This window comes from Cetorhinus maximus, chromosome 34 (assembly GCF_964194155.1).
Source record: "Cetorhinus maximus chromosome 34, sCetMax3.hap1.1, whole genome shotgun sequence".
In the NCBI taxonomy this organism is placed as follows: domain Eukaryota; kingdom Metazoa; phylum Chordata; class Chondrichthyes; order Lamniformes; family Cetorhinidae; genus Cetorhinus; species Cetorhinus maximus.
The window spans coordinates 11,163,485-11,302,924 of record NC_135912.1 but is presented as its reverse complement, the minus strand read 5'-3'; the positions used below and the strand labels follow the sequence as shown (position 1 = coordinate 11,302,924).

The window sequence follows — 139,440 nt, the reverse complement described above, 5'->3', positions numbered from 1 at the left end:
GACAGCATCTGCAGAGAGGAACACAGTTAATGTTTTTCCAGCTGTTTTTGTTTTTGTTATGTAAAAGTAAGTATCTGTTTACTCCAGTGCACACACCCCTGCATTGTGTGGCCTTCCTTTGTACAGCCTCAGTGAATCACCGCTGGGTTGCCACTGCCAATGCCCTCGGCAGATCCCTGCTGTTGGCCTCCCCGTCCCCCCTCCGTCCCTCTCTCTCTCCCCACCCCCACCTCTCTTCCCCCCACCCCATCTCTCCAACCCCCCCCATCTCTCCCCGCCCATCTCTCCCCCACCCCCATCTCTCCCCCCCATCTCTCCCCCCCCACCATCTCTCCCCCCCCACCATCTCTCCCCCCCCACCATCTCTCCCCCCCCACCATCTCTCCCCCCCCCACCATCTCTCCCCCCCACCATCTCTCCCCCCCACCATCTCTCCCCCCCACCATCTCTCCCCCCCACCATCTCTCACCCCCATCTCTCACCCCCCCCATCTCTCACCCCACCCATCTCTCACCCCCCCCATCTCTCCCCCCACCATCTCTTCCCCCCCATCTCTCCCCCCCCACCATCTCTCCCCACCCCCATCTCTCCCCACCCATCTCTCCCCACCCCCATCTCTCCCCACCCCCCATCTCTTCCCCCCCCCATCTCTCCCCCCTATCTCTCCCCCCTCTATCCCCCTCCTTCTCTCCCCCCTTTCTCTCCCCCCCTTTTCTCCCTCCCATCTCTCCCCCCCCATTCTCTCCCCCCTCTATCCCCCTCCTCTCCCCACCTTCTCCCCCCCCTTCTCTCCCCCCCATCTCTCTCCCCCTTCTCTCCCCCACTTCTCTCTCCCCCCTTCTCTCCCCGCTTCTTTCCCCCCTTCTCTCCCCCCTTCTCTCCCCCCCTTCTCTCCCCCCTCTTCTCTCCCTCTTCTTCTCTCCCCCCTTCTTCTCTCCCCCCGTCCCCTTCTCTCCCGCCCCGCTGTTCCCTTCTCTCCCGCCCCGCCGTCCCCTTCTCTCCCCGCTGAACCCCTCTCTCCACCCCCGCCGTATCCCTCTCCCCCTCCGCCGTCCCCTTCTCTTCCCCCCCGCCGTCCCCTTCTCTCCCCCCGCCGTCCCCTTCTCTCCCCCCCCCGCCGTCCCCTTCTCTCCCCCCCGCCGTCCCCTTCTCTCCCCCCCGTCCCCTTCTCTCCCCCCACCGCTGTCCCCTTCTCTCCCCCCGCCGTCCCCTTCTCTCCCCCTCCCCGCCGTCCCCTTCTCTCCCCCTCCCCGCCGTCCCCTTCTCTCCCCCTCCCCGCCGTCCCCTTCTCTCCCCTCCCCGCCGTCCCCTTCTCTCCCCTCCCCGCCATTCCCTTCTCTCCCCCCCGTCGTCCCCTTCTCTCCCCCTCCCCGCCGTCCCCTTCTCTCCCCCTCCCCGCCGTCCCCTTCTCTCCCCCCCGCCGTCCCCTTCTCTCCCCTCCCCGTCGTCCCCTTCTCTCCCCACCCCCCGCCGTCCCCTTCTCTCCCCCCACCGCCGTCCCCTTCTCTCCCCCATCTCTCCATCTCTCCCCCACCCCATCTCTCCCCCCCCACCCCATCTCTCCCCCCCCCCCCCACCCCATCTCTCCCCCCCACCCCATCTCTCCCCCCCCACCCCATCTCTCCCCCCCCACCCCATCTCTCCCCATCCCCATCTCTCCCCATCCCCATCCGTCCCCACCCCCTATCTCTCCCCACCCCCATCTCTCCCCACCCCCCATCTCTCCCCCCCATCTCTCCCCCCTATCTCCCCCCCATCTCTCCCCCTCCATTCTCTCCCCCCTTCTCTCCCCCCCTTTTCTCCCCCCCATCTCTCCCCCCCTTTTCTCCCCCCTTCTCCCCCCCATCTCTCTCCCCCATTCTCTCCCCCCTTCTCTCCACCCCTTCTCCCCCCCTTCTCTCCCCACTTCTCTCCCCCCCTCCTTCTCTCCCCCCTTCTCTCCCCGCTTCTCCCCCCGTCCCCTTCTCTCCCCCGTCCCCTTCTCTCCCCGCCGTCCCCTTCTCTCCCCCTCTTTCCCTCCCGCCATCCCTCTCTCTTCTCTCTCCCGCCGTCCATCTCCCTTCTCCCCCAACCTGTCCCTCTTCCCCACCCCCTATTCCCTGCCCCCCTTTCCTCTCATTCCCCCTCTTTCCCCCTCATTCACCCTCCCGTCTTCCCCCTCATTCCCCCTTCTCCCTCTCCCCCTTCTCCCTCTCCCCTTCTCCCTCCCCCTCTTCTTCCTCCTCCCCCTTCCTCCCCCTCTTTCCCCTCCCCGTCCCCCTCCCTGTTCCCCACTCTTCCCCTTCCTCCTCCCCCTTTCCCCTCTCCCTTTCCCCTCCCCCTCTTCCCCTTCCTCCCTCCTCTTCCCTCTCCCTCTCCCCTTCTCCCCCTTCCCCCACCCCCTTTCCCCCATCTCTTTTCCCCTCCCCCTTTTCCCCCTTTCCTCCTCCCATATTCCCCTTCCCCATCTTCCCCTCCTCCCCTTCCCCATATCCTCCCTGCCCCCTTAACCCTCTGCCCCCCTTAAACGCCTGTCCCCTAACCCTATTCACCCTGAACCCCTGCCCCCTCGATCCCCTGCCCCCCCCGCCAATCCCCTGCCCCCTAACCCCTTGCCCACTAACCCCTTCCCTGACCCCTTGCCATGCCCACCCCTCGCTGCACTCTCCTCTCCCCACCATTTCCCTCTCTGTCCCACTCCCCCCACCCCTCTTGCCTTCCTCCACCACACCTCCAGCCTTGCCCTCACCCTCCCCATGTCCCCCCACTCCCATTCCCCCATCCATGCCAGTCTGCCCTCCTTCCTCTCCCCTCCTGCTTTTCTCTCCCCCCATCCCCGTCCGTCCTTCCTCCTCACCCCTCCCCCTCATTCTGCCCTCCGTCCACACCCCCTTAGATCCCTGCATTCCTCCAATTCCAGCCTCATGAGCTTCCCTTTAGCTAATGGGGCCCTAAGTTCTGGAATTCCTTCCCTAAACCTTTCTGCCTCTCTCTCCTCCTTAAAACCAACCTCTTTAACCAAGCTTTTGGTCGCCTGTCCCCAGTATCTCCTCATGTGGCTCGTGGTCAGATTTTGCTGGAGTTTGCTCCAGTGAAGCATCTTGGGATGTTTTTAACCATGTTAAAGGTGCTTTATAAATGCAGGTTGTTATTGGGGTGGGGGCTCGATGCTGTCTAACTCTGCAGCAGCAAAAGTCTGCACTTACAGGAGAGACCTGCCCCCTGACCCTGGTCCCCAGCCCCAATCTGTGCATAGACCTAGACGTTGATCTTCCATCCTAACCTTCGCTCTCCGACCCTCCAAACTCGGCTGGCTGCTTCAGCCGAGCGCAGTCTCCTGGCTCGACTGGGTGTGGTTGTGAAGTGGATCAGCACAATATTGGAGCAACTTTGATTTGGTTTTCTTGCTTGCCCTCCCCACCCACTCTCTGGGGAGTAGAATGTGTGAACCGCCTGGTGAGTGTGAGGGGATAGGAAGCAACTTGTCAGTTAGGAATGTCAGGTTTTGGCAGCTAGTGCAGCTATAGGAATCCTTAACCAGGTGGAGCTCAAAACTACTCTGACAAAGGAAAGAGACGGCTGAGGGTCTGATCCGATCAAGGTCTTTAAAATCCTGAAGGGGTTTCGATAGGGTGGAACGTAGAGAAGATATTTCCACTTGCTGGGCAGACCAGAACTGGGGGCCATCAATATAAGGCAGTCACTAATAAATCCAATGGGGAATTCAGGAGAAACTTCTTGACCCAGAGAGTGTAGAGAATGTGGAACTCATTCCCACAGGGAGTAGTTGAGGTGAATAGTATCGATAGACAGTGTAAAGGGAACTTTACTCTGTATCTAACCCCGTGCTGTACCTGTCCTGGGAGTGTTTGATGGGATTTGTAGGACAATGGAAATCAGGGGATGTTCAAGAGGCTTGAATTGGAGGAGCGCAGAGATCTCAGAGGGTAGTGGGGCTGGTGGAGGTTACAGCGATAGGGAGGGGGTGAGGCTGTGGAGGGATTTGAACATTCAGGGGAGAATTTAGAATTGCACGTGCTGGGTGTTTGGGAGTCAAGATGGAGATGGGCGAATGGGGCAGCTTCTGGCAGGATTGTTTTGGTTGAGCTGAAGTTCATCAGGAAGTAACCGGAGGGACACAGATTGGAGAGAATCGGTGAAGGACCTGAGGGGGAGATGAGGAGAATGTTTACACAGCAAGTTGTGATCTGGAAGGTGCTGCCTGCAAGGGCAGTGGAAGCAGATTCAAAAGGGAATTGGAGAAATAGCTGAAAGGAAAAAATTTGCAGGGCTATGGGGGAAAGAGTGGGGGGTGGGGGGTGGGGGGCGGGTGGAAGTGGAATTAATTGGAGAGCTCTTTCAAAGAGCTGGCACAGACTCGATTGGCTGAATGGCCTCTTCCTCTGCTGTGAGATTCTGTATATCCCAGTGCAAGTTCATTTCCTTAATTCCTGGTTTGGTTTCTGCCAATCTGTCCTCTCTTTCTGCCCCTGAGGCAATTTAGTTGTTGAATGGGTTTTCTCCAGGATATCCCAGTGTTTGGAAAGGCTTTGTGTATAGTTTTTCCGGATCCTGTGGGCGGGCTGTGGGTGAGGTGGGGTGGGGCGGGGTGGGGGGGTGGGCGCAGTGGTGACTGATCTGAGGGTCGGATCTTTGGCCATGAACAAGTTGATGACATCATCCTGTGGAAGAGTTCAACTTCTATGGAATGTAGGGAGGTTTGTGGCAGTCAGGGTTTGGAACAATCCAGAGACATGTGAGCTTGAGTTTGCCGTTGCCAACTCTTTCACTAGGTCTGGGGAGTGGCGTGTATGCAGGCGAGGTGTTCACAGAGAAGGGAGGACATTGGGTAACAACCCTGCCTCCCACCCCTTCCCTCTTCCCATTACCTTTCTGCCAGTCAGCTTGGTTTAGAATTTCTCTGGCGCCTTTCACATCCCTCACAGTTAGTGAGTTTCTTTCAAAGTGCGGCTGCTGTTGGCTGAGTGAACAGCCCAGGTTGGCACAGCAAGATCCCACAAAGAGCCATGGGCTAATCGGCCACATAATCCCTTGTTTTTTGACATTTGTTGGTCTTTGGAGGTCACTGCTGCTTTTGGAATCACGGAATGGTTCCTGAACAGAAAGAGGCCATTCAGTCCATTGTCTTCATGCCAGCTCTCTGCTCAGCTAGGTCCCACTCCCCTTTGCCTTTTCCTCGAAGCCCTGCAAATATTTTCTCTTCAGACAATTAGCAAATTCCTTTTTGAAAGCTTCAATTAACCCTGCCTCCATCTCACATTCAGTGTATTCCAGATTCTAACCGCTCGATTGACCCTGTCTCCAACACACTCTCAGACAGTGTATTCCAGATCCTAACCACTCGATTGACCCTGTCTCCACCTCACTCTCAGACAGTGCATTCCAGATCCTAACCACTCGATTGACCCTGTCTCCACCACACTCTCAGACAGTGCATTCCAGATCCTAACCACTCGATTGACCCTGCCTCCACCACGCTCTCAGACAGTGCATTCCAGATCCTAACCACTCGATTGACCCTGTCTCCACATTCTCAGACAGTGCACTCCAGATCCTAACCACTCAATTGACCCTGTCTCCACCACACTCTCAGACAGTGCATTCCAGATCCTAACCACTCAATTGACCCTGTCTCCACCACACTCTCAGACAGTGCATTCCAGATCCTAACCACTCAATTGACCCTGTCTCCACCACACTCTCAGACAGTGCATTCCAGATCCTAACCACTCGATTGACCCTGTCTCCACCACACTCTCAGACAGTGCATTCCAGACCCTAAGCACTTGATTGACCCTGTCTCCACCACACTCTCAGACAGTGTATTCCAGATCCTAACCACTCAATTGAACTTGTCTCCACATTCTCAGAAAGTGCACTCCAGATCCTAACCACTCGATTGACCCTGTCTCCACCACACTCTCAGACAGTGTATTCCAGATCCTAACCACTCGCTGTGTGAAAAGGTTTCTCCCCATATTGATAATGCTTCTTTTGTCAATCACCTTAAATCTGTGTCCCTCTTGTTCTCGATCGTTTCGCCAATGGGAACAGTTTCTCCCTATCTACTCTGCCCAGACCCCTCAATCAAATCCCTTCTCAGCCTTCTCTTTAAGGAAAACATTCCCAGTTTCTCCAACCTATCCACAAAACTGAAGTCCTTCATCCCTGGAACCATTCCTGTGAACCTTTTCTGCACTCTCTCCAACGTTTTCACATCCTTCCTACTTTTTTGCCAATAGCTGCCAAGAGATCATTCACGTCTGCTTCCTGGTGAAGTGAGAGCTAGAGGACTCTCCCAACAATGAGTGTGGTTTTTAGCCGGGGTAGCATTTCTGGGCATGACAGTTGGGCCACAGTTATGCCCCAACCCCACCTCCTTTCGGGGCTTGTGGGAGGGACGGGAAAGAATCACAACTTCAATTTATTTAGCGCCTTTAATATAATGAAACATCCCAAGGTGCTTCACAGGAGCAATTGTAAAACAAAATATGACACCGAGACACATTAGGTCAGGTGACCAAATGCTTGGTCGAAGAGGTCGGTTTTAAGGAGCGTCTTAAAGGAGGAGAGAGAGGCCGAGAGGTTTAGGGAGGGAATTCCAGAGCTTAGGACCCCAAACATACGAAAGCACAGCCGCCAATGGTGAGCGATGGGAATCGGGGGATGCCCGAGAGGCCGGAATTGGAGGAGTGCAGAGACCTTGGAGGGTTGTTGGGGCTGGAGGAGATTGCTGAGCTGTGAAAAGGTGAGTTCGTGGAGGGATTTGAAAAGAAGCATGAGAACTTTAAAATCAAGAATTTGCTTGACCGGGAGCCAGTGTAGGTCAACGAGCACAGGGGGTGATAGGGGAACGGGACTTGGTGTGAGTTAAGGCAGGGGTGGCAGAAATCAGCCATAATTTTACTCCTAATTGTAATTCAGTGAGCATTACTAAGAGCAAGAGTGGATGCGCTATATACACATACACACATATACACTGTATACACATATAGTGAAGGAATGAGTGAGTGCGCATCTGAGAGGGTGTGCGTGCACACCCAAGAGAGCATGTGTGCATGCATCTGTACGTATGTGTGTGTATATGTGTATGCGTGTGTGTGTGTGAGTATATATATATAGATAAAATATACTATATATATGTACATATATATATACACACACACATCTTTGCGTATGTGTATCTGTGTGTGTATGTGTATATAGTATACATGTGCTTATGTGTATATAGTATATATGTGCGTATGTGTACATAGTAAATATGTGCGTTTGTGTTTATAGTACAAAAACAAAAATACCTGGAAAAACTCAGCAGGTCTGGCAGCATCTGCCGAGAGGAGCACAGTTAACGTTTCGAGTCCGAATGATCCTTCAACAGAACTAAGTAAAAATAGAAGAGAGGTGAAATATAAGCTGGTTTAAAGGGGGGGGGGGGGCGGTGGGACAAGTAGAGCTGGATAGAGGGCCAGTGATAGGTGGAGATAACCAAAAGATGTCACGGACAAAAGGACAAAGAGGTGTTGAAGGTGGTGATATTATCTAAGGAATGTGCTAATTAAGGATAGAAAACAGGACAAGCAAGGTACAGATAGCCCTAGTGGGGGTGGGGTGGGATGAAGGAATCAAAAAAGGCTAAAAGGTAGAGATAAAACAATGGATGGAAATACATTTAAAAATAATGGAAGTAGGTGGGAAAAGAAAAATCTATATTAATTATTGGGAAAAAAAAGGGGAGGGGAATCGGAAAGTGGGTGGGGATGGAGGAGAGTGTTCATGATCTAAAATTGTTGCACTCAATATTCAGTCCGGAAGGCTGTAAAGTGCCTCGTCGGAAGATGAGGTGCTGTTCCTCCAGTTTGCGTTGAGCTTCACTGGAACAATGCAGCAAGCCAAGGACGGACATGTGGGCATGAGAGCAGGGTGGAGTGTTGAAATGGCAAGCGACAGGGAGGTCTGGGTGATGCTTGCGGACAGACCGAAGGTGTTCTGCAAAGCGGTCACCCAGCCTGCGTCGGGTCTCTCCAATGTAGAGGAAACCGCATTGGGAGCAACGAATGCAGTAGACTAAATTGAGGGAAGTGCAAGTGAAATGCTGCTTCACTTGAAAGGAGTGTTTGGGCCCTTGGACGGTGAGGAGAGGGGAAGTAAAGGGGCAGGTGTTGCACCTTCTGTGGTTGCATGTGAAGGTGCCATGGGTGGAGGAGTGGACCAGGGTGTCCCGGAGGGAACGATCCCTGTGGAATGCCGCCGGGGGGTGAAGGGAAGATGTGTTTGGTGGTGGCATCATGCTGGAGTTGGTGGAAATGGCGGAGGATGATCCTTTGAATGCGGAGGCTGGTGGGGTGATAAATGAGGACAAGGGGGACCCTATCATGTTTCTGGGAGGGAGAAGAAGGCGTGAGGGCGGATGCGTGGGAGATGGGCTGGACACGGTTGAGGGCCCTGTCAACCACCGTGGGTGGAAAACCTCGGTTAAGGAAGGAGGAGGACATGTCAGAGGAACTGTTTTTGAAAGTGGCATCATCAGAACAGATGCGACGGAGGCGAAGGAACTGAGAGAATGGGATGGAGTCCTTACAGGAAGCGGGGTGTGAGGAGCTGTAGTCGAGGTAGCTATGGGAGTTGGTAGGCTTGTAATGGATATTGGTGGACAGTCTATCACCAGAAATTGAGACAGAGAGGTCAAGGAAGGGAAGGGAAGTGTCAGAGATGGACCATGTGAAAATGATGGAGGGGTGGAAATTGGAAGCAAAATTAATAAATTTTTCCAGGTCCAGACGAGAGCATGAAGCAGCACCGAAGCAATCATCGATGTACCGGAGAAAGAATTGTGGGAGGGGGCCGGAGTAGGACTGGAACAAGGAATGTTCCACATACCCCATAAAGAGACAGGCATAGCTGGGGCCCATGCGGGTACCCAAAGCCACACCTTTTATTTGGAGGAAGTGAGAGGAGTTTAAGGAGAAATTGTTCAGTGTGAGAATGAGTTCAGCCAGACGGAGGAGAGTAGTGGTGGATGGGGATTGTTCAGGCCTCTGTTCGAGGAAGAAGCGGAGAGCCATCAGACCATCCCGGTGGGGGATGGAGGTGTAGAGGGATTGGACGTCCATGGTGAAGAGGAGGCGGTTGGGGCCAGGGAACTGGAAATTGTTGACATGATGTAGGATGTCAGAGGAATCACGGATGTAGGTGGGAAGGGACTGGACAAGGGGAGAGAGAATGGAGTCAAGATAGCAAGAAATGAGTTCCGTGGGGCAGGAACAGGCTGACACGATTGGTCTGCCAGGACAGTCCTGTTTGTGGATTTTGGGTAGGAGGTAGAAGCGGGCCGTCCGAGTATGGGAGACTATCAGGTTGGAAGCTGTGGAAGGAAGATCTCCAGAGGAGATGAGGTCAGCAACAGTCCTGGAAACAATGGCTTGATGTTCAGTGGTGGGGTCTTGTTCCAGTGAGAGGTAGGAGGAAGTGTCTGCGAGTTGCCGCTCAGCCTCTGCGAGGTAGATAGTATATGTGTGCGTATGTGTATATAGCATGTGTGTGTGTGTGTATGGTATATATATGTGTGTGTGTGTGAATGTATTGTATATATGTGTGTGCAGAGTATATCTGTGTATATAGCATATATGTGTATATAGTATATGTGTGTGTATATAGTGAGTGTGTGTATATAGTGTGTGTGCAAGTGTCTGCGTGTATATAGTGCATGTGTGTATATAGTGTGCGTATATAGTGTGTGTATATAGTGTGTGTGTGTATATGTGTGTGCATAGTGTGTGTGTGTCTAGTGTATGTATATATAGTGTATATGTGTGTTTATAACGTATATGTGTGCGAGTGCATATATATGCGTGTATATGTGTATGTGTGTGTAATACCTGTGTGTATGTGTATATACTATATATGTGTGTATCTGCAAATAGCGTATATGTGTGTATAGTATATATTGTGTACAGGATATATTGTGTGTATATTGTATATTGTGCGTGTCGTATATATGTGTATAGTATATATATGTGCATAGTGTATCTGTGTGTATGCACATGTGTATATATATGCATGTGAATATAGTATGTATGTGTGAATAGCGTATATGTGTATAGTGTATGTGTGTGTGTATAGTATATGTGTGTGTAGTATGTGTGTATAGTATACATGTGTGAATAGTATACATGTGTGAATAGTATACATGTGTGTATAGTATACATGTGTGAATAGTATACATGTGTGTATAGTATACATGTGTGGGTATAGTATACATGTGTGTGGGTATAGTGTATATATGTGTGTGGGTATAGTGTATATATATGTGTGTATAGTGTATATATATACGTGTGTATAGTGTGAGTATATATATGTGTGTATATAGTGTATATATATGTGTGTATAATGTATATATGTGTGTATGTATATAGTGTATATATATATGTGTATAGTATATATATGTGTGTATAGTATATATATGTGTGTGTGGTGTATATGTGTGTATAGTGTATATATATGTGTGTGTATAGTGTATGTGTGTGTAGTGTATATATGTGTGTGTATAGTGTATGTGTGTATAGTGTATATATATGTGTGTATAGTGTATATATATGTGTGTATATATTGTATATATGTGTGTGTATATAGTGTATATGTGTGTGTGTATAGTGTATATATATGTGTGTATATGTGTGTATATGTGTGTGTAGTGTATATATATATATGTGTATGTATAGTGTATATATATGTGTGTGTGTGTAGTGTATATATATGTGTGTGTGTGTAGTGTATATATGTGTGTGTGTATAGTGTATATATATATGTGTGTGTATAGTGTGTATATATGTGTGTGTGTAGTGTATATGTGTGTGTGTGCATAGTGTATATATGTGTGCATAGTGTATATATGTGTGTATAGTGTATAATGTGTGTATAGTGTATATATGTGTGTGTGTATAGTGTATATACGTGTGTGTATGTGTATACGGTGTACATGTGTGTATGTGCATACAGTGTATGTGCATACAGTGTATGTGCATAGTGTACACGTGTGTATGTGCATACAATGTACACGTGTGTATGCATATAGTGTACACGTGTGTATGTGCATATAGTGTATATGCACGTATAGTGTGTGTGCACCTATAGTGTGTATGCACATATAGTGTGTATGTGTCTATGAGTGTCTATGAGTGTATATGTGTGTATAGTATATATGCAGCTATGTGTATATATGTGTGTGTGTATATAGTATATGTGCGTGTATATAGTATATGTGTGTATAGCATATATGTATGTGTGTATATCGTGTATAGTATATATATGTGTGTATAGTGTATATGCGTGTGTGTGTGTATAGTGTATATGCGTGTGTGTGTGTATAGTGTATATGCGTGTATGTGTGTATAGTGTACATGCGTGTATGTGTATAGTGTACATGCGTGTATAGTGTACATGCATGTATGCGAGTATAGTGTGTATGCGTGTATAGTGTACATGCATGTATAGTGTACATGTGTGTATGCGTGTATAGTGTACATGTGTGTATGTGTGTATAGTGTACATGCGTGTATGTGTGTATAGTGTACATGCTTGTATGTGTGTATAGTGTAGATGTTTCTATGTGTGTATAGTGTACGTGCGTGTATGTGTATTGTGTACGTGTGTGTATAGTGTACATGCGTGTATAGTGTACATGCGTGTATGTGCGTATAGTGTACATGCGTGTATGTGCGTATAGTGTACATGCGTGTATGTGCGTATAGTGTAAATGCGTGTATAGTGTATATGTGTGTATGGTATATATGTGTGTATGCGTATATAATGTGTATATGGTATATATGCATGTATATGTATATATAGTGTATGTATGTATGTATATGTAGTGTGTATGTATATATGTATATATAGTGTGTATGTATATATGTGTGCATTTGTATATAGTGTATGTGTGTGTAATATATGTATGTGTATATAGTATATATGTGTGTATGTGTATATACTATATATGCGCATATAGTATACATGTATGTATGCATGTATAGTGTATATGTGTGTGATATATATGCGTGTATGTGTATATATGTGTGTATATAGTATATATGTGTGTGTAGTATATATGTTGTATGTGTATAGTATATATGTGTGTGTATGTGTATTTGTGTATATATGTGTATATAGTATGTGTGTGTGTGTATATATATGTATACACACGCACACAAGTATGTGTGTAAATATCAGGTGAGGGCCAGCTTATGCATGATCAAAGTCTGATCTTCCATACTGAGAACAATGGTATAGGGGTGAGGAGCCAGTGATATTCAAGCCCTCCATGCCAGGGAAGAACAGACATAAAGAGGTTGCTTTCCTACTCTCACTGGCTCACTGGCTTTAACAGCCTTGCAGTCCAGTGCTGCCTAGGTACACAGAGCAGGGAAAACTGTTCAGGAACAAACACAATCTGCGTGGAGCCGAGCTCCGTGTCAACAGAGGGCCTCTGTGACTGAGAGGAGTGTTTAGACAGGTGGGGGGAGGGGCAGGGCAGTTTATTTGGTGTCCAGTCAGCTGGTGGGGCCTGAAGCATTGAGCAAAGGGGCCCAGGCCAGTCGGTTGGGAGGCAGTGAGGGGTTTATTCTTTGAACGGCAGAAAAGATCTTTTGTCATGTGCCAGAAACCTCCTTTGATTTTTGACGTTTTATGAGCTCCAGCTGTTTTGCTTGTGTTGACTGAATGTGAGTGAGGCGTCACTCTTCAGTTCAGCTCCAGGGTTTAAAGGTCACTCCTCCTCTTCCCCTTCCCCCACATCCTCAGACCCCTTTGTTTTTCTCCTAAACCCGCCAGCTCTCACTGAGATCGGGCTGCCCCATCCCTCGCTGGCCCAGTTTAATTCGGCTATCTGACCACCACAGCAACTAGCTTAGGAATATCAGGTCATGAAGCAAGGAAGACTCTGCATTTCTGCAGCACCTTTTACAACTTTCAGGATACGCCATACACATTGCAGCCAACAATGTAACATGGGCAATGCAGCAGCAGCCAACTTGTACACAGCAAGATCCCATAAACAGCAATGTGACACTCAGCAGATAATCGGTTTTTCAGTGATGTTAATTGAGGCAGTAAACATCGGCCCCAGGACACTGGGGAAAATTGCAGCAGTTCCCTTCTTCAAAATAGTGACTATGGGATCATTTGTGTCAACAGAGAGAGTCAGACAGGGCCTCAGTTTTAGCATTGTATCTGAAAGATGGCACCTCAGACAGTGCAGCATTCTCTCGGCACTGGCACTGGGTGAGTCAGCCTCGATTATGTATTCAAGTCTCTTGAGTAGGGATTTGGTGACTGAATTTGATTATGGCAGGGCTGAGAGGCAGCATAAAATAGGGACAAATGATTAAAGTATAAAGTGAAGGAAGAGATTTGTAATGCGACAGGTCAGTAGCATATTGACCATGTGGGCTAACTACAAGTGATCATTGAAGTTTCGTTAAGCCGTATTTAAAAGGTATTTAGATTAACACGAGGGAGGACTATCAAAGGGGAGAAGCAGTGCATTAGGACAATTGTAAAGACTTGTGTGAAACTAGACAGAAGGGAGAAAGTCATTCACTGTGTAACTGTACAGAGTCACTTTATTCAGCAGGTTACAGATCACTCACTGTAACTGTGCAGAGTCACTGTTTATTCATCAGGGTAAGGATCACTCACTATGTAATTGTACAGAGTCACTGTTTATTCAGAGTAAGGATCACTCACTGTGTAACTGTACAGAGTCACTGTTTATTCAGCAGGGTGAGGATCACTCACTGTGTAACTGTACAGAGTCACTGTTTATTCAGCAGGGTGAGGATCACTCACTGTGTAACTACAGAGTCACTGTTTATTCAGCAGGGTGAGGATCACTCACTGTGTAACTGTACAGAGTCACTGTTTATTCAGCAGGGTAACGACCACTCTGTGTAACTGTTGGATCCAGTGCCCTGGTTTGTTGGGGCCAAATGATCCGGGTTGCACACTTGTTTCGGGGTGACCGAGTTGGTATCAAGACAGAGAAGATCAGTACTTCGTTCTTAGAAGAAACACATTCTGTTTATTTACAAAAAGGACTCAGCAGCTACACTTGTGTGCTCACAACTCAAAACTCTGTCTTTACTCTTCAGACTCTAACTAAAGACTACTGACTACAGAGATAGCCCACGCTACTCTGCTATTGGATATCAAGATCATGTGTTCTTACATTACAACGTTTGTCTTAAAGGTATATTACACATCATATTACTACATCCCTCCCCCTTTACTCAGAAATACATTTTACAATTTAAAAAAAAAATCAAAATTATTCACACAGATCAATAAGTTACAAAGTCAGTCTTTCTGGGAGTTTCCTTATCGTGTAGAACGTCTCAGCTCTACAGCTTCTGATGTTTGATCTGGAACCTCCTTTACTGGAGTCGTCTGAGCATCTGGTTCTTCAGTAGGTACCTACAAATCTCTTTCTTCAACTCGTTCAGGTACAGTTGGCCCTTCAGATACATCCGTACTCAGCTGGGTTCTTTCAACAGGAGACGTTGATTCAGTCACAAACACTGGTAGAATTATTTCTGGGTACTTTGTTTTTCCTCTTCTTATATGATCCACATGTCTCCGCATGACTCAATCTCCACTTTCACGTGGTAGGAAAGAGATCCAGTTACTGCACTTATTTCACTGAACAACCATGTTGGTCCTTCTCTAAAATTCTTCACAAATACTTTCTCTCCTACATTAAATGTTCCGTCCCGACTGTGACTCTCAGAGAGTCATGTCCGATTTTCTGACTTCCCCGACTTCTTTCTACCTTCTCCCACAAATTTGGCATAATTATGCTCAGTCTTGATCGGAGATGGTGCTTTATCAAGAATTCCGCAGGTGTGACACCTTTTGTTGTATGAGGGGTGGTTCAATGGAAAAGAAAACGTGCTAATTTAGTTGCTATAGGATCTCCAGACAATTTCTTCATACCAAACTTGAATGCCTGAACTGCTCTCTCAGAGAGTCCATTTGAAGAAGGGTGGTATGGTGACATTTTCACATCAACAATGCCATTGAGGCTGATAAATCGGTGAAATTCAGCACTCGTGAATACTGTTCCATTATCTGATACGAGCACTTCCGGTAGTCCATTAATTACGAAACTCTGTCTTAGCTTGTCTATTGTAGCGGAAATGTGGGTGACCTCACTTTGTATATGTCCACCCATTTTGAATAAGCATCTATGATAAGTAGAAACATTGTTCCCATAAAAGGTCCCACATAGTCGATGTGTATTCGTACCCATGGCCTTCCTGGCCACTCCCAGGGGTGTAATGGAGCTGTTGTAGGTAGTTTTTGTATTTGTTGACACTACATACAACTTCTCTCAAGTTTCCTATTTCTCCATCCATTCCCGGCCACCAGTACACGCTATTGCCTTCATTTTGGAAATTCCGGGATGTGCACTGTGAAGCTCAGATAACAAAGGCTTTCATCCTTTTGGAGGAACAATCATTCGTGCTCCCCACAATAAGATACCTTTCAGGCTGGTTAACTCGTATCTTCTCTGGAATTACTGTTTCATTTCATCAGATTCTTGTTTTTGTGACCAACCATGAAGAACTTGACCTCGCACTTTGGATAAGACGGGATCTCGATTTGTCCAATCTTTAATCTGTCTAGCACATATCGATGATGAATCCAGGAAGTTCAATAATAAAATGAATTCTTGAGGAATTAGAACATCCTTGACTGAGTGTGCCTGCGTTTGCAGTTTGACTTCCGGGTCTATGAATGAAAGTATACTCATAGGCTGCCAAGATCAATGCCCATCTTTGTACTCTTGCTGAGGCTATAGGGGGTATAGCCTTGTCTTCGCCGAATAACTCTAATAATGGCCTGTGGTCCCATATGATAGTAAAATGATGACCGTGTACATCTTGGTGAAACTTCTTAATGCCGAAAATGATTGACAGGCCATCTTTTTCTATTTGAGAGTACCCTTTTTCTGCTCTATTGAATGTTCTCGATAAATATCCTATAGGTCGTTCTGATCCATCATTCGTTGGGAAAGCACTGCTCCCATTCCATAGGGAGATGCGTCACACACTAATACCAACTCTTTTTTTGGGTCAAAATGTACCAGAAGTGTAGATGATTGTAACAACTGTTTCACTTTTGTGAAAGCTTCTTCCTGTGGTGTTTGCATCACTGGATGATGCCAATCTCTGGTTTTTCTTGAGCAAGTAATACAGGGGTGCCAGTTCTGCTGACACATTAGAGAAGAAGCATCCACAGTAATTGATCATTCCCATGAATGATTTCAGTTCAGATGTATTCCTTGGCGCTGGGGCTTCTCTAATGGCTTTCACTTTTTCTTCAACTGGATGTAGGCCTTGTGACCGAGGTAAGTTACCTCTTTCGCCTGGAATGTGTACATTTCTTTTTTCAACCTCACTCCCACCTGTGAAAAATGTTTCAAAACTTCTTCAAAGTTCATCAAATGTTCCTTTTCAGTGAGTCCAGTCATGAGAACTGCATCCAAATAAACTACAACATGTAGCAGTCCCTGTAATAAACATTCCATGGTTCTTTGGAATATGGCGCAAGCTGAAGATACATCAAAGGGTAAATGGGTATATTGGTACAACCCTTTGTGTGTATTAATGGTGACAAATGTCCGGAAGGCCTTCTCTAATTCCAATTGTCGATAAGCATGACTCAAATCTCACTTCATGTAGGCCGTTCCACCTGCCAGTTTAGCATATAAGTCTTCAATTTTAGGTATGGGTGTCTATCCAACTTAGCCACTTTATTGACTGTTAATTTATACTACCCACAAATTCGAACATTTTGGTCAGGCTTGGGAACAGGTACAATTGGTGCTGCCCACTCTGTAAGCTGCACTGGTTGTATCACTCCCAGTTTTTATAATCTGTCCAGTTTGGCGTCTACCTTTTCCCACATTACATAAGATACTGGTCTTGCCTTCATGAATGGTGTTGCCTCTGGATCTACATGTATTTTTGCTTGTAGCTCCTCAATCTTTCCAAGTTCGTCCTTGAAAACTGAGGCATATTTTTATAGTAGCTCTGATAGCCCATTAGTTCTCATTTGGAAGATTTCACTCCATTCCAATTTAATTTCTTTAAGCCAGTTTCGTCCGAAGGGACTAGATCCCTCGCTTGCTACTAGCATTAAGGGTAATTTCACTGTGACTTTATATATGCCCTTGACTTTTATGTCTTCTCCTGTGTAAGTTTTCAATTTGGCATCAGTTTCTTCCAAATTTAATTTACATTCCCCATGATTCAGGTATTCAGAAGTATGCTCATCTATCACCATAATGGCTGCTCCAGTATCCACCTCCATTCTGATAGGCTTCTCATTCACTCTCATGGTTACACATGGTTCTGTTCTTCCTACCTTTAAATTATACAATGAATAAATATCTGAATCTATTACTTCAGGCTTTTCAACGCTGTTAATTTCATTGGGTTTTTGCTTTGGTCTGAAAATCTGCCTGATTCTATCTTTACAATGTCTCATGAAGTGTCCATTTTGATGACAGAAAAAACATTTGACCTTTTTAAACTATGATTCCTTACATGGTTGTCTGCTTCCACCTCTGTTATCATAATGCCATGTTTTTGCTGCTAAGTTATCTCTTTTTATTTGTCTGCTAGCAGTGGCTATTTCCCACTTCTGAGTAAAGCTTTGCATTTTTGTGCTCCTTCTGGTTGAGGCTTCCTGCTCAACATGGAGAACGGCGTCATTTTGCGCTCCTGTTGCCAGAGCGATTTCCAATGCCTTCTGAAAACCTAAATTTGTTTCAGACAGTAATCTCTTCTGAATTGCATCTTCATTTATACCGCACACCAAATGATCTCTAAGCATATCATTGGTAGATGTACCAAACTCACAATATTCAGTTAATTGTTTCAGATTTGCCACATAACAAGCAACTGTCTCCCCCATTGCTCTATTCCTTGAGTTAAATTTGAACCGTTGCATTGTCACCGATGGCTTGGGCTGGTAATGATTCTTTACGAGGTTCACTAAGCCATCAAAACTTTTCATGTCTGGGGCACTGGGTGCCAACAGATTTCAAATTAATCCATATGTCTTACTCCTACATGTGGATAAGAGGATCACGCGCTTCTCTTCCCCAGTAATGTCGTTCACCTGGAAGATGAATGCGAGGGGTTCAACATAATGAGACCAATCTGCTGAGTCTGGATCGAAAGGCTTCACTCTTCCAAATTGCGGCATGCTCTGAGGGGATTGCTTCAATGATCAGGAAGGAAATTTTCTTTTACTTACAACTACCGTGCGAGGTATAGTCCGATTTCGGTTCTTCTGTTTTCCTTCATTCTTCCTCACTTTTTAACCTCGCTTTTTCTGTGTCTTTTCTTGTTTTTACTCTCGTCGCCAGTTTGTTGGATCCAGTGCCCTGGTTTGTTGGGGCTAAAGGATCCGGGTTTCACACTTGTTTCGGGGTGACCGAGTTGGTCCCAAGACAGAGAAGACCAGTACTTCGTTCTTAGAAGAAACACATTCTGTTTATTTACAAAAAGGACTCAGCAGCTACACTTGTGTGCTCACAACTCAAAACTCTGTCTTTACTCTTCAGACTCTAATTAAAGATTACTGACTACAGAGATAGCCCACGCTACTCTGCTATTGGATATCAAGATCATGTGATCTATCATTACAACATTTGTCTTAAAGGTATATTGCACATCAGATTACCACAGTAACTGTTTATTCAGGGTAAGGATCACTCACTGTGTAACTACAGAGTCACTGTTTATTCAGGGTAAGGATCACTCACTATGTAACTGTACAGAGTCTCTGTTTATTCAGGGTAGGGGTCACTCACTATGTAACTGTACAGAGTCTCTGTTTATTCAGGTAAGAGTTACTGAGTGCACCGTTAGAGTGATAACGACACACACGTTGTGATTTTCACCTGATAGTGTCTGACATTAGTACAACACCCCATTGGGAATAAAACCAGGAGCACAAACATTGCATGATTTTGAAGGAAAAAGCATTCCCATGTGGAGCCAGGTAATTGGGAGTTTTCGTTCTGGCAACTTAATCAAATCCCAGGCTTCAAGCAGTTGTAGGCCGCGAAACACTCATGTGTCTGTTAACTTGTGCAATGGTGATTTCATAGGGGCAGCTGGCTCAGTAATATTTACACCCTCTGTGGCTTGTTCTGATACCTGAGCATGGTATTTTTTATTGAATACCCTCTCTGCCTGTCTGGATAATTGACAGAGTGCCCCTGATACAGTCTGCAAAGACATGCCCAGCCTTAGAATGGGGGGCGAGTGGATCTGCTGGCAGATGCCTACTCGACCTTTTTCGCTTCCCTCATTTATGCATCAGAGTGAGTAATTCAGTGTTATTGTTCTGGGTATCCGATATTCTTGCTCATTTGTGTCCCACTGCCTTTGGTACACGATTGTGTTCTCCATATTAATTAAGGAATGCAGAGGCACTGGTGAAGGTGCAAAAGAGATTTAATGGAATGATAGCAGAGCTGAGAGATAGTATCAGGAAAGACTGAAGGCTGCGGGGGGCTCTTTTCTCTAGATGTGAAGAGGCTGAGAGGTGACCTGATAGAGGTCTTTAAAATTCTGAAGGGGTTTCGATAGGGTAGATGTGGAGAAGTTGTTTCCACTTGTGGGGGAGACCAGAACTCGGGGCCATCAATATAAGACAGTCACTAATAAATCTAATGGGGAATTCAGGAGAAACTTCTTAGAGAGTGGGGAGAATGTGGAACTCGATCCCACAGGGAGTGGTTGAGGTCTTAGTTCTACCCCTTCAATCTTGCCTCCCCCCCACACCTTCCGCACCTCACCTGTTACTAATGCACTTGGTCACAACATGGAGCCCCCGAGTGCCGGTGGGAACTCCAAAATGTACAAAAATGCACGCACACACACACACTGGCACACAGTATCCCTCTCACACACTCAGTCACTCACACACGCTAACTCACTCACGCACAGTATCTCACATACTCAGTCACTCGAACACATTGACTCACTCACACTCACTCACTCACTCAGTCACAGATGTTCGCTCTCTCATGCACTCACTCCTGTGCCCTCTCTCTCACTCACTCACATGCATGCCCTCTCTCTCTCACATACACAAACTCTCTCTCTCTCACACATACACACACACTCACATACACTCTGCCTCACACACTCTCATTCACTCACTCACCCACTTGTTCTCAAAATCGCATACACATACACAGGTCCCACACTCTGCCTGGCTCCATGATGATGGGTTTACAGACACACACACACGATCACACGCACTCTCTCTCTCATACACACACGCATGCTCTCACACGCTCACACACCCACACACGCTCACACATACACACACTCTCTCACACACACTCTCACTCTGTCTCACACACTCTCTCTCTCACGCACACTCACTCACTTTCTCACACACATACTCTCTGACACGCACATGCACACACGCACACATGCCCACAACCTGCTTGGTTCCCTGCTGATGTTGTGTGGAGTGTTGTTTGGAACTAAAAATTCTTGACCTAATAGATAAGAAGGAATTCTGTGACGCAGCAGCAGCTGCCTCCGAGATAATGTTCATCACTGTCCCTCTGCTCGCTTGCTTGTGCGCGATCCAAGTGGTGTTGGAAGGAGGAGAGGGAAAGATGTGAGCTGAAGTCACACATTTCATACAGAGACGCTGGACAGAAACACCCCGATGACTCTCAGCTTGCTTGAACCGTCCCCTGCAGGAGGAGGTTTCCATACCTCCCAGGGGAGTCATTAGTGAGGGGTCTTTCACCTGGAGATTATCCGGTAAGGCTGTCCTATCCCTACCTGTGCTGTGTTAATTATTGTCAGCTTATAGGAGCTATTACATTTTGCCTGAAAGTGCGGGCCCTGACTGGCATTCCTATAGCGTCTTTCACCACTCAGGGTGTCCCAAATTGCTTCCTGTTCAACGAAACACTTCTGAGGTATCGTCACTGCAGCAGTGTAGGAAATGAGGCAGTCAATGTGCACACAGCAAGCTCCCACAAAGGAACAGCAATAAGATAATGATCAGATAATCTGTCTTTTTTTGTATGATGTTGGTTGGGTGATAAATATCAGCTGCAGGACACCAGAGAGAACCCCCCACCTACCCTCTTGCTGTTCTCCAAAATAGAGGCTGTGGGATCCTTTACCGCCTTTATGTCATCTTCGTAATCAGTTTAAAAAAAGAACATTGTTGAAAAGCGAGATATATTGTCGAAGCTTTTCATCTTGCACTCATCCAGACACACACAAGAATGTCAAATTTCAAACAGTCACAACAATTTATACCACAGGAGAAAACCTGTCTGAAATTTGGCATTCTTCTGTTTGTCCTGATGATACAAGGTGAAACACTTAAGCAACATATCTCCTTTTTCCAACAGTTACAAGTTCTGGATGACCAAGCTACTAGAGTCATTCTGGATAAGACTTCAGGACTGAGTGTTAGGCATTTTCATACAAATGGGGCTGCTTTGCTAACCCATGAACCCAGCGCCTGCCCCACAGTTAGCACTCCCCCAGTCACCATTTCATGCATCCAAAGCCTCATTCATCTATACCTTGAAATCTGTTTTGACTTCTGTGTTGTTCTGGCACAGTCTCAGAAATCCCTGGTCCCCCCCTTTGACCTCCGCAGCAGTGACCGAGGGCTGTGGGGCCAGGCTTTCGGCCTGCTGTAATTGAGGTTGCTTCCAGCTGTGTAGGCCCTTCCTTGCCTGGTAACACAAGCCAGACTGAGGAGGCCTAAAAAGGACAAAGTCCCCCTTGTTCTCGAGCCCTGTGTTAGGGAGACCAATGCTTTGCTTCACTGCTTTACCCAGATTTAAAAGTGAGACAGAGGTGGAGGGGAAGTAAACTGCCACTAAAGACCCCACTGTGGTTGTGGGATTAATCCTGAAGCCAGTGTTTGTTTTGAAACAGCAGAATCAGAGGCTCTGCTGGAGGTCTTGGTTAGAGAGGGGGCAGAGATGTATCCTTAGTGCAATCAGTTACTGAGAAAATGCTTCCAAACTAGTTTTCATATGAGGAAAAGCGTTTCGGCCAAGGAGGAAAATGTTCTTGGAAGAATGATAATCTCAAGGAATTTGAGGTGATTTTTTCCCCCATCCCCAACTGCCCTCGATGTGGCTAATTCGGAGTTTGGTGGGAAGTAAGCAGACGGTAAGGCCCCAAGGAGCCACGACTCCTGGTGTCTTTCTAGGCATCCCTGTCAGAGTGAGAGCATTTCTGCTGTCAGGCAATGCCCCATGCAGTCAGATAGCCGGCTGGTTTGTTCTCGGGTTGTGGGTTGCCCCTGGCAAGGCTGGCATTTGTTGCCCATCCCTGTTCCACCTGAGAAGACTTTCTCCTTGAACTGCTGCAAAAGTGTTCCCACCATGCTGTAAATTCTGGGGGTTTGGCCCAGAGATGTTGAAGGAACAATGGCTTTTGTCCAAGTTCGGATGGTGTGTGATTTGTTAGGTGATCCTGAATGTGATGATGTTGCCATTGCTCCCTCACTCCCCTTTTCAGTAACCTCCTCCACCCCCACAACCCTCCGAGATCTCTGCGCTCCTCCAATTCCAGCCTCTTGAGCGTCCCCTGATTTCCATCGCTCCACCTTTGGCGGCTGTGCTTTCAGCTGCCTGGGCCCTAAGCTCTGGAATCCCCTCGCTAATCCCCTCCATTTCTTTCTTGTCCTTTAAGAAGCTCTTTAAAGCAGACCTCTCTGACCAAGCTTTTGGTCACCTGTCCCTAACATCTCCTCGTGGCTCAGGGTCTAATGGTGTTCGATAACCCTCCTGTGAAGTGCATTGGGATATTTTTCTTATTGAAAGTGCGATATAAATGCAGATTGTTGTTACTCTTATCCTCTTGATGGTAAAAGTCACAGAGTTGGAATTAACCTCAGTGAGTTCCTGCAGTGCATCCACTCCACCAGTCTACACTCGATCATTAATAAAGTAACGGAAGGGGTCATTAACAGTGCTATCAAGTGGCACTTAACAATAATCCGCTCACTTATGCTCAGTTTGGGTCCGCCAGGGCCACTCAGCACCTGACCTCATTATAGCCTTGGTTCAAACATGGACAGAAGAGCTGAACTCCAGAGATGAGGTAAGAGTGACTGCCCTTGACATCAAGGCAGCATTTGAAGGAATGTGGCATCAAGGAGCCCTAGCAAAACTGGAGTCAATGGGAATCAGGGGGAAAACTCTCCGCTGGTTGGGGTCATACCTAGCACAAAGGAAGATGGTTGTGGTTGTTGGAGGTTAGTCATCTCAGCTTCAGGACATCACTGCAGGAGTTCCTCAGGGTAGTGTCCTAGGCCCAACTATCTTCAGCTGCTTCATCAATGACCCTCCTTCCATCGTAAGGTCAGAAGTGGGATTGTTCACTGATGATTGTACAATGTTCAGCACCATTCACGACTCTTCAGATGCTGTGAAACAGTCCATGTCCAAATGCAGCAAGACCTGGACAACATCCAGGCTTGGGCCGAGAAGTGGCAAGTAACATTTGTGCCACACAAGTGCCAAGCAATGGCCATCTCCAACAAAAAGGAATCCAACCATCACCCCTTGATGTTCAATGGCATTACCATCACTGAATCCCCGACTATCAACATCCTGGGGGTTACCATTGACCAGAAACTGAACTGGACTAGCCATATAAATACTGTGACTACAAGAGCAGGTCAGAGGCTAGGAATCCTGCGGTGAGTAACCCACCTCCTGACTCTCCAAAGCCTGTCCACCATCTACAAGGCACAAGTCAGGAGTGTGTACTCCCCACTTGCCTGGATGAGTGCAGCTTCAACAACGCTCAAGTAGCTTGACACCATGCAGGAGAAAGCAGCCCGCTTGATTGGCACTCCGTCCACAGACACTCACTCCCTCCACCACAGTGGCAGCACAATGGCATCTACAAGATGCACTGCAGCAACTCATCAAGGCTCCTTCAACAGCACCTTCCAAACCCATGATATCTCAAAGCCAATGAAGAACTTTGTGAAGTGTAGTCACTGTTGTAATGTAGGAAATGCAGCAGCCAATTTGCACACAGCAAGATCCCACAAACAGCGATGCGATAATGACCCAGATCACCCTCCTTTTGTAGGCATTTTACACACTGTCGCTCACACACCCACTCTCGCACATGAACTCACTCTCACTCATACACTCACTGTCCCTCACTCTCGCTCACGCACTCATTGTGATTAATGAAGCCTAGTGGGATAGCGCAGGGCAGTGGGATTAGTTTGGGAGTGATACAGGGTTTTGGGGAGAGAGCGGGGCAGTGGGATTAGTTTGGAATTGATGCAGGGCTATGGGGAGAGAGCGAGGCATTGGGATTAGTTTGGAATTGATGCAGGGCTATGGGGAGAGAGCGGGGCAGTGGGATTAGTTTGGAATTGATGCAGGGCTATGGGGATAGAGCGGGGCAGTGGGATTAGTTTGGGCTTGATAGAGGGATATGGGAAGGGTGTAAGGGCAGTGGGATCAGTTTGGGATTGATACAGGCCTATAGGGATAGAGCAGGGCTGTGGGATTAGTTGCGATTGATGCAGGACAATGGGAAGGGTATAAGTACAGTGGGATGAGTTTGGGATTGCTCTGTGAGGGGTTGAATGGTTTGCTGTAACCTGATGGGGCTCTGTGGTTGAACTGTCTGAAAAGAGGAAGAGGAGAAGAAGAGTTTCTAATGGGGTGGGGGCAGGAAGTGTGAAGGGGCCTTTACATGGCTCATGGTGATCATTACACACACACACACACACACTCACACACTCTCTCTCACACACAAACTCACTCTCTCACTCATTCACACTCTCTTCCTCATTCCCACCTCTCACTTATTCACACCCTCACACGCGCACCCTCAAATGTGTACCCTCAAACACATGCGCGCACACCCTCACATGCGCGCACACCCTCACATGCGCGCACACACTCACTCATGCTCACCCTCACACACTCATCACTCACTCACTCAAACACACAGACACACTTCACATAAACTCGCTCTCACACTCTCGTGCTCTCTCACACACACACACACACACACACACACTCACAAACTCACTGCCCCTCACACACACACGCTCACACACACTCGTTCACACTGTCCCTCACGCACTCACTCTCATTCACACACTCTCGCTCATACATTTACTGTCCCTCACACACACTGTCCCTCACACACACACATTCACTCACTCACGCACTCACTCTCGCTTACCCACTCACTCTCGCTCACGCACACTCTCACTCACACATTCACTCTCATTCACACACTCACTGCCCCTCATGCACTGACTCTCACTCACACACTCACTCACTCACTCACTCTCATTCACACATTCTCACGCACACACTCTCTGGCTCACGCACTCACTCTCACTCACTCAGTGTCCCTCACTCACTCACTTTCTGATTCACGCACTCACTCTCGCTCACACACTTTCTCAGACTCTCTCACACACTCATACAAACTCACACTCTCATGCTCACTTTCACTCTCACACACATTCTCTCACTCTCGCACACATTCTCTCACTCTCGCACACATTCACTCACACACATTCTCTCACTCACACTCACCCTCTCACACCCTTTTGCACTCTAGGATCTGAGCGACAGGCAGTTATCTAATGAAGTCAGTGTTTTGTATGGCTCCTCAGGCCCCCCTATTAAAGGGGCTAGTGGCTTGTAATGAGGATTAAAACCCTCGGTTAGAGAATGACCCCACCCGGCCACATCACCCCACTCAGTCCTCACCGCCCCCTACCTCCCCGACCCCAGTTTCCGTCCTGAATCTGTGCTGAATTTGCAGGTTTAACTCAATGACAGTTGGCAAAGGGAGGAGAAATGTGGACAGCTGCTCAGGTCCTGTGCCCTGCTCTGGTTAGTGTGCAGATAACTTTGGGAAGGGGAGGGTTTGCCTGCAAAGACCCCTCTGGTTAAATAGCTAATGCAATGGTTTTCGAAACCTCTGGAAGGTATCGGATAGGGCTGGGGGTGTGGAGTCAATGTCCATGACTTTGTCTGTGGGTGATGACAGGATGGTGCTCCTCTGTGATGCACTCTACAGTTGAATAGGTTACCAACACGCACTGTGTCGTGTAAAGACTGACCTTTCCCCTACACTGCAGCTTTAGTTGGGGAATGGAATTCCTGACTAGAAATGGGAGGAAGCAGAATCCAGAATAACTTTTTAAAAAGGGAATTTCAGAAGGGTTTGATGAAAGGAATAGCTCTTCCCAGGAGTAGACTGGGCCGAATGATCCCCACTTGTGCCAGGATGTTTCATGATTTGATTCGGGTACTGGGAAGAGAGCAACATAGCAAGCGATGTAGGCAGAAACAGAAAAACAGAGAGACAGAGCGAAAGACACACACAAAAACAGAGACAGACGGAAAGGGAGAGAGAGAGACAGTCGGAAGAAAGAGAGGGATGGGGTGAGAGGGATGGTCAGAGAGGGAGAGAGATAGGGACGGCCGGAGAGGGAGAGAGATAGGGACAGCCAGAGAGGGAGAGAGACAGGGACAGCCGGAGAGGGAGAGAGACAGGGACAGTCGGGGAGGGAGGGAGGGACGGTCGGGGAGGGAGAGAGGGAAGGTCGGGGAAGGAGAGAGGGACGGAGAAGGAGAATCGGACACTCGGAGGGAGAGGGAAACTGACTGAGAGGGACGCGGGAAGAGGGAGGGAGACAAATATACTACGAGGGAAAGAAAGCAGACGATGAGTTCACTGGGTGCAGGATAAATCCCAGTTGGAATGGATTCTTCTCTGGTGGTTGGGATGGAAGGGTTAAATATTTGGAGGTATCTCTGAGCACACAGCCCGTGCTGGGGTGTGACTGCTTGGTCGTAATCCAGCTGATCCAGTTGCAGATGATTTCCTCACACTTGAGGAGACTCCCTTGCTCGGGGCTGCTGTGGGCAAGCAGTCACGCAGTAGCCGGTGCCCAGACCTCTGCCAGCTGTCTACTCCTCCCTCACACATTCGCTCACTCGCTCCCCTCATTACTTTCCTCACTCAGTCACTGTCCCTCATTCCAAGTCCCTCGCTGTCAGCTAGCCCAGGCTAAACTGGGTTTGAGAGTGTGCAGGTGAGGTGGGGGAGGGAATTTGAGTTTAACCAGGATGCCCCATAAGGTTGCTTGGGACCTGGGCAGTGAAGGATGGTCACTTGGACAATGGTGGCTGTGGGGGAGATTTTGGTGGCTGGGTGTGGTTTGGGTGGGTTGGGTGTGAAATGGAGTAATAGTGTGAGGCAATGGAAGCAGAAAGCACACTCCAGATCAGGCCAGGCTAAAGGAAGGAGGGATGAAATTTTTAATATTGAGCAATGTGAAGACATCGAGTCCAGTCAGCTGTGCATATCTCAATGTTAATCTACTGCTCACATCCTGTTAGACTCCCTCCTGTACTCTTCGGGCTCTGTGAGTTACAAGCAGTTACTAGAGAGAGGGAGATGCTAGAGTAACATCCCCTGGGGTAATCTGGATTTGTATGGTCACCAGAGCACAATTTAATGTTCCCCTCCTTCCAGTTCACCCAGTCTAGACACTAAAACTACTCCCTGATCACCACCTCAGTGTCCTGTCTTGCTTTCCCTCCATTTCTCCCTATCTCTTTCAATCTGTCCATCTCTCTCTCTGCCTCCACCCCCACACCCTGTACCCTTCTGTTTCTCCCTGCCCCTCTCTCTCTCTCTCTCTGACACCCCGTACGCCTCTCTCTCTCCGCCCTCGGCCCCCCTCTTTCTCCACCCTGTGTCCCTCTCTTTCACCGTCCTGTACCCCTCTCTCTTTCTGCCCTGTACCCATCTCTCTCTCTGTCTCTTTGCCCTGTACCCCTCTCTCTCTCTCCATCATCTATCCATCTCTCTCTCTTTCTCTCTCTCCGTCCCCTGTACTCTCTCTCTCCCCGCCTTGTACCCTCTCTCTCCACCCTCTAACCCATCTCTCTCTCTCCGCCCTGTACCCATCTCTCTCTCTCTCCACCCTGTACCCCTCTCTCTCTGCCCTCTACCCATCTCTCTCTCTCCGCCCTGTATCCAACTCTTTCTCTTTCTCCGTCCCCTGTACTTTCTCTCTCTCTGTCCCCTGTACTTTGTCTCGCTCTTTCTGCCGTGTACCCCTCTACCCATCTCTCTTTCTCTCCACCCCCTGTACTCTCACTCTCTCCCTGCCCCACACCCCCGCCTCCCTCTCTCTCTTTGCCCCTAGTACTCCTCTCTTTATCTCTCTCCCCCTCTCTCTCTCTCTCTCTCTCTCCCCACCCCCTCCCCCCATCTCTTTATCTCTCTCTCTCCCACCTCTCTCTCTCTCTCCCCCCCTTTTTATCTGCACCCCCAACCACCCTCCCCCTGATGCTGATCTGTAGGGAAGGCACACTCACTGCTGTCTGGAACTATGTTCAAATGAATGTCGGCACCTTCGGAGAATAGGGGCAATTGGAAATCCTTCCCCTGTGGAGAATGTCAGACATTGGTCTGGGGCCTACAGTCTCATGGCAACACCATGGTACCTCAATTGGCCATTTAGACTCACTGCCGCTTGATGCTCGTATAGGATTATGGCCTGGAGTCCTGTTTCTCTGTGAAGATTGATATCGTTAACTTCAAGTCACATCCTGAATCTTTCTGTTGGCCCATGAAAAGGGGTGGCAGCCATTTTTTGTGCCACAAGACAGGCAGTGGCCAGTTAACCTTTGCTTTCGTCTGATGGATTAAGCCAGGACACCAGGAGCACGGCCTGCTCATCTTTCAGAAGCACTCTCCTCTCTGAGTCGGAAAGATGTCGGTTCAGCTCTCAGTGTAGCACCAAGGGAGTAAAAACAGAAAATGCTGGAAAAGCCCAGCGGGTCTGTCAGCACCTGTGGAGAGAGAAACAGAGTTAATGTTACGACTCTTCAAAGGAGAGTCATACGGACTCGAAATGTTAACTCTGTTCCTCTCTCCACAGATGCTGCCAGACCTGCTGAGTTTTTCCAGCATGGTCTGTTTTTATTTCGGACTTCCAGCATGGAGCAAGGCCCTGTCTGCCCACTCAGGCAGCTGTGAAAAATCTTATGTTTTTATGAAGCTGCCTGACATGTATCCAGAATTACTCTTTTTTGTATAATTTATTATGAAAATTAGAGAAATTTATGTAAAGGATCCCATGGCCACTATTGAAAGGAGAGCCAGGGTAGGGTGAGTTCTCCCTGGTGTCCTGGAGCCAATGTTAATCTCACAAACCAACATCACTTAAATAAAAAGCAGATTATCATCATATTTATTGCATTTCTGTTTGTGGGATCTTGCTGTGTGTAAATTGGCGACATTACAGTAATGACTACATTGCTTCATTGGCTGTGAAGTGCTTTTGCATGCCCCAGGGTGGTGAAAGGCGCTATACAAATGCAAGTATTTGTATCGCTGCCCTCAGCCAGTGAGGTGACAGACTGCAGCCAGTGAGGGTGAGATAGTGCGAGCTCGGCGTCCATGTGCTGCTCTCTACGTTGTTTGTTTCCTGTTTTGTGTGCGTGCGTGAGCGGCGTCTCTTTATGACATTAGGAATTGTGGTCGGGGAGATTTAAGAATCAGATTAAGTGCACGAATTTGATGATGAGTGTGATTGACAGGAAATGGCAGAGAGTTTATTAATACAGAGAGTCTGCTGAGGGAATTAGAGAATGGAGAATGTGGCTCACAGCTTTGCATGTTTATCAATGAGGTCCTTTAGTGGGTCATGATTAGAATGGAATGCAGCAATGATTCTCCTTCCTTCCAATGCTTCTTTTGGATGGGCCCTTCAGTATTCACTCCCTCCACCACCGACGCACAGTAGCAGCAGTGTGTACCATCTACAAGATGCACTGCAGGAATTCACCAAGCTCCTTAGACAGCACCTTCCAAACCCACGACCACTACCATCTAGAAGGACAAGGGCAGCAGACACATGGGAACACCACCACCTGGAAGTTCCCCTCCAAGCCACTCACCATCCTGACTTAGAAATATATCACCGTTCCTTCACTGTCGCTGGGTCAAAATCCTGGAACTTCCTCCCTAACAGCACTGTGGGTTGTACCTACACCACATGGACTGCTGCGGTTCAAGAAGGCAGCTCACCCTCACCTTCTCAAGGGGCAATTAGGGATGGATAATAAATGCTGACCTAGCCGGCGACACCCACATTGCGTGAACGAATAAATTGAAAAAAAAATTGAGGGCCCCCCCACCTCATCCCTCAAACCTCAGGTGCCTGGAGAAGATTCTGTGAAATTATTTTGGAGGAAAGTTCTCCCCGGTATCCTCAACCAATATTTATCCAGCAGCCAGAATCTCTTTTATAAAAAAAAACAAAAGAACTGGGTCATTATCACATTGCTGTTTGTGGGATCTTGCTGTGCCCAAATCAGCTGCTGTTTTTCCTACATTCCGAAATTGACTATACTTCATAAAAGTGTTTCATTGGCTGTGGGGAGCTTTGGGACATCATAAGGTGGTGAAAGTTGCTGAGGAAGCAGGAGGGAGGCTGTTCAGCCCCTCAAGCCTGCTGTCCCATTCAATCAAACTATGGCTGACCAGTGCCTCAGTTGCATTTGCTCAGCATTAAAAAACATCTCTGGATGATGACCTTAAAAGTTTCAGCTGACCCCCAGAATTTGCTGCCTGTTTGAAGAGAGAGTTTGAGATTTGCTCTCCCCTTGGAATGCTTATCAATATCACGGGAGTTTATGGCTTTTCATTTCTCTCTCTCTCTCTCTCTCGAGGTGTTAGTCTCTCTATATACTGACCCCCCACCTTTTACAATCTCTTCATTATTTCAAAGGCCCCAATTTAATCACCCCCACCCCCTGCCATTTTAAACTCCGCCATCATTGATATTGAACTGCGATGACTGGACGCAGGCCCTGTGGGTCAGACTAAACCCAGCCCTCCAGCACTCATTGGGGAAGGAGGGAGTTTAAACTCGGGACCCTTACAGATTGCTGATGATGCTAGATTTAACGCTTTATCTGTTGAGGTCCACCCCCCGATGACCTTTAATGCTGTCGTACAGATACTCACTATCTGATTGTTAAGATCGTTGGTATTGGCATTATCAGTGAGGTGGTGGGTAGTTTCTGTCTCACCTCCCACACCCCCAGTGCCAGATCTGCCACACTTCACTCGAGGCTAAGTGCCAGAGAAAAGACTTCAAGTTTGGGTGGGGAGGGGGGATGCGGGAAGGGTGACAGTGACAGGGATATGCTTAGTGAGTATGTGGGACCACTCAGGGCTTTATCCACTTGGGGTTGGGGGGTGTGGGGTGAGCAGTAGGTTGTTTGGAGTGATATACCCAGGGTAGCAACACTTCATGACTGTGTGAGAGCCTCCGAGTCAGCTGTAAGCCCCTCACTCCATCCTACTGCATAGCACTCAGGGCAGTTCCCCTCTTGCTCAGTCTCTCATGGTCATCTCTCTTTCAATCCCTCCTCCCTCTCTCCCCTCTTTCTCTCTCGCTCTCCCCTTCTCTCTCCCCCAGCCCCTCTCCCACTCTCTCTCTCCCCTCTCTCCCTTTCCCCCTATCTCCCTCCCCCCCTCTCTCTCCCCCCTCTCTCTTTCTCCTCCCTCTTTCCTCCCACTCCTTCTCTCCCCTTGTCTGGTGTTTAGCCCCTCCTTTTCAATGCATTAATGTCTCTGGGCTGGAGGATAAACACAAAGCAGTTGAGAGCCCTCATGCCTGTGATGGTCAGTCGGAGGCTCTCTCGCTGTCTCAGTTTAGCTCTTAGTGTGGACAGGGAAATCCCCATGGGACCGGGCAAAGAGGTAAATACAGGAGGCGGGGTGGGGTGAACAATAGCTGAGCCGATCCCTGGACACTGGAGCCCATTGGGTGGGGGTATGGTGGGGGTTTGATTACTGCGGGTTAGGCGATGTGTATCACAGACAGTTGCAGCAGTTGAGGTTTTATGTTTCTCACTGACTCACTGCTCAGTCTGTACAGATAGTTAAAACTGAAAGAACAGTCAGAGCTTAGCATTTAATGGCATGTCAATAGGACATTGAATATAATGCATTCAGCACTTTAGAATAGAGTCCTTATGGCACAGGAGGACATTCAGCCTATTGAGTCCAGGCTGCTCTCTGGATTCCAATCCAGTCAGTCCCATTCCCCTGCTCTATCCCTGTATCCCCGGCAAGTTTATTTCCCTCAAGCGCCCATCCAATCCCCTTTTGAAATCATTAATCGTCTCCGCTCCCACCACCCTCGGGGGCAGCAGTTCCAGGTCATCACCACTCGCTGCGTAAAAAAGTTCTTCCTCACATCCCCCCCAGTGCCCAAAACCTCAAATCTGTGTCCCTGAGTCCTTGCACCATCAGCCAATGGGAACAGCTTTTCTTTGTCTACCTTATCTAACCCTGTCATCATCTCGTACACCTCGATCAAATCTCCCCTCAACCTCTTTTGCTCCAAGGAGAACAACCCCAGCTTCCCCAACCCTAACCTTGGAGCTAAAATCCCTCATCCCTGGATCCATTCTGGTAAATCTCCTCCACGCCCTCTCAAGGAGCCTCACATCCTCCCCAAAGTGTGGACCAGAACTGGACACAATAACCTAGTTGGGGCCTAACCTCGAACTTTTGAGTCCCAAAGCTTTTCACAGCCAGTACTTTTTGAAAGGCAGTAACTGTTGTACAGAAGGAAACGGAACAGTTTTGCACTGCAAGATCCCAATAAATGACGTTATCTGCGTCTTTTTTTAGTGATGTTGATTGAAGGATAAACATCATCCTCAGGGCAATAAATGCAGGCCAATTAGGAGGGAGATGCACGTGGACTCGAGAATGCCCCCCCCCCGCCCCCACAACAACTCCTGTTTGGACGCTTGCCAGAAAATTCAGCTGTGTGTGTGTGTGTGTCGGCAGGCTGTTCAACAATGGGGGCGTCACAGCCCAGCCCCATGCTGCGATTGGGTGAGAGGCACTCAGTAGCCCAGTCAGCTGTGTTTATCCTACTCAGACAGGTGAGTGCTGTGGAGACCCCAGGCACTTCCCACAGTGAGTTCCAAAAGGAGAGACACTGATTGGAACAGACTCCCTCCCCCCCCACCCCTGTCACTTCCCAACCCTCCCCCTGGGACGGGAGCTGTTCCAGAAGCTTCAAGGTGAGGCTGGAGGATTGAGGCTATTGTTTGAAATAGGATGGGTGCCCCCATCTGTGCTGTTCTCCTCTAAGTGAAGGCCCGCCAAGGATACCCCTAGCTATCTGTACAATCCAGTAACTACCTCCCTTCACCCCGCCCTTCGCTAGCACCTGATGCAGTGCTCTCCCCTATCACATAGCCCTTGGTTGTGTCCATTCTGACGCGATGTGAGAGCTCTCTCTGAGTGGTATGCACAGCTCTGGTCTCCATTACAAGATGGATATCGAGGCACTGGACAAGATTTACATAACATGATATCAGAACTGAGAGGTTATAACTATCAGGAAAGATTGAACAGGCTGGGCCTCTTTTCTCTCGATGTGAGAAGGCCGAGGGATGACCTGATACAGATCTTTAAAATTCTGAAGGGGTTTCGATGGGGTAGACGTAGAGAAGATGTTTTCACTTGTGTGGGGGGACCAGAACTCGGGGCCATCAATGTAAGTCAGTCACTAATAGATCCAATGGGGAATTCAGGAGAAACTCCTTTACCCAGAGGATGGGAAGAACGTGGAACTCGCTCTCACAGGGGGTGGTCGAGGTGAATAGTATCAATACATTTAAGGGGAAGCTGGATAAACACATGAGGGAGAAAAGATTAGAAGGATATACTGATAGGAGGAGATGAAGAGGGGGGTGGGAGGAGGCTCGTGTGGAGCAGAAACACCAGCATGGAGCAGATGGGCCGATTGGCCTGTTTCTGTGCTGTTAAGTTTTGTGATGACTGACTTTTGGCAACTCTGATGCCTTAAGATTCATCAGCACTTCCAGTGGGAGCGGGAGAGCAGTCAGAAGATTGAAAAATGAAGCAACTGAAAACGTGTTCTAGTGATTCAGAGGACACACTGTCCCCAAGCCGGTTTCTCTACCTCCCCCTCTCCCACCCCCTCAGCCAGCCTGTGCTCCTGATTCATCCCCTGAAAGATGAACTCACGCTCAGTTTGCAGAGATTTCCGACTGTGAGCGTCTTCTTTCTTTATCGGTTTAATTTTGGACTAATCCTTGGTTTATTCCCAACCCCTTCCCACCCCCTCGGGTGTTTCCATGCCAGCTGATAAATAAAACACTGCATTTTGCCTAGTACGCCTTTAGCAATCTTTTTGTTTCTGTCTCTTTGTTTGTCGAGTTGTGCCAGCTCTGTGTCAGTGACGATTGTAAGGCGTTGAGTAATCAGTGTGCGATAATGTTGACACAGTACTCTACACCTCAGGATGTTGGTCATGTCTGCCTCATCAAGTCCGACTGGTTGGGATCTGCCCTCAGTACTAAGCTGCTCAAAAGCAGTCAGGAGCAGTGCCCACAGGATGTGTGTACGGGCTGCCTCCAAAAGACTGATGAATATCTCATTCTCCACTCCGCTCCAAACCTACCTCTTCTTTGTTCCCCAAATGTTTAATAGTTGCAGCCTGCACGAAGGCTGAGATTTGACATATTATAACCCCAAGCAACGGGCCCAGCAAATGCTGCCGAGTACTGTCAGATTGTGGGGAAGCCTGACGTATAGGCCGCAGAAGAACATAAATAGTCCACAGATCATCTCTCTGTCCCCGCCCTCTCGTTCTGGGCTCCACCCCCTCTCTCTCTCTCTCTCTCTCTCTCTCTCTCTCCTCTCTCTCTCTCCCCCCTTCTCTCTCTCCCCCCTTCTCTCTCTCCCTCCCCTCTCTCTGTCTTCCATCTCTCTCTTCTCCCCCACTCCCTCCCTCTCTGTCTCTGCGTCTCTCTCTTGTCTCTCTCTCTCTGTTTCTCACCCCTTGAGCTCTCTCCCCCCCCCATGCGCTCTCCCCCCCGTGCTCTCTCCCCGCCTGTGCGCGCTCCCCCCCTGCGCTCTCTCTCCCCACCCCATGCGCTCTCCCCCCCCCCGTGCGCTCTCTCTCCCCCGTGCACTCTCTCTCCCCCCCGTGCGCTCTCTCTTTCCCCCATGCGCGCTCTCTCTCCCCCCCGTGCGCGCTCTCTCCACCCGCGTGCCCTCTCCCTCTCTCCGCACGTTCTCTCCCTCTGCGCGCTCTCTCCCTCCGTGCGCTCTCCCTCCGTGCGCTCTCCCTCCGCGCGCTCTCTCCCTCCGCGCGCTCTCTCCCTCCGCGCGCTCTCTCCTTCCGCGTGCTCTCTCCCCTCCGCGCGCTCTCTCCCCTCCGTGCTCCCTCCCCCGCACGCTCCCTTTCCCGCACACTCCCTTTCCCACACACTCCCACCCCCTGTGCGCTGCCTCTCCCCCGCGCTCCCTCTCCCCTTGCAGCCCTCCCCCTGCGCGCCCCCTCCCTCTGCATGCCCCCTCTCCCCTGCCAACCCATCTCCTCCACGTGCCCCCTGCCCTACGCGCCCCCTACCTCGCATGCCCCCTCCCCCTGTGCACTCCCTGCACCCCCCATGTGTTCTCTGTCCCCCCGTGTGCTCTCTCCCTCTCCCCTCTCCCTCTCCTCCCCTCTCTCCCCTTCCCTTCCCTCTCTCCCATTCCCTCTCTCTCCCTTCCCTTCCCTTCCCTCCCCTCTCTCCCATTCCTTCTCCTCTCTCTCCCTCCCCTTCTCTCTGTCTCTCTCTCTCTATTCCCTCCCCTCTCTCCCATTCCCTCTCTTCTCTCTCCCTGTTCCTCCCCTCCCTCTCTCACCCTCCTCCCTCTCTCCCACTCCTTCCTCCCCTCTCTGTCGCCCTCTCTCTCTCTCTCTCTCTCCTCCCTTCCCCCCTCTCTCTCCCTCCCCCCTCTCTCTCCCTCCCGCCTCTCTCTCTCTCTCTCTGTGTGCCTCTCTCTCTGTGTCTGTCTCTCTCCCCCATCTCTCTCGCTTGTCATTCTCTCTGTCTGGTCACTCTTTTTGTCGTGCCTCTGTCTCATGCTCAGTTTTCTCACTCTGTCTGTCGTGCCTGTCCTGTCATGTGTCACTACTGTGTGCGTGTGTTTCTCCTGCTCTGTCATGTCTCTCGCTCCCTTTCTCTTTCACTGACACTGTGCTGCTTCGCCGTCCTGTGTGTTGGCGTCTGTGTAGGTTTGTTAATGTTCTGCATTCCTCAGCCTGCGTCATGGCCTTGTGGGGGTGGCAGTGTTTTATGCTGCAACACCCCACCACCCCATCAACCACCCCCCACCCCCCCAGTCACTGACTCAGTCCTTCTCCACCTCTCAGCCTTTTACTCACTCCTTCTCTCCGTACTCCTTGGCTCTGTAACACTGAGCACTGTCCCTGACTCAGGTCTGTCCCTGGACTCCGTTGCTTGTTAACCACCCACTCCCCCACTTTAGGATTTATTAACCCTGTGAATCGTTGTGCACAGCTCCTGCTGCAGATTGAGATCCTATTTCCATGCGAATAGCTCCTTTGCTGTTGCCATGGACACGAGCTGTTGTGATCTGAACCTAAAAGGTGGGCTTTCCAAAATATTCTGAAATATTCTGGAGGCGATTGGAAAAACAGGATTCACTTTGCAGGGACTGGTCTGAGATGGTTTGTCCTGTTTTCCTGCCCCCTTGCTGACCCACTCAAAGTTCCGTTGGGGTAGAAATCAGTTAGTCTCTGTTGTGAAGGAGTTTCATGGGGTACACATGGGGAATAATTGGGGGAGGGAGAGACTAAAACTAGGGTGAGGGTGAGAGACTAAAACTAATGGTAGCTGTGGGATCTTTCATGTCCATCAAACAGGGCCTCAGTTCAACGTCTCATCTGAAAGACTCCACCTCTGAAATTACAGTGATCCCCCAGTACTGCACTCGGAGTGTCAGCCTGGATTATCAAAATTGGAGTGGGACTTGAACCCAGGACTCAGGAGGAAGTCCTACCTACAAGCGCAGTTTACTGAGCTGATACTCCAAGGTGTGCGTGTGTGTGTGTGTGACTGGATTGGTGCTGGCTGGAGATGGAGAGGACTGGGACAGTGAAGATTAATGATAACCATCATCTTTGAGAGCTTCATGTCAACAGCAGTTAGAACAGCCACCGTGACAATGCTGGAAAGGCTGTAAACAAATCCAGGAGCTGGGTTCAAATCCAGCCAAGACTCTGGCATCTAAGTCTCCTGTGTCTCTACATAAAACCAGTAGCCCACCAGCCGCAGTAGAGCAAATAACCAGTGTGAGGAATAGGAAAGATACCACTGTGGTGCAGTAGGAGGTGCTGTTAGTCAGGGGGCTGATGCACTTTTACAGAGCAGTCCAGAGGGAGCATTGGTCTCTATTTTACTATTGGTGAAAAAAATAAGGCTTGTTTCATGGCAGAACCATGAGGTATGTTACAATTGATCTCGGTTGGGAGGGATTCAGTGACCAGTGACTACCCCCCCAACCCAGCTTTCTTGACAGTCCGATGTGATTCCTGCCTTAGTTGAATACCCTGCTGATGCACTTGAACAATGGAGGGGAGGAAGTTGCCTCACATATGTACAGTAATGCCGGACTTGTGAGTGTCACTGTTTGTGGGGCTCTGAGCTTTCTGTACTCTGACCCTGTTTCAGGTTTTGGGCACTGTCCTTTTAAGAGACTGCCGGTACACGCTATCTCATTGGGTAGCGTTTTAATTTTTCATCACTCGCTGGCATGCATATTTGAGGGGGGAGAGACTGAGAAAGAGAGAGAGGCAGGTGGGACCAGTGAGAGAGGGAGGCAGGGGGAGCCAGAGAAAGAGAGAAGGAGGCAGGGAGAGACAGAGAAAGAGAGAGAGGGGGAGGCAGAGAAAGAGAGAGAGGGAGGCAGGGGGAGAGACAAAGAGAGAGAGGGAGGCAAGGGGAGAGGGACAGAGAGAGAGAGAGAAGCAGACAGGGAGAGGAGGCAGAGATTACATACACGCACACCTATTCCCACACAATTACAATTCAAGAACCTTCTCCTGCAAGGAGAGGGACATTACCACTTTAAGAGCCCTTTAACTGAGAAATGAGGGAATCCCAGCTGTGACGTGTAAGTGGGTGGTGTCCCTCTGACGTCGTCTTGTGTGTGATTGTGTGGGGGAGGGGGGCTGGCCAGGACTTTTTTGAAATGATTTTAAATTTCTTTGTGTTTGAGAGAGAGAGAGAGACTCTGAGAAAGTGTTTAATCCACCCTGTGATGAATCACTGAGCCAGGAGGAAAGGAAAAAAGGGCAATATGAGCTTCCGAAGCAGTCAGTGAAGGCAGCAGTCGGAGCAAGTTCGAGACACAACCAGGGCACTCTTTGTAGCTTCAGTTTTTATTTTATTCAAAGTTTCTCGTTTCAAAAAAAAGTCATTTCGGTGAAACGGAACTAAGTTGGGGTGTATCTGAGCGATTACGGCTCTCTCTCTCTTTGTGTTACAAGAACTCTGGAATCCTCGGGTATGTGAAAAAGTGAAACTGTTGTTTCTGAAGTCGAAAGGTTGTAACCGGTCAGCAAGGGGAGAAGTGTCTCAGTTTCCTTTGTCACATTCTGTCTCTTTCGAGTCAGTTTCACTGTTTGTGTGTCAGTTTCTCTGTGACACATGTGTGTCTAATTGGATACAATGAAACATTATCCCCCTTAATGTAGCAAATATTTGGTAACATTTTAACATCCTTATGTTTTGGAATGAAATGTACAGCTTAATTCTAATGTACTTTCTTTCATTTTAAAAGAAGATTTTCAGCAAGTTCTCTGCCTAGCTCTCTGTCTGTTTCTCTCTCCGTCTCTCTCTCTCTCTCTGCCTCTCTGTCTGTCTGTTTCTCTCTCCGTCTCTCTCTCTCTGCCTCTCTGTCTCTGTGTGTCTGTCTGTTTCTCTCCCTCCGTGTCTCTCTCTCTGCCTCTGTGTCTGTTTCTCTCTCTGTGTGTGTCTCTCTCTCTGCCTCTGTTTGTCTGACTCTGTTATCCTTCTCTGTCTGTCTGTCTCTCTTTCCCTCTCTGTCTCTTTGTCTAATTATATTGTTTTATATATTTCATCAGGTGCGGTGTGTTTGAGCTCTTGGAATCCTTCGGAAAATCTACCTTGGGAGAATTTGCTCTCTTGAACGTCCTCTTCCCTCCCCTCCCTTTGCTCATCCACGTGAATCCCTGCCGGACACACAAGGAGAGACTGTTCACTGGAGGAAGTTGCCTTTTCCCAATTGTGTGGGTGTTTTTTTTTGCGTTTGGAACCTCCGAATTTTGATGTAAACACAGGGCAAAGTGAGAGGGAGCATCTCACAGGGACAGATATGTCTGCAGGCAAGCCATTTAATTGTCAGGGTAAGTGCACCTTGTACTTTTTAACAAATAGCTGGATCTAGCAGAGGTGGGGGAAGGGTGATTCTGGGCAAATTAAAGAGACCAGAGAGTGACTTCTAAAAGCAGAAATGTCCTTCGGCATTGACCAGGTGGGACCCACTACTGCATTTGCATGTCGATGAGAGGGTATTATGGAGCGTAATTGTCAGTAGTGATGAATTTCTTTTTAAACTCTGTTTTGCCAATTCTACCATTTTTTAAGAAAAGCATTCCTCCCTCCCCCTTGGCAGTTCCCCAGCAGTGTCACAGCCCCAGAGTACATGCTGAGCATGGTGATCCGTATCCCATGTACATACTGAGAATTGGCAGATTGGAATCTCCCAGTGACGCTCGGGTTAGGGGATGGCCCTGAGCTCCATGGCAAATCGCATGGATAAATTCAGTCTGTAGTAGCTGTAACTCTGAGCTATCACTAAGTGTGTGAGAGAGTGGGTTGAGTGTTAAGCTGCAGTAAGAGTGCAGTTTTTATTGTAAGCATAACAGTCTTTTGTTTCCTTCCCACACACAATCTCTCTCTCGTGGCTCTGGTGTGCCAGTGCACGCACTCGCGCTCTCTCTCCCCCTCCCACTCACATTCCCTCTCACTTGCTCTTGCCTTCCCACTCTCGCTCTACCTCTCTCTCTTTCTCTCTCTCTCTCTCTCTCACTCACACACACCCCTAGTCTAGCACCAGCCCTCTCTCACCCGTGGGCCCACTCTTTCTCTCTCGCACTTTCTCACACCCTTTCTCTCACTCTTTCTCTTACACTCCCTCTCCATTTTGCATTCCCTCCTGTGCTCCCTCCCGTGATTTCCCTCTCTTGCGCATGGCCCACTCTTTCGCTCCCTCTCACAGTCTCTGTCTCATATTACATGGTACCCCCATCTCACGTGGGCCCTCCCGTCTTACGCGGCCCCCTTTCGCGTGGTCCCCCCATCTCGCATGGCTCCTCTCATGTTCCCTCTCTTGCGCCCATGTGTGCAAGTCCCTTCTCTCCCACGCGCATAGCCCCCTCTCTCCCGCACATGTGCGGCCCTTCTCTCCCGCGTGTGGCCCCTCTCTCCCGCGTGTGGCCCCTCTCTCCCGCGTGTGGCCCCTCTCTCCCGCGTGTGGCCCCTCTCTCCCGCGTGTGACCCCTCTCTCCCGCGTGTGACCCCTCTCTCCCGCGTGTGGCCCCTCCCTCCCGCGTGTGACCCCTCTCTCCCGCGTGTGACCCCTCTCTCCCGCGTGTGGCCCCTCTCTCCCGCGTGTGACCCCTCTCTCCCGCGTGTGACCCCTCTCTCCCGCGTGTGACCCCTCTCTCCCGCGTGTGACCCCTCTCTCCCGCGTGTGGCCCCTCTCTCCCGCGTGTGGCCCCTCCCGCGTGTGACCCCTCTCTCCCGCGTGTGGCCCCTCTCTCCCGCGTGTGACCCCTCTCTCCCACGTGTGACCCCTCTCTCCCGCGTGTGACCCCTCTCTCCCGCTTGTGACCCCTCTCTCCCGCGTGTGGCCCCTCCCGCGTGTGACCCCTCTCTCCCGCGTGTGGCCCCTCTCTCCCGCGCGGTATCTCTCTCTCGTGCAAGGCACCTCTTTCTCTCTTATGCGCTGCTCCGCTCTCCTTCCCTCTCACTCCCGGCCCCGCTCTCCTTCCCACTCGCTCCCGGCCCCGCTCTCCTTCCCTCTCACTCCCGGCCCCGCTCTCCTTCCCTCTCGCTCCCGGCTCCGCTCTCCTTCCCTCTCACTCCCGGCCCCGCTCTCCTTCCCTCTCACTCCCGGCCCCGCTCTCCTTCCCTCTCACTCCCGGCCCCGCTCTCCTTCCCTCTCACTCCTGGCCCCGCTCTCCTTCCCTCTCACTCCCGGCCCTGCTCTCCTTCCCTCTCACTCCCGGCCCCGCTCTCCTTCCCTCTCAATCCCGGCCCCGCTCTCCTTCCCTCTCACTCCCGGCCCCGCTCTCCTTCCCTCTCGCTCCCGGCCCCGCTCTCCTTCGCTCTGGCTCCCGGCTCCACTCTCCTTCCCACTTGCTCCCGGCCCCGCTCTCCTTCCCTCTCGCTCCCGGCCCCGCTCTCCTTCGCTCTGGCTCCCGGCTCCGCTCTCCTTCCCTCTCACTCCCGGCCCCGCTCTCCTTCCCTCTGGCTCCCGGCCCTGCTCTCCTTCCCTCTGGCTCCCGGCCCCGCTCTCCTTCCCTCTCACTCCCGGCCCCGCTCTCCTTCCCTCTGGCTCCCGGCCCCGCTCTCCTTCCCTCTGGCTCCCGGCCCCGCTCTCCCCTCTGGCTCCCGGCCCCGCTCTCCTTCCCTCTGGCTCCCGGCTCCGCTCTCCTTCCCTCTGGCTCCCGGCCCCGCTCTCCTTCCCTCTGGCTCCCGGCCCCGCTCTCCTTCCCTCTGGCTCCCGGCCCCGCTCTCCTCCCCTCTCGCTCCTGGTCCCGCTCTCCTTCCCTTCAATCCCGGCCCCGCTCTCTCTCTTATGCATGGCCCCTCTCGCACTCGTGCTTTGCCCCAGTTGTTATGACTGATGTAGTTGGTAAAGCTGAGTTATTTAAAAATCCCAGATAGAAACTTTAAGCAACTGTCATAATCTATAATTTTAAGCCTTATGTTTGAGATGTGACTCTAAATTCAGGAATCAGACCACCAGTTCTCAAGATTATACATTAAACTAAATGGAACATTTTATTAATTTACAAAGGTTAAAATATATATATATATATATATATGTATATATACACACATGGATTCAAATTGCTACGATCATCACTTTTAACAAATTTCTCTCTCTCTCTCTCGTGCGCACAGCCCCTCTTTTTGCCTGTTCTTTCTGTCTCCCTCTCTCTCTCTCACATGCCTAGAGCCACCTTTCTCTCTCCCTCAAACATGCACTCCCCCTCTCCCTCTCTTCCCCTTTCCCCCAGCCCCTCTCTCTCTTCCTCTCCCTTCCAGTCACACTTGCCTGCTGTCTCATCCTCTCACTTTCCTTTGCTCCTCCCTGCGGAGTTACACATGTTTGCATGTTTTATTTATCAGAATTCTGTCTCAGCAACTGTTTCTTTCTCCTTGGGAGGTGACGTCTCTCCTTATCTCTGTTGGAATGTCCTGTAACTGCTGCGGGTGTGGGTGGTTGTGGGGAGGGGGTGCGGGTGGTTGTTGGGGGGTGCAGTGGCGAAGCACCATGATCGAGGTGTCACCAAACTCTGCTACTTGTTGCTCCTGGTCCTTCAGGAAAGAGGTCCCCATGACCAGGAGGAGATGAAACCAGCTCTGCGGTGGCCCCTGAGGCCTAGTGAAGGCTAAGAAGCATGGGACTAGATTAGGGTGAGGGCCTGCTGCCTGCTGAGGGTGAGGGTGGGAATTGGGTGGTCCCAGGAAAGCTGCAAAAGTGGAAAGTGATTACTTGCCCAGCTGTAAACCTTACGGATTATTCAACAACATGAGGCATCATGTCTGGGACAGGTGCTGCCCTCATGAGCAACCTGAAGTGGTGGGCATGTGTGTTTGGGCTGTTTTCCCTCTCTCCTAGCCCAGGAGATGCTGTGAGAAGCTGGAAGGTCTCAACGGTTGCTATCATCTGTCGTGTCTGTTCCATTTTCTCACCTTCCACTCTTACCCCACCACCCCAACTAAAACTAGCCAGCTCAGCGCAGTCCGAGGGCAAAACATCCCCCCCTCCACCCACTCACCCCATCCCCACCCCTTCACCTGTTGTCCGAATTATAACAGGTGCATTTTTCCCTGTGGAGACTGTTATTGTGGCCAACAGGCTGGCCCTGCGATTGGATCCAGTTTCTGATCACTCGCACCCAGGACAGTCCAAAATGTTTCACAGCTAATCACTCACGTTTTGAAGTGGAGTCAGAATTGTAATGTAAGAAACACAGCAGCCTACTTGTGCACAGCGAGATCCCACAAACAGCAGTGTGAGAATCAGATTTTTTTTTGTGATGTTGGCTGAGGGATATAAACTTGTCAGGACACCAGGGAGAATCCCGGGAGAATTTTCCCCCAACACCCCTCCCCCGCTCCCTGGTCACCGGGGAGAATTTTCCCTCAACACCCCTCCCCCGCTCCCAGGTCACCGGGGAGAATTCTCCCCCAACACCCCTCAGCTGCTCTTCTTCCAAATAGTGGTCGTGGAATCTGAGAAGGCAGATGGTGCCCTCAGTTTAACATCTCAACTGAAAGACTCCCAACAGTGCACCGCTTGCTCAGTACTGACCCTCCAACAGGGCAGCACTCCTTCAGTACTGACCCTCCGACAGTGCAGCACTCCTTCAGTACTGACTCTCTGACAGTGCAGCACTCGCTCAGTACTGACCCGCTGACAGTGCAGCACTCCCTCAGTACTGACCCTCTGACAGTGCAGCACTCCCTCAGTACTGACCCTCTGACAGTGCAGCACTCCCTCAGTACTGACCCTCTGACAGTGCAGCACTCCCTCAGTACAGACCCTCTGACAGTGCAGCACTCCCTCAGTACTGACCCTCCGACAGTGCAGCACTCCCTCAGTACTGACCCTCTGACAGTGCAGCACCCCCTCAGTACTGACCCTCTGACAGTGCAGCACTCCCTCAGTACTGACTCTCTGACAGTGCAGCACTCCCTCAGTACTGACCCTCTGACAGTGCAGCACTCCCTCAGTACAGGGACTGGATTAGGGGCTCAAGTCTCTGGAGTGGGGACTTGAACCCACAACTGTGTAATTCAGAGGGGAGGGGCAGAGTGTGAGGCACTGAGCTCCAGCACATCCTAGCATTGATTAAAATAGCGGAGAGTGCAGCTGGGAATTGGGGGTGAGGAGTAACAGAAATGAACCTTGAGGAAGGATTAGAGGGAGATAAACCAGGGAGAGGGAGTGGAAGATTCCGGACAATCGGAATTTGGCCTCTTGTGGAATTGTTTGCAGGAAGTTCCTTTTAAAAAGGGAAAGCTTCTGTCACCATGGAGAGCTGTGGGAGGCATCAAGAGGAAACAAGCTGCAAAAAATATGTGAATCTTCATCAGATAAAATCATCCTTTTTTAAAGCCAAGCAGTGGCAGCAAGTGGAGAAAGTACAGTCAAGAGAGATTGAAAGGACTGTTGGACCTGACACTCGGGCACGCTCTCTCCTTGTCTTATTGCTCAGAGGAAAGGTGGCTGGGGGATGCTGGTCAGTAGGCTGGCGGGAGGGGGTGGTCCATGGTGGGGATATCGGCGGGGCGGGGGGGGGGAGTTCAGCGGGAGGGGATGTCGGCTGGGGAATCAGCGGGGTTGTCGGCGGGGGGGGTCAGCAGGAGGGGATGGCGGTGGAGGCATCAAAGGGAGGAGATGTCGGCAGGGCAAGGGGGTTGGCAGCGGTTTGGTGGATCGGTACGAGGGTGAGGTTTGAAGCTCCAGATTGTAAGGTTGTTTCCCAGACACATTACTGCCACTGATTGCCCTTTAAATCTCAGCTCTGACCTCATTGCTGTGATGTGGGCCTGGGTGGGAAAGGGGAGGGGGTCTGCGGTGTGAGGAGGGTGGATGACTTTGCCCTGATGATTCGCTCACAGGCCCTGTCGTCAGGAACAGACGGGCTGAGTCAAAGACAGCCTCCAACAGCACCCAGACTGTCAGCTTTAACCCCTAACCTGCCAGGGAAGATGCATAGCATCTCTTTCTCTTTCTCTCTCTCTCTCTCTCTCTCTCTCTCTCTCTCTCTCCCCTCTTCCCCTCTTCCCCCCTCCCTCTCCCTCTGCCCTTTCCCTCTTCCCTCTCCTTCCCCCCCCTCCCTCCCCCTTGCCCCCTCTCCCTCCCCCTTGCCCCCTCTCCCTCCCCTTGCCCTTCTCTCCCCGCCTTCCCCCTTTCTCTCCCTCCCTCTTCCCTCTCTCCCCCTCTCTCTGCCCCCTCTCTCCCCCTCTCTCTGCCCCCTCTCTCCCCCTTCTCTCACCCCCTCTCCCTCTCCCTCTTCCCCATCTCTCCCTCCTCTCTCTCCCCCCTCTCTCTCTCTCCCCCTTCTCTCACCCCCTCTCCCTCTCCCTCTTCCCCATCTCTCCGCCCTCTCTTCCCACCCTCTCTCTCTTTAGCCCCTCTCTCCCCATCTCTCTTCCCCCTCTCTCTCTGCCCCCTCTCTCCCCCATCTCTCCCCTCCTCTCTCCCCGCTCTCCCTCTTCCCCTTGCTCTCGCCCCCTCTCTCCCCCCTTTCTCTCTCCTCTCTCTCCGCCTCGCTGCCTCCCCCTCCCCTCTCTATCCGCCTCTCTCCCTCTATTTCTCCCTTTCCCTCTTCCCCCACACCCCCCTCTCTCTCTGTCTGTCTCCCTCTTCTCCCCCCTTCCTCTTCCCCCTCCCCCTCTTGTCTCCCCTCTCCCCCCGTCCCCTCTCCCCTCCCTTCTCTCTCTCCCCCTCCCCTCTCTCTCTGCTTCAGTCCCTCTATTTCTCCCTTTCCCTCTTCTCCCTCACCCCTCTCTCTCTCTCTGTCTGTCTCCCTATTCCTCCTCTCTTCCTCCTTCCTCCCTCCCCCTCCCTCTCTCAGGATGCCCCTGACCCCACCCCGCACTGAACCGCTCCCCCAGTGCACAACATCATGAAACTCGCCAACATACATCTGCGTGTGAACTTTAACCTCTTTTGTGTATTTTTTTGATATGGGTAAATGCAGGGAGTGAGGATTGTTTGAATGTTTTAACCTTGGTCAGTAAACACTGAAACGTTTAGTAAATATAAACGGCGTCAGCTGGCTTTCTCCATATTGCAGGAGTATTTGTGTGTGAGACACTTTCGATTAAAATCAGTGACTCTGAATGCAGCCATGTCACCATAACTGTAGCTGTGGCTTGTCAATTAACCAGCCATGTTTCTCATCTCAATCCTGACAGCTTCCTGGCCACTTAACCTAAAGCCAATTTGATATTTCCACATTAATTTAAAAAAAAAGCTGAATTCACCATGTTCAAAGCACAATGGTGAAATCTGAATTCCTGCAGCTAGTCCAGTAACATCATTACTGTGGGGTACAGGACTACAATATAACCAGTGCAGGTTAACTGGAGTTTAATTAGTCAGTTCCAGCTGTTAAACACCAATCTTTGCCCCTCCTAGCACTGACTGCAAACCCTGGACTGGTCACTGAGAATAAACCAGGCTGTAACTATATACTGATAGTGTCGTGATCTGCCCTGGGCCAATGGATTAAGTTGCTAAGTGCCTTCTGAACTATGGCTGTAGTAAGATGCCCCAAAATGCTTCACAAGAACAGTTATCAAACAAACTCTGACGCTGAGCCACAGAAGGAGATACTGGGGACAGGTGACTGAGAGCTCAGTCAGGGAGGTGGGTTTTAAGGATCATATTAAAGGAGGAGAGAGAGGTGGAGAGGTTTAGGGAGGGAATTCCAGAGCTTAGGTCCCAGGCAGCTGAAGGCATGGCCACCAGGTGGAGCGATGGGAAGTGGGGGACACTCAAGAGGTTGGAATTGGAGGAGCACAGAGATCTTGGAGGGATGTGGGGGGCTGCAGGCGGTTACAGAGATAGGGAGAGTCATAGGGGCTGGAGGAGGTTACAGAGATAGGGAGGGTTGTAGGGTCTGGAAGAGGTTGCAGAGATAGGGAGGGTTGTAGGGTCTGGAAGAGGTTGCAGAGATAGGGAGGGTTGTAGGGGCTGGAGTAGGTTACAGAGATAGGGAGGATTCTAGGGGCTGGAGGAGGTTACAGAGATAGGGAGGGGTGTAAGGGTGGAGGAGGTTACAGAGATAGGGAGGGTTGTAGGGGCTGGAGGAGGTTACAGAGATAGGGAGGGTTGTAGGGGCTGGAGGAGGTTACAGAGATAGGGAGGGTTGTAGGGGCTGGAGGAGGTTACAGAGATAGGGAGGGTTGTAGGGGCTGGAGGAGGTTACAGCGAGAGGGAGGGATCTGAACATGAGGGTGAGAGTTTTAAACTGAAGATGTTGCTGGACCTGGGCCAGTGTAGATCAGTGGAAAATCAGGGAATGGGATCCTGTCAGGATGATTCACTTCACAAATCAGGAATAAGGTAACAGGGAGGGGTGGGGGATGCTCCAGGACTGGGCTGCCTTGTGCCGACTCAATTTATATCTGAGGACAAACTCCTGTCCTTTGGTAGGGGATTGGGGGCGGGCCTGGGCCTGGGCCTTGGGCCTTCTTTATTGGAAGCACTCAACACCATTGATTCCTCCTCCTTAAAGGCACAGGAACATCCATGAAGTGGCACTGACACATGCAGCTTCGGCAAACTGCCTGCTGTGACTGTGATGAGTCAGGATGTGCCAGGACTTTGTGTAAAGTTGGGCCTTGTGAGCTCTTTGCCGTGTAGTTAAGACTATCCAGACATATAATTTAAAACCCTGCCCTGAGGTGATGTCTGGAGTGAGCAGTGCAGTGAATTACTGGTTAATTTAATGTCTGCAGCAAAATGAGCAATTTTTTTCCACAGTGTGTTACTGGGACATGGGTGCCCGGTCTCAAACTGAGGGGGAAAGGGAATTCTGAAGACTTTATCTTAATAAAACAAGATGGATAAAAATATTGGATGTGAGGTAACTTTTTAAGGGTGAGGAGGAATGGAACCACTTTTGGTGGATGGGCAGGGGTGGTAGGAACCGAGACAGTGGGCTGAATAGGCTAGGAATGAGAGCCAGCAAAGGGCTGAATGACCACCTCCTGCCCTGTTAGATTCCAGGGTTCATGTTGTGTTGAGGTCAATGGCAGCACGGGAACAATTTGACAGGGATTGAGCGAATTTCACATCTGCAGTTTGACGGCACGTAGACACATGGCATGGAGGCCACTTCCATTGTGCTTTCTCCCCACACAAGCTGCCAGGAGAATGGTGGCTTTGACTTAATACTTGGAAAGACAGTGGTATTCTGGGCAACAGGACTCTGGCAGTACCTTGGTGGGGTGGCAGGGACCTACACTGGGTTTGAGGTGGGGCGGTGCAGAGTCGCACACTGGGGTGTCATGGGGGGGGTGCAGGGACACACACCCCGGCTGAGATTGGAAGGCTTTCTGAAATGGAAATTAGTCGATACCTTGGCAGTTTGACCAAAACCCTGGATTTATATAGCACCTATATATATATAGCATCTCTCAGGGTGTTTCACAGGTGCGACTATCAGACAGAATTGGACATCAAGACACGTGAGGAGATATTCGGGACAGGCGACCAAAAGCTTGGTCAAAGAAGTCACTTTAAGAAGCGTCTTAAAGGTGGAGGGAGAGGGAGAGAGGTTTAGGGAGGGAATCCCAGAGCTTAGGGCCCCAGGCAGCTAAAGGCACGGTCACCAATGGTGGAGCGATAGAATCTGGGGATGTTTGAGAGGCCGAAATTAGCAGCAATTACAAATAATGCTCAATTGTAGATGTTTAAATTCTCTCTTGCTTTGACTCCAACAGCAGAATGATGATAATTGAGAATTTTCCTGTTACCAGCTGAGGTTTGAAATGTGTCTTAGGGACATGCAAAGTGCCCCTCACCCCACCCCCACCCTGCCTTTGTCTTTCCATTCCATCAGAAAGGTTTATGACCCCCCCCGCCAACACCCCACCCACAGCCCCGTGACTGAGGCCGCAGATTTCCGCCACGCTACGTCTTTTTCTAAAGATTACTCCCAGCGTATATAATTGTTCCGTAGGAAGTCACAGGCAGAAGAGGAAACAGGTCCTGTGTGTGTATATTATGCTGCCTTCCTGTCAGTCTCACAGTTACGTCCGCATCTACAAATAGAGCTGCAATATCCTGCCACCTCTATCTTACACTCCAGGCTCCCGCTCTAACAGTCTGTTTCTCCACTTCCATTCCCTATTTCTTATCTGTTTGGTTTCATTTTGAACTTTCTGTAAGGGTCACTGGCTGGCAATGGAGTTGCTGAAAAATCTGTGAACAAAAAGCAAATGACTAGAGACAGCCTGTGTTACTGACTGTATATCTACTGATGTTCATCCAGCTCCCTCCCACTGTCACTCAGGAACCCCTCACCCCCAGTGCCCTGTGTTACTGACTGTATCTCTACTGATGTTAGTCCAACTCCCTCACACTGTCACTCAGAAACCCACCTCTCCCCGCGCCCTGTGTTACTGACTGTATCTGTACTGATGTTAATCCAGCTCCCTCACACTGTCACTCAGAAACTCATTCCGACAGAGTTGTTGATTTTGCTCCATTCATTGTTAAATGTGCTTTTAATTTTGAGCAGTGGCTTGTGTTTCAGGTGATATGTGATTGCTCCGTACATTTACCTGCAGTACAGGAAAGAAAAGGATGTTCAGTTCCATAGCATCTTTCACTATCTCTGCATGTTCTAAAGCACTGTTTGAAGTGTTGTCACTGTTATGATGTATGAAACATGGATCTGTACACAGCAAGATCCCACAAAGAGTGCTGTGATAATGACCAGAGAATCTGCTTTAGTGATGCTGCTCGAAGGGGAAATCTTGGCCCAGGACACCTGGGACGGTCAGTACTGAGGGAATGCTGCACTTTCGGAGTGTCAGTACTGAGGGAGTATTGCAGTGTCGGAGGGTCAGTACTGAGGGAGTGCTGCACTCAGAGGGTCTGTACTGAGGGAGTGCTGTACTGTCAGAGGGTCAGTACTGAGGGAGTGCTGCACTCAGAGGGTCTGTACTGAGGGAGTGCTGCACTGTCAGAGGGTCAGTACTGAGGGAGTGCTGCACTCAGAGGGTCTGTACTGAGGGAGTGCTGCACTGTCAGAGGGTCAGTACTGTGGGAGTGGTGTACTGTCAGAGGGTCAGTACTGAGGGAGTATTGCAGTGTCAGAGAGTCAGTACTGAGGGAGTGCTGCACTGACGGAGGGAGAGGGGCGGGGGGAGTTTTGCTCCAAGTGAAATCTTTTGCCTCAACTGGTGCCAACAAGCTGCGTTTTGGCCTGTGGGATCCTGCTGTGCACAAAATCAGCCCTGCCTCACTATGTGGTGACAGCTTTTTTTAATTCTTTCACGGGATGTGGGTATTGTTGGCTCAGCCAGCATTTATTGCCCATCCCTAACTGCCCTTGAGAAGGTGGTGGTGAGCTGCCTTCTTGAACGGCTACAGTCCGTGTGGTGTAGGTACACCCACAGTGCAGTTAGGAAGGGAGTTCCAGGATTTTGACCCAGCGACAGTGAAGGAACGGCCGATATATTTCCAAGTCAGGATGGTGAGTGACTTGGGGGGATCTTCCAGGTGGTGGTGTTTCCATGTGTCTGCATCTTGAAGAAAGGTGATAAATCCGACTATGGTAACTGTAGAGGAATCTCCCTGCTGTTGACCACAGGGAAGGTCATCACAAGACTCCTCCTCAATCACCTTCTCCCTGTGGCTGAAGAGCTCCTCCCAGAGTCACAATGCTGATTCTGCCCACTAAGGCACAATGGACATGACCTTCACCGCACGGCAACTGCAAAAGAAATGCAGAGAACAGCACTAACCCTTGTAGGGCCTTCTTTGACCTCACAAAAGCCCTCAATACTGTCAACCGCCAAGGATTATGGAGCATCCTCCTCCGTCTCAGCTGCCATTAAAAGTTTGTCACCATCCTCCGCCTGCTCCACGATGACATACAAGCTGTGATGCTGACCAACAGATCTACCACAGACCCAAACCATGTTTGGACTGGGGTCAAGCAAGGCTGTGTCATTGCACCGACGTTCTTCTCGATCTTCCTTGCTGCAATGTTCCATCTCACCCTCAGCACGCTCCCCGCTGGAGTGGAGCTAAGCTACAGAACAAACGGGAACCTGTTCAACCTCTGCCGCCTGCAGGCCAGATCCAAGGACATCCCATCCTCCGTCATTGAACTACAGTATGAAGATGAGGCCGAGCTCCAAGCCATCGTTAACACCTTCACCAAGGCGTACGAGAGCATAGGCCCTACATTAAACATCCATAAGACAAAGGCCCTCTACCAGCTTGCCCCCTCCACACTGCACTACCCCATGGTTATCAAAATCCCCGATGAGGCCTTGGATAATGTGGACCACTTTCCACACCTTGGGAGCCTATTGTCAACAAGGACCTCAAACCTTTCACCAAGCTCACGTCTGCATAGCAGTAGTAATACCCGCCCTCCTATATGGCTCAGAGATGTACAAGATCCTGCAAATCCATTAGCAGGATAGGCGCACCAATGTCAGTGTTCTCACTCAGGCCAACATCCCCAGCATTGAAGCATTGACCACACTTGATCAGCTCTGCTGGGCAGGCCACATCATCCACATGCCTGATGTGAGACTCCTGAAACAAGCGCTGTACTTGGTGCTTCGACATGGCAAGCAAGCCCAAGGAGGGCAGAGGAAACGCTTCAAGGACACCCTCAAAGCCTCCTTGAAAAAGTACAACTTCCCCACCAACATCTGGGAATCCCTGGCCCAAGACCGCCCAAAGTGGAGGGGAAAGCATCCGGGAAGGAGCTGAACACCTCGAGTCTCATCGTGAAGGGCTAGCTGAAGCCAAGCGTCGACAGCAAAAGCAGCGCGTGGCAACTCGGTCACCCCACCCCCCCCGCCAACCTGACCCCCTACCACCATTTGCCCCCCACGTGTGACAGACTGTAGGTCACGCATTGGACTCTTCAGTCACCTAAGAACTAATTTTTAGTGTGGAAGCAAGTCATCCTCGACACCGAGAGACAGTCTAAGAAGAAAGAAGCTAACCTTGCCCTTCTGGATGGTAGTGGTCGTGGATTTAGAAGGTGCTGTCTAAGAAGCGCTGGTGAATGCCCGCAGTGCATCTTGAAGATGGTACATACACTGCTGCCACTGTGTGTCGGTGGTGGAGGGAGTGAATGTTTGTGGATGGGGTGGCAATCAAGTGGGCTGCTTTGTCCTGGACGGTGTCCAGCTTCTTCAGTGTTGTTGTAGCCACACACTCCTTTAGGATGCAGTCTGCAGTGGGAGGGGTTCACAAGAACATCAACAAGTGCTGCTTGTAAATTGGTGAAGGTGGTTGACTGGAATTGGATCCTTTTTCCGTTAGTGGCTGCAACATTTCATTTCCTATAACGTCCTGACCCCAATGACCTTTATTTTTTAAAAGATGACATCTATTGGTTTCAGAATCTGATTCACACGCCTGCTATAGGAACCTTCTGCTAGTTTTGTGTGAAACATTTGTCTTTGCTGATTTGGTGGCAGCTAGTTCACTAAAAAGTGAAATACAGACCCATATCCTGGTCTACAGAAGGCACTGCCCTCTGAGTGCTGTGAATGGATAGGGTGGTTTCTAGAGTGGAGAGGATTGTGGCCAACATTACAGGGTTCGCTACATTGGGACTGTACTTCAAGTCACTTACTTTATTGACTGTCCAGCACTTTGGGAAGCCCTGCGGTTATGATAGGTGCTATATAAAGGCAAGTTCCTACTGACTGATTGCTGTGAGAATCCTAAACCTTTATTAAACACTGGTTAGACCCCAGCTGGAGTATTGTGTCCAATTCTGGACTCCGCACTTTAGGAAGGATGTCAAGGCCTTGGAGAGGGTGTGGAGGAGATTTCCCAGAATGGGACCAGGGATGAGGGACGTCAGTTCATGTGGAGAGAGACTGGAGAGGCTGGGATTATTCTCCTTGGAGCAGAGAAGGTTAAGGGGGAGATTTAATCGAAGTGTTCAAAATGATGAGGGGTTTGGATAGAGTGAATAAGGAGAAGCTGTTTCCAGTGGCAGGAGGGTTGGTAACCAGAGGGACACAGATTGAAGAGAATTGGTTAAAAAAAAACCAGAGGGGGAGATGAGAATTTTTTTTCCGCAGCGAGTTGCTGTGATCTGGAAGGTGCTGCCTGAAAGGGCAGTGGAACTTTCAAAAGGGGAATAGGAGAAACATTGGAGAATTTGCAGAGCAATGTGGGGGGGGCAGTGGGAGTGGGACTAATTGGATATCTCTTTCAAAGAGCTGGCACAGGCACGAAGGGCTGAGTGGTGGAAAAGCAAACTATATGAGAAAAAACTTTTCCACACAACGAGTGGTCCGCGTCTGGAATGCACTGCCTGAGAGTATGGTGGAGGCAGGTTCAATTGAGGCATTCAAGAAGGAATTAGACTGTTATCTGAAAAGGAAGCATGTGCAGGGTTACGGGGAGAAGGCGGGCGAATGGCAGTAAGGGAGAGTTCATTGGGAGAGCCAGTAAAGACACGATGGGCAGAATGGTCTCCTCCTGCACTGTAGCAATTCTGTCCATTTCCTGTGTCATTCCGTGATTCTCATATTTTGACAGGGAACTTGGCAAGCTGATGGGTGTCAGTGAATGTAACAAGTAGCACATGGCATTCACAAAATGAGTCACCTGTTAAATAATGAATGTCCTTTTCTCTGAAATGGTGTCACTGGGATGAATTTAGAGCTTGTGGCCTGGTTCGAGCCATGTCGTCACATCACACGGATTCCCCCCTCCAATTGAGATCACTTCCTGTTTCAGCATAACACTGCTGCTCACCGATTGGTTCCCTCTCTCTGTGTCACAAGCTGTTGTCATGGGTTACCTGTGAAATTCCCATTCGTCAGCCGTTTTGAGTCACACTTACCAAACCTCTGTGATTTTTGAAATCTTGTGATGAAAAGGGGAATGAGGTTTAATTCCGAGAAGCTGGGGACAGGGAGGTGAGGAGATCATGAGGGGGGCTAAGGGAGGGAGGGAGAGCAATTCTTGTAAGTGTCTCTGAGGGAAAATAAAGAGCATCATAAGTCCTTAACAAGAGCGACTCCAGGGCCCCATCACTTCAGCCGAGAGACTCTCACACCTGTGCTTCAATCTTATCGACAGGTCTGTCTTGGTGAGGAAGGGGTGGGAGGTACTGGGTCGATTAATGCAGGAGCCGGGCAGTTCTGCAGTCAGAGAGTGAAGCCAAACCGCATTCATTGTACGGTCATGCCAGGAAATTCGATTTCATTGAGAAAATTGTCAGGAGGGGTTGTGGGAGGGGGGCTGTGTAAGAGGAGGCTGGGCTGTCTCAGAGATTTGAGGTGGCGGGGGGGGAGCTTGCTGGCAAGTCAGGTGCTCTCCCCCCTCTCTAGGTTAATCAGAGCCCAAATCCTTGCCAAGTTAGGGGATGGGGGCTACCCACTCCCACAACAGACGTAAGCTTCAGGCTGGGCTGCGATGCCTTACCAAGTTGAATAGTCAGCCCTCGTAAGCTCTCTGGGGCTGGATCTACAAGGTAACATGAGGGTAGAGCTCAGTGAGGAGTTCATGGGTGTGGCAAGATTGTGAAAGTGATACACGAGGCTGGGGAAAGTCCTGAATGACCAGTTCAGTGCGGGAGGGGGTTTAACCTGGGGGATGGGGTGGGGGGAGAGAGTGGCTCCTGCGGTTGGAGCTGAGATTGCAGCAACTCGCTGACAGAAAGTGGACCTCCAGCTCCTCCTGGTGGCCCAGTCGTAGAGCAGCAGCGTCATTCGGGAAAGAAATTTCATTTAAATAAGTCGGTTTGTTAAATCGAGGACGCCTGACCCCACCCCCACCCTCTACTCAGATACTCCCTACCAACCCCTACTTGGTTGCCCACCCCACCCCACCCACCTATACTCAGGCTCCTCTGCCCCCCACTCCACTGCCCCACCCCCCCTGGCTCCCCTGACTCCATGCGTCCCCATGCCCTGAGCCCCCACCTGTACCCCCCCTGCCCTCCTGAACCCCCCCCCCCAACCTCTCCCCTGACCTCCCCGCTCCCCTGACCTCCCCGCTCCCCTGACCTCCCCGCTCCCCTGACCTCCCCGCTTCCCTGACCTCCCCGCTCCCCTGACCTCCCCGCTCCCCTGACCTCCCCGCTCCCCTGACCTCCCCGCTCCCCTGACCATCCCGCTCCCCTGACCTCCTCGCGCCCCTGACCTTCCCGTTCCCCTGACCTCCCCCGCTCCCCTGACCCCCCCCGCTCCCCTGACCCCCCCCTGCTCCCCTGACCCCCCCAACTCCCCTGACCCCCCTGCTCCCCTGAACCCACTCCCCTGATCCCAATTCACTTGTCTCCCCCTGCCGCCCCCCCCCCCCCCCCCCCCCCCCATACCTGCTGTTGACTGTGTGTGAGACCCTCTAACCAGGGTCAGATGGGGAGGATTGAATCAACCTCAGTACCACTGGGTCGAGGTGGGATGGTGGGTGGGGAATGGTGGGGTAGCGGGGTGGTTAGTGTGCCCTCTTCTCATTGGCATTGAATGGACGCAGTGGGAACACACGTGTGTGGTGAGGAAGGTGGGATGGTTGCGATGGGTTCGGGTCAGCCACAGGTCAGCAGCTACTGCAGGGGGAGGGATGTTGTTTTAAAGCTTAAAGATGGATTTGAAAAGAGTTCTGCCTGTTCCTCGCTATCTTTCCCCCCCCTCTCCTCCCCCTCTCTTCCCCCCACTTCTCCTTCCCCCCCCCCCCTCTCTACCCCCCCCCCCTCTCTACCCCCCTCTCTTACCCCCCCTCTCTTCTCCTCCCCCTCTCCCCCCTCTGTCTCCTCTCCCCCCCCCCTCTTCACCCCCCCTTTCCCACCTCTGCACCCCATCTCCATCTCCCCCTCTCTATTCCCCTCTCTCTTTCCATCTCTCTCCTCCTCTCCCACCCTCCCCTCTCACCTCTTCTTTCTCCCGCACTCTCTCCCTCTCCCCCTCTCTCCCCCGCTCTCTCCCCACTGTCTCCACCACCCCGCCTCCCCCTCCTCTCTCCCCTCCCCCCTCCACCCCTCCTCCCTCCCCTCCCCCCTCCTCTCTCCCCTCCCCCCTTTCTCTCCCATCTCGCTTGTTTCCCATCTCTCCCCCTTCTCTCCCCCCTCCCCCCTCTCTCCCCCCTCCCCCCTCTCTCTCCCCCCTCCCCCCTCTCTCTCTCCCCCTCCCCCTCTCTCTCCCCCCTCCCCCCTCTCTCCCCCTCTCCCCCCTCCCCCATCCCCCATCTCTCCCCCTCCCCCATCTCCCCCCCTCTCCCCCTCCCCCTTCCCCCCTCTCTCCCCCTTCCCCCCTCTCTCCCCCTTCCCCCTTTCTCCCCCTTCCCCCCTCTCTCCCCCCCTCTCCCCCTTCCCCCCTCTCTCCCTTCCCCCCTCTCTCCCCTCACCCCTCTCTCTCCCATCTCGCTTGTTTCCCCTCTCTCCCTCCTTCTCTCCCCCTCACTCCTGCCCCTCCCTCCTCTCTCCCCCTCTCTCTCACCCCTCCCTCCTCTCTCCCCCTCTCGCCCCTCCCTCCTCTCTCCTCCTCTCTCCCCCTCTCTCTCCCCTCACCCTCTTCCCTCCTATCTCCCCCTTGTTTCCCATCTCTCCCCCCTCTCCCCCTCCTCCCCCCTCACCCCCTCCTCCCCCCTCTCCCCCTCCTCCCCATCTTCCCCTCCTCCTCCTCCCCCTCCTCTTCCCCTCCTTCTCCCCCTCCCCCTCCTCCTCCCCCTCTCTCCTGCTCCTCTGCCTCTGTCCCCCCTCTCCCTCTCCCCTCTGACCCCCTCTCTCTCTCGCCCTTTCTTTGTCTCTCCCTGTCTCTGGAACACTGTCTCTCTCTCTCTCTCCCCCTCTCTCCCTCTCTCCTCCCTGTGTGTTTGTCTGTCTCTCTATCTGTGTCTCCCACTCTGTCTATCTATCTCTGTCTACCTGTCTCTCTATGTTTCTCTCTCTCTCTCTGTGTCTATGTCTCCTCCACTCTCTCCCCTCTGTCTGTCTGCCTCTCTGTCTGTCTATCTCTCTCTATCCCCCCCTCTCTCCCTCTCTATTGTCTCTCTCCCCCCCACTCTCTCCCCTCTGTGTGTGTGTGTCTGTCTGCCTTTCTGTGTCTATCTCTCTCTCCCTCTTTTCGTCTCTCTCTCTCTTTCACTGTCTTTCTCTCTCTCTCCCTTTCTCTTTCTCTATATGTCTCCCTCTCTTTCTGTCCCTCTCTCCCCCTGTCTCCCTCTGTTTCTGGCTCTCCGTATCTCTCTCCCTCCCTTTCTCTCTCTCTGTCTCTCCCTCTCTGTCTCTCTCCCTCTCCTACTCTCTCTCCTGTCTCTCTCTCTCTCTCTCCCCTACAGTCTTTCTCTCTCTCTCTTAACTGTCTCTCTCCCTCTCTTTCTGTCTTCCCCTCTCTTTCTGTCTTCCCCTCTTTCTGTCTTCCCCTCTCTTTCTGTCTTTCCCTCTCCCTCCCTCTCTTTCTGTCTGTCTCTCTTTCTCTTTCTGCCTGCCCCTCTCTCTCTTTGTCTGCCCCTCTCTGTCTGTCCCTTTCTCTCTATCCCGCTCTCTCTGTCCGTCTCTCTCTGTCTGTCTCTCTCTCTGTCTGTCTCTCTCTCTGTATGTCTTTCCTTCTCTTTCTGTCTCTCCCTCTCTGTCTCTATCTCTCTGTCTCTCTCTCCCTCTCTTTCTGTCTGTCTCTCCCTCTCTGTCTCTCTCATTATCTCTCTCATTGTCTTTCTCTCTCCCCTGTCTCCCTCTCCTGTCTGTGTCTCTCTCTCCTACTGTGTCTCTCTCTCTCTGTCTCCATCTCTCTCTCCGTCTCTCTCTCTCTCTCACTGTCTCTCTCTTACTGTCTCTCTCTCCCCCTCTCTCCCTCTCTTTCTGTCTGTCTCTCTCTCTTTCTCTTTCTGTCCGTCTCTCTCTCTCTGTCTGCCTCTCTCTCTCTCCCTCTCTCTCTGCCTGCCTCTCTCTCTCTTTGTCGCTCTGTCTCTTCGTTTGTCTCTCTGTCTGTCTCTCTCTATCTCTCTGTCTTCCTGTCTCTCCCCCTCTCTCTCTCTCTCCCTGTCTCTTTCCCTCTCTTTCTGTCTGTCTGTCTCTCTCTGTCCCTCTCTGTCTGTCTTCCCCTCTGTCTGTCTGTCTCTCTCTCTCCCTCTCTTTCTGTCTCTCTCTGCCTTTCTCTCACTGTCCCTCTCTCTCTGTTTCTCTCTCCCTCCCTGCTCCTCTGTCTCTCTCATTATCTCTCTCATTGTCTCTCTCTCTCTCCTACTCTCTCTCTCTCCTACTGTCTCTCTCTCTTTCTCTCCTACTGTCTTTCTCTCTCTGTCTCTGTCCCTCTCTCTCCCTCTCTCCAGCTCTCTCTCTCTCTCTCTCTCACATTTTCTGTCTCTCCCTCTCTTTCTGTCTCTCCCTCTCTCTTTGTCTCTCTTTCTGTCTGTTTCTCTCTCTCTCTGTCTCTGTCTCTCTCTCTGTCACTCTGTTTCTTCATCTTTCTCCCTACCTCTCTGTCTCTCTATCTCTCTCTGTCTTCTTGTCTCTCCCTCTCTCTCCCTGTCTCTCTTCCTCTCTTTCTGTCTGTCTCTCTCTGTCCCTCTCTCTCTGTTGCTCTCTCGCTCCCTCTCTGACTGTCTCTCTCTATGGCTCCCCCTCTCTCTGTCTCCCTCTGTCTCTCTCTGTCTCTCTCTCACTCCCTCTATCCCTCTTTCTGTCTCTCTCTCCTCTGTCTGTGACCTGTGACCCCCCTCCCCCCTTGGCACAAACTTAACCCAACTTGTTTTCACCCCCTTCAGAGAAATTTGCCGTGGAGACCAGAAGAGCCCAGCTGATTGGTTAAAGGGGAAGTCCAAGCTGAGATTCAATTGGCCGTCAGCGCGCCTGTGAAATTTGAAGGGGTAGGTTGGAGGGATTTACCCCAGCAGCAAGGGGTTAGCGCATTGTGCAGACGCTGTGGTTGGGAGGGCGGGGGCAGATGTGCACACTTTATGGGGAGGGGCCCATGTGGTGCCTCAACGTCTGAAGCCCTGCTTGGAGGCAAACCTGACCAACAGGCCCACTTCAGCTGCTGAATCAGGATGCCAACTCAGGTTGGGAGCATTCCTGGAGGTTTTGTCACACCCTACCTGGATGAACAGCCTTTTTGTTTGCTTCCAGCTCTAATACTGCAAAACTCAAGAATGAAAGCACTGAGTTTTTTTAATGGGCCCTCTGTGATTTTTCTCTGGGCATTGTTGCTTGAACCCTGGAGGATTGTCAACCCTGACTGTCACTGTCGAACGAGTTGATCGTCAGGCTTTAGTTAGTGATTGCTTGAAGCAAGTTTAACAAGTTATCCAAAACCTTTGAAAGGAACAAAGACTTTTTAAAAATTTTGTTTTGTTTAAAGTTAGTGCCTCTTCAAAGAATTCTGCATTGTTTCGAACAATGTCTGTCTGGGCTGCTGTGTCTGTCTGTCTTGGCTGGGTGCCTATGTGTCTGGGCTGATATGTCCATCTGTCTGGATTGATGTGTCCATCTGTCTGGGCTGGGTGTCTTTCTGTCTGTCTGAGCTGGGTGTCTGTCTGTCTGGGCTGGGTTTCTGTCTGTCTGGGCTGATGTAGCTGCCTGTCTGTCTGGGCTGGGTGTCTGTCTGTCTGGGCTGGGTGTCTGTCTGTCTGGGGTGGGTTTCTGTCTGTCTGGGCTGACGTAGCTGCCTGTCTGTCTGGGCTGATGTGTCCGTCCGTCTGTCTGGGCTGGGTCTCTGTCTAGGCTGGGTGTCTGCCTCGGTGGGGGGGTGGTTTGTTGTACGATTTGGGAGTGGGGGTGGTTTAGGGTCAGGTAAGCGTGGGTGGCTCAGTACTGCCCTCTGTACCTCCCCCAGATGGTGAATGGGATTAGAGATCAGCTGTGATCTTGGTGAATGTAGGGGAGTAAGTTTGACGGGGCCGAATGAAATTGTCCTCTTCCTAATGTTCCCTCGGCACTGGTGGACATAGAGCTGAGATTGGTGCCAGCCGGGTGTAGTGGATGAAATGGACGTTCTGCAGACAGGATGTGTCTGTGCAGCCACTTTTCACAGGGTTAGTCTGACCAACTCTCAGAAGGTTCTGGAAGCTGCTGCTTGTTGCCGAACCATTCATAAGGCATCAATGAACAAAGCAGTCTTTGTAAATGGATCAGAGGGAAGCGATGATGCTGTCTGACTGAGTTAACAAACTGAGAGCTATGCCCTTCAAGTGACCACTGAACCAGGAGTTCAATCCACATCCACATTAGTGGATTCAGGAATTAAATATCACATAATCCCATGGAGGGATTCTCACCAAGACAGGGAGATTTACTCTGTACCTAACCCTGTGCTGTACTGTCCTGGGAGTGTTTGATGGGGACAGTGTAGAGGGAGCTTTACTCTGTATCTAACCCTGTGCTGTATCTGTCCTGGGAGTGTTTGATGGGGACAGTGTAGAGGGAGCTTTACTCTGTATCTAACCCTGTGCTGTACCTGTCCTGGGAGTGTTTGATGGGGACAGTGTAGAGGGAGCTTTACTCTGTATCTAACCCCGTGCTGTCCGGGGAGTGTGTAAGTGATAAGAGGGTATGTTTTGAAAGTGTTGGACTGTTTGCGATTGATTTCTACCCAGTGCTTGCACTGTTTGCAGTGAACCGATGCTGACCTTTCCCCTGACCTTCCCCCTGCAGGCTGGATGCATCACACCGCGGAACAGTTTGGAGTGCGCAGTGCGCGGGAAGTTTTTCCGATTGATAGCCTGAGCCGAGCTGGAGGAGGGTGGAGCCCGGCCCCCCAGCGACCATGGGCCCCCAGTGGCAGGTAGGAGAGGCGGTAACATCGCATGGCACCCGCTATCGGACTACGATTGTGTCCAGTGGCCTGGTGTAGATGCTGGTGTGGTGGTAATATCACTGGCCTAGTAATCCAGAGGCCCAGGCTAATGCCCTGGGGACATGGGTTCAAATCCCATCATAGCAGCTGGTGGAATCTAAATTCAATTAATAAACCTGGAATATAAAGTTAGTCTCAGTAATGATGACCATGACAACCATCATTGATTGTCGTAAAAACCCATCTGTTCACTAATGCCATTTAGGGAAGGAAATCTGCCATCCTTACCCGATCTGGCCTACATGTGACTGCAGACTCTCAGCAATGTGGTTGTCTCTTAAATGCCCTCTGAAATGCCCTAGCAAGCTACTCAGTTGTATTGATGAAGGCGGCTCACCAGCACCTTCTCTAGAGGCAGTTAGGAATTCAAGTGGATTCCATAGTAACTTCCAAAAGGACAAATACTTGAAAAGGAAAGAGCAGGTGGGAGTGAGACTAATTGGAAGCTCTTTTAAACAGTGGGCACAGACTCAATGGGCTGAATGACTTCCTGTGCTGTAAGATTCCACAAGGGAAGGATTGAAATGCATTGGAGGGGCTGACTTAGTGCAGTCGATCTCTGGCTTCCTTGTGGCTCACTCTCCCCCTGACCTTTGCCCTTGAATTCCTGCCTTCTGTCAATGGGGGGGAAGAGTGTCAAGCAGGCAGAGGCTGCATGCCTGAGGTCAAAGTGTGACACTGGACATCCTGAGCTGTATGGGCCATGTATCCAGGAACTGGGATGCAAAGCAAGCTGGTGAAATGGGTTTTTTGTCAGAGACCAGTGAACATCAGACCCCTTTAACGCTGTGTTTTATTTCCCCCCCCCCTCCTCCCCACCCCTACCCCTCTGCCTGCCCCGCTTTCTCCTTACCAGATGCTCTGCCAATGTTGGTCAGAACCAGTATAACTCATACCCCAGTCATATGTCAAGTGTCGGACACTCTGGGAAGTCCTACTGTCCGTCTGGGTAAGACCCTCAGCCAAGCTGGCTTTCTGTACTCTTGGTTTGCTGGGTGGGGGGCAGGGGATGCAAGGGGGCATTTTCTGGAGGCGTGGGGACAAAGCAGAAGGAACGGATAGTGTGCAGAAAGAATTGTTAAATTGTTAACTGTCCATTCATTGGGTGTTTAATTGTATTGCAATGGTGGGTATTAACAGGGGATTCACTTGTGCTGCTATATGTAGGAGCTGACTGAAACTAAGGCTGTTGGATTTGGAGATGCATGTTTTTAGTTGCCTCTCTGTAAATAAAAACTTATTAATATGTAAAGGCTAGGCTCTTTTCTATCCTTCACCACTACCCTGTGAGCTGGCAAGTTGGATACATAATTGGCTTGGTCATAGAAGACAGAGGGTAGCAGTGGAAGGGTGCTTTTCTGAATGGAGAGCTGTGACTAGTGGTGTTCCGCAGGGATCAGTGCTGGAACCTTTGCTGTTTGTAGGATACATAAATGATTTGGAGGAAAATGTGACTGGGCTAATTAGTAAGTTTGCAGACGACACTAAGGTTGGAGGAGTTGCAGATAGTGAAGAGGATTGTCAAAGGATACAATGGGATATAGATCGGTTGGAGACTTGGGCTGAGAAATGGCAGATGGAGTTTAATCCAGACAAATGTGAGGTAATGCATTTTGGAAGGTCTAATACAGGCAGGAATTATACAGTAAATGGCAGAACCCTTAAGTGCATTGATGGGCAGAGGGATCTGGATGTACAGGTCCAAAGGTCACTGAAAGTGGCAACGCAGGTGGATAAGGTAGTCAGGAAGGCATATGGCATGCTTGCCTTCATCGGCAAGGGTTATTGAGTATAAAAGCTGGGAAGTCATGCTGCAGCTGTATAGAACCTTGGTTAGGCCACACTTGGAATATTGCGTGCAATTCTGGTCACCACATTACCAGAAGGATATGGAGGCATTGGAGAGGGTGCAGAGGAGGTTTACCAGGATGCTGCCTGGTCTGGAGGTTATTAGCTATGAGGAGAGGTTGGAGAAACTCAGATTGTTCTCACTAGAGCGACGGAGATTGAGGGGCGACTTGATAGAAGTTTACAAAATTATGAGTGGCATGGACAGAGTAGATAGTCAGAAGCTTTTTCCCAGAGTGGAAGAGTCAATTACTAGGGGACATAGATTTAAGGTGAGAGGAGAAAAATTTAGAGGAGATGTGCGGGGCAAGTTTTTTACGCAGAGGGTAGTGAGTGTCTGGAATTCGCTGCCAGAGGAGGTGGTGGAAGCAGGTACGATAGTGGTGTTTAAGAGGCAGTTTGACAAATGCATGAATAGGATGGGAATAGAGGGATACGGACCCCGGAAGTGCAAAATATTTTAGCTGACGGGCAATATGATGGGCGCAGGCTTGGAGGGCCGAAGGGCCTGTTCCTGTGCTGGACTTTTCTTTGTTCTTTGTACCCTCTCTACATTCATTGCAGCACAAAAAGAGGCCATTCAGCCCTTCGAGTCCAGAGCAATCCAGTTAGTCCCATTCCCCCGCTCTATCCCTGTATCCCGGCAACTTTATTTCCCTCAAGTGCCCATCCAATTTCCTTATGGAATCATTCATCGTTTCTGCTTCCACTCCCTCGGGGGCAGCAGTTCCAGGTCATCACCACTCTATGCATAAAAACGTTCTTCTTCACATCCCCCCAGTGCCCAAAACCTTAAATCTGTGTCCCTGAGTCCTTGTACCATCAGCCAATGGGAACAGCTTTTCTTTGTCTACCTTATCTAACCCTGTCATCATCTCGTACACCTCTCAGAATCATAGTGCAGAAGAGGCCCTTCGGCCCATCGAGTCTGCACCGACACGTGAGAAACACCTGACCTACCTACCTAACCCCATTTACCAGCACTTGGTCCATAGCCTTGAATGTTATGACGTGCCAAGTGCCCATCCAGGTACTTTTTAAAGGATGTGAGACAACCCGCCTCTACCACCCTCCCAGGCAGCGCATTCCAGACTGTCACCACCCTCTGGGTAAAAAAGATTTTCCTCACATCCCCCCTAAACCTCAATCAAATCTCCCCTCAATCTCCTTTGCTCCAAGGAGAACAACCCCAGTTTCTCCAACCCTAACCTTGGAGCTAAAATCCCTCATCCCTGGATCCATTCTGGTAAATCTCCTCCGCACCCTCTCAAGGAGCCTCACATCCTCCCTCAAGTGTGGTGGGTGACCAGAACTGGACCCAGTACTCTAGCTGGGGTCCAGCCAGAGCTTTATAAAGGTTCAGCATAACTTCCCTGCTTTAATACTTAATACCTCTGTTTAAGAAGCCCAAGATCCTGTCTGCTTTGCTAACTGCTCCCTCAGTATGTCCTGCCACCTTCAAAGATTTCTGCACATGAACCCCCAGGTCCTTCTTTCCCTGCACACCCTTTAGAACCTGGTCATTTAGTCTATATTGCCTCTCCCAATCCCTTCTGCAGAAATGCATCACCTCACACTTCTCTGTATTAAATACCACCTGTCACTTGTCTACTCATTGGCTAGCCTGTCAATGTTCTGTAACAGGCGATTCATGTCATCCTCACTGTTTGCCACTCCTCCAAGTTTGGAAACATCTGTAAATTTTGAAACTTTATGCCATATTCCAATATCCAGGTCACCTCTATATAATCAAAAAAAAATGGTGGTCGCAGCACTAACAATAATTACTTTAACAACTGGTCTCCTGTTAATGGTCCCGTTTGAACCAGCAAAACCTTTGATATAAAAATAAGCTGTGCATGTGTTAATTGGCTTTCTTTTCTCTGTAAGTACGTGTCTTGTTTTTCTTTAAAAAGATAGAACGATGCTGCTTCGATAGACACAGCTGGTGACTGGGGGTTTTGATATGGATGCCGCCCCCCCAGCTCTATGGCAGCCCCTAGTGGACAGTTGCAGAGCTGCCCTAGGACCTGACTAGGGGTGGGATATATTCTCACCAGTGGGAGGGGATTTGGTGGAGAAAACAGAAAACCAAAAGGAGAAGAGTAAAACCCACATTTCGTCAACTATTTTGCAGAATAGTAGCTGGAGTAGGTAATCTTACAGTTGCGCTCAGTAAGATTCCACCGAACTCTCACCTGAATCCATTCTCCACCCACCTCCACCCCTCTGTGGCTCAGTGAGTGATACATGGCCCAGGGTCATCCTGAGGCACGGGGGAGACTCTCTGCAAGGTTGCTTAATTGGACCCAGTGCCACTGAAAAGGGGTGGTGTGGATGGGGGGAGTGGGGGTGGGTCTAGTCGATAGTGGGGGGTCTCTGCTCCTGATCACTATCTGGTGTTTGGGGGTGCAGGGAAGAGGGGCAGTATGTGTAGGGTTGGAGGGAGGGACAGAAAGAGAGAACAGACTTGAAGCTGAGCCGCAAAGCCCTACGTTGTTGAAAAGCCCACCCCTGAAGGCCTCTTTTCGTTCCTCAGATCACCCCGGCCACTGCACGGAAAGCTGGACGGGATCCACAGCTGTGTGCAGGCCCTCCTGCATGAACAGCCGCAGCCCAGAGTCTGGGAGCAGCTCGGACAGATCTACGAGTCTGAACACGAGCTGGAGGACGCCATCAAGTGCTACCAGAACGCCGCACGGCATGTCAGCGGTTACAACTACAGCGACCTCACCACCAGAATCAACCGTCTGCAGCAGGTGAGCACAGGGAGACTGCGGCCACCATCTTAATTTTCAGCCGCCATTTCGATTTTAATTTTTGAAAGGTTCAGGTATTTTTTTTCTGGTGAGGGATTGCGAGGGACATTTGTCCAAAATAGAGAGCCCTTCAAGCTGGCTTAACATATACCCTGAGGACCCCCATCTCCCTGGTGTGGGTAGGGGGAGGAGTGTGTCTTGCCCTCTGTGCTGATGCACGGCACAGGTAACAGCGCAGTTTTTCGCCGAGATGCCAAGCCTCAGGTTCCACTGGGCTCACAAAGCAAAAAAGCGTCCAGGCTCTCGGCCCCGATCAACACCCGGGAACCTCCTCAGGCCAAGTCCATGCTGAATGAAAGCTCTTCGTTCAGGACAGGACTGGGCTAGTGGGCAATGGAGTATAGACTGCACCAATACTCCAGACACTGTCTTTCAGAGGAGAAGATAAGCTGAGTGTCCTCCCATGTGGATGTAAAGGATCCCAGGGCCATTATTCCACAGAAGAGGGAGAAGGGGAGGCATGGGCGGATGGTGGGGGTGGTGGCGGGGTTAGCCACCCTCGGGTTGTATTCCTCAACCAATGTCCCTTCAAAATAGAGCAAATTATCTAGATGTTTATCTCACTGCTGTCTGGCGGGATCTTGCTGTGCGCAAATTGGCAGCTGCATTTCCTGCGTTACAACGATGGCCGCTCTTCAAAAAGAAAAGGAAACAGCTCATTGGCTGTGCAGTGCTTTGAGACGGCCCAAGGTTGTGAGGGCATGCAGCCAATCTAGAAAAGCGAAAATAATTTCAAATTGACAGGGTTCTGGCCAGCCCCGATTTTCCGCTTGGCGCTGTGGCGGGGACGGCCAGGTGATGGCACCATCGAGCCTGTTTGGCCGGCAATAGCTGTTCAGCACCATCAACAGGAGAGGGGGGGGTTACTGCAGCCAGTGGCAGGGGAGATGAGGGGGTGGGGGAGTCGGGGAGAGAACTCAGGGCATGACAGGGTAGTAGACAGGAGTTGCTACACTCTCCTGGCTTTTCACTCCTTAAATGGAGTGTTTAGCAACAAGGAAGCCACTGGGTGCTTCACTTGGGAGGGTGTGTTTGATTCTCTCGGATACAATTTCTCACAAGGTTCTGTCTGATCCTTCAGGGATGAGACAGGTGACAGAGGTTAATAAGGCCAATTTTAAAAAAAGCAAAGTTATCACAGGGCTTCATTGCTGCAGTAATAGAATTGGAAAGCTGAGAAGTGATATTAAACTTGTATCTCAGTTAGACCACACTTGATGTATGGTGAACTATTTCCAGCCTCCATATTACCAAGAGGAGCTGGTGAAGCTGTGATACAGATTTACTAGAATGATCCCAGAATTGAGAGGCCATAACTTTCAGGACAGGTTAAACAGGCCTGGCCGCTTTCCTCTCGCGAAGAGAAGGCTGAGGAGTGAGAAGGAGTTCGATCGGGTAGACGTAAAGAAGATGTTTCTGTTAGTGAGTGAGACCAGAACTCGGGACCATCAGTATAAGACAGTGACTAATAAACCCAATGGGGAATTCAGGAAAAACTCCTTTACCCAGAGAGTGGGGAGAATGTGGAACTCACTCCCAATGGGAGTGGTTGAGGTGAATAGTATCGATACATTTAAGGGTGAAGCTGGATAAACACATGAGGGAGAAAGGAATAAAAGGACATGCTGATAGAATGAGGCGAAGAGGCCATTCAGCCCCTCAAGCCTGTTCCATTATTCAGTGAGATCATGACTGAACTGTGACTTAACATCAGCTTTGGCTTCCTATCCCTTCACCCCCCTATCAAACAAAAAATGATCATCCCGAGACTGAAAATGACCCCCTGCACCCGGCAGCATCTGCTGCTTATTGTGGGAGAGAGTTCAGATTTTCACTCCTAATTCACCTGGCTCGGATTGGAAGTTCCCTCCCCTTGTCCTGCTCTCCACCCCACCCCCCCAAGCAGAAACAATATTCACTCTATCTACCCTGAGGGAGGAAGCTCGTGTGGAAAAGAAACACCAGCACAGACATGACAGGCAAAATGGTCTGGCCCTCTGTTGTGAGGTTCTATGATTCTCACCTCATTTGTCTACTTTTTCCTACCTTGCTCCTCCACCACCCCCCGAAATCCTCAGGTCCACGTCTGGAAGTTGCACTCCAATCCCCCGCAGAACAGACAGAGGACATTGCCGGCTCTGCATGAAGTCTGGAACATTCTACAGCAGGTGAGCAGCTCTCCGCACGATCGCTAGATCACTCTCTCTGTATCTCCCTCTCTCTCTCTCTCTCTTTGTCTCTTTCTCTCCCTCTGTCTTTCTTTTTCTTTCTCTCTCTCTGTCTGTCTTTCTCTCTTGCTCTTTATTTAAAGTGCTTTTGTGCCTCTGGGTGATGCAACAGCTATTGATATTAAATCAAATGTGTTCTTTGCCTCTCCCTCCCTTCCCTTCCCTCCCCCTCGCTCAATACCCTCGCTCCCTCCCCTCGTTCCCTTCCCTCTCTCCCTCGGTTCCCTTCCCTCTCTCCCTCGGTTCCCTTCCCTCTCTCCCTCGCTCCCTTCCTGCTCTTCCTCCCTCCCTTCCCTTGCTCCCTCGCTCCCTTCCCTCTCTCCCTCGCTCCCTTCCCTCTCTCCCTCGCTCCCTTCCCTCTCTCCCTCACTCCCTTCCCTCTCTCCCTCTATCCCTCGCTCCCTTCCCTCTCTCCCTCGCTCCTTTCCCTCTCTCCCTCACTCCCTTCCCTTTCTCCCTCTATCCCTCGCTCCCTTCCCCCTCTCCCTCGCTCCTTTCCCTCTCTCCCTCACTCCCTTCCCTCTCTCCCTCTATCCCTCGCTCCCTTCCCTCTCTCCCTCGCTCCCTTCCCTCTCTCCCTCGCTCCCTTCCCTCTCTCCCTCTATCCCTTGCTCCCTTCCCTCTCTCCCTCGGTCCCTCCCTCAGAAGAGAAACTACAATTCCACCAAAAATGGCTGTCAGCTGAAGAGACCAGCTGGCCCTGGGGAACACTGTGGACAACAGGCCGTCCCCTCTCTCCACCAGGTGGTCCGGCCCTCGCACAGCAATGACATCCCAAGCCCGGTCAAGAGGAGGCGGAGTGGGAGCCCAGACCAGATACAGAGCCACCAGGTAGTGTTCTTGGCATCAAATGGTCACCGTTGCTTTCGGAAGGTCCTGATTATTAACTCACAGCCTAACGTCTGGATGACAAGTTTTCTTACAATTGACTGCACAAAATGATCCATTGTTCTAACTGGGTCTGTCACTTTAAGGCCACATCAGAACAGGCTTTTCCCCGGGTCAATCAGAAGCTAATTGCTTGGGCGTTTCTATAGGTTGGCGGATTCTTGTAAAACTTTGGTTTTTGGGTTATTGCGGTCAGGCAAATGGAAAACAGGGAAGGGTTCACCTTGTCGAGCACCACAGCAGTGCAGAATGTGTGTACCTGTCGTCCTCCAGAAGGCATACTCTGGTGATATACCCCGACAAGCAGCATCCCACCCTCATCTTACCCCCTCAAAATGGCCACTGGAAAACCGTATGGGTGGCTGGCAATTGTTGGCAGGCTGTTTGGCTACTATGTATGGGTGGGGTGGGTGGGGGGGTGCATCCTGAGCTAGCTGGAGCTAATGAGTGTGTTTGCTTCATGAACAGGTACACCATTCAGGAACGCAGCGAGTGGGAGACCCCGCCCACCCCTGTTTGCCCCCCCACAGCCAGTACCCGTCACAGAAGGCAAGTCCTGGCTGGCTGCACACGCACAAAGAATCATGGTCGCATGGGAGGAAGGACCTCACCCTGAGCCTACAGGTACCTCACCCCTTTCTCCAGGATCTTGAACCCCCCCCGCCACCTGCAGGAAGTGAGTTAGCTCCCTACCCCATGACCTTGGCATTTAGTGGTGGTCAGCAGGGTCAGCTTAGTGAGTCAGGGAGGAACTTTCCTGATTCTGCCCCTTCCCATTTGACTTGTCTGGGTTCTATTTTTGCCATCCTCACCAACCCCCCCACCACCACCTCAGCGATGGGTGCCAACTCAGGGTTGTACCTGTGTCGTGATGGGTGCCAACTCAGGGTTGTACCTGTGTCGTGATGGGTGCTGACTCAGGGTTGTACCTGTGTCGTGATGGGTGCTGACTCAGGTTTTATGAGTATAGTGATGCAGCAGTGCCCGCCACAGCTGGATGGGACAGGCTGAAGCATGAGCGGAGTTACGTCCCACTGTTAGTGTAGTAATTAGCATCCGAGGGGCAGATGTGAGTGCCCCCCTCACCCAGCCTAGATGGGAGGGAGAGATTCGGGAGGGTGGGGTGGGGTTAACTGGCAGACTTTGGTAGAAGGAGAGTGTTTATTTCTAAATTTGTAAAAAGATTCTGGAGTCAGTGGATGTTTGAGGAGAAAGCTGAAGAGAGGAATGAGAGAGGTGAAGAGGGAGCAGGAGGGGGCGGGCACGGACACAAGAGCAGATGGGGGGGTCCATTGGGAGATTATGATGGCTGAGGAGGAATTTGCAGATAAATGCATATGATAGAAGTTTAAACTGTCTTGGAGGGGGTGCAGTGTGTCCCTCGTATTGACATTTCGGAAAAAAAGGCGAATTGTGATCCATCCCTCGGGATTGGGTTTGAATCCGGGACCTGGGGGGAGGGGGGTCCTGGGAAATTGGGGATATTTGAGAGTGGTTTAGAGGGTGGGGATGGACAATGTAAAGACAACACCTCCCCCATCTCACGTCGCTCTGTCTCTCCATCCCCAGGAACAGAGGAGACCAGCAGCAGACGCTCCTCCCGGCAGTTCCTCCAGCTTCCACGGCAGCCCCACCATCCGCCCGGTTACCACGGTGACCGGCCAGCCAGCCTGTGGCGGCCCTGCTCCCACTCAGGGGGAGTCCCGTGGCCGGCAGCCCTGTGCGGGAGGTGAGGCGAAGGAGACAGGGGCACAGAGGCTGAGGGCAGAGGGCGGGATTTCACCCACCAGCCTGCCCCACCAGCAGAGAACCGCGGGCACCAATCACTGGAGAGCGCGGCAGGGCCCGAGCCTGGCCGGCTCCACCGTGGTGAGTACCTCAGATTCACCATATCTCCTGTTCCCTCGCTCGCTCGCTCTACCCCCATGCTCTCCGACTCCTGCCCATGGAATGAGAACTTAGTTACATCTACACCAAAGTGGCAATCACACACATCGCCATCAAAATCAATCACATGCTCACCCCAGGGAAGCTAGAGGCACTCTCGGCCAGGAGGAGGGTCTACTGTTTATTGTGGGACTCAGTTCCAGACTTCAATTCCCCCCCACCCCACCCCACCTTTGTGTGAAGAAGTGTTTCCCCACCAGCCGGGCTTGGATTTGAAGATTCTGTCCCCTTGTCCTGGTCTCGCCCACATTCAGGATAAAGTTTTTCTCCATCTACCCTAACACTTCCCTTGAAACTTCAGGTGACACTGTATCCAAGAAGACTGTCATGAGGGTCCGTATTAGGGAAGGACTAAGTAAGGCAGAGCTGAGGGGATCAAATCACCCCTGGGCCTTCAACCTTCCAAGCACAGTAGCAGCAGTGTGTGTACCACCTACAAGATGCAGTGCAAGGAACTCACCAAGGCGCCTTAGACAGCACCTTCCAAACCCATGACCTCTACCATCTAGAAGGACAAGGACAGCAGATACGTCACCACCTGGAAGTTCCACTCCAAGCCACTCACCATCCTGACTTGGAAATATATCGGCCGTTCCTTCACTGTCGCTGGGTCAAAATCCTGGAACTCCCTCCCTAACAGCACTGTGGATGTACCTACACCACATGGACTGCAGCGGCTCAAAAAGGCAGCTCACCACCACCTTCTCAAGGGCAGTTAGAGATGGGCAATAAATGCTGGCCCAGCCAGCAAAGCCCACATCCCATGAATGAATAAAAAAAATGACAGGCCTCGTTTTTGTAATATCTCCTCATTATCCTTACCCATTAGAGCCAGGATGCTGATGACGGGGTAAAAACAGGGGCTGGTGTGGGTTAGTTCCCAATTGTAAATTGCTCTCCTAGCTTGGCTGTAATGTTCCGAGTCAGGAGAGCTAGCGTGCTCACTGAGTAAATTGACTGAAGCATCAGTTCCCCAGCCCTGTCCCACTGTTTGGCATGGTGCCCCATCAGTATCACCTCAGCTCTCCCTCATTTAGTCTTTCCCTAATACAGCCACTACTGACTGTCCTCCTGGACACAGTGTGGTGCCTGCTTGGCAAAGTGCTTACAGTGAAGGGCACAACCCATTCCAGTCTGATCAGCTGGAAGTTCGGCCAGTTGTGACACAGACTTTGGGAGTTTTTCAGACCTTGGTGTGGAGTTAACAGGAGCTACAGTTTAATGTCCTACAACCGATGAAGTCCTCATCCCTTCCCTCCACTTCCTGTCTGCTCTCCACCTGCTTTCATTCTGCACAAGCTTGAGCTCCTCCAGCCCCTACAACCCTCCGAGGTCTCTGCACTCCTCCAATTCCGTCCTCTCGCAGCACTCCATTTCCCCGATTCCCATCGCTCCACCATCAGCTACCTGGGGCCTAAACTCTGGAATTCCCTCCCTAAACCTCTCCACCTCTCTCACCTCCTTAACACCAGCTTCTTTGACCAAGCATTTGGTCACCTGTCCCTAATATCTCCTTGTGGCTTGGGGTCCAATTTGTGTTTGTTAATTTCTCCTGGAAAACGCATTTGGGTGTTTTGCAATGTTAAAGGCGCTATATAAATGCAATGAGTTTGTTTGTTGTAGGCAATTGAATTTGTCTCTCTCTCTCTTCCAGCTTCCTGGCTGCTATCAGAATTTAGAAGGCAACCCTCAGGGTCCAGCTGCTCAGCTTGACCAAGGCTCCCTCACCCACCAGGGCAGTGCGCTTTTCCCAGATGCCCCAGCCATTGCTACCACCGCCCCCGAAGCCTGCACCACCCCACACTCTGCCCACCTCAGCGCCTCCCCTGCGGGGGAGCGGTGCAGCCCCCACCACGAGTCACTGGAACCTGGGGACAGGTGGCGGGATGGGGAGCGCTGCCACTGGGGGTCATCCCGCAGCCGGGCTCAGGACCCGCCTGAGAGGCAGCCACCTTGTCGCATCACGCCCGCTAAGGAGCAAGAGCTGGGGCACTCTGCATCTGCTCGGAGGGCACCCCAGACCCCACACATCCCCACAGATCAGGCCCAAGCTCCTTGCCCCAAGACAGAGCAGAGACCTAATCCCACAGATCCCCAGGGTCCTCACAGCTCCACATGGGAGCGAAAAGGCACCTGTCCCAGCCGGGAGCCTCCCAAACCAGCTGGGCCCCCCACCCACCAAGACCCCTGCAGGACTCCCCAGCCCAGGATGCCCCCCCTCTCTGGGCCCCACCGCACTTGCACAGATGAGGCCCAGGGTCGAGCTAACCCTCGACCAGACCAGCCTGGCCTGGCCGCAAAGCCTACGCCCCCGGTGCCCACCTCTGTCTCCAAACCAGCCCGCAGTTTCACCAGCCCACCCCGCCTGGCAGAAGCCCCCAGGTCCAAACCTGGCTCTGGGGAGAGGGCGGATGGACGCTGGCTCCCCAGACCCCCACCCCTCACCTGTGCCCTATCAGGAAGGCCGGCCCCTCCCCCTCCCCCACCCCCTACCTCCCCCGAGGCGAAACCTGCCTCCCCCGACCCTGCTGCTGCGCCGCCAAGCCCCAGGGCCAGAATGTTCTACCAGGCACCGTCACCCGGCAACAGTGACGGAAAGGCAGAATCTTCGCCGGCTCGGCACAACAAGACCAGTCATGTACTCAAGTCGCTGGCTAGTGCCCTGGAGGGGCAGCAGCTGGCGTGCCGGCTCCACGGCAAAGCTACGGCTGAGCCGCTGGGAGCCCCGGCCACAGAGCACCCACAGCCAGATGTGCCAGGAGACCGGGCATCATCCTCATCACCAGAGAGTGAGATGTGGATCAAGGCTGTCTTCACCACAGAAAGCCAGAAGAGCACAGCCAATGGTGCCCATCGCCACCACCATCATCACCATCACCGTCACCGGCATCGCCACCGGCCCACTCCCTCCCCTCAGCCCCCGGTGGGAGAGCCAGCCACCAGTCCCCAGAAAGCTGAGTCACCTGGAAAGAGGCCAGAGGCTGCGTCCCCTCCCGGCCGTCCGTGTGGGAACGCCTCCAGCACTAACCGCACCTCCGGCAAGCCTAGTGAGGCCGGACGGGCACCATCACCAGCCCCACCACCAGCGGCCACCCAGCGGGAGGAGGGCCGGCCACAGGAGCAGCACCGCAGACGCAAGCACTCGAACCGGGATCGCAGCAGGCGGCGGAACCGCAGTAGCAAGTCTGGCAAGGGCAAACAGCGACGTGTCCTGGGCAACATCGACCTGCAGAGCAAGGAGATCCTAGCCCGTGACAAAGTCAAGGGTGAGGGGCCCAAAGGCACCAAGCCCACGCCGCCCCCAGCAGCCGAGGAGCCAGAGCGGGTGGAAGCCAGGAGGACAGAGGTGCCGCCGTCGCCGGCCACAAAAGAGCTGGAGCCCGGGGCTCGGAGTGTGCTGGGGCCCTCAAACATCCTGAGGGTCAAACCCTTCCCTGAGGGAACCACCAAGGAGCTAAAGATCAAGCTGGTGAAGGTGGAGAGTGGAGATCGGGAGACGTTCATCGCCTCCGAGGTGGAGGAGAAGCGGATCCGGTTATCAGACCTTACCATCGAAAACTCGGGTGCAGACATCATCCGCGCCTGCAAGTGAGTCCACCTTGACCAGCCTCTAGTCCCAACCACCCTCCCCCTCAGAAAAAAATCATGAGGCCCTGGGGACTTAAACAGTGTTTTATCCTGAGGAATGTATTCCAGCACAGACAGGAGGAGTGGTGAAGCCACTGTGACAGGGTGAAAGGGAATGTTATGTCTTAGTAATGGTGGCTGGCCTTACCCACAGCGCTCTGAGACAATGGGAGTGCTCTATTCTTCCTATACAGAGAGTTTCCCTTCATTGGAGCATTGGTCAGGTCTGTCTCCACTGACGTGAAACTAACTCCGAGAGGGAAACTGATCAAAATCAAAAACCAGTGCTTCAGCAATGTTTCAGTTACACAGCAAAGTGATTGTTTGAAAGCTGCTCTTTATCTCGAGGGGGAAACAACACAAAGGGATGGAAGTGATGCAGCAGTGTATAAAGCTCTGTTGAATTCGCTTCTGGGTTCGGTCCTGGGCCCCGCGCCTCAGGAAGCAGATATCGGCCTTGGAGCAGGGGCTGGGGGGCGCGATGGGGCAGTGTAGATTCACCAGAATGATACCGGGGTTAAAAGGGTTAAATTACAAGGGAAGGTTAGACAAACTAGCCTTGTATTCCCTCGAGTTTAGAAGATTAAGGGGTGATCTAATCGAGGGCTTTAACATGATTAAAGGATTCAATAGGGTTGATAGATCGAAATTACTTCTCTGGCGGGGGTGATGTCAGGAAACACTTCCTCACGCAAACGGGAGGGAAACCTGTAACTCTTCCCTCCCCTCCACCCCACAAAAGGATGTTGGGGCTGGGGGTCAGAATGAGTTACTGAGTGACAGTGTGAGGGAGCTGGATTAACATCAGTAGAGATACAGTCAGTAACACAGGGCGCTGGGAGAGAGGGTTTACTGAGTGACAGTGTGAGGGAGCTGGATTAACATCAGTAGTGATACAGTCAGTAACACAGGGCTCTGGGAGAGAGGGTTTACTGAGTGACAGTGTGAGGGAGCTGGATTAACATCAGTAGAGACACAGTCAGTAACACAGGGCGCTGGGAGAGAGAGGGTTTCCTGATTGTAGATGAACTATAAATAAGGAACCATTTGGACTAACTGCCCTGCCCCTGGTGTTAATATTTGACCGCCCCCTTCCTCCTTCCTCCTCAGTCCCCTGTTTCTCCACTGATTGCACTGAGACCCTACCCTGGTTGACTAGTCTCATGTTCTTCTCTTCGTTCTAGGTACACGAAGCTAAAGGGGAAGTTCACGGCCTCGTGTGTGTTGCCGGCCAATTCCGTGAAGCCAGGCTGCCTGACGGAGCAACAAGCCCTCCGGGAAAAGTTCAACCCTCCGACTCCCAGCATCTATGTAGGTCCCGTTCCCCACCACTTCCATCACCATTCCTTTCCCCAACATTGCTCCTGCTGTATCCGGGATACTGACCCTGAGCCTCTCTGAGAGCTACGTCTGTCCGGTCTCCTGCTTTCCCCCACCGTGGCATTCCCCGGATGGTCACTGGGGCAGTAAGCAAACCCAGAGCCTTTCTTGTTTAATGGTGTGGTCTGGGGTGTTTGGGGGAGGGATGTAGCTGGGCCTATTCTACAGATGGCCTGTGTTGCCTGCTGATGTGACTCGCCTCCTGTTGCCCTTGTGAAGAGTTTAACCTCCATTCAAAACTTAGGGAACCTCCTGCCCCGTCCTGGGTTTGCAGGGGGTTGTTACATGAACACTCCCAGAGAGAGAGTGAGGTGGGGTGGGGGTGGGGGTGGCGGGCGGAAGGAGGTGGAGTAAAGCACTCTGGGCCTAACTATTATAAACCATCCTCTCCCGCTCACAGTAACCGGGCAGCAAGCGAATAGTCACCACTTTCTTCAGCACTTTGGATTTGCAAGGATGATGTCTGCCCCTTCTACAAGAACAAGGTTTACCCCTCATCCCACCGCCCCCAGAAACCCCTCTCACCCCAATCAATCAGGGGTATGGGTTCCTGTACAGCCCTTTATTGCGCCAGCACAGTGTTGATGGGCTGTTTGACCAAGGAAGGCATCGCAGGGAGCAATTCTGTATCCACGTTGGCACTTTGGCTGCTCTCTTTTGGTCTAATGCAAGTTAATGGAATAGGCATCACTCATAGTATAGCAACCTATCTCTGTAATCCCCTCCAACCCCCACAACCCTCCCAAGATCTCTGCGTTCCTCCAATTCTGGCCTCTTGAGTATCACCCGATTCCCATCGCTCCATCATTGGTGGCTGTGCCTTCAGCTGCCTGGGGCCCTAAACTCTGGAATTCCCTCCCTAAACCTCTCCGCCTCTCTCCTCCTTTAGGCGCTCCTTAAAACCAACCTCTTTGACCGAGCATTTGGTCACCTGTCCTTAATATCTCCTCATGTGGCTCGGGGTCACGTTCTGTTTGATAACCACTCCTGTTGGGATGTTTTACTAGGTTAAGAGCATGATATAAATTCAAGTAGTTGTTGCACTGGATTCAAACTCCAGTGCCAAAGGTGAAAGTGGAAAGTCTGACCCAGCTCCCTGTTCAAGGGGGGAGGAGAGAGTGTCCTCCGCTCTACCTCTGCTGCATTTGAGGGTTCCCTTGTAGCAGGCCATGCTTGCAGCTAAGCAGAGTTTGACTGATTTAATAATATGTAAACTTATTTCTCTTTCTTTTCAATTCCTTACAGTTAGAGAGCAAGCGAGACGCCTTCTCACCTGTACTGCAACAGTTCTGCACCGACCCTAAGACCCCGATCACTGTGATACGAGGTCTGGCTGGATCCCTTCGCCTGAGTGAGTACCTGGACGCATAAAGTCACGTTTCAAAATTGGTAAAGACAATCACCATGTTCACCTCCACCCCTATCCCCAATACTCTCGACCTCAGTGGGTAGCACACGGAGCTCATGGCTTCGAATCCCACTCCAGAAACACGAACACGCCTGTAATCTGGGCCAGCACTCCCAGTGCTGCCACTGAGGGAGAGCTATTTTGTCTTTCGGATGAGACATTAAACCAAAGTTCCTGCCTGCCCTCTCATGTGGATGTAAAAGATCCCACGGCTGTTATTGGAAGGGGGGGTGGGGGAGGGGGGGATTCTCCCCCTTTTCATGGGGCTGACATTCATCCCTCGACCAACATCACAAAAATAAAGCTGATGATCCGGTCACTTACCACATTGCTGTTTGTGGGATCTTGCTGTGCATAAATTGGCTGCTGAGTTTCCTACATTACAACAGTGACTGCGCTTCAAAAAGCAGCTCATTGGCTGCAAAGTGTTTTGGGATGTCCTGAAATTCAGATAAGCGCTATAGTAACGCAGCATCTGACGTGATACTACGGTGCACACAGCTGGGAGATCCATGGCTCCACTCCTGCTCAATCCTCTGAAATTTTGTGGTAGCCATGTGGTCCTCCTGCTGACCCCTGGCTTGGCGAGGTGAAAGGTCAGTCCAGGTTCCTGACCCTAAACTCTAGCTGCAGAAGGAGGGGGGTGCGGGATGGGTTGATGGATGGGCTTCCATTTGTGTGACAATGGGATGTTGTCCCTTTAACAGCGTTCTGCCCCTTCACACATAACATGTCAAAGGACAAGGGCAGCAGGGAACACCACCACCTGGAAGTTCTCCTCCAAGCCACTCACCATCCTGATTTGGAAAGATATCTCCGTTCCTTCACTGGGTCAGAATCCTGGAACTCCCTCCCTAACAGCACTGTGGGTTGTACCTACACCACATGGACTGCAGCGGTTCAAGAAGACAGCTCACCACCACCTTCTCGAGGGCAGTTAGGGATGGGCAATAAATGCTGGCCCAGCCAGCAAAGCCTACATCCCGTGACGAATAAAATGTCCCAAACCCGCATGATAGAAGTGTGGGTCACAGACAGCAGAGAAGAGAGGATGGAGGCTGATGAAGCAAGAGCTGGAGGCGCTTGGGTGGGAGTTTCAGCGAGTGCGACCCTGGAGGCTGATGGCCGGCCTCTGATGGAGGGATAGGGGGAGGGACAAGGCTCCTGAGGGGTTCTGCCCCTTTTGGGGTGCCTCCCATCAGGGACGGAGAGGTCATAAAATTAAAATTGTTGTGGGGTGAGGTTTTTGGTTGGCATGTGTACAGATCTGTTTCAAACATCCTTTCTTTCTCCCCCTGGCAGATCTGGGCCTTTTCTCAACCAAGACCCTGGTGGAGGCGAATGGCGAGCACACCGTGGAGGTCCGCACGCAGCTGCAGCAGCCGTCAGATGAGAACTGGGACCCCTCGGGAGGCAATCAGACCTGGCCCTGCGAGAGCAGTCGCTCCCACACCACTATCGCCAAATATGCTCAGTACCAAGCCTCGTCCTTCCAGGAATCCCTGCAGGTTAGCTGACCTCTGGAAAATACCTGGGCCAAGGGTCAAATCACAGGCACAGCCAAGGTCAGGAGAGAGAGATGCCAAGACCTGAGCAGGCTCCTCAAAATCAAACTTCGCTTTGGATGATCCCAGAACTGAGAGATTATAACTATCAGGAAGGTTTGAACAAGTTACAGGGAGCTCTTTTCTCTAGATGTGAGAAGGCTGAGGGCTGACCTGATCGAGGCCTTTAAAATTCTGAAGGGGTTTCGATGGGGTCGACGTAGAGAAGATGTTTCCACTTGTTGGGGGGAGTCCAGAACTGGGGGCCATCAATGTAGGTCAGTCACTAGTAAACCCAATGGGGAATTCAAGAGAAACTCCTTTACCCAGAGAGTGGGGAGAATGTGGAACCCACTCCCACAGGGAGTGGTTGAGGTGAATAACATTGATAGATTTAAGGGGAAGCTGGATAAGCACATGAGGGAGAAAGGAATAGAAGGATATGCTGATAGGGGGAGATGAAGAGGGGATGGGAGGAGGCTCGTGTGGAGCAGAAACACCAGCTTGGAGCAGATGGGCCAAATGGCCTGCTTCTGTGTTGGGAATACTGTGTCTGCTGGGATTTTGAAAGTTTGTAGACTGTCGCAGGAATGGAAAAGATTGAGGTGGGGGAGCTGGGTGATTGGTTGGTGCAGAATGGGATGAATTAGAGAGGAGAGGGTGCCATGAGTCTATACCTCAACACAACATTTAGGGTCGGGGAGAGTGTGTAGGACCCGTGCAGCTCTCGAAAAGAGGCTGAGAACTAAGAGGCAGCCAGAGGTATGGGGGATCCTTAACTCATTCAGAGTCAACAGCCGGAGTGAGTGAACCAGGACCAATGCAGATTTGGCTACCAGCAGTTTGTATTTACGTAGCATCCTCGACATTGCAAAGTTTCCTAAGATCCTTCACGGGAGCAGTTATGAACAGAACGTGACCCTGAGCCACATGAGGAGATATTAGGGACAGGCAACCAAAAACTCGGTCAAAGAGGTCGGTTTTAAGGAACGACTTAAAGGAGGAGAGAGAGGTGGAGAGGTTTTGGGAGGGAATTTCAGAGCTTAGGGCCCCAGGCAGCTGAAGGCACGGCCGCCAATGGTGGAGCGATGGGAATTGGGGTATGCTCAAGAGCCCGGAATTGGAGGAGTGCAGAGATCTGGTCTTGTTTTCAGTCAGTGACATCCAAGAAACTTTTGACGGTTTTTTTTTTTACTTTGTTTGGCAATAGGAAGACAAGGAGAGTGATGAGGAGGAAGTGGAGGCTGAGCCGGAGAGGCCCACTGATGTCCCCGAGACGGTTGACAGGTATGAAGAGAACACAAGGAGACAGCTTAAAGAATAGGCAGTGTGCTTGTCACATCCACCTCGATGCATTGGGGGAGGGGGAGTCTTCGAGAGCGGAGGGGCAGGGGGAGAGCGGGATCATGGTAAAATTGGGCTTTGCCCAGCTGCAGGCAGTGTCTCTTTAATCCTCTCTTCTCAGCAGGAATGGACAGAAGGTGCCGCTGAAAGTGATCAAGTTTGGAACCAATATCGATCTCTCTGACCCAAAACTGTGAGTGAACCCCACTGGCTGCTCGCAGCTTCTTTCAATCATTTGGAATTGTGTAGGGTCAGAATGGGGGTAAGGTGGGGTTTGCTGTGGGGGAGAGGGGGTTCAGACCAGAATTGTGATTAGCCTGGTCAGACATGGGGAGGGGAGAACATTTCTTCAATACTGGTTTCCCCTGTGAAAGAAGCAGCAGAGCCTGCTCAGGAGAGGGTGGGTGGGTGGGGAGTGTGAGGTGGGATGGATGGGGTGCCGAGTGGTGAAATGACCCTTCTGTCTGATGTTGTCGGGGCACAATGAACAATTTGGAGCCGGGCTGCAGCATAGGACACAACCCACATCTAAAATTCATTGACCATTCAAACACTCCCAGGACAGGTACAGCACGGGGTTAGATACAAAGTAAATTTCTCTCTACACTGTCCCATCAAACACTCCCAGGACAGGTACAGCACGGGGCTAGATACAAAGTAAATTTCTCTCTACACTGTCCCATCAAACACTCCCAGGACAGATACAGCACGGGGCTAGATACAAAGTAAATTTCCCTCTACACTGTCCCATCAAACACTCCCAGGACAGGTACAGCACGGGGTTAGATACAGAGTAAAGCTCCCTCTAGACTGCTGCACTGTTGTTCCTCAGGTCAGAAGTGAGGCTGTAAGCTTCCCTGGTTTCTGTGATTGATGACACTCATGCGTTGCTTCCCCCCTCTCTCTCTCTCTCTTTCGCTCCAGGTGGAAGCCCCAGTTACAGGAGCTGCTTAAATTGCCGGCCTTTATGCGTGTCTCGTCCAATGGGAATATGTTGAGCCACGTGGGACACACCATCTATGGCATGAACACTGTGCAGCTGTACATGAAAGTACCAGGGAGCCGGACACCCGGTTAGTGCCCTCAAGCTCTTCCCCTCAAATTTATTACAGCTCCTTCAGGATGTAACAAGCAGGGTGGATAAAGGGGAACCAGTGGATGTGGTGTATTTAGATTTCAAAAGGCATTTGATAAGGTGTCACATAAAAGGTTACTACACAACCTAAGACCCCCTTGTATTGGGAATCTTGACAAAGCAGTTAGGGATGGGCAATATAAACGCTGGCCTAGTGAGCGACACCCATGTCCCATGAAAGAATTTTTTAAAAATTGGGGTGATATATTCGCCTGGATGGAGGTCTGGCTAATTAACAGGAAACAGAGTCGTGATAAATGACTGATTTTCAAGTTGGCAAACTATTAACTCGTGGAGTGCCACTGGGATCAGTACTGGGGCCTCAACTGTTTACAATCTATATTAATGACTTGGATGAAGGGACCGACTAACCAAATTTGCTGACGATATGAAGATAGATGGGAAAGCAAGTTGTGAGGAGGATACAAAGAGACTGCAAAGGGATATTCATAGATTAAGTGAGTGGGGATAAGATTGGCAGATGGAGCATAATGTGGGAAAACGTGAGGTCTGGCAGGAAGGATAGAAAAGCAGTATATTGTTTAAATGGAGAGAGACTGCAGTGCAGAGGGATTTGGGTGTCCTTGTACATGAATCACAAAAAGTCAGTGTGCAGGTACAGCAAGTGATTAGGAAGGCACATGGAATGTTGGTGTTTATTACAAGGGAGATGGAGTATAAAAGTAGGGAAGTCTTGCTACAACTATACCGGGCATTGGTGAGACCGCACCTGGAGTACTGTATACAGGTTTGGTCACCTTAAGGAGGGATATACTTGCATTGGAAACCGTTCGGAGAAGGCTCACTCGGTAGATTCCTGGGGTGAAATGGTTTGTCTTTGCCTTTGACAAGGTCCCACATGGGAGACTTATAAAGTAGGCAAATGCACATAGAATACAGGGTAATTTGATAAGGTGAATTCAAAATTGGCTTAGTTGTAGGACACAGAGGGTGATGACAGAAGGATGCTTTAGTGACTAGAAGCCAGTGTCCAGTGGCGTACCACAGGGATCTGTGCTGGGTCCCCTATTATTTGTCATTTATATAAACAACATAGATGACTATGTGGGGTGTAGGATTAATAAGTTTGCGGATGACACAAAGATTGGCCGGGTGATTAACAGTGAGGTTGAGTGTCTTGGGTAACAGGGAGATATAGACGGGATGGTCAAATGGGCAGATAAGTGGCAGATAGAATTTAACCCTGAAAAGTGTGAGGTGATACACTTTGGAAGGAGTAATTTGACAAGGAAGTATTCAATGAATGGCATGACATTAGGAAGTTCTGAGGAACAAAGGGACCTTGGCGTGTGTGCCCATAGATCTCTGAAGGCGGAGGGGCATGTTAGTGGAGTGGTGAAAAAGGCATATGGGACACTTGCCTTTATCAATCGAGGCATAGATTACAAAAGTAAGGAGGTCATGTTGGAGTTGTATAGAACCTTGGTGAGGCCACAGCTGGAGTACTGTGTGCAGTTCTGGTCGCCACATTATAGGAAGGATGTGATTGTACTGGAGGGGGTGCAGAGGAGATTCACCAGGATGTTGCCTTGGATGAAACATTTAAGTTATGAAGAGAGGTTGGATAGACTTGGGTTGTTTTCGTTGGAGCAGAGAAGACTGAATGGCGACCTCATCGAGATGTACAAGATTATGAGGTGCATGGACAAGGTGGATAGGGAGCAGCTGTTCCCCTTAGTTGAAGGGTCAGTCACGAGGGACATAAGTTCAAGGTGAGGGGCAGGAGGTTTAGGGGGGATGTGAGGAAAAACTTTTTTACCCAGAGGGTGGTGACGGTCTGGAATGCACCGCCTGGCAGGGTGGTGGAGGCAGGTTGCCTCACATCCTTTAAAAAGTACCTGGATGAGCACTTGGCACGTCATAACATTCAAGGCTATGGGCCAAGTGCAGGTAAATGGGATTAGGTAATGGGACAGGTGTTTCTCACGTGTCGGTGCTGACTCGATGGGCCGAAGGGCCTCTTCTGCACTGTGATTCTATCTTACGGGGAGAGGCTGAGCAGATTGGGCTTTTACTCATTGGAATTTGGAAGAATGAGTTGTGATCTTATTGAAACATATCAGATTCTGAGGGGGCTTGACAGGGCAGATGCTGACAGGATGGTTCCCCTTGTGGGCGAATCTAGAACTAGGGACGCAGTTTAAAAATAAGTCAGATTTAAGACGGAAATGAGGAATTTTTTTTCTCAGAGTGTTGTTAGTCTGTGGAATTCTTTTCCCCAGTGAGCAGTGGAGGCTGAGTCATTGAAAATATTCAAGGCTGGGTTAGACAGATTTTTGATAGACAAGGGAGTTTCGGGTTATGGGGAGCAGACAGGAAAATGGAGCTGAGACCACAATCAGATCAGCCATCACCTTGTTGAATGGCCGAGCAGGCTTGAGGGGCCGAATATCCTACTCTTGCTCCTATTTCTTACGTTCTTCTCCTCCCCTTCCCCCACCCCTCTGTCTGGCCATTTATTGATAAGTGTGGGAGCTTGCTTATTTTCCTCCATTAAGATGACGTTTTTACTGGGTTGTGCTGACATTGGGGGAAGCACTGTAGGTTTCTTGTTTATGTTAATCTGTGTCACTCTGTCCCCTCTGCCCCCATCCCACAGGACATCAGGAGAACAACAATTTTTGTTCAGTGAATATTAACATCGGGCCGGGAGACTGTGAGTGGTTCGCTGTGCCTGAGGCTTACTGGGAAACCATCAGTGAGTTTTGCGACAGGTGAGATAAAATCCCACTCTGTTCTGTCATGAGTGTGAGGTGGTCGCTGAATTTTCAAACGTGCGGTGCCCTCACTCCTGGTGGAGTTTTACAGTCATTATGGTAGAGAAGGAGGCCATCGAGTCCAGTCAGTCCCATTCCCTGCTCTATCCCTGTATCCCGGCAAGTTTATTTCCCTCAAGTCCCCATCCAGTTTCCTGTTGAAATCATTCATCATCTCTGCTTCCACCATCCTCGGGGGCAGCGAGTTCCAGGTCATCACCACTCGCTGTGTAAAAAAGCTCTTCCTCACATCCCCCCATCCCCAAAACCTTAAATCTGTGTCCCCCATGCCTTGTAGCATCGGCAAATGGGAACAGCTTTTCTTTGTCTACCTTATTTAACCCTGTCATCATCTCATACACCTCGATCAAATCTCCCCTCAACCTCTTTTGCTCCAAGGAGAACAACCTCAGCTTCTCTACCTAACCTTGGAGCTAAAATCCCTCATCCCTGGAACCATTCTGGTAGATCTCCTCTGCACCCTCTCAAGAACCCTCACATCCTTCCTAAAGTGTGGTGACCAGAACTGGACATAGTTCACTGCTCAAAGCCACACCAGGTAAAGCGGCTATGATTGTGCTTCCTCCATCCTCTTGGGTTGGCAAGAAGAAACCACTCAGAGGGTCAGTACTGAGGGAGTGCTGAATTGTCAGAGGGTCAGTACTGAGGGAGTACTGCACTGTCAGAGGGTCAGTACTGAGGGAGTGCTGTACTGTTGGAGGCTCGGTACTGAGGGAGTGCTGCACTGTTGGAGGGATCTTGCTGTGCACATATTGGCTGCAATGTTTTCCAAATTGCATCATTGACTGCACTTCAAAAAGTAGCTCATTCCCTGTGAAGTGTGTGCACGATCCGTTGGAGTTGTGAAAGGCATCATATTGATGTACGTCTTTTGTTTCTCTGCAGGCACGGGGTTGATTATCTGACAGGTTCGTGGTGGCCAGTTCTCGATGATCTGTACGCGTCTAAGATCCCGGTGTACAGATTCATTCAGAGGCCGGGAGACCTGGTGTGGATCAATGCCGGCACGGTGCATTGGGTGCAGGCTACGGGATGGTGCAACAACATTGCCTGGAACGTGGGCCCGTTAACCGGTTAGTGTGGGGGAGGGGGAGTGTTTGATGGGGACAATGTAGAGGGAGATTTACTCTGTATCTAACCCCGTGCTGTACCTGTCCTGGGAGTGTTTGATGGGGACAGTGTAGAGGGAGCTTTACTCTGTATCTAACCCTGTGCTGTACCTGTCCTGGGAGTGTTTGATGGGGACAGTGTAGAGGGAGCTTTACTCTGTATCTAACCCCGTGCTGTACCTGTCCTGGGAGAGTTTGATGGGGACAGTGTAGAGGGAGCTTTACTCTGTATCTAACCCTGTGCTGTACCTGCCCTGGGAGTGTTTGATGAGGACAGTGTAGAGTGAGCTTTCCTCTGTATCTAACCCCATGCTGTACCTGTCCTGGGAGTGTTTGATGGGGACAGTGTAGAGGGAGCAATCTAGCTCCATTGGGAAATGGGGGTGTGTTGGGAGTGAGGTGAACGATTATCATCCTCCTGTGCTGGTCAGCCTGGCCTTCACCCCCACTCTGACCGCTGGGAATGCAGCCTGACACACAGGCCGTGTTAGACCTCCTGCTGAGAGTTACTGATGTGTGTGAGAGCACAATAGGACTGGCGTGCCTAACATTATAGCTCCCACCCGCTCCCAGCTTGTGCTTTGTTAACTGATGTTAAGCAGGACGGTCACTGGATGGTCAGCGGCTGAACTTGGCCCCTAGTGTCTGGGGAATTTGGCCTCTGTTCTCACTGGCGATCATTGCCCTGAGTACACTACAAGCCAGTTATCCACAGGCAGAGTTTCTACAATATCGTAAGCATTCAGTAAAAACAGTATCATTTGCAACAACCACCTGACCCTCTCTCTGTCTCTCTCTCTCTGTCTCTCTTTGTCTCTCTTTCACTCTGTCGCTCTCTGTTTTTCTCTGTCTCTCTCTCTCTGTCTCTCTCTCTGTCTCTCTCTCTCTCTCTCTCTGTCACTCACTCTCTCTCTCTCTCTCTCTGTCTCTGTCACTCTCTCTCTGTCACACACTCTCTCTTTCTCTGTCTCTCTCTCTTTCTGTCTCTCTCTCTCTTTCTCTGTCTCTCCCTCCCCCACTCTCTTTCTCTCTGCCTCTCTCTCTATCTCACTCTCTCTGTCTGTCTCTTTCTCTCTCTATCTGTGTCTCTCTCTCTGTCTCTACTCATTCTCCCTCTGTTTCTCACTCTTTGACTCTGTCTCTCTCTTTCTCTGCCTCTCTCTCTCTCGCTCTCTCTCTCTCTCACTCTCTCTCTATCTCTCTATCTCTCTCTCTCTCTCTATCTCTCTCTCTCTCTCCCCCTCTCTGTCTCTCTCTCTCTCCTCCTGCAGCCTATCAGTACCAGCTTGCTCTCGAACGCTATGAGTGGAACAAGGTGAAGAAAGTCAAGTCCATTGTACCCATGATTCATGTAACGTGGAATGCAGCTCGCACGGTTAAAGTCACCGACCCTGACTTGTACAGAATGATCAAGTAAGCAACTTGTCCCCCAACCCCCTCAGAACCTCCGGCACCAGGCATCTTATCCTTTCCATCTCTTTCTTTCTATCTCTCTCCCACTCTTGCTCCATTTCTCTCTCTCTCGCTCTCTCACTCTCTCTCTCTGTCTCTCTCTCACTCTGTCTCTCTCTTGCTCTTACTCCATCCCCCCCTCTCTCTCTCTCTTGCTCTGTCCCTCTCTCGCTCCATCTCTCTCCCTCTCTCCATCTCTCTCTCACTGCATCTCTCTCTCTCTCGCTCTATCTCTCCCTCGCTCTCTTGCTCTCTCTCTCTCTCTCTCTTGCTCTGTCTCTCTCTCTCTCTCGCTGCATTTCTCTCTCTCTCTCCTGCTTCGTCACTCTCTCTCTCACTCCATCGCTCTCTCTTGCTCCGTCTCTCTCTCGCTCTGTCTCTCTCTCTCACTCTGTCTCTCTCTCATGCTCTGTCTCTCTCTGGCTCCATCTCTCTCTCACTCCGTCTCTCTCAGTCTGCCCCTTTCTCTTGCCCAATCTCTCTTTCTCACTCGCTCTGTCTCTCGCTCCATCTTTCTCTCGCCCCGTCTCTCTCTCTCTCTCTCGCCCCGTCTCTCTCTCTCTCTCTCGCTCCGTCTCTCTCTCTGTTTCTTCTCTTTCTCCCGCTCCGTCACTCATTATCCCTCTCTCTCGCTCAGTCTCTCTCTCACTCCATCTCTCTCTCTCACTCTATCTACCTCTCTCTCTCTCACTCCATCTCTTTGACTTCATCTCTCTCTCCGTCTCTCTGCCTCTTTCTCTTGCCCTGTCTCTCTCTCTCTCACTCGCTCCGTCTCTCACTCCACCTTTCTCTCGCTCCATCTCTCTCTCGCTCCGTGTCTCTCTCTCTCTCTCCCGCTCCCCATCTTTCTCTCCCGCTCCCCATCTTTCTCTCCCGCTCTCCATCTCTCTCTCCCGCTCCCCATCTCTCTCTCTCCCACTCCGTCTCTCTCTCTCCCGCTTTGTCTCTCCCACTCCATCTCTCTCTCTCCCGCTCCGTCTCTCTTTCTCTCTCCCGCTCCGTCTCTCTTTCTCTCTCCCGCTCCGTCTCTCTTTCTCTCTCCCGCTCCGTCTCTCTTTCTCTCTCCCGCTCCGTCTCTCTTTCTCTCTCCCGCTCCGTCTCTCTTTCTCTCTCCCGCTCCGTCTCTCTTTCTTTCTCCCGCTCCGTCCCTCTTTCTCTCTCCCGCTCCGTCCCTCTTTCTCTCTCCCGCTCCGTCCCTCTTTCTCTCTACCGCTCCGTCTCTCTTTCTCTCTACCGCTCCGTCTCTTTCTCTCTATCGCTCCGTCTCTTTCTTTCTATCGCTCTGTCTCTCTATCGCTCCGTCTCTCTCTCACTCACTCAGTTTCTCTTTCTCTCGTGCCGCCTCTCTCTCTCTCTCTCTCTCACTCTGGCTCCGTCTCTCGCTCACTCCATCTCTCTCTCTCGTTCCATCTTTCTCTCTCGCTCTGTCTCTCTCTTATTCCATCTCTCTATCCCTCTTGCTCCATCTTTTCCCGTCTCTTTCATTCTGTCTTTCTCTCGCTCCATCTCTCTCTCTCTCACTTACTCAGTCTCTCTCTCTCTTGCTCTGTGTCTCTCTCACTCCGTCTCTCTCCCGCTGCGTCTCTCACTCCCGCTCCGTCTCTCTCTCTCTCCCGCTCCGTCTCTCTCTCTCTCTCTCTCCCGCTCCGTCTCTCTCTCTCCCGCTCCGTCTCTCTCTCTCTCTCTCCCGCTCCGTCTCTCTTTCCTGCTCCATCTCTCACCCTCCCGCTCCATCTATCTCTCCCGCTCCGTTTGTCTCTCTCTCTCCCGCTCCGTTTGTCTCTCTCTCTCTCTCTCTTCCGCTCCGTCTCTCTCTCTCTCTTCCGCTCCGTCTCTCTCTCTCTCTTCCGCTCCGTCTCTCTCTCTCTCCCGCTCCGTCTCTCTCTCTCTTCCGCTCCGTCTCTCTCTCCCTCTCCCGCTCCGTCTCTCTCTCTCTCTCTCCCGCTCCGTCTCTCTCTCTCTCTCCCGCTCCGTCTCTCTCTCTCCCGCTCCGTCTCTCTTTCCTGCTCCATCTCTCACCCTCCCGCTCCATCTATCTCTCCCGCTCCGTTTGTCTCTCTCTCTCCCGCTCCGTTTGTCTCTCTCTCTCTCTCTCTCTCTCTTCCACTCTCTCTCCCGCTCCGTCTCTCTCCCGCTCCGTCTCTCTCTCCCTCCCGCTCCGTCTCTCTCTCTCTCTCTCCCGCTCCGTCTCTCTCTCTCTCTCTCTCTCCCGCTCCGTCTCTCTTTCCTGCTCCATCTCTCTCTTCCTTCCGCTCCGTTTGTCTCTCTCTTGCTCTGTCTCTCTCCGTCTTGCTCTGTCTCTCTCTCTCTCCCACTCCGTCTCTCCCTCTCCCGCTTTGTCTCTCTTTCCCGCTCCATCTCTCTCCCCCGCTCCGTTTGTCTCTCTCTCTCTCTTGCTCTGTCTCTCTCTCTTTCTCTCTCACGCTTTGTTGTCTTGTTCGCTCTCTCTAAGCTCCATATTCACCCATCCTCTCTCTATTATATGAATCAGATTATAGTCTGTTTTGTAATATTTTCTTGAACTCCACTTGTTCTGGGGATTTATTTTTTGATCCGCGTGTTTGACTTATTTCAGTTCTTCAGCTATCGTAAACCCAAATGTAAAACCAACAGTCAATAGAAACAGGCCATTCGGCCCATCTGCTCTGTGCTGGTGTTTCTGCTCCACACGAGCCTCCTCCCACCCCCTCTTCATCTCCCCCTATCAGCGTATCCGTCTATTCCTTTCTCCCTCATACAGCCTCCCCTGATGTGTTGATGAATTTAGACCCTCACCTTTTCCCCTGGGATTTGGGGTTTCCCTGGCGACACTTCAGAAAAGTGTTTTGTTGGTTGTGAAATGATTTGGGACATCCCGAAGTGGTGTTAGTGTTAAATATACAAATGTAAGATCTTTTTTTAAATCCCCCATCGTGAGCCAATCTTCGTCCCTCAGCGAGCACGGGTCTGTGTTCACCACGAGGTCAGGAACCTGTCACCTTTAACCTTTGACCCCTTTTTAGGTACTGCCTGATGACATCATTGAAGCAGTGTCAGCTCCTGCGAGATTCTCTGACCAACGGTGGCAAAAAGATCATATTCCAGGGCCGAGTGAAGGAAGAGCCAGCATATTACTGTAACGAGTGTGAGGTATGAGACCCCCGAGAGAGACACCTGCCTCCCGCCTGCCGTCTGAGCGAGGGGCTGGCCTCAGTCCCTCCCAAATATCAACGTAACCCAGACTGCGAGGTCTGGGGTTCAGGCTGAAACCAGCCAGCGTAGTGGGTTTGGAATCATTGTGGGCGGGGGCGGGGGCTGGGGCTGGGTTGATGGCCTGGGGGCGGGGGCTGGGGTGGGGGGTGGGGGCTGGGCCTGGGCCTGGGCCTGGGGCTGGGGGCTGGGGCTGGGGCAGGGGCCAGGGCCACTGTCACCAGTCGACATCCAGTGACTCCCCCACTCTCCCTTAGGGGGCAGGGCCTGGGCTGCAGCTTTAGATGCCAGGTTCATCCCTGGAGAGGGAGCAGGTGGAGGGCAATGGGAGGAGGGGTTTGGGGAGGGGGAGGAGGGGTTTGGGGAGGGGGAGGAGGGGTTTGGGGAGGGGGAGGAGGGGTTTGGGGGTGGAGGAGGGGTTTGGGGAGGGGGAGGAGGGGTTTGGGGAGGGGGAGGAGGGGTTTGGGGAGGGGGAGGAGGGGTTTGGGGTGGGAGGAGGGGTTTGGGGCAGGGGAGGAGGGGTTTGGGGAGGGGGAGGAGGGGTTTGGGGAGGGGGAGGAGGGGTTTGGGGGTGGAGGAGGGGTTTGGGGAGGGGGAGGAGGGGTTTGGGGGTGGAGGAGGGGTTTGGGGAGGGGGAGGAGGGGTTTGGGGAGGGGGAGGAGGGGTTTGGGGTGGGAGGAGGGGTTTGGGGCAGGGGAGGAGGGGTTTGGGGAGGGGGGAGGAGGGGTTTGGGGAGGGGGGAGGAGGGGTTTGGGGCAGGGGAGGAGGGGTTTGGGGAGGGGGAGGAGGGGTTTCTGTACCTGTGGGTTTCTAATCAGATGCCTGGTTGATGTGAGGCACCTGGACTCTCGCTGACACCTGCGTGCCTCTTTTATCCTCCTCATCCTGACTGCACTGACCTGTGACTCTCTCTCTCGCTCTCACACTCGCTCCCTCTCCTTCCCTTTCTCCTCCTGCCCTCTCTCACTCTCTTCCTCCACTCTCACAGCTGGAAGTGTTCAATATCCTGTTTGTCACGAGTGAGAACAGCAGTCGGAAATCCTACATTGTGCACTGTGAGGACTGTGCCCGCCAGCGAAGCCCCTCATTGCTCAATGTCGTCATCTTGGAGCAGTACAAAATGGAGGATCTGGTGCAGGCTTACGACCATTTCACGTTGGTGAGTCCGTGTGGAGCTGGGGGGGGCCGCCAGACTCCAGATGGCAACTTTGGGATGGGGACAGGGCCGTGAGCGGTGCAGAAATGCCCTGCTCCCACTCTCCGCCCTGCCCTCCGACAGTGACCCAGAGAGCTGCAGTACTGCTGGGTACCTCTTGGTGGTACTGCAGGCAGCGGTCAGCCCAGTGGCTCGGCACTGCCCCACAGGGTGCTCAGTGGTACTGCAGGCAGCGGTCAGCCCAGTGGCTCGGCACTGCCCCACAGGGTGCTCAGTGGTATGGCAGGCTTGCACTTTTCTTTAAGGGGTGGATCAGAAGTGGGGTTAGTTAGAAAACTGAAGAATCATTTGGAATGAATGTGAACTGTGATGCTAAAAAGAAGTTCAGCATGTTCATGGCTCCAATTCCTGGAGCTTGTGAACGCTATAGAGATTGTCCTGATGTTATTTACTCTCGGTTCTGATGCAGACACCGTGAGGGAGGGATGTGAGATTGCGCTGATATTACCTCCAGTGGCCCTGGGGCTTGGGAGGAAACCATTAATCCAGGACTTCGGCCCCTGAATGAAATCCAGTTTACTTCAAAAAATTGGTTTGTGTCTGGCCACGATGCCTTATGCGGTTGAATAGCTAACTGCCTGGGCTCAAATTCACAAGAAGACATCTTAGTTGGATATGTATAGCCCAGCATTAGGCAGGAAAGGGTGAGGGTGTATTGAAAGGTTTGATTCTCTGGGTTTGGGAGTGATGACTGGGGAGACTCGGTTGAGGCTGGGTCTGTAGCCAAGAGTCAGGCCCTTGTGTGCTAACTCCCACCTGTTCCTGTTCCCCTGCAGACGCCTCAATCAGGGTCATCCAGATGACGAGCTCTTCAAAAGCCATACCAAATGCTTCTCACTGTCCGAGGTTCCTCTGCACCCCCAACAACACCGACCCCCAACCCTCCACCCAACCCAACCCAACCAACCCAACCCAACCCACGCCTCCACGGACTGTCCAGCCAGCGACTGGGCTCGCCCAATCACTATGCGGATCTTTGCATCAGCCAATCAGCTACGTGTTTACTCAACCTTATCATCAGCAGCTGCAGCTACTGATTGGCCGCGCGAGGTGGAACTAAAAGGCCGCCCCTCAGGTGGAACAAAATGGCCGCCCCCCCCTCCCCCGCTTTCATTGAAGCGGTCAGTCGGCAGTTAAAGTTCTTGAACCTCTGTCACTTGACACTGCAGCAAATACCACTTTGGCCTTCGAAGATGGGAAGAGGAAGAAAATGGAATTAAAAATAAACTTTTTCCTATCAAAAAAATGTAAGCATTAAGAAGTGGTTTTGGATTGCTAAATACGGGTTATAGCAAGAATTATTTTTGTCGTAGCTTCTTGTATGTGTTTCTATGTATTGTGTCACTTTAATTTAGACATACGATCCCACAGTGAAAAATCCCACATATATAAATTATCAATTGCATCATCCATTCAATTTACCTCCATTTTTTAAAAAGTTTTTTTTTCTAATGTACAGTTTTTGGTTTTATTTATGAAATTCTCTATTTATTCTAATTGTCTCCCCTAAGATTTCACATTTTTAAAAATGATTTTGTTTCCTTAAGGAAAACGCTTCTAACTCCAAGGTTGGGATGCTCAAGATTGTCCCTCCTCTTTCTTGGCTGCTCCTCCTTTCCTGACTCCTTTCTCCTCCCCTCCTCCTTTCCATCTTCTCTCCTTTTGCCTCTCCTTTCCTGAACCTGCCCTCCTTTCTCCTCTCTCTCTCGTCCCTGTCTCTCTATATTGTCCCTATCTCTCTCTCTCCCTCATCCCTGTATCTCTCTTTGCCTCCTTTCCTTCTGTCCCTTGCTGCCCTTGTCTTTTCTCTATTCACAGTCAACTAGGAGCTGAAGGGAACTGGATAAGATAGGATTTGTTTTCCTCAATTGTGTGTTCTTGGTTTTAATTCTAATTAAAGTTGTGCTTGGGGCTTTCTTCAAAACATAAGGTTAAGTTTTAAGATGGAGCTGGAGGGTAGCTTTTATTTTGTTTTAGGAATTTATGATGAGAATATTGTTTTGGAGTTTTACTGCACTGTTTAACACAAACTGAGCCAGAACTGTCTTAACTTTGTGATTTTGTGTGACACAGATAATAAAGCTTTTGATAAACTTTATTTCTTCCCTGCACCCTCACTCTGGGATGAGGTGGAAAATAGCACAATATATAAGCAATGGTGAGCATTTAAAGAAAGTATTCACAATTCTCAATGAATATACAGCCCTTTAGGGAATAAAAGCTCCACTGTTACAGCCATGGCTAATGAGAGAACTGAGGATTCAAAGAAACAATTTGTAACGTTGTCAAGGTTTTTTTTATTCTTTCATGGGATGTGGGTGTCGCTGACAAGGCCAGCATTTGTTCCCCATTCCTAACTACCTTTGAACCGATTGTCTCACTCCGCCATTTCAGAGGGCAGTTAAAGTCGATCACATTGCTGTGGGTCTGGAGTCACATGTAGGTCAGACCAGGTAAGGACAGCAGATTTCCTTCCCTAAAGGACATTAGTGACCCAGATGGGTTTTTACAACAATAGACGATAGTTTGATGGTCACGAGCTTTCAATTCCAGATTCTTTGTTTTAATTGAATTTATTAATTACTTGAATCTAAATTCCACCAGCTGCTGTGGTGGGATTTGACCCCATATCCCGAGAGCATTAGCCTGGGCCTCTGGATTACTAGACACTGACATTACCACTATGCCATCTTCCAACAGTGCAGCACTCCCTCTGTACTGACCCTCCGACCTCCCTCACTACTGACCTTCGGACAGTGCGGCGCTCCCTCAGTACTGACCCTCCAATAGTGCCGCACTCCCTCAGTACTGACCCTCCGACAGTGCAGCACTCCCTCACTACTGACCCTCCGACAGTGCCGCACTCCCTCAGTACTGACCCTCTGACAGTGCGGCACTCCCTCAGTACTGACCCTCCGACCTCCCTCACTACTGACCTTCGGACAGTGCGGCGCTCCCTCAGTACTGACCCTCCGACAGTGCGGCGCTCCCTCAGTACTGACCCTCCGACAGTGCGGCGCTCCCTCAGTACTGACCCTCCGACAGTGCGGCGCTCCCTCAGTACTGACCCTCCGACAGTGCGGCGCTCCCTCAGTACTGACCCTCCGACAGTGCGGCGCTCCCTCAGTACTGACCCTCCGACAGTGCGGCGCTCCCTCAGTACTGACCCTCCGACAGTGCGGCGCTCCCTCAGTACTGACCCTCCGACAGTGCGGCGCTTCCTCAGTACTGACCCTCCGACAGTGCGGCGCTCCCTCAGTACTGACCCTCCGACAGTGCGGCGCTCCCTCAGTACTGACCCTCCGACAGTGCGGCGCTCCCTCAGTACTGACCCTCCGACAGTGCGGCGCTCCCTCAGTACTGACCCTCCGACAGTGCGGCGCTCCCTCAGTACTGACCCTCCGACAGTGCGGCGCTCCCTCAGTACTGACCCTCCGACAGTGCGGCGCTCCCTCAGTACTGACCCTCTGACAGTGCGGCGCTCCCTCAGTACTGACCCTCCGACAGTGCCGCGCTCCCTCAGTACTGACCCTCCGACAGTGCCGCGCTCCCTCAGTACTGACCCTCCGACAGTGCGGCGCTCCCTCAGTACTGACCCTCCGACAGTGCGGCGCTCCCTCAGTACTGACCCTCTGACAGTGCGGCGCTCCCTCAGTACTGACCCTCTGACAGTGCGGCGCTCCCTCAGTACTGACCCTCTGACAGTGCGGCGCTCCCTCAGTACTGACCCTCTGACAGTGCGGCACTCCCTCAGTACTGACCCTCTGACAGTGCGGCACTCCCTCAGTACTGACCCTCTGACAGTGCGGCACTCCCTCAGTACTGACCCTCTGACAGTGCGGCACTCCCTCAGTACTGACCCTCTGACAGTGCGGCACTCCCTCAGTACTGACCCTCTGACAGTGCGGCACTCCCTCAGTACTGACCCTCTGACAGTGCGGCACTCCCTCAGTACTGACCCTCTGACAGTGCGGCACTCCCTCAGTACTGACCCTCTGACAGTGCGGCACTCCCTCAGTACTGACCCTCTGACAGTGCGGCACTCCCTCAGTACTGACCCTCTGACAGTGCGGCACTCCCTCAGTACTGACCCTCTGACAGTGCGGCACTCCCTCAGTACTGACCCTCTGACAGTGCGGCACTCCCTCAGTACTGACCCTCTGACAGTGCGGCACTCCCTCAGTACTGACCCTCTGACAGTGCGGCACTCCCTCAGTACTGACCCTCTGACAGTGCGGCACTCCCTCAGTACTGACCCTCTGACAGTGCGGCACTCCCTAAGTACTGACTATGGGAGTCTCGGCCTTGGATGATGGGCTCATGATACGGCATAAATGCTGCTCTAGGCCTGTTGAGATGAATGAGCTGTTTGTGTAACTCTAGCCTCTCTCTACAGCCTCTGATGGGAGAGTCAAACCCGCGAACTGCTAACCCAGCAGAGAGGCTGCTACCTACTGAGCCACAAGCTGACCTCTGGCAGCGCCAGTAGGTGCTAGCCTGACTTTCTGCTCAGGACTGTGTCAACCGATCAAAGCTGGGTTTGCAGCTCGGGGTCAGGACAGAGAAGGCAGAGGGTAGATTTGACTCCTGGGTTGGGGGGAAGCTGGAAGTGTGACTGCCCTTGATTCTTATCTAGGGAGACCCTACTCTAAAAGCCCTACTCGGCCGCTGGGACATCTTGGAAACCATGCAGCTGATACTATAAATAAAACCCTGGAATAACTGCAGCTACAGTACACCAGTATCAAAGCACAGAGTCCATCAAAGGTCAGCCCAGTGGCTCGGCACTGCCCCACAGGGTGCTCAGTGGTACTGCAGATAGCGGTCAGCCCAGTGGCTCGGCACTTCCGCACAGGGTGCTCAGTGGTACTGCAGGCAGCGGTCAGCCCAGTGGCTCGGCACTGCCCCACAGGGTGCTCAGTGGTACTGCAGATAGCGGTCAGCCCAGTGGCTCGGCACTGCCGCACAGGTTGCTCAGTGGTACTGCAGGCAGTGGTCAGCCCAGTGGCTCGGCACTTACCCACAGGGTGCTTAGTGGTACTGCAAGCAGCGGTCAGCCCAGTGGCTCGGCACTGCCCCACAGGGTGCTCAGTGGTATTGCAGGCAGCGGTCAGCCCAGTGGCTCGGCACTGCCCCACAGGGTGCTCAGTGGTACTGCAGATAGCGGTCAGCCCAGTGGCTCAGCACTGCCCCACAGGGTGCTCAGTGGCTCGGAAGGGTTTACCCTCACTTTCTTGCCTTAACTCTATTTCAAGGTGAAGGATACCGTACCTATGTAATCTCCTCAATTTCTGACCTTCAGAAATGTGTGTCAATCTATCCCAGGGCCCCTCTCTCCCTGCACTGTTCCTCCTCGCAGTTCACAACATTACTGGGTTTTGTGTCATTTGTAAACATTGAAATGATGCTCTGTGTGCACAAGTCTAGGCCATTAATGTATATCATACAGAGCAGTGTTCCTAATAATGACCCTGTGTCAATCCCAAACCTAATCCCACTCCCTGTGTCAATCCCAAACCTAATCCCACTCCCTGTGTCAATCCCAAACCTAATCCCACTGCCCTGTGTCAATCCCAAACCTAATCCCACTGCCCTGTGTCAATCCCAAACCTAATCCCACTCCGTGTCAATCCCAAACCTAATCCCACTGCCCTGTGTCAATCCCAAACCTAATCCCACTGCCCTGTGTCAATCCCAAACCTAATCCCACTCCCTGTGTCAATCCCAAACCTAATCCCACTGCCCTGTGTCAATCCCAAACTAATCCAACTGCCCTGTGTCAATCCCAAACCTAATCCCACTGCCCTGTGTCAATCCCAAACTAATCCCACTGCCCTGTGTCAATCCCAAACCTAATCCCACTGCCCTGTGTCAATCCCAAACCTAATCCCACTGCCCTGTGTCAATCCCAAACTAATCCCACTGCCCTGTGTCAATCCCAAACTAATCCCACTGCCCTGTGTCAATCCCAAACCTAATCCCACTGCCCTGTGTCAATCCCAAACTAATCCCACTGCCCTGTGTCAATCCCAAACTAATCCCACTGCCCTGTGTCAATCCCAAACCTAATCCCACTGCCCTGTGTTAATCCCAAACTAATCCCACTGCCCTGTGTCAATCCCAAACTAATCCCACTGCCCTGTGTCAATCCCAAACTAATCCCACTGCTCCGCTCTCTCCCTCTAGCCTGTCTCTTAGACCAATTTTTTGGTCACCTGTCCTAATGTCTCCTCTTGTTGGCTGAGTGCTACATGTTCTGTCTGATTGTGTTGCTATGAACAGCCACGGGACCTACCACTTTATGAAGGTGATGTCTGAATGCAGGTTGTTGCAAACCCAGTCAAGCAAACCCAGTCAAGTCCTAGTAGGTGAGGTTGTGAAAGATGAAGCTGCATTGGGAACCCCACTCCCCAGGCCACAGGCCGGAGAGTTCCAAGGTAAGGATTGCACAGCAATTGCCCGGGAATCACAAACTTCAGGTGGTTCGGACTGTGTTACCTCAGTACTTGTCTAGAGAACTTTACAATTAAAACCACCTGTAGCTTCTGGGTAACTGTAGCGCTGACCCACCCTCAACCCCCTCACAGGACCCACCCTCAACCCCCTCACAGGACCCACCCTCAACCCCCTCACAGGACCCACCCTCAACCCCCTCACAGGACCCACCCTCAACCCCCTCACAGGACCCACCCTCAACCCCCTCACAGGACCCACCCCCAACCCCCTCACAGGACCCACCCCCAACCCCCTCACAGGACCCACCCTCAACCCCCTCACAGGACCCACCCTCAACCCCCTCACAGGACCCACCCTCAACCCCCTCACAGGACCCACCCTCAACCCCCTCACAGGACCCACCCTCAACCCCCTCACAGGACCCACCCTCAACCCCCTCACAGGACCCACCCTCAACCCCCTCAAAGGACCCACCCTCAACCCCCTCACAGGACCCACCCTCAACCCCCTCACAGGACCCCCCCGCCGACCCCCCTCACAGGACCCCCCCCACCCACCCACCCACCAACACCCTCAACACCCTCACAGGACCCACCCTCAACCCCCTCACAGGACCCCCCCGCCGACCCCCCTCACAGGACCCCCCCCACCCACCCACCCACCAACACCCTCAACACCCTCACAGGACCCACCCTCAACCCCCTCACAGGACCCACCCTCAACCCCCTCACAGGACCCACCCTCAACCCCCTCACAGGACCCCCCCGCCGACCCCCCTCACAGGACCCCCCCCACCCACCCACCCACCAACACCCTCAACACCCTCACAGGACCCACCCTCAACCCCCTCACAGGACCCCCCCGCCGACCCCCCTCACAGGACCCCCCCCACCCACCCACCCACCAACACCCTCAACACCCTCACAGGACCCACCCTCAACCCCCTCACAGGACCCACCCTCAACCCCCTCACAGGACCCACCCTCAACCCCCTCACAGGACCCACCCTCAACCCCCTCACAGGACCCACCCCCAACCCCCTCACAGGACCCACCCTCAACCCCCTCACAGGACCAACCCTCAACCCCCTCACAGGACCCCTCCCCACCCACCAACACCCTCAACCCCCTCACAGGACCAACCCTCAACCCCCTCACAGGACCCACCCTCAACCCCCTCACAGGACCCAACCCCCCACACCTTCAACCCCCTCACAGGACCCACCCACCACACCCTCAACCCCCTCACAGGACCCACCCCAGCACACCCTCAACCCCCTCACAGGACCCCTCCCACCCTCAACCCCCTCACAGGACCCACCCTCAACCCCCTCACAGGACCCACCCCCCCCACACCCTCAACCCCCTCACAGGACCCACCCCACACGCTCAACCCCCTCACAAGACCCACCCTCAACCCCCTCACAGGACCCACCCTCAACCCCCTCACAGGACCCACCCTCGACCCCCTCACAGGACCCACCCTCGACCCCCTCACAGGACCCACCCTCGACCCCCTCACAGGACCCACCCTCGACCCCCTCACAGGACCCACCCTCAACCCCCTCACAGGACCCACCCTCAACCCCCTCACAGGACCCACCCTCAACCCCCTCACAGGACCCACCCCCCCACACCCTCAACCCCCTCACAGGACCCCCGCACACCCTCAACCCCCTCACAGGACCCACCCCCCCACACCCTCAACCCCCTCACAGGACCCACCCTCACAGGACCCCCCCCACCACACCCTCAACCCCCTCACAGGACCCACCCCCCCACACCCCCAATCCCCTCACAGGATCCCCCCACCACACCCTCAACCCCCTCACAGGACCCCTCCCACCCTCAACCCCCTCACAGGACCCACCCCCAACACCCTCACAGGACCCACACCCAACCCCCTCACAGGACCCCCCCCCCCCCCGACACGCTCAACCCCCTCACAGGACACCACCCCCCCCACCCCCACACCCACAACTCCCTCACAGGACCCCCCCACACCCTCAACCCCCTCACAGGACCCACCCTCGACCCCCTCACAGGACCCCCCCACACCCTCAACCCCCTCACAGGACCCCCCCCAACACACTCAACCCCCTCACAGGACCCCTCCCACCCCCAACCCCTTCACAGGACCCACCCCCAACCCCCTCACAGGACCCACCCCCAACACCATCACAGGACCCACCCCCAACCCCCTCTCAGGACCCACCCCCAACACCCTCACAGGCCCGCCCCCCCCCCCCCCCCCCACACCCTCAACCCCCTCACAGGACCCACCCCCAACACGCTCAACCTCCTCACAGGACCCACCCCCAACACCCTCAACCCCCTCACAGGACCCCCCCCCCACACCCTCAACCCCCTCACAGGACCCACCCCCAAAACCCTCAAACCCCTCACAGGACTCTTCCCCCCCCCCCCCCCACACCCTCAACCCCCTCACAGGACCCACCCTCAAACCCCTCACAGGACTCCCCCCCCCACCCCTCCCAACCCCCTCACAGGACCCACCCCCCAACACCCTCAACCCCCTCACAGGACCCACCCCCCCTCACAGCCTCAACCCCCACACAGGACTCACTCCCCCCACCCTCAACCCCCTCACAGGACCCACCCACCCCCCCTCATACCCTCAACCCCCTCACAGGACCCCCCCCAACACCCTCAACCCCCTCATGGGATCTCCCCCCCCCAATACCTTCAAACTCCCTCATGGGCCCCTCCCATACACTCAGCTCCCTCATGGGACCTCCCCCCACACCCTCAACCCCCTCACAGGACCTTACCCCCCCCCCACACCCTCAATCCCCTCACAGGACCCCCCCCCAACACCCTCAACCCCCTCACGGGACCCACACGCGCCCCATACCCTCAACCCCCTCACAGGACCCATCCCCCTACACCCTCAAACCCCCTCACGGGCCCCTCCCATACACTCAAACCCCTCACAGGACCCACCCCCCCATCCCACACATTCAACCCCCACATGGGACCCCCCCACACCCACATCTCCGCACCCCCCACACACACACCCTTAAACCCACTGGGTCTCCTTCCAGCTCCAAGCCCTCATGGACTCCCCCCACCCCACCCCCTGCCCCCAACACCCTTGAACCCCCATGGGACTTCCTCCACCCTCATCAACCCCCTCATGGGACTCCCCACGCCCCCTCCACCATTCCTCAATCCCTCATGGGGCCTCCATCCACCCCCTTGACCCCTCATGCGAATCCCCCCACCCTCAAATTACATCCCCCACCAACCCTCTTGAATATCCTCCCCACGGCCCTCATTTCCCACACCCTGACTGCCCCTCAGCCCACAGTAACTCACCAACCCCATGGGAAGCTCCCACCCCCGCCAGACCCAACTCCTGATCTCCCCCACCCCCCCACCCACCCCCTCCAAAGCCGAGGCCTGACTGCCAAGCTTCCCCACTAAGGTGTGGCTTCCTTAACCTGCGACTCGACAACCTTCAACACTACGCCCTGGGGACACACTGCCGCTCTGCCCAGATCTTGCCCAGCCTGAGTCGACCTCAGGATTTCCAGGTAAGAACTTTTGAGCGGATTGGCAATCGGACTCAGTTGTCACTGTCTTGGACGTTCTGGCCCATTCGGTTTTGAAAATGGGAGAAGCTGCAGTCTGTGGAGAGAGGTTTCCTGATTGTAAAGGGTCAATGTTAGAAGCACCTTATCCTAATGTAACTCTAATGTAATGCCACACGACTATGTAGCTGAGACCTAGAGGGAGGGGAAGCCCAACTTTGTGTAGCGTTGCCAAGACGTTTTTGAGGAGGTAACCAGGAGTGTTAATGCATTTGATCTGGTCTATATGGACTTTAGCACGGCTTTTGATAAGGTCCCTCATGGCAGACTGGTCAAGAAAGTAATAGCCCATGGGATCTGAGGCAAAGTGGCACATTGGATCCAAAATTGGCTGAGAGGCAGGAAGCAGAGGGTGATGGTAGAGGGATGTTTATGTGACTGGAAGTCTGTTTCCAATGGGGTTCCGTAGGGCTTAGTGCTGGGGCTCTTGCTGTTTGTGGTGTACATAAATGATTTGGACTTAAATGTAGGGGCTATGATCAAGAAGTTCACAGATGACATGAAAATTAGTAGGCTGTTAAATAGGAGGATAGCCATAAACTTTTTTTGTATTTGTTCATGGGATGTGGGTGTCGCTGGCTGGGCCAGCATTTATTGCCCATCCCTAGTTGCCCTTGAGAAAGTGGTGGTGAGCTGCCTTCTTGAACCGCTGCAGTCCATGTGGTGTAGGTACACCCACAGTGCTGTTAGGGACGGAGTTCCAGGATTTTGACCCAGCGACAGTAAAGGAACGGCCGATATATTCCCAAGTCAGGATAGTGAGTGACTTGGAGGGGAATTTCCAGGTGGCGGTGTTCCCATGTGTCTGCTGCCCTTTTCCTTTTAGATGGTAGTGGTCATGAGTTTGGAAGGTGCTGTCTAAGGAACTGCAGGAGGATATCAATGAATTTGTCAGATGGGCAGAGCAGTAGCTAAGGAATTCAACCTGGAAAAGTGTGAGGTAATGCACTTGGGGAGGGCTAACAAGGCAAGGGATTACATTATGAATGGTAGGACCCTGGAAAGTATTGAAGATCGGAGGGACCTTGGTGTGCATATCCATAGATCCCTGAAGGTAACAGGGCCTTTATTAGCTGAGATGTCGAATACAATACACTGGTTAGGCCACAACTGGAGTACTGTGTGCAGTTCTGGTCACCACATTAAAGGAAGGATGTGATTACACTGGAGAGGGTGCAGAGGAGATTCACCAGGATGCTGCCTGGGCTGGAGGGTCTGAGCTATGAGGAAAGATTGGATAGGCTGGGGTTGTTTTCCTTGGAGCAGCGAAGGTTGAGAGGGAACCTGATAGAGGTGTATAAGATTATGAGGGGCAAAGATAGAGTGGATAGGAAAGCACTTTTTCCATTAGTAGAGGGGTTAATAACCAGGGGGCATAGATTTAAGGTAAGAGGTCGAAGGCTAAGAGGGGAGTTGAGAAATGTTTTCACCCAGAGGGTGGTGGGAGTCTGGAACTCTCTGCCTGAAAGGGTGGTTGAGTCAGAAAATCTTGTAACATTTAAGAAATATTTCGATATTCACTTGCATTGCCATAGCCTCCAGGACTATGGTCCAAGCGCCGGAAACTGGGATTAGTGTAGGCAGATCTTTGTTGATCGGCGAGGACACGATGGGCCGAATGGCCTCCTTCTGTGCTGTAAACATCTATGAGTTGTCGAGCTGAACATAAATAATAATGATTTTAACAGATTCCAGTCTTGAGTAGCTTACTTAAGGAAAGTAGACAAACCCCGAACACACACCGGAACATGGTGGCAGTGGGAGGCAAGTTAAAGACCCAGAGAAACTCCGAGAAAACTACAGACCTGACAAGCCTACAGGGACAATAGACAAGCCCCATATAGACCCCCAACACGCGACGCTAACAGGGACCTGTGCACAGAAATCACTAAAATCTAGTGAACGGGTACTAAAGCTAGATTCTAAAAGCTAATAGAATGCTGGCCTGTATTTCGAAGGGGTTGGAATACACGGGCTGCAAGTGATGCTGCAGTTATATAAATTTCTGCTCAGAGCCCCATCTGGAGAAACTGGCTTGAGTCCTGGGCCCCGCACCTCGGGTGGGGGTGGGAGTGGGAGTGGGAGGGGGCTGCTGGGTGGGATGGATTGTGCAGATTTAACCAGCGTGATACCAGGGCTCAAAGGGTTAAATTCTGAGGACAGGTTACACAGACTGGGCTTGTATTTCCTCGAGTTTAGAAGATGAAGGGGTGATCTAATCGAGGGGTTTAAGATGATTAAAGGATCCGATAGGGTCGATGGAAACTATTTCCTCTGGAGGGGGTGTCAGGGGAGCCCAGAATGAACCTTAAAATTCGAGCCAGGCTGTTCATGGGAATGCCAGGAAGCACCTCCTTACACAAAGTGGAGAGAAAATCTGGAACTCTCTCCCCCGACGCCCCCCTCACTGCCCCTTTCAAAAAGCTGCTGTTTCTGGGAATCGAATAAAAATTTCCAGAGTTTGGTCGACTTGTTTTTGGTTAAGGGGATTAAGGGTTAAGGAACCCCTGAGCTGTGACTCAATGTGTTGCTTCCTGAGTCAGAGAGTCATGTGTTCAAGTCCCACTCAGTACGCTTGGCTGACACTCGCAGTGCAGTACTGAGGGAGCGCTGCACTGCCAAAGGTACCGTCTTTCAGATGAGATGTTAAACCAAGGCCCAGTCTCCTCTCTAAGGGGGACGTAAAAGATCCTATAGCCACTGTTGGAAGAAGATCACGGGAGCTCTGCCCAGTGTCCTGGGACCAATTATTTAGCCCTCAGGCAGGATGGACAAGCTGATGATCTGGGTCAATTTCACGTTACTGCGTGTGGGATCTTGCTGTGCGCAAGTTGGCTGCTGCGTTTCCTACGTTACAACGGCGATCACACGACAGAAGTACTTCATTGGCTGTGTAGCTGCTTTGAGATGTCCTGAGGCCGTGAAAGGCGCGAGAGAAATGCAGGTCTTTCACTCAAGGCGGAACTGAGAGGCAAGTCAGCCATGATCAATTGAAAGATGGTAGGGCAGTCTTGAGGGGCTGAATGGCCTCCTCCTGTTCCTCTGGATTCCAGTCTGGTCCAAACCCTGTAGGCCCTGAAAGGGGGCAAGTAATTGGTAGCTAGGGCCATGCAGATTTGCTTGAAGCCAGTAATAGGCCTAGAAGCACTGTGTAAATACAGACCAGTTATCACCTTGATAAAGGGGCATTTTCTCATTCCCTTCACCCTCACTGCGCTCCTATGTTAACTCATTTACATATAAACATATGAATTAGGAGCAGGAGGAGGCCACTCGGCCCCTCGAGCCTGCTCCCCCATTCAATAAGATCGTGGCTGATCTGAATGTAACCTCAGCCCCACATTCCTGCCTACCCCCGATAACCTTTCACCCCCTTGTTAATCAAGAATCTATCTAGCTCTGCCTTAAAAATATTCAAAGACTCTGCTTCCACCACCTTTTGAGGAAGAGAGTTCCAAAGACTCTCAACCCTCTTGAGTGAAAAAATTTTGCCTCACCTCTGGCTTAAATGAGCAACCTGTTATTTTTAAACAGTGACCCCTGGTTCTAGATTCTCTCACAAGAGACATATATAAACGACATAGATGACTATGTGGGGGGGCAGGATTAGTAAGTTTGTGGATGACACAAAGATTGGCCGGGTGGTTAACAGTGAGGTTGAGTGTCTTGGGCTACAGGAAGATATAGACGGGATGGTCAAATGGGCAGATAAGTGGCAGATGGAATTTAACCCTGAAAAGTGTGAGGTGATACACTTTGGAAGGAGTAATTTGACAAGGAAGTATTTAATGAACGGCATGGCACTAGGAAGTTCTGAGGAACAAAGGGACCTTGGCGTGTGTGTCCATAGATCTCTGAAGGCGGAGGGGCATGTTAGTGGGGTGGTGAAAAAGGCATAGGGGACTCTTGCCTTTATCGATCAAGGCATAGATTACAAAAGTAGGGAGGTCATGTTGGAGTTGTATAGAACCTTGGTGAGGCCACAGCTGGAGTACTGTGTGCAGTTCTGGTCGCCACATTATAGGAAGGATGTGATTGCACTGGAGGGGGTGCAGAGGAGATTCACCAGGATGTTGCCTGGGATGAAACATTTAAGTTATGAAGAGAGGTTGGATAGACTTGGGTTGTTATCATTGGAGCAGAGAAGACTTAGGGGCGACCTGATCGAGGTGTACAAGATTATGAGGTGCATGGACAGGGGTGGATAGAGAACAGCTGTTCCCCTTAGCTGAAGGGTCAGTCACAAGGGGACATAAGTTCAAGGTGGTGGTTCCAGAGGGTGGTGAGGGTCTGGAATGCGCTGCCTGGGAGGGTGGTGGAGGCGGGTTGCTTCACATCCTTTAAAAAGTACCTGAATGAGCACTTGGCACGTCATAACATTCAAGGCTATGTGCCAAGTGCTGGTAAATGGGATTAGGTAGGTAGATCAGGTGTTTCTCACGTGTCAGTGCAGACCTGAAGGGCCGAAGGGCCTCTTCTGCACTGTGGGATTCTGTGAAGAGGAAACATTCTCTCCACATCCACCTTGTCAAGACCCCTCAGGATCTTTTATGTTTCAATCAAGTCACCTCTCACTCTTCTAAGTTCCAGCGGATACAAGCCCAGTCTGTCTAACCTTTCCTCATAAGACAACCCCCCCATTCTTGGTATTCATCTTGAAAACCTTCTCTGAACTGCTTCCAATACATTTACATCCTTCCTTAAATAAGGAGACCAATACTGTATGCAGCACTCCAGATGTGATCTCACCAATGTCCTGTACAACTGAAGCATAACCTCCCTACTTTTGTAATCAATTCCCCTCACAATAAATGATAACATTCTATTAACTTTCCTAATTACCTGCTGTACCTGCACACTAACCTTTTGTGATTCATGCACTAGGACACCCAGATCCCTCTGAATCTCAGAGCTCTGCAATCTCTCACCATTTAGATAAGAAGCTTCTTTTTTATTCTTCCTGCCAAAATGAACGATTTCACATTTGCCCACATTATACTCCATTTGCCAGATCTTTGCCCACTCACTTAACCTATCTATATCTTTTTGTAGCCTCCTTATGTCCTCTTCACAATTTACTTTCCTACCTATCTTTGTGCCATAAGCAAATTTAGCAACCACACCTTCGGTCCCTTCACCCAGGTCATTTATATAAGTTTTAAAAAGTTGAGGACCCAGCACTGACCCCCATGGCACGCCACTCATCACATCCTCGCCAACCATTTATGCCTACTCTCTGTTTCCTGTTAGCTAGCCAATCTTCTATCCAAGCCAATATGTTACCCCCTAAGCCATGAGCTTTTATTTTCTGAAATAACCTTTGATGTGGCACTTTATCAAATGCCTTCTGGAAATCTAAGTACAGTACATCCACCACTCCCCCTTTATCCACAGCACATGTGACTCGTTCAAAGGACTGCAATAAATTGGTTAAACATGATTTCCCTTTCACAAAACCACATTGGCTCTGCCTGATTGCCTTGAATTTTTCTAAGTGCCCTGCTATAACATCTTTAATAATAACTTCCAACATCTTCTCGATACAAATGTTAAGCTAACTGGCCTGTAGTTTCCTGCTTTCTGTCTCCCTCCTTTCTGACCGCAGCCCCTCCGAAACTGTGGAGCACAGGAGTTGCCAGCAGAAAAGAAAGACAAAGGTCAATCCCGTGCGTCACCTACAGTTCAGGCAGTCAACATGAATAAAGGACCAATCACAGTGGATCGATCACTATCAATGAGTCTATAGCGCAGCCCGACAGGAGGTGTGGGAAACTGCCCAGTGAGTCACTCTTTCACCTCTTGAGTCAGAGTCATTGGTTTGAGGTCCACAATCCAGACTGACCCTGCCAGTGCAGTACTGGGAAAGTGCTGCACTGTCAGAGAAGATGTCTTGCAGATGAGGCTTTAAACTCAGGTGCCGCTTAGCCGGACATGTACAAAGATCCCAAGTTTGGAAATGGAGATATGCCTGAGCTTCTGGACAATACCCCTCAAACAACCCCGACAAAAATATCTGATTCATTAATCACCTTGCTGCTTGTGGGATCTTGCTGTGTGAAAAATGGCTGCCACATTTCCTACGTCCCAACAGTGACTATACGTCAAATGCACTTCATTAGCTGGGAAGTGCGTTGGGAATGCCCTGAGGTTGTGAAAGGCGCTTTGGAAGTGCAGGTCTTATTATTTCTCTCACTTTTTCTTTAGGAGGCCCTGACGTGGGCTTGGGCCTGTTTCCATGGTTACTGGTTTGGGCTTGGGCCTGTTTCCATGGTTACTGGCTTCCTCACATAAGCGACCATATTATCGAGGGCTTTAATATTGCCCTCGGGATGTGGGTGTCGCTGGCAAGGCCAGTTTTTAGTGCCCATCCTTAATTGCCCTCGAGAAGTGAGCTGCCATCTTGAACCGCTGCAGTCCGTGTGGCGAAGCTTCAGCCATGGTGCTGGTGATAAAGTGTTTTAAAAAATTATTCTTGGGATGTGGGTGTCGCTGGCAAGACAAGTTTTTAGCGCCCATCCCTAATTGTCCTTGAACTGAGTGGTTTATTTCAGAGGCAGTTAAGAGTCAACCTCATTGCTGTGGGTCTGGAGTCACATGTAGGCCAGACCGGGTAAGAAGAAGAACAAAGAAAAGTACAGCACAGGAACAGGCCCTTCGGCCCTCCGAGCCTGAGCCGATCATATTGCCCTTCAAACTAAAACATTTTGCACTTCCGGGGTCCGTATCCCTCTATTCCCATCCTATTCATGTATTTGTCAAGCTGCCTCTTAAACATCACTATCGTACCTGCTTCCACCACCTCCTCTGGCAGCGAATTCCAGACACTCACTACTCTCGGCATAAAAAACTTGCCCCGCACATCTCCTCTATAGTTTTCTCCTCTCACTTTAAATCTATGTCCCCTAGTAATTGACTCTTCCACCCTGGGAAAAAGCTTCTGACTATCTACTCTGTCCATGCCACTCATAATTTTGTAAACTTCTATCAAGTCGCCCCTCAATCTCCGTCGCTCTAGTGAGAACAATCCGAGTTTCTCCAACCTCTCCTCATAGCTAATAACCTCCAGACCAGGCAGCATCCTGGTAAACCTCCTCTGCACCCTCTCCAATGCCTCCATATCCTTCTGGTAATGTGGTGACCAGAATTGCACGCAATATTCCAAGTGTGGCCTAACCAAGGTTCTATACAGCTGCAGCATGACTTCCCAGCTTTTATACTCAATACCCCTGCCAATGAAGGCAAGCATGCCATATGCCTTCCTGACTACCTTATCCACCTGCGTTGCCACTTTCAGTGACCTGTGGACCTGTACACCCAGGACATTATCGATTGAAGGAATATGAAAAAGCTCTGAAGTTTATCCATACGATGTTGAAAAATGAACCAACCAATGCCCAGGGTTTACAGCTGGAGAAGCTCATTGACAAAAAGATGCAACGAGGTGAGAGATGGAGCAGTATTCACACATTGGACACTGGGAGCCAGTGAGGGGCCATGAGAGACTGGCACAGAGTCATTCACACACTGAACACTGGGAGCCAGTGAGGGGCCATGAGAGACTGGCACAGAGTCGCTCACACATTGAACACTGGGAGCCAGTGAGGGGCTATGAGAGACTGGCACAGAGTCGCTCACGCATTGAACACTGGGAGCCAGTGAGGGGCTATGAGAGACTGGCACAGAGTCGCTCACACATTGAACACTGGGAGCCAGTGAGGGGCTATGAGAGACTGGCACAGAGTCGCTCCCACACTGAACACTGGGAGCCAGTGAGAGGCTATGAGAGACTGGCACAGAGTCGCTCCCGCATTGAACACTGGGAGCCAGTGAGGGGCTATGAGAGACTGGCACAGAGTCGCTCCCGCACTGAACACTGGGAGCCAGTGAGGGACCATGAGAGTCTGGCACAGAGAGTCACTCACACACTGAACACTGGGAGCCAGTGAGGGGCCATGAGAGACTGGCACAGAATCGTTCACACACTGAACACTGGGTGCCAGTGAGGGACCATGAGAGACTGGCACAGAGTCGTTCACACACTGGACACTGGGAGCCAGTGAGAGGCTATGAGAGACTGGCACAGAGTCGCTCACACACTGAACACTGGGAGCCAGTGAGGGGCTATGAGAGACTGGCACAGAGTCGCTCACACACTGAACACTGGGAGCCAGTGAGGGGCTATGAGAGACTGGCACAGAGTCGCTCCCACACTGAACACTGGGAGCCAGTGAGAGGCTATGAGAGACTGGCACAGAGTCGCTCCCGCACTGAACACTGGGAGCCAGTGAGGGGCTATGAGAGACTGGCACGGAGTCACTCCCGCACTGAACACTGGGAGCCAGTGAGGGGCCATGAGAGACTGACACAGAGAGTCACTCACACACTGAACACTGGGAGCCAGTGAGGGGCCATGAGAGACTGGCACAGAGTCGTTCACACACTGAACACTGGGAGCCAGTGAGGGACCATGAGAGACTGGCACAGAGTCGTTCACACACTGAACACTGGGAGCAAGTGAGAGGCTATGAGAGACTGGCACAGAGTCGCTGTGACACTGAACACTGGGAGCCAGTGAGGGGCTATGAGAGACTGGCACAGAGTCGTTCACACACTGAACACTGGGAGCCAGTGAGGGCTATGAGAGACTGGCACAGAGTCGCTCACACACTGAACACTGGGAGCCAGTGAGGGGCCATGAGAGACTGGCACAGAGTCGTTCACACACTGAACACTGGGTGCCAGTGAGGGGTTACGAGAGACTGGCACAGAGTCGTTCACACACTGAACACTGGGAGCCAGTGAGAGGCTATAAGAGACTGGCACAGAGTCGCTCACACACTGAACACTGGGAGCCAGTGAGGGGCCATGAGAGACTGGCACAGAGTCGTTCACACACTGAACACTGGGAGCAAGTGAGAGGCTATGAGAGACTGGCACAGAGTCGCTCACACACTGAACACTGGGAGCCAGTGAGGGGCTATGAGAGACTGGCACAGAGTCGTTCACACACTGAACACTGGGAGCCAGTGAGGGGCTATGAGAGACTGGCACAGAGTCGCTCACACACTGAACACTGGGAGCCAGTGAGGGGCTATGAGAGACTGGCACAGAGTCGTTCACGCACTGAACACTGGGAGCCAGTGAGGGGCTATGAGAGACTGGCGCAGAATCGTTTGCACACTGAACACTGGGAGCCAGTGAGGGGCTATGAGAGACTGGCGCAGAATCGTTTGCACACTGAACACTGGGAGCCAGTGAGGGGCTATGAGAGACTGGCACAGAGTCGTTCACACACTGAACACTGGGAGCCAGTGAGGGGCTATGAGAGACTGGCACAGAGTCGTTCACGCACTGAACACTGGGAGCCAGTGAGGGGCTATGAGAGACTGGCGCAGAATCGTTTGCACACTGAACACTGGGAGCCAGTGAGGGGCTATGAGAGACTGGCACAGAGTCGCTGTGACACTGAACACTGGGAGCCAGTGAGGGGCTATGAGAGACTGGCACAGAGTCGTTCATGCACTGAACACTGGGAGCCAGTGAGGGGCTATGAGAGACTGGCACAGAGTCGTTCACACACTGAACACTGGGAGCCAGTGAGGGGCTATGAGAGACTGGTGCAGAATCGTGTGCACACTGAACACTGGGAGCCAGTGAGGGGCTATGAGAGACTGGCACAGAGTCGCTGTGACACTGAACACTGGGAGCCAGTGAGGGGCTATGAGAGACTGGCACAGAGTCGTTCACACACTGAACACTGGGAGCCAGTGAGGGGCAGCGCGAGGCTGGCACGAGAGAGGGAGAGAGGCGGCCCACCTCAGGAACTAATCCAAATCCCCATTCCCAGAGTCCGAGGGGAATGTTCCTTTAACGCCCCGCTATGGAGCTGCCCTCAGCCCGGTCTGAATAACAGCTTCACCTCAGCCTGCAGCAGCCCATCTCCTGTTTGGGTGGTTTGTGAGGGAGGAACAGCTCTCTATTGAGATTTGTTCCAGAGCCTGAATCACCCTCTGCTCCGAGCCCCCCATTTTTACACCGTAGCTCCCATCAGTGTGTTCGTCGAGTGGGCTGATCCCACCTCATGGACTGAAGCCTCGATCACGGCAGCATTGGGCTGAGCGGAGGAACTGGAACTCACTGGCATCAGTCAGCAGCAGGGGTACAAGAACAGGGCTAAAGCAAACCAGAGGCGCTGGGTGTGGGCAGTGGGAATACTGGGGTAACCCTGGGGTGGGAGTGATGTCTGGGGCGGCTGAAGTGGAGAAATCTGGGAGTCCCGGTGGGAGGGGAGGGGAGGGTGAGGGGGGTGTGGGGATGTCGGGTGGGGAGTAATGAATTGGGAAGATTGAGTGGGCTGGATATGGGGGTAGTGGGGTGCCCCGGGTGTGAAGGTCTCTTGGGGCACAGGTGGCATCAGCTGGTATTTAAAACAGGGGCTGTCATCCATTCACTGCCTGGACGTGGTGCCCCTCCCTGCCTGTCACACCGTCTCATGCCCCTCAAATGTTCCCCAGCTCTTAGTTAGAATATGTTCTTCTCGTACAGCACCAAGTGGCCATTCAGCCCATCGTGTCTGCGCCAGCTCTTTTGAAGAGGAATCCGATCAGTCCCACTTTTAAAAAAATTCATTCATGGGTGGGCTTCGCTGGCTGGGCCCAGGATTTATTGCCCATCCCTAATTGCCCCTTGAGAAGGTGGTGGTGAGCTGCCTTCTTGAGCCGCTGCAGTCCATGTGGTATAGGTACACCCACTGTGCTGTTAGGGAGGGAGGTCCAGGATTTTGACCCAGCGACAGTGAAGGAACGGCCGATATATTTCCAAGTCAGGATGGTGAGTGACTTGGAGGGGAACTTCCAGGTGGTGATGTTCCCATGTGTCTGCTGCCCTTGTCCTTCTAGATGGTAGTGGGCGTGGGTTTGGAAGGTGCTGTCTAAGGAGCCTTGGTGAATTCCTGCAGTGCATCTTGTCGATGGTACGCACACTGCTGCTACTGTGCGTCGGTGGTGGAGGGAGTGAACGTTTGTGGATGTGGTGCCCATCAAGCGGGGCAGCTTTCTCCTGGACGGTGTCCAGCTTCTTGAGTGTTGTGTGAGCTGCACTCATCCAGGCAAGTGGGGAGTATTCCATCACACTCCTGACTTGTGCCTTGTAGATGGTGGACAGGCTTTAGGGAGTCAGGAGGTGAGTTACTCTTCACACTATTCCTCGCCTCTGACCTGCTCTTGTAGCCACAGTATTTATATGGCTGGTCCAGTTCAGTTTCTGGTCAATGGTGACCCCCAGAATGTTAATAGTGGGGGATTCAGTGATAGTGATGCCATTGAATGTCAATGGGCGATGGTTGGATTCTCTCTTGTTGGAGATGGTCATTGCCTGACACTTTGTGTGGTGCGAATGTTACTTGCCACTTGTCTGCCCACTGCCCTGCCCCCTCCCCAAAGCCTTGCATTCTGCTTTTCTCTTCCAGATATTTATCCAGTTCCTCTTTGAAGATTGCAATTGAATCTGTGTCCACCACCTTCAGCTCGCACATTCCATATCTGTGCCAGCTGGTACCTCCTCTCTGTGCCAGCTGATACCTCCTCTCTGTGCCAGCTGGTACCTCCTCTCTGTGCCAGCTCGCACCTCCTCTCTGTGCCAGCTCTCTGCAAGAGCATCTCAGCGAGTCCCGTTCCCCTGCCTTTTTCTCAAAAGCCCTACAGTCTTTTTTACTTTTTAGCTAATTCCCTTTTGAACACCTCAGTTGACCCTGCCTCCAGCACACACTCAGGCAGTGCGTTTCCAGACCTTAACCACTCGCTGCAGAAAAATGATTTTCCTCATGTCACAGTTGCTTTTTTTTTGGCAATTACCTTAAATGGGTGCCCTCTGGTTCTCGGTCCTTCCACCAATGGGAACAGTTTCTCTCTTTCTACTCTGTCCTCATGATTTTGAACAGCTCTATCACATCTCCTCTCAACCTTCTCTTCTCCAAGGTAAACAGTCCCAACCTAGCTACATAAATGAAGTTTCTCATCCCTGGAACCATTCTTGTGAATCTTTTCTGCCCCTCTCTAATGCCTTCACAACTCTCCTAAAATGCAGTGCCTAGAACTGGAGACAATACACCAACTGAGGCCAAATTAGTGTTTTACACAAGTTTAACATAATCCCCTTTGCTTCTGTACTCTACCCCCCTATTTATAAAGGCCAGGGTCCCCCATGCATCTTTGATGTCACCTTCAATGCTTTGTGCACATGTGCCCCTAGCTCCCTCTGTTTCTGCACCCCCCCCTTTTAAAGTTGCACCCTTTATTTTATATCGTCTCTCCATGCTCTTCCTACCAAAATGAATCACTTCACATTTCCCTGTATTAAATTTCATCTGCCATCTCACCAGCCATTCTATGTCCTCGTGAAGTCTCTCACTACCCTCCTCACACGCAATTTTTCCCAAATTTTGTCTCGTTTGCAAATTTTGATATTATCCCCGGGACTCCCACGTCGAGGTCTCTGATCCAAGGAAAACAAGGCCCAACTCCTCCAGTATATCCATGTAGCTGTGGTCTCTCATTGCTGAAACCTTTTTAACAAATCACTTCTGTAGCTCCTTCAAAACGTTTGCATCCTTTATGAAGTGTGAACACACTGTGCTAGCTGGGGGCGAGTTTTAGATCAGTTTAGTATTTCTCCCCAGCCTTTGTACTCACGATAAAGTCTAGGATCCTGTCTGCTCTATTGTCAACCTGCGCTGCTGCCTTCCAGGATTCTTTTACAAACGCCACAGGCGTCTATGTTCTTTTGCCAATCTTGCCTAAAATTCTCAACCTTGTGTTCAAATCCTTGCCCCCTCCCAATTCGTGGAGTTCAGAAGAATGAGGGGGGATCTCATAGAAACCTATAAAATTCTAACAGGACTGGGCAGGGTAGATGCAGGAAGGATGTTCCCGATGGTGGGGGAGTCCAGAACCAGGGGTCACAGTCTGAGGATACGGGGTAGACCATTTAGGACTGAGATGAGGAGAAATTTCTTCACCCAGAGAGTGGTGAGCCTGTGGAATTCGTTACCACAGAAAGTAGTTGAGACCAAAACATTGTATGTTTTCAAGGAGTTAGAAACAGCTCTTGGGGCGAAAGGGATCAAAGGATATGGGGAGAAAGTGGGAGCAGACTATTGAGTTGGATGATCAGCCATGATCAGAATGAATGGCAGAGCAGGCTCGAAGGGCCGAATGGCCTACTCCTGCTCCTAGTTTCTATGTTTCTATCCCTCTGCCCAACGATGCACTTAAGGGTTCTGCCATTTACTGTATAATTCCTGCCTGTATTAGACCTTCCAAAATGCGTTACCTCACATTTGTCCGGATTAAACTCCATCTGCCATTTCTCCGCCCAATCCATTGTGTTTCTGTCCCTTAAATATTGCTTATTTATCAATATAAATATCAATATAAATATCAATTAAACAACTTACACAGAACCAACAACTTACACAGCACCAACAACTTACACAGCACCAACAAATTACTCAGCACCAACAACTTACACAGCAACAACAACTTACACAGCACCAACAACTTACACAGCACCAACAACTTACACAGCACCAACAACTTACACAGCAACAACAACTTACACAGCAACAACAACTTACACAGCACCAACAACTTACACAGCACCAACAACTTACACAGCAACAACAACTTATACAGCAACAACAACTTACACAGCAACAACAACTTACACAGCAACAACATCTTACATAGTACCAGCAACTTACACAGCAACAACAACTTAAATAGCACCAACAACTTATGTAGGAACAACTTACACGGCACCAACAACTTACACAGCACCAACAACTTACACAGCACCAGCAACTTACATAACAACAACAGCTTACATAGTACCAGCAACTTACACAGCACCAACAACTTATGGAGGAACAACTTACACAACACCAACTACTTAGATAGAACCAACAACTTACACAGCACCAACAATTTGCACAGCAACAACAACTTAGATAGCACCAACAACTTATGTAGGAACAACTTACACAGCACCAGCAACTTACATAACAACAACATCTTACATAGTACCAGCAACTTACACAGCACCAACAACTTATGGAGGAACAACTTATACAACACCAACTACTTAGATAGAACCAACAACTTACACAGCAACAACAACTTATACAGCAACAACACCTTACACAGCAACAACAACCTACACAGAACCAACAACTTACACAGCACCAACAACTTACACAGCACCAACAACTTACACAGCACCAACAACTTACAGAGGAACAACAACTTACAGAGGAACAACAACTTACACAGTAACAACAACTTACACAGCACCAACAACTTACACAGAACCATCAACTTACACAGCACCATCAACTTACAGAGGAACAACAACTTACACAGCACCAACAACTTACTTAGCAACAACAACTTACACAGTAACAACAATTTACACAGCAACAACAACTTACACAGTACCAGCAACTAACATAGCACCAACGACTTTTGTAGGAACAACTTACACAGCACCAACAACTTACACAGCACCAACAACTTACATAGCAACAACATCTGACATAGTAGCAGCAACTTACATAGCACCAACAACTTATATAGCACCAGCAACTTACACATCAACAACAACTTACATAGCACCAACAACTTACAACGCACCAACAACTTACACACCAACAACAACTCACACAGCACCAACAAATTACACAGCGCCAATAACTTACACAGCGCCAACAACTTACACAGCACCAACAACTTACACAGCACCAACAACTTACACAGCACCAACAACTTACACAGCACCAACAACTTAGATAGCACCAACAACTTAAATAGCAGCAACAACTCACATATCAACAACAGCTTGCATAGCACCAACAACCTAAATAGCAACAACAACTCTTAAACAGCACTAACAACTTACACAGCAGCAACTACTTAGATAGCACCAACAACTTAAAAAGCACCAACAACTCAGATATCAACAACAACTTACACAGCACCAACTACTTACACAACACCAACAACTTAGGTAGCACCAACAACTTACACAGCATCAACAACTTACATAGCAACAACTTACATAGCACCAGAAAACTACGTAGGAACAATTTACATAGCACCAACAACGTACGTAGGAACAACTTACATAGCAACAACAACTTATGTAGGAACAACTTACATAGCACGAACAACTTACATAGGAACAACTTACATAGCAACAACAACTTACATAGGAACAACTTACACAGCACCAACAACTTACATAGCAACAACAATGCACATATCACCAACTACTTACATAGCACCAACAGCTTACATAGCAACAACAACTTACATAGCAACAAGATCTTACATAGTACCAGCAACTTACATAGCACCAACAACTTATGGAGGAACAACTTACACAACACCAACTACTTAGATAGAACCAACAACTTACACAGCACCAACAACTTACACAGCAACAACAACTTATACAGCAACAACAACTTACATAGTACCAGCAACTTACATAGCACCAACAACTTACGTAGGAACAAGTTACACAGCACCATCAACTTACACAGCACCAACAACTTACACAGCACCAACAACTTACATAGCAACAACAACTTACATAGTACCAGCAACTTACATAGCAACAAAAACTTACATAGCAACAACATCTTACATAGTACCAGCAACTTACATAGCACCAACAACTTATGGAGGAACAACTTACACAGCACCAACAACTTACACAGCACCAACAACTTATACAGCACCAACAACTTACACAGCACCAACAACTTACACAGCACCAACAACTTACACAACAACAACAACTTACACAGCACCAACAACTTACACAGCACCAACAACTTACACAGCACCAACAACTTACACAACACCAACAACTTACACAGCACCAACAACTTACACAGCACCAACAACCTACACAGCACCAACAACTTACACAGCACCAACAACTTACACAGCAACAACAACTTACACAGCACCAACAACCTACACAGCACCAACAACTAACACAGCACCAACAACTTACACAGCACCAACAACTTACACAGCACCAACAACTTACACAGCACCAACAACTTACACAGCACCAACAACTTACACAGCACCAACAACTTGGATAGCAGCAACAACTTACACAGCAACAACAACTTGGATAGCAGCAACAACATAAATAGCCATAACAACTCAGATATCAACAACAACTTACACAGCACCAAAAACTTACACAGCACCAACAACTTAGATAGCACCAACAACATAAATAGCAACAGCAACTCAGATATCAACAACAACTTACACAGCACCAACAGCTTACACAGCTCCAACAACTTACACAGCAACAACAACTTACACAGCAACAACAACTTACACAGCACCAACAACTTGCACAGCAACAACAACTTAGATATCAACAACAACTTACACAGCACCAAAAACTTACACAGCACCAACAACTTAGATAGCACCAACAACATAAATAGCAACAGCAACTCAGATATCAACAACAACTTACACAGCACCAACAGCTTACACAGCTCCAACAACTTACACAGCACCAACAACTTACACAGCACCAACAACTTAGATAGCACCAACAACTTACACAGCAACAACAACTTACATAGCAACAACAACTTACATAGCAACAACAACTTACACAGCAACAACAGCTTACACAACACCAACTACTTAGAGATCACCAACATCATACCCAGCAACAACAATTTAAATAGCAACAACATCTTACATAGTACCAGCAACTTACATAGCACCAACAACTTATGTAGGAACAACTTACACAGCACCAACAACTTACACAGCACCAACAACTTACACAGCACCAACAATTTACACAGCAGCAACAACTTTCACAGCAACAACAACTTAAACAGTACCAGGAACTTACATAGCACCAACAACTTATGTAGGAACAATTTACACAGCACCAACAACTTAGAGAGCACCAACAACTTAGAGAGCACCAACAACTTACACAGCACCAACAACTTACACAGCACCAACAACTTACACACCACCAACAACTTACACACCACCAACAACTTACACACCACCAACAACTTACACACCACCAACAACTTACACACCACCAACAACTTAGACGGCAACAACAACTTTCACACCACCAACAAATTACACAGCAACAACAACTCACGCAGCAACAACAACTCACGCAGCACCAACAACTTAAAAAGCACCAACAACTCAGGTATCAACTTGGACAGCACCAACAACTTAAAAAGCACCAACAACTCAGGTATCAACAACAATTTAGACAGCACCAACAACTGACAGAGCACCATCAACTTACACAGCATGAACAACTTGCACAGCCACAACAACTTAAATAGCAGCAACAACTCACACAGCACCAACAACTTACACACCACCAACAACTTACACAGCACCAACAACTTACACACCACCAACAACTTACACACCACTAACAACTTACACACCACCAACAAGTTATACAGCACCAACAACTTACGGAGCATCAACAACTTACGGAGCACCAACAACTTACACAGCACCAACAACTTACACAGCACCAACAACTTACACAGCACCAACAAATTACACAGCACCAACAAATTACACAGCACCAACCAGTTAGATAGCACCAAAAACTTACACAACACCAACAACTTACACACCACCAACAACTTACACACAACCAACAACTTACACAACACCAACTACTTAGAGAGCACCAACAACTTACACAGCAACAACAATTTACATAGCAAGAACATCTTACATAATACCAGTAACTTACATAGCACCAGCAACTTATGTAGGAACAACTTACAGAGCACCACCAACTTACACAGCACCAACAACTTAGATAGCATCAACAACTTAAAAAACACCAACACCTCAGGTATCAACAACAACTTTGACAGCACCAACAACTTACACAGCACCAACGACTTACACAGCATGAACAACTTGCACAAACACAACAACTTAAATAGCAACAACTCAGGTATCAACAACAACTTAGACAGCACCAACAACTTACACAACACCAACAACTTACACCGCACCAACAACTTACACAGCACCAACAACTTACACAGCACCAACAACTTACACAGCACCAACAACTTACACAGCACCAACAACTTACACAGCACCAACAACTTAGATAGCACCAACAACTTAGATAGCACCAAAAACTTACACAACACCAACAACTTACACAGCACCAACAACTTACACACCACCAACAGGTTACACAGCACCAACAACTTACACACCACCAACAACTTACACACCACCAACAGGTTACACAGCACCAACAACTTATACAGCACCAACAACTTACACAACACCAACAACATACACAGAATCAACAACTTACACAGCACCAACAACTTAGATAGCACCAACAACTTAGATAGCACCAACAACTTAGATAGCACCAACAACTTTCACAGCACCAACCACTTAGATAGCACCAAAAACTTACACAACACCAACAATTTACACACCACCAACAACTTACACAGCAACAACAATTTACATAGCAACAACATCTTACATAGTACCAGTAACTTACATAGCACCAGCAACTTACATAGCACCAGCAACTTATGTAGGAATAACTTCCACAGCACCAACAATTTACACAGCATCAACAACTTACACAGCACCAACAACTTAGATAGCACCAACAACTTAAATAGCAGCAACAACTCACATATCAACATCAGCTTGCATAGCACCAACAACCTCAATAGCAAAAAGAACTCTTAAACAGCACTAAAAACTTACACAGCACCAACAACTTACACAACACCAGCAACTCACACAACACCAGCAACTTAGATAGCACCAAGAACGTATAAAGCACCAACATCTCAGGTATCAACAACAACTTACATAACACCAACAACTTACACAGCACCAACAAGTTGCACAGCACCAACAAGTTACACAGCACCAACAAGTTACACAGCACCAACAACTTACACAGCTCCAACAACTTACACAGCACCAACAACTTACACAGCACCAACATCTTGCACAGCACCAACAACTTACACAGCACCAACAACTTACACAGCACCAACAACTTACACAGCACCAACAACTTACATACCACCAACAACTTACACACCACCAACAACTTACACACCACCAACAACTTACACACCACCAACAGGTTACACAGCACCAACAGGTTACACAGCACCAACAGGTTACACAGCACCAACAACTTACACAGCACCAACAACTTACACAGCACCAACAACTTATACAGCACCAACAACTTACACAACACCAACAACTTACACAGCACCAACAACTTACACACCACCAACAGGTTACACAGCACCAACAACTTACACACCACCAACAACTTACACACGACCAACAGGTTACACAGCACCAACAACTTACACAACACCAACAACTTACACAGCACCAACAACTTACACAGCACCAACAACTTACACAGCACCAACAACTTACACAGCACCAACAACTTACACAGCACCAACAACTTACACAGCACCAACAACTTAGATAGCACCAACAACTTAGATAGCACCAACAACTTACACAGCACCAACCACTTAGATAGCACCAACCACTTAGATAGCACCAAAAACTTACACAACACCAACAATTTACACACCACCAACAACTTACACAGCAACAACAATTTACATAGCAACAACATCTTACATAGTACCAGTAACTTACATAGCACCAGCAACTTATGTAGGAATAACTTACACAGCACCAACAACTTACACAGCACCAACAACTTACACAGCACCAACAACTTACACAGCACCAACAACTTACACAGCACCAACAACTTAGATAGCACCAACAACTTAGATAGCACCAACAACTCACATATCAACATCAGCTTGCATAGCACCAACAACCTAAATAGCAAAAAGAACTCTTAAACAGCACTAAAAACTTACACAGCACCAACAACTTACACAGCACCAGCAACTCACACAGCACCAACAACTTAGATAGCACCAAGAACGTATAAAGCACCAACATCTCAGGTATCAACAACAACTTACATAACACCAACAACTTACACAGCACCAACAAGTTACACAGCACCAACAACTTATACAGCAACATCAACTTACACAGCACCAACAACTTACACAACAACAACAACTTACACAACACCAACAACTTACACAACACCAACAACTTACACAGCACCAACAACTTACACAGCACCAACAACTTACACAGCACCAACAACTTACACAGCACCAACAACTTACACAGCGCCAACAACTTGGATAGCACCAACAACATAAATAGCCATAACAACTCAGATATCAACAACAACTTACACAGCACCAACAACTTACACAGCACCAACAACTTAGATAGCACCAACAACATAAATAGCAACAACAACTCAGATATCAACAACAACTTACACAGCACCAACAGCTTACACAGCTCCAACAACTTACATAGCAACAACAACTTACACAGCACCAACAACTTACACAACACCAGCAACTCACACAACACCAGCAACTTAGATAGCACCAAGAACGTATAAAGCACCAACATCTCAGGTATCAACAACAACTTACATAACACCAACAACTTACACAGCACCAACAAGTTACACAGCACCAACAAGTTACACAGCACCAACAAGTTACACAGCACCAACAAGTTACACAGCACCAACAACTTACACAGCACCAACAACTTACACAGCACCAACAACTTACACAGCACCAACAACTTACACAGCACCAACAACTTACACAGCACCAACAACTTACACAGCACCAACAACTTACACACCACCAACAACTTACACACCACCAACAACTTACACACCACCAACAACTTACACACCACCAAAAGGTTACACAGCACCAACAGGTTACACAGCACCAACAGGTTACACAGCACCAACAGGTTACACAGCACCAACAACTTACACAGCACCAACAACTTACACACCACCAACAGGTTACACAGCACCAACAGGTTACACAGCACCAACAACTTATACAGCACCAACAACTTACACAACACCAACAACTTACACAGCACCAACAACTTACACACCACCAACAGGTTACACAGCACCAACAACTTACACACCACCAACAACTTACACACCACCAACAGGTTACACAGCACCAACAACTTACACAACACCAACAACTTACACAGCACCAACAACTTACACAGCACCAACAACTTACACAGCACCAACAACTTACACAGCACCAACAACTTACACAGCACCAACAACTTAGATAGCACCAACAACTTAGATAGCACCAACAACTTACACAGCACCAACCACTTAGATAGCACCAAAAACTTACACAACACCAACAATTTACACACCACCAACAACTTACACAGCAACAACAATTTACATAGCAACAACATCTTACAATAATACCAGTAACTTACATAGCACCAGCAACTTACATAGCGCCAGCAACTTATGTAGGAACAACTTAAAGAGCACCACCAACTTACACAGCACCAACAACTTAGATAGCATCAACAACTTAAAAAACACCAACACCTCAGGTATCAACAACAACTTTGACAGCACCAACAACTTACAGAGCACCAACGACTTACACAGCATGAATAACTTGCACAACCACAACAACTTAAATAGCAACAACTCAGGTATCAACAACAACTTAGGCAGCACCAACAACTTACACAACACCAACAACTTACACCGCACCAACAACTTACACAGCACCAACAACTTACACAGCAACAACAACTTACACAGCACCAACAACTTACACAGCACCAACAACTTACACAGCACCAACAACTTACACAGCACCAACAACTTACACAGCACCAACAACGTACATAGCAACAAAAACTTATATAGTTCCAGCAACCAACATATCACCAACAACATACATAGCAACAACAACTTACATAGCAACGACAACTTACATAGCAACAACATCTTACATAGTACCCGCAACTTACATAGCACCAACAACTTATGTAGGAACAACTTACACAGCACCAACAACTTACATAGCACCAACAACTTATGTAGGAACAACTTACACAGCACCAACGACTTAGATAGAACCAAGAACTTACACAGCACCAACACCTTACACAGCACCAGTAACCTACATAGCACCAGCAACTTACATAACACCAAAATCTTACATAGGATGAACTTACACAGCATCAATAACTTACACAGCAACAACAAATTACACAGCAACAAGTTACACAGCAACAACAAGTTACACAGCAACAACAAGTTACACAGCAACAACAACTTACACAGCAACAACAACTTACACAGCAACAACAACTTACACAGCAACAACAACTTACACAGCAACAACATCTTACATAGTACCAGCAACAACATCTTACATAGTACCAGCAACTTACATAGCACCAACAACTTATGGAGAAACAACTTACACAACACCAACTACATAGATAGAACCAACAACTTACACAGCACCAACAACTTACATAGCAACAACAACTTAAACAGCCACAACAACTTATACAGCAACAACAACTTACATAGTACCAACAACTTACACAGCACCAACAACTTTCATAGCCACAACAACTTACACTGCAACAACAGCTTTCACGACACCAACGACTTAGAGAGCACCAACAACTTACACAGCAACAACAATTTACATAGCAACAACATCTTACATAGTACCAGCAACTTACATAGCACCAACAACTTATGTAGGAACAACTTACACAGAACCAACAACTTACACAGCAACAACAACTTAGATAGCAACAAAAACTTAAATACCAGCAACAACTCACATATCAACAACAGCTTGCATAGCACCAACAACCTAAATAGCAACAACAACTCTTACACAGCACCAACTACTAAGATAGCAATAACAACTTAAATAGCAGCAACAACTCAGATATCAACAACAACTTACACAGCACCAACAACTTACACAGCACCAACAACTTAGATAGCACCAACAACTTACACAGAAACAACAACTTACACAGCAACAACAACTTACACAGCAACAACAACTTACACAGAAACAACAACTTACAGAGCACCAACAACTTACACAGCACCAACAACTTACACAGCAACAACAACTTACACAGCAACAACAAGTTACAAAGCACCAACAACTTATACAGCAACAACAACTTACACGGCACCAACAACTCACACAGCGACAACCACTTACACAGCACCAACAACTTACACAACACCAACAACTTACACAACACCAACAACTTACACAGCAACAACAACTTACACAGCACCAACAACTTACACAGCACCAACAACTTACACAGCACCAACAACTTACACAGCACCAACAACTTACACAGCACCAACAACTTACACAGCAACAACAACTTACACAGCACCAACAACTTACACAGCAACAACAACTTACACAGCAACAACAACTTACACAGCAACAACAACTTACACAGCACCAACAACTTACACAGCACCAACAACTTACACAGCACCAACAACTTACACAGCACCAACAACTTACACAGCACCAACAACTTACACAGCACCAACAACTTACACAGCACCAACAACTTACACAGCACCAACAACTTACACAGCACCAACAACTTACACAGCACCAACAACGTACATAGCAACAACAACTTACATAGTTCCAGCAACCAACATATCACCAACAACTTACATAGCAACGACAACTTACATAGCAACAACGTCTTACATAGTACCCGCAACTTACATAGCACCAACAACTTATGTAGGAACAACTTACACAGCACCAACTACTTAGATAGAACCTAGAACTTACACAGCACCAACACCTTACACAGCACCAGTAACTTACATAGCACCAGCAACTTACATAACATCAAAATCTTACATAGGATGAACTTACACAACATCAATAACTTACACAGCAACAACAAGTTACACAGCAACAACAAGTTACACAGCAACAACAACTTACACAGCAACAACAGCTTACATTGTACCAGCAATAACATCTTACATAGTACCAGCAACTTACATAGCACCAACAACTTATGGAGAAACAACTTACACAACACCAACTACATAGATAAAACCAACAACTTACACAGCCACAACAACTTACACAGCCACAACAACTTATACAGCAACAACAACTTACATAGTACCAACAACTTACACAGCACCAACAACTTACATAGCAACAACAACTTACACTGCAACAACAGCTTTCACGACACCAACGACTTAGAGAGCACCAACAACTTACACAGCAACAACAACTTACACAGCACCAACAACTTACACAGGACCAACAACTTACACAGCACCAACAACTTACACAGCACCAACAACGTACAAAGCAAAAACAACTTACATAGTTCCAGCAACCAACATATCACCAACAACTTACATAGCAACGACAACTTACATAGCAACAACGTCTTACATAGTACCCGCAACTTACATAGCACCAACAACTTATGTGGGAACAACTTACACAGCACCAACAACTTACATAGCACCAACAACTTATGTAGGAACAACTTACACAGCACCAACTACTTAGATAGAACCACGAACTTACACAGCACAAACACCTTACTCAGCACCAGTAACTTACATAGCACCAGCAACTTACATAACACCAAAATCTTACATAGGATGAACTTACACAGCATCAATAACTTACACAGCAACAACAAGTTACACAGCAACAACAAGTTACACAGCAACAACAAGTTACACAGCAACAACAAGTTACACAGCAACAACAACTTACACAGCAACAACAACTTACATAGTACCAGCAACAACATCTTACATAGTACCAGCAACTTACATAGCACCAACAACTTATGGAGAAACGACTTACACAACACCAACTACATAGATAGAACCAACAACTTACACAGCACCAACAACTTACATAGCAACAACAACTTACACAGCCACAACAACTTATACAGCAACAACAACTTACATAGTACCAACAACTTACACAGCACCAACAACTTTCATAGCAACAACAACTTACACTGCAACAACAGCTTTCACGACACCAACGACTTAGAGAGCACCAACAACTTACACAGCAACAACAATTTACATAGCAACAACATCTTACATAGAACCAGCAACTTACATAGCACCAACAACTTATGTAGGAACAACTTACACAGAACCAACAACTTACACAGCAACAACAACTTAGATAGCAACAAAAACTTAAATACCAGCAACAACTCATATATCAACAACAGCTTGCATAGCACCAACAACCTAAATAGCAACAACAACTCTTAAACAGCACTAACAACTTACACAGCACCAACTTCTAAGATAGCAACAACAACTTAAATAGCACCAACAACTCAGATATCAACAACAACTTACACAGCACCAACAACTTACACAACACCAACAACTTACACCGCACCAACAACTTACACAGCACCAACAACTTACACAGCACCAACAACTTACACACCACCAACAGGTTACACAGCACCAACAACTTACACAGCACCAACAACTTACACAGCACCAACAACTTACACAGCACCAACAACTTACACAGCACCAACAACTTACACAGCACCAACAACTTACACAGCACCAACAACTTACACAGCACCAACATACTTAGATAGCACCAAAAACTTAGATAGCACCAAAAAGTTACACAACACCAACTACTTAGAGAGCAACAATAACTTACACAGCACCAACAACTTACACAGCACCAACAACTTACACAGCACCAACAACTTACACAGCACCAACAACTTACACAGCACCAACAACTTACACAGCACCAACAACTTAGATAGCACCAAAAACTTAGATAGCACCAAAAACTTAGATAGCACCAAAAACTTACACAACACCAACTACTTAGAGAGCAACAACAACTTACACAGCACCAACAGCTTACACACCACCAACAGGTTACACAGCACCAACAACTTACACACCACCAACAACTTACACACCACCAACAGGTTACACAGCACCAACAACTTATACAGCACCAACTACTTACACAACACCAATAACTTACACTGCACCAACAACTTACACTGCACCAACAACTTAGATAGCACCAACAACTTAGATAGCACCAACAACTTAGATAGCACCAACAACTTAGATAGCACCAACAACTTACACAGCACCAACCACTTAGATAGCACCAAAAACTTACACAACACCAACAATTTACACACCACCAACAACTTACACAGCAACAACAATTTACATAGCAACAACATCTTACATAGTACCAGTAACTTACATAGCACCAGCAACTTACATAGCACCAGCAACTTATGTAGGAATAACTTACACAGCACCAACAACTTACACAGCACCAACAACTTACACAGCACCAACAACTTACACAGCACCAACAACTTAAATAGCAGCAACAACTCACATATCAACATCAGCTTGCATAGCACCAACAACCTCAATAGCAAAAAGAACTCTTAAACAGCACTAAAAACTTACACAGCACCAACAACTTACACAGCACCAGCAACTCACACAACACCAGCAACTTAGATAGCACCAAGAACGTATAAAGCACCAACATCTCAGGTATCAACAACAACTTACATAACACCAACAACTTACACAGCACCAACAAGTTACACAGCACCAACAAGTTACACAGCACCAACAAGTTACACAGCACCAACAAGTTACACAGCACCAACAAGTTACACAGCACCAACAAGTTACACAGCACCAACAAGTTACACAGCACCAACAAGTTACACAGCACCAACAAGTTACACAGCACCAACAAGTTACACAGCACCAACAACTTACACAGCACCAACCACTTAGATAGCACCAAAAACTTACACAACACCAACAATTTACACACCACCAACAACTTACACAGCAACAACAATTTACATAGCAACAACATCTTACATAGTACCAGTAACTTACATAGCACCTGCAACTTATGTAGGAATAACTTACACAGCACCAACAACTTACACAGCACCAACAACTTACACAGCACCAACAACTTATACAGCACCAACAACTTACACAGCACCAACAACTTACACAGCACCAACAACTTACACAGCACCAACAACTTACACAGCACCAACAACTTAGATAGCACCAACAACTTACACAGCACCAACAACTTACACAGCACCAACAACTTACACAGCACCAACAACTTAGATAGCACCAACAACTTAGATAGCACCAACAACTCACATATCAACATCAGCTTGCATAGCACCAACAACCTAAATAGCAAAAAGAACTCTTAAACAGCACTAAAAACTTACACAGCACCAACAACTTACACAGCACCAACAACTTACACAGCACCAACAACTCACACAGCACCAACAACTTAAATAGCACCAAGAACGTATAAAGCACCAACATCTCAGGTATCAACAACAAGTTACATAACACCAACAACTTACACAGCACCAACAAGTTGCACAGCACCAACAACTTATACAGCAACATCAACTTACACAGCACCAACAACTTACACAACAACAACAACTTACACAACACCAACAACTTACACAACACCAACAACTTACACAGCACCAACAACTTATGCAGCACCAACAACTTACACAGCACCAACAACTTACACAGCAACAACAACTTGGATAGCACCAACAACATAAATAGCCATAACAACTCAGATATCAACAACAACTTACACAGCACCAAAAACTGACACAGCACCAACAACTTAGATAGCACCAACAACATAAATAGCAACAACAACTCAGATATCAACAACAACTTACACAGCACCAACAGCTGACACAGCTCCAACCACTTACATAGCAACAACAACTTACACAGCAACAACAACTTACACAGCACCAACAACTTACACAGCACCAACAACTTGCACAGCAACAACAACTTAGATATCAACAACAACTTACACAGCACCAACAACTTACAGAGCATCAACAACTTTCACAGCACCAACAACTTAAATAGCACCAACAACTTACACAGCAGCAACAACTTAGATAGCACCAACAACTTACACAGCAACAACAACTTACATAGCAACAACAGCTTACACAACACCAACTACTTAGAGATCACCAACATCATACCCAGCAACAACAATTTACATAGCAACAACATCTTACATAGTACCAGCAACTTACATAGCACCAACAACTTATGTAGGAACAACTTACACAGCACCAACAACTTACACAGCACCAACAACTTACACAGCACCAACAACTTACACAGCACCAACAACTTACACAGCAACAACAACTTAAACAGTACCAGGAACTTATGTAGCACCAACAACTTATGTAGGAACAATTTACACAGCACCAACAACTTACACAGCACCAACAACTTAGAGAGCACCAACAACTTAGACAGCAACAACAATTTATACAGCAACAACAACTTACATAGTACCAGCAACTTACATAGCACCAACAACTTACGTAGGAACAAGTTACACAGCACCAACAACTTACACAGCACCAACAACTTACACAGCACCAACAACTTGCACAGCACCAACAACTTACATAGCAACAACATCTGACATAGTAGCAGCAACTTACATAGCACCAGCAACTTATATAGCACCAGCAACTTACACATCAACAACAACTTACATAGCACCAACAACTTACACACCACCAACAACTCACACAGCACCAACAAATTACACAGCACCAACAACTTACACAGCACCAATAACTTACACAGCACCAACAACTTACACAGCACCAACAACTTACAAAGCACCAACAACTTACACAGCACCAACAACTTACACAGCACCAACAACTTAAATAGCAGCAACAACTCACATATCAACAACAGCTTGCATAGCACCAACAACCTAAATAGCAACAACAACTCTTAAACAGCACTAACAACTTACACAGCAGCAACTACTTCGATAGCACCAACAACTTAAAAAGCACCAACAACTCAGATATCAACAACAACTTACACAGCACCAACAACTTACACAGCACCAACAACTTACATAGCAACAACTTACATAGCACCAGCAAACTACGTAGGAACAACTTACATAGCACCAACAACGTACGTAGGAACAACTTACATAGCAACAACAACTTATGTAGGAACAACTTACATAGCACGAACAACTTACATAGGAACAACTTACATAGCAACAACAACTTACATAGGAACAACTTACACAGCACCAACAACTTACATAGCAACAACAATGCACATATCACCAACTACTTACATAGCACCAACAGCTTACATAGCAACAACAACTTACATAGCAACAAGATCTTACATAGTACCAGCAACTTACATAGCACCAACAACTTATGGAGGAACAACTTACACAACACCAACTACTTAGATAGAACCAACAACTTACACAGCACCAACAACTTACACAGCAACAACAACTTATACAGCAACAACAACTTACATAGTACCAGCAACTTACATAGCACCAACAACTTACGTAGGAACAAGTTACACAGCACCAACAACTTACACAGCACCAACAACTTACACAGCACCAACAACTTACACAGCACCAACAACTTACATAGCAACAACAACTTACATAGTACCAGCAACTTACATAGCAACAAAAACTTACATAGCAACAACATCTTACATAGTACCAGCAACTTACATAGCACCAACAACTTATGGAGGAACAACTTACACAGCACCAACAACTTACACAGCACCAACAACTTACACAGCAACAACATCTTACATAGCAACAACATCTTACATACTACCAGCAACTTGCATAGCAAGAAAAACTTACATAGCAACAACATCTTACATAGTACCAGCAACTTACATAGCACCAACAACTTATGGAAGAACAACTTACACAACACCAACCACTGAGATAGAACCAACAACTTACACAGCACCAACAACTTACATAGCAACAACAACTTACACAGTAACAACAACTTACACAACACCAACAACTTACACAGCACCAACAACTTACATAGCAACAACTTACATAGCACCAGCAACTTATGGAGGAATAACTTACACAACGCCAACTACTTAGATAGAACCAACAACTTACATAGCAATAACAACTTACGCAGCCACAACAACTTATACAGCACCAACAAGTTACACAGCACCAACAAGTTACACAGCACCAACAAGTTACACAGCACCAACAAGTTACACAGCACCAACAACTTACACAGCGCCAACAACTTACACAGCGCCAACAACTTACACAGCACCAACAACTTACACAGCACCAACAACTTACACAGCACCAACAACTTAGATAGCACCAACAACTTAGATAGCACCAACAACTTACACAGCACCAACCACTTAGATAGCACCAAAAACTTACACACCAACAATTTACACACCACCAACAACTTACACAGCAACAACAATTTACATAGCAACAACATCTTACATAGTACCAGTAACTTACATAGCACCTGCAACTTATGTAGGAATAACTTACACAGCACCAACAACTTACACAGCACCAACAACTTACACAGCACCAACAACTTATACAGCACCAACAACTTATACAGCACCAACAACTTACACAGCACCAACAACTTACACAGCACCAACAACTTACACAGCACCAACAACTTACACAGCACCAACAACTTAGATAGCACCAACAACTTAGATAGCACCAACAACTCACATATCAACATCAGCTTACATAGCACCAACAACCTAAATAGCAAAAAGAACTCTTAAACAGCACTAAAAACTTACACAGCACCAACAACTTACACAGCACCAACAACTTACACAGCACCAACAACTTACACAGCACCAACAACTCACACAGCACCAACAACTTAAATAGCACCAAGAACGTATAAAGCACCAACATCTCAGGTATCAACAACAAGTTACATAACACCAACAACTTACACAGCACCAACAAGTTACACAGCACCAACAACTTATACAGCAACATCAACTTACACAGCACCAACAACTTACACAACAACAACAACTTACACAACACCAACAACTTACACAACACCAACAACTTACACAGCACCAACAACTTACACAGCACCAACAACTTACACAGCACCAACAACTTACACAGCACCAACAACTTACACAGCACCAACAACTTACACAGCACCAACAACTTACACAGCACCGACAACTTATGCAGCACCAACAACTTACACAGCACCAACAACTTACACAGCAACAACAACTTGGATAGCACCAACAACATAAATAGCCATAACAACTCAGATATCAACAACAACTTACACAGCACCAAAAACTGACACAGCACCAACAACTTAGATAGCACCAACAACATAAATAGCAACAACAACTCAGATATCAACAACAACTTACACAGCACCAACAGCTTACACAGCTCCAACAACTTACATAGCAACAACAACTTACACAGCAACAACAACTTACACAGCACCAACAACTTAGATATCAACAACAACTTACACAGCACCAACAACTTACAGAGCATCAACAACTTTCACAGCACCAACAACTTAAATAGCACCAACAACTTACACAGCAGCAACAACTTAGATAGCACCAACAACTTACACAGCAACAACAACTTACATAGCAACAACAACTTACACAGCAACAACAGCTTACACAACACCAACTACTTAGAGATCACCAACATCATACCCAGCAACAACAATTTACATAGCAACAACATCTTACATAGTACCAGCAACTTACATAGCACCAACAACTTATGTAGGAACAACTTACACAGCACCAACAACTTACACAGCACCAACAACTTACACAGCACCAACAACTTACACAGCAACAACAACTTAAACAGTACCAGGAACTTATGTAGCACCAACAACTTATGTAGGAACAATTTACACAGCACCAACAACTTACACAGCACCAACAACTTAGAGAGCACCAACAACTTAGACAGCAACAACAACTTATACAGCAACAACAACTTACATAGTACCAGCAACTTACATAGCACCAACAACTTACGTAGGAACAAGTTACACAGCACCAACAACTTACACAGCACCAACAACTTACACAGCACCAACAACTTGCACAGCACCAACAACTTACATAGCAACAACATCTGACATAGTAGCAGCAACTTACATAGCACCAGCAACTTATATAGCACCAGCAACTTACACATCAACAACAGCTTACATAGCACCAACAACTTACACACCACCAACAACTTACACACCACCAACAACTCACACAGCACCAACAAATTACACAGCACCAACAACTTACACAGCACCAATAACTTACACAGCACCAACAACTTACACAGCAACAACAACTTACACAGCACCAACAACTTACACAGCACCAACAACTTAAATAGCAGCAACAACTCACATATCAACAACAGCCTGCATAGCACCAACAACCTAAATAGCAACAACAACTCTTAAACAGCACTAACAACTTACACAGCAGCAACTACTTCGATAGCACCAACAACTTAAAAAGCACCAACAACTCAGATATCAACAACAACTTACACAGCACCAACAACTTACACAACACCAACAACTTAGGTAGCACCAACAACTTACACAGCACCAACAACTTACATAGCAACAACTTACATAGCACCAGCAAACTACGTAGGAACAACTTACATAGCACCAACAACGTACGTAGGAACAACTTACATAGCAACAACAACTTACATAGGAACAACTTACACAGCACCAACAACTTACATAGCAACAACAATGCACATATCACCAACTACTTACATAGCACCAACAGCTTACATAGCAACAACAACTTACACAACACCAAATACTTAGATAGAACCAACAACTTACACAGCACCAACAACTTACACAGCAACAACAACTTACACAGCAACAACAACTTACATAGTACCAGCAACTTACATAGCACCAACAACTTACGTAGGAACAAGTTACACAGCACCAACAACTTACACAGCACCAACAACTTACACAGCACCAACAACTTACACAGCACCAACAACTTACACAGCACCAACAACTTACACAGCACCAACAACTTACACAGCACCAACAACTTACAAAGCACCAACAACTTACACAGCACCAACAACTTACACAGCACCAACAACTTACACAGCACCAACAACTTACACAGCACCAACAACTTACACAGCACCAACAACTTACACAGCACCAACAACTTACACAGCACCAACAACTTACACAGCACCAACAACTTACACAGCACCAACAACTTACATAGCACCAACAACTTACACAGCACCAACAACTTAAAAAGCACCAACAACTCAGATATCAACAACAATTTACACAGCACCAACAACTTACACAGCAACAACAACTTACACAGCAACAACAACTTACACAGCACCAACAACTAAGATAGCACCAACAATTTAAATAGCAGCAACAACTCACGTATCAACAACAGCTTGCATAGCACCAACAACCTAAATAGGAACAGCAACTGTTAAACAGCACTAACAACTCACACAGCACCAAATACTTAGATAGCACCAACAACTTCAAAAGCACCAACAACTTACATACCACAAACAACTTACATACCACCAACAGGTTACACAGCACCAACAACTTACACAACACCAACAACTTACATAGCACCAACAACTTACACAGCACCAACAACTTACACAGCACTAACAACTTATACAGCACCAACAACTTACACAACACCAACAACTTACACAGCACCAACAACTTACACAGCACCAACAACTTACACAGCACCAACCACTTAGATAGCACCAAAAACTTACACAACACCAACAATTTACACAGCGCCAACAACTTACACAGCAACAACATTTTACATAGCAACAACATCTTACATAGTACCAGTAACTTACATATCACCAGCAACTTATGTAGGAATAACTTACACAGCACCAACAACTTACACAGCACCAACAACTTACACAGCACCAACAACTTAGATAGCACCAACAACTTAAATAGCAGCAACAACTCACATATCAACATCAGCTTGCATAGCACCAACAACCTAAATAGCAAAAAGATCTCTCAAACAGCACTAAAAACTTACTCAGCACCAACAACTTACACAACACCAGCAACTCACACAGCACCAACAACTTAGATAGCACCAAGAACGTATAAAGCACCAACATCTCAGGTATCAACAACAACTTTCATAACACCAACAACTTACACAGCACCAACAAGTTACACAGCACCAACAAGTTACACAGCACCAACAAGTTACACAGCACCAACAACTTACACAGCACCAACAACTTACACAGCACCAACAACTTACACAGCACCAACAACTTACACAACACCAACAACTTGCACAGCACCAACAACTTACACAGCACCAACATACTTACACAGCACCAACAACTTACAAAGCACCAACAACTTACACAGCACCAACAACTTACACACCACCAACAACTTACACACCACCAACAACTTACACACCACCAACAACTTACACACCAACAACAACTTACACGCCACCAACGACTTACACACCACCAACAGGTTACACAGCACCAACAACTTATACAGCACCAACAACTTAGACAACACCAACAACTTACACAGCATCAACAACTTACACAGCACCAACAACTTACACAGCACCAACAACTTACACAGCACCAACAACTTACACAGCACCAACAACTTACACAGCACCAACAACTTACACAGCACCATCAACTTACACAGCAGCAGCAACTCACACAGCACCAACAACTTAGATAGCACCAAGAACGTATAAAGCACCAACATCTCAGGTATCAACAACAACTTCCATAACACCAACAACTTACACAGCACCAACAAGTTACACAGCACCAACAAGTTACACAGCACCAACAAGTTACACAGCACCAACAAGTTACACAGCACCAACAAGTTACACAGCACCAACAATTTACACAGCACCAACAAGTTACACAGCACCAACAAGTTACACAGCACCAACAACTTACACAGCACCAACAACTTACACAGCACCAACAACTTACACAGCACCAACAACTTACACAGCACCAACAACTTACACAGCACCAACAACTTACACAGCACCAACAACTTACACAGCACCAACAACTTACACAACACCAACAACTTACACAACACTAACAACTTACACAGCACCAACAACTTACACAGCACCAACAACTTACACAGCACCAACAACTTATACAGCACCAACAACTTACACAGCACCAACAACTTACACAGCACCAACAACTTACACAGCACCAACAACCTACACAGCACCAACAACTAAGATAGCACCAACAATTTAAATAGCAGCAACAACTCACGTATCAACAACAGCTTGCAGAGCACCAACAACCTAAATAGGAACAACAACTGTTAAACAGCACTAACAACTCACACAGCACCAAATACTTAGATAGCACCAACAACTTCAAAAGCACCAACAACTTACATACCACCAACAACTTACATACCACCAACAACTTACACAGCACCAACAACTTACACAGCACCAACAACTTAGATAGCACCAAAAACTTATACAACACCAACTACTTAGAGAGCAACAACAACTTACACAGCACCAACAACTTACACACCACCAACAGGTTACAAAGCACCAACAACTTAGACACCACCAACAACTTACACACCACCAACAGGTTACACAGCACCAACAACTTATACAGCACCAACAACTTACACACCAACAACTTACACAGCACCAACAACTTACACAGCACCAACAACTTACACAGCACCAACAACTTTGATAGCACCAACAACTTACACAGCACCAGCCACTTAGATAGCATCAAAAACTTACACAACGCCATCAATTTACACAGTGCCAACAACTTACACAGCAACAACAATTTACATAGCAACAACATCTTACATAGTACCAGTAACTTACATAGCACCAGCAACTTATGTAGGAACAACTTACACACCACCAACAGGTTACACAGCACCAACAACTTATACAGCACCAACAACTTACACAGCACCAACAACTTACACAGCACCAACAACTTACACAGCACCAACAACTTACACATCACCAACAACTTACACAGCACCAACAACTTACACAGCACCAACAACTTACACAGCACCAACAACTTACACAGCACCAACAACTTACACAGCACCAACAACTTACACACCACCAAAAACTTAGATAGCACCAAAAACTTAGATAGCACCAAAAACGTACACAACACCAACTACTTTGAGAGCAACAACAACTTACACACCACCAACAGGTTACACTGCACCAACAACTTACACACCACCAACAACTTACACACCACCAACAGGTTACACAGCACCAACAACTTACACAGCACCAACAACTACACACCACCAACAACTTACACAGCACCAACAACCTACACAGCACCAACAACTAAGATAGCACCAACAATTTAAATAGCAGCAACAACTCACGTATCAACAACAGCTTGCATAGCACCAACAACCTAAATAGGAACAACAACTGTTAAACAGCACTAACAACTCACACAGCACCAACAACTTACACAGCACCAACAACTTACACAGCACCAACAACTTACACACCACCAACAACTTAGATAGCACCAAAAACTTAGATAGCACCAAAAACTTAGATAGCACCAAAAACTTACACAACACCAACTACTTTGAGAGCAACAACAACTTACACACCACCAACAGGTTACACAGCACCAACAACTTACACACCACCAACAACTTACACACCACCAACAGGTTACACAGCACCAACAACTTACACAGCACCAACAACTACACACCACCAACAACTTAGATAGCACCAACAACTTACACAGCACCAACCACTTAGATAGCACCAAAAACTTACACAACACCAACAATTTACACAGCACCAACAACTTACACAGCAACAACAATTTACATAGCAACAACATCTTACATAGTACCAGTAACTTACATAGCACCAGCAACTTACATAGCACCAACAACTTATTTAGGAACAACTTACACAGCACCAACAACTTACACAGCACCAACAACTTACACAGCAGCAACAACTTTCACAGCAACAACAACTTAAACAGTACCAGGAACTTACATAGCACCAACAACTTATGTAGGAACAATTCACACAGCACCAACAACTTACACAGCACCAACAACTTACACAGCAACAACAACTTACACAGCACCAACAACTTAGATAGCACCAACAACTTAAATAGCAGCAACAACTCACTTATCAACAACAGCTTGCATAGCACCAACAACCTAAATATCAACAACAACTCTTAAAAAGCACTAAAAACTTACACAGCAGCAACTACTTAGATAGCACCAACTACCTAAATATCAACAAAAACTCAGATATCAACAACAACTTACACAGCAACAACAACTTACACAGCACCAACAACTTACACACCACCAACAACTTACACACCACCAACAACTTACACACCACCAACAACTTACACACCACCAACAACTTAGACGGCAACAACAACGTACACACCACCAACAACTCACGCAGCAACAAGAACTCACGCAGCACCAACAACTTAAAAAGCACCAACAACTTAAATAGCACCAACAACTCAGGTATCAACTTGGACAGCACCAACAACTTAAAAAGCACCAACAACTCAGGTATCAACAACAATTTAAACAGCACCAACAACTGACAGAGCACCATCAACTTACACCGCATGAACAACTTGCACAGCCACAAATAGCAGCAACAACTCACACAGCAACAACAACTTACACACCAACAACAAGATACACAGCACCAACATCTTATACAGCACCAACAACTTGCGGAGCACCAACAATTTACACAGCACCAACAACTTACACAGCACCAACAACTTACACAGCACCAACAACTTACACAGCACCAACAACTTACACAGCACCAACAACTTAGATAGCACCAACCACTTACACAGCACCAACCACTTAGATAGCACCAAAAACTTACACAACACCAACAACTTACACACCACCAACAACTTACACACAACCAACAACTTACACAACACCAACTACTTAGAGAGCACCAACAACTTACACAGCAACAACAATTTACATAGCAACAACATCTTACATAATACCAGTAACTTACATAGCACCAGCAGCTTACATAGCACCAGCAACTTATGTAGGAACAACTTACACAGCACGAACAACTTAGATAGCATCAACAACTTAAAAAACACCAACACCTCAGGTAGCACCAACAACTTAGAGAGCACCAGCAACTTACACCGCACCAACAACTTACACAGCACCAACAACTTACGCAGCACCAACAACTTACACACCACCAACAACTTACACAGCACCAACATCTTACACAGCACCAACAACTTACACAGCACCAACAACTTACACAGCACCAACAACTTACACAGCACCAACAACTTAGATAGCACCAAAAACTTACACAACACCAACTACTTAGAGAGCAACAACAACTTACACAGCACCAACAACTTACACACCA

General features: G+C 49.5%; 1 protein-coding gene across 5 annotated transcripts; it reads left to right on the top strand.

Moving 5' to 3' along the window:
• Positions 1-20,655: 20,655 nt before the first annotated feature.
• On the top strand, positions 20,656-92,826 carry LOC144671781 (lysine-specific demethylase 6B-like). 5 transcript variants are annotated; one of them, XM_078533812.1, is made up of 23 exons: positions 20,656-20,855; positions 39,091-39,372; positions 58,710-58,811; positions 60,595-60,724; positions 61,653-61,745; positions 65,184-65,403; positions 67,542-67,631; positions 68,337-68,522; positions 69,048-69,203; positions 70,149-70,448; positions 72,181-74,114; positions 75,338-75,464; positions 76,779-76,884; positions 78,244-78,449; positions 79,696-79,772; positions 79,954-80,022; positions 80,754-80,902; positions 83,585-83,699; positions 84,648-84,835; positions 86,143-86,284; positions 89,326-89,452; positions 90,501-90,671; positions 91,505-92,826. In XM_078533812.1, the coding sequence occupies exons 4-23, from the start codon at positions 60,600-60,602 to the stop codon at positions 91,529-91,531; spliced, it is 4,608 nt and encodes a 1,535-aa protein (XP_078389938.1). In that variant the 5' UTR covers positions 20,656-20,855; positions 39,091-39,372; positions 58,710-58,811; positions 60,595-60,599; the 3' UTR covers positions 91,532-92,826. The 5 variants fall into 5 exon arrangements, with proteins under 5 accessions (XP_078389938.1, XP_078389940.1, XP_078389942.1 ...); XM_078533813.1 differs by lacking the exon at positions 20,656-20,855 and adding an exon at positions 38,292-38,510; XM_078533814.1 differs by lacking the exon at positions 39,091-39,372.
• Positions 92,827-139,440: the final 46,614 nt, after the last annotated feature.

What these genes read in the sequence shown, in the direction of transcription:
- LOC144671781 (XM_078533814.1), top strand. Translation starts at nt 60,600, where the DNA reads ATGCATCACACCGCGGAACAGTTTGGAGTGCGCAGTGCGCGGGAAGTT. An exon ending in ATTACTGTAACGAGTGTGAG is followed by an intron (nt 89,453 to 90,500) that starts GTATGAGACCCC and finishes CCACTCTCACAG; the next exon opens with CTGGAAGTGTTCAATATCCT. An exon ending in CTTACGACCATTTCACGTTG is followed by an intron (nt 90,672 to 91,504) that starts GTGAGTCCGTGT and finishes GTTCCCCTGCAG; the next exon opens with ACGCCTCAATCAGGGTCATC.